This window comes from Rana temporaria, chromosome 7 (assembly GCF_905171775.1).
Source record: "Rana temporaria chromosome 7, aRanTem1.1, whole genome shotgun sequence".
Taxonomy (NCBI): Eukaryota; Metazoa; Chordata; class Amphibia; order Anura; family Ranidae; genus Rana; species Rana temporaria.
In genome coordinates this window covers 154,393,243-154,515,138 of record NC_053495.1, presented here as the reverse complement: position 1 = coordinate 154,515,138, position 121,896 = coordinate 154,393,243, and the positions used below count along the sequence as shown (strand labels likewise).

General features: G+C 43.3%; 1 pseudogene; it reads right to left on the bottom strand.

Moving 5' to 3' along the window:
* Nucleotides 1–480: 480 nt before the first annotated feature.
* LOC120945785 lies at nt 481–97,821 on the bottom strand (annotated as a pseudogene).
* Between the last annotated feature and the right edge of the window lie 24,075 nt (nt 97,822–121,896).

The window sequence follows — 121,896 nt, the reverse complement described above, 5'->3', positions numbered from 1 at the left end:
TAAATAATCATTTCCATTGTGGGGACACATCTAATAATAATATTTGTAGTGTTAGAAGACCCACTCTGTTGGTGCATCCAGTCACATTAACCACTTAAGACCAGACAAAATGCAGGTAAAAGACCAGTCCCCTTTTTGCGATCGGCACTGCGTCGCTTTAACTGACAATTGCGCAGTTGTGCGACGTGGCTCCCAAACAAAATTGGTGTCCTTTTTTTCCCACAAATAGAGCTTTCTTTTGGTGGTATTTGATCACCTCTGCAGTTTTTATCTTTTGCGCTATAAACAAAAATAGAGCGACAATTTTGAAAAAAATGCAATATTTTTTACTTTTTGCTATAATAAATATCCCCCAAAAATCGATCGAGTTCGCGAGTCCCGGAGCTTCGGGTCGTGGGAGCGCGCCCGCGACCCACGACTGGGTACTAGTACAGGACGTACCTGTACGTGGATGTGCCCAGCCGTGCCATTCTGCCGACGTATATGTGCAGGAGGCGGTCCTTAAGTGGTTAAAACAAAAAGGTAGAAAATGTTTACAAATAAATAAAACTTGCTATTACATCACCGCTGTATGACAATAGCAGGAATTCACGGTTAGAAAATCATCCGATCGCTGACTGGTTGACCAACGAAACCATCGTTCGTTGGTCGAAATTGTCACCAACATTAACCAATCCAAAAAAAATCTTTAAAAGAGCAATCGATTTCATACGTAGTTTTGACATCTCACGTAAAAGTGGGGTCGTCTACTAGTTCCGCTCATGTGTGATAATGTTCAAGAGATGTTTTACGGACGACCTTCACACCAACGAATAGAATATCATTTGTTCGCAAACTATACAACACAATTTTTCCAATCGGTCGTTTTCGTTCACATTATCGATATCTGGTATTGCTTGCAGAACGATTTTTCTCATCATGTATTCTGCTATTTGTTGGTCATCGTTTCACTAAATTAGATTGTGATTGCGCTGAATAAAAATATCCCATCTGTACAGAAAATGTACTTATTCTACATCCTCTGTATTGCAAAAAAAGTTCAACAACCTCTTATTTGCTTTATCCATTCATCTTCACTATGATTGGCTAATTCCCACAAGGAGTGTAATCAGGAAGGCAATATTTCCACACAGGTAGATGACCAGCAGATACATCTCGTACTTTGCCTAAAACAGAAAAAAAAACAGATGGTTTATTTAAACCTCTGGGAAATGTTTTTGCAAATTTATTGGTTTGATAAACATTTGTGCAAATACCACAGTACCACGGGGTCTAAAAATCTGTAGCACCTTCCTTTTATTTCAGAGGTAATATGCTTTTAGAAAATATATGTTTTTTTGGGGTCTTTCACAAATTCTTAAAGCTGTTCAGATTTTTTGAGATATTTGGGTATTTACATTTTTGCGTACGTTTCGATTTTCACCATTTTGCAAAAAGGCGCAATATAAAAACTACAAATATTTGTTATTTATTAGCTCAATGCAGGTTAATCTTTTATATTTAGTAGGAATTTAGTAAAATTTGCTGTGTATTTATCTGCTAATTATGATTTTAGTGGATTTTTTATTAAAAATATTGTTTTGATAAACATTTGCGCAAATATCGTGGGACCTTAGAAATCAGAAGCAACTTCTTTTTATTCTACTGGTCATATGCTTTCAGTAAATATATGGTTTGGGGGGTCTTTTACAAACTTTAAAAGCTATAAGTGAAAAATATAAGAGCAAAGGAAAAATTGGAAAAATGGTCTGGCCATCTGAGGGTAAAAATGGAGCACAAGACCTGTCAGCGAAAGGGTTAAGGGATTTAGAATGCTGGGAAGCAGAGTATAGGATTAGGGAAACGCCATGATTGGCTGTCACATGATCGGAAGGCTCCCGATTGTAAGCAGTGAACTGGAGCGTTCCGTTTGCCTCCTGTAACTGTGACGGGAGGGTATGCGCTTTCAGCACAGCTCTATTGTCATTAATGCATGCAAATATGCAGCCGCCAAGGCCTGGCCGCCGAAAGGCAGCATATTTGTGTGCGCTCGGGACAAAGAGGTTAACCACTTGCTTACTGGGCACATATACCCCCTTCCTGCCCAGGCGAAATTTCAGCTTCCGGCACTGCGTCGCTTTAACTGACAATTGCGCGGTCGTGCGACGTGGCTCCCAAACGAAATTGACGTCCTTCTTCTTTTTTTTTTACAAATTGAGCTTTCTTTTGGTGGTTATTAATCATCTCTGCGGTTTTTATTTTTTGCGCTATAAACAAAAAAAGAGTGACTGTTTTGAAAAAAAACACTTTTTTACTTTTTGCTATAATAAATATCCCAATTTCTTATTTTTTTTTTTTTAAAAAACATTTTCTTTTCTCGGCTTAGGTCGATATGTATTCTTCTACATATTTTTGGTAAAAAAAAAAAAAATGCAATAAGCGTATAGTGATTGGTTTGTGCAAAAGTTCTAGCGCCTACAAAATAGGGGACAGAATTATGACCTTTTTTTTTAATTATTTTTTTTACTAGTAATGGTGGTGATCTGCTTTTTTTTTTTTTTTTTTTTTTTTGGAACTGCAACATTATGGCGGACACATCGGATACTTTTGGCAAATTTTTGGGACCATTCACATTTAAACAGCGAACAGTGCTATGAATATGCACTGATTACTGTATAAATGTGACTGGCAGGGAAGGGGTTAACCACTAGGGGGCGGGGAAGGGGTTAAATGTGTTCCCTAAGAGTGATTCTAACTGTGGGGGGAGGGGACTGGCTGGGGGAGGTAACCGATCTGTGTCCCTATGTACAAGGGACACAGCATCGGTGTCCCCTCCCTGACAGGACGTGGATCTCTGTGTCTACACACAGAGATCCACATCCTTCTCTGTGTAACGGCCAATCACAGGTACCTGGCGAACATCGCGGCCGCCAGGCACACGCATTGGCACCTCAGGGACTCGGCGGGCACACGCGCCCCCCAGTGGCCGGAGAAACCAAGGACTTCAATAGACGTCCTCCTGCCATTGTTGAGCCACATTGTGGCTGTCAATTTACAATGGCCGGGGCTCCAAGTAGTTAATATTGAATAACTGTACTATACCCCACAATAGTGTGAAACATGGAAAACACATGGATACTGAACACTAGTGTAAGGAAATGTCTTATTCTAAATAAAAAAACATATGCCCTCTTCCTATCCAGCAGTAAACAATGTTCTAGGTCACTTATGGCCTGCTTCAGAAAAAATAAATGCACTACTGGTCCTTTAAAAAGAAAGCTGCACGTGCTCCGTGTTTGTTTGGGTAACCTAACTTTACCAAAATGTAAAGTGAACAAGGATGATGTTACAATTGTATTACCGAGGCCTTTGTATCTCCTTTGGCCGCTGATTTCTTCATTTCTAAGGGTGTTAAAAGAAAATTATTAGAAAATGAAGACATGTTTAGAATATTGTGAATGAGTTTGCTTTTTAACAATTATACGTTGACTCTTAAATGTGTGAAATTATTACAGTAGTAACATATCTAAATATCTGGCCCTTTAGGTGCCTGCACGCACCTTTAGATATGTCCAAAGCCCTTTCTAACTTCAACATATGTTTTTATGAAAATCTTGACTTCAGAAGCCAAAGCTGAGCTTTGGCCTACCCCATCCTGTCCCATAACTAACAGTTGTTTTCTCAGTAAAATAGTAGTTTCATTTGTGAGTGGGCAGGTCAGAGCATGACTTTCTCTGCTGGAGTCAACATTTTAAAAAGAGATTTTGAAGATCTCAGACACCAGGAGAATTTGACCATACTTAGACATGTGGCCTAGTATGGCAGAGGAGGGGGGGGGGGGCACACTTGCTGCCTTTCCTTTCCTGGCCTCCCAGGCTGCAAGTATGGATAAGGGCCTGGTTGGAATTTTAAGGAGAACCTCCCACTGTTTTATTCGTTGTTTCTTTTTATAGGAACATTGTACATTCACAATATTGGAGCCTTGGACACATGGAGGAATATTTAGACCCATTTCAAGTCGGTTTTCAAGCGTTTTAGCCTCCCATTCATTTCAGTGTGTCTTTTCACACTTGGGTGGTCCGCATGCAGGACGTTCAGGAAAGTCCTCCAACCAGCATCTTTGGGGCGGTTTGGGAACGATGTATACAGCCCTCCCAAAACACCCTGCCGATTGAAATGAATAGGCATTGCTTCCAAAGCGCCTGAAAAGCATTTCAGAAGCACTGGAACACAGGCATTTTTAACCCCTTTTTTGGGTTTAAACGCGCCCAGCTAGTGCCCGAAAAGCGCCACTTAAACAGCTCTAAAGCACCGCTAAAACGAGCAGCTATTTGGCACGAACCCAGTGTGAAAAGGGGTCTTACTAAAACTGCTGCATACAGAATGTGGTGGAACTGTGCATAGTACCAAGCTAAAGTTACAAGCTGATTGGTTACTAGACACAACTGCACCAGATTTTGTGCGCACAAGTTTTAGTAAATCCCCCTCCATGGTAAAATTCAGCAATTTACTATGTGCATTGTATCCACTAGAGGCATGGTTTAATTGTTTGAAGAGTACCTCCATTGAGTGTTTCCACACAGTTACAGTAAATATCTGTGCTCCTTTAAAACTTAATGTATATTAAAACATTGTCAGGTCACCTGTGGCCAGATAACAGATGCACCCCATTGGAGTCAGGAGTGCACCACAAGGTAGTGAACTCTTTGGCAGACTCCTGCGGATTCAACACAGCGTGGATATGGAAGGCAGGTCCACTCGAGCACAAACAGGGATCCCACAGGAAGCTTGAGCCCAAAGATTCCCCAGGGCGCAGAGTCTGATTCAGCAGGTATTCACCAGAGCCTCTAGTGGTGAGGATGGCCTTAGCTGCAACTGAATGCAGGTAGTGGCCCCCAGAGTCCCCCAGGCAGATGAGGATAAACGAAAGACAGGCCAAAGGTCAGGGTCACAAGCAAATAGGAATAGTCGGGGACAAGCCAAGATCGGTACACGGAGATAAACATAGCACACGGCAAGCAGGAACCCAAACACATAATGCTTAACAAACAACGTTGATCAGCAAGGCAGACCTGAAGTGCACTGGTTAATATAGAATTACTGATATGGCCTGGGGTGGAGCCTTGCTAGAGGACAGATTTAAGCAGCCAGGTGAGAGTGGCCTCTAAGGTGAACACATGGAGGAGGTAAGCCGACAGACAAACATTACTGCATATCCATGACAAACATTATTGGAAGCATCACTAAAAACATAATTGACCCCCCCCCCAAGACACAATTCGCCTCCCCTAGCACAATACTGTAATGTGCATAAACCCTTGATACATAGGTGATTGAGTAAGCATCTATGAGTAAGCATCTATTCATGATGTGAAACATGTTAGCTTTTTTGTCCCCTATGTCCATTTTTTACCCTTGATTGCAGTGTTGCATGAATTTTTGGATGTCATACAGCTTTGGATTTTATCATTTGTTCATTTTGTTTCAATAAATTGCCTATCAGAGTGCGGCAGTCCAGAACAATTTCTTTTTTCCACATAAGTAATTTTGGCATGCTGCACTTCCTACATCAAACATAGTTCTGTCCATTTTTCCACAGCAGGTCATAGCCATTAATTGATACTTGCTGTAATTAAGCCAACATTTCTCACCAAGATACAAGTGCAGGTCCAATTTATTTGTTTGTATCTGGCTACACCCACTATAACCGTTGTTTGGTAGGCGATCACATCTAGAAAGTGATTTATTTTTCTGATTCTGGGAAGTAAGGTTCTAAAGAATGGCTTTGCTAGCTGGTTGCTATTTCTGGTGTAAAGCTTCCAGCATGGTAGAGTGATGCCTTACCCTAACTATCACCCCTTAGCCAAATTTCCCTTGTAATTCTAACAGTAACTCATCCTTTAGTAGACATCACCCCTTGTTTGCTCACCCCCCCATGGTGGGGTCCAATGCACTTGCGTTTTTGCGCCAGATATGACTGATTCATCCTGCCAGTATATCTTCATCTAAATTGCTGTCCAATGTTTTGCTTTTTTATGAATAGCATAAATCAATAAATGTGTAATGGGACTGGTGTTGTAGGTGTAGACCAATCGATTCATCTCATTTCTGGCACTGAACCTCCACATGAAAACTGCAAACAGGGAAGACTAACCATATGCTGTTAAATTTTCTTTAGGGCTGCATCAGATATGAGCATAGCTGTAATAATCTGATGGTATAGGGTTTGGTAAATTAGCCACGCATTTAATCATAACGGTCTGCACACATCTGGCCATACATAGATGTAACTACCCTTCTAGATAGGTGCTCAAAATTAGATACTTAGACTTAGTATGTGTTTTTGGAATGCACATTTAGTTGTCACACTGTAGTCAGTGTGGCTGTCAATGTTTGTTAGGCAAAAGCATAAATTGCTTACTATACACAGTGAATCTGCAATTTGCTAGTCAGGTCTGCTTAGTGGGCTCAGCTGCTGTCAGTCTGGTCCAATAACTCCCTCTGCATCTGGAGAACTTGAGACGTTTCTGGATGATAGGAGTGGAGCTATACAAATCGATCATGAATATTGATACAGCCCTGGCCTATCCCAGAGAGGCAGGCTCTGATTGTATGCTGGGAAACTGTATATATTCTGTGAGCACACTGAGATCAGGGTCTTTTCCCAGAAAGGAATAGTCCAGCCTGGAGGGCATGCTACCCTCCCGGGCAAGGCTGCTGTTATGTCTGCTATGGTAAGGCCTCAGGTGGGCAACATGAGGGCCTAGATGCTGAGGCCCTGGTACAAAAAGAAGCCGACTGAGAGGGGCTGTTCACTGAAGATCGGGTCTGGTATCAATGGAGTAAGGTGTTGCTTGGAAATTGGAAGGAGGCAACCAGCTGTCATTGGGCCTAGTACAGACGCTAGAGAGATCTTGGGACCTTTTGTACTTTTGCCACCCCTCAGATGCTAGAGAAAATCCGCTGTGGGTAAAGGAGGCACTGGATGGTGCCTGAAGAGCTTTGTCCATTTACTCTTCTACTTGGGCCCCTTTCACACTTATACGATTTCTCCCACGATTTGTGATGGCAAAGTAGCATGACAGGTCATTTCCCATTATTTCCAATGACAACCATTCATATTAGTACAACTTCAAAGTAGCCCCTGCACTACTTTTGATCCGATTTTGATGGCAATTCCCTGAAATTGTGGCAAAATCGCAGCCGTGAAATTGCTGTAAAAACTTACGACTTTGAAGTCACAGTAGTTTAAAAGGGGCCTTAAAGAGACTCTAAGAAAGGAACTTACAGTTTACTACTACTACGTTAAAAGTCCTTTCACACTCGGGAGGTGGGGGCGTCGGCAGTAAAGCGCCGCTATTTTAAGTGGGGCTTTATCGTCGTTTTTGCAGCGCTATTTGGCAGCTAGCAGGGCACTTTTATCCCACCGCTATCGGCCAAAAAAGGGTTAAAACAGGCTCAATGGCACTCCCTGTTGATTTCAATGGGCTGGGGTGCTTTTTTTTTTACCATCCTGCCAGCGCACTGCTCCAATGTGAAAGCCCTCAGGGCTTTCACACTGGAGAGACAGCAGGGGCTCTTTCAGGGTGCTTTGCAGGCACTATTTTTAGCATGATAGTGTGAAAGAGGTCTTAAGCTGAAGTCTACTGTTTACTAAAAGCACAGACTTTAACAGCTTTAGCTTGTCCTGAAGAATACCCAAGTCCTCAAGTGTACATAATTCTTGTTTTTGTAGTATCCCATCTAATTCCCTCAACCCCATCCAAGTTCTCAAAAAATAAAAACGACACCCCCAGACTGGTCATTGAAGAAACATGTGAACGAGCCTGTGTGCCTGGCTGTTGGGCGAACCCTGTGGGGAAGACTTGGACAGTACTCCTGCTGCTAGCAGGACTACATAAACATCAATCTTCCTCCTATGTTGCATACAACTGTCTAATACAAGATTAATCTACAAGAGATGGAAAATAATTTTTCTGCTGCTTGGAAATGTAAGTGTCTCTTCTGGTTAGAAAATACCACCAACTTGTCTGGTTTAGGTTTCTTAATTTGTTTTTATAATTACCTGCATATATTAGTAATTGCATCACACACAAACATTGCATACCTTTCCGACCCAGATTAGCATTTATCTCAAGGACTAACAGGAATAGCGCCCACCAGCCAGTGAACCCTCCCATCACTTTTACCATCCATCCAAGTTTGTGGTCTATTAATTGCAGTCCCAGGAAAAGGTTGGCCACTGAAATAGAGAATTACACTTTTTTTATTTTTTAAGACTCTAAATGTGGAAATTTAATAACTATATAACTAATATAATAACACTTTAGCTAGTTACAGCATATATAAAAGGGGGGGAACCAATGCGCGAAACCACAACTAACCTAGGGTAACCTAACTAATAAACAAAGTGTAAAATAAATAAACAAATATATGCAGCAGCCACTACATGAAAGTGCTCACGCACCAATCAGCATATAAGAAAGAGGGGGTGTAGTGGCGCTTGCAGTAAATAAATATGACAAGAAACGCACAGCAACGTGTGATAATGTCCAAAAAAATGTGTTCCACTCCAAATTCCTCTTTATAATCCTCTCGCATCAATGACTTAAGATGTGAAGGAGGGGATGTGTGAAGATAATGAGATCCAAACAATATTTATGACTCAATGTCTAGAGTTCATACACAATCATATAAGATGAAGCAAAATGTGGATAATTGAATTTGTATGAGTGAATCCATGTAACCACAAATAAACGTAGTAAAAGGGTGAACCCAAATGACAGTACGTGCACTATAATACTATAATAATAGGCAAAAAAAAAAAAAAAAAAATGCACAGCAACGTGTGATAGTGTCCAAAAAAATGTGTTCCACTCCAAATTCCTCTATAAACTCCTCTCACATCAATGACTATGATGTGAAGGAGGGATTGGGTGAAGATAATGAGATCCAAACAATATTTATGACTCAAAGTCTTGAGTTCATACACAATCATATATGATGAAGCAAAATGTGGATAATTGCATCTGTAAGAGTGAATCCATGCAACCACAAATAAACGTAGTAAAATGGTGAACCCAAATGACAGTACGTGCACTATAAAGTCTGTGCCTAAAAATATATAAATATATAATAAATAAATAATGTTCCAGTTAGGTGCACTAATTAAATGTGCCAAATAAATAAATAATGTTCCAATAATCAAAGTGTCCCAAAAAAATTCCCATGCAAAAAACAGGATAATTGTATCACAGTGAACGTGGAATAAATAATAAAGTGCTTGATGCAAAAATTCCCAAAAAGTGCAATAGTGCTAGGTTAGAGGATGATGCTGCAATCCAATGCACGATCCATTCCGTGTAGTAGTGCAGAATCAGAAGGTAAATACTAGCCTCTCACCTCATGAAAGGCTAATTAGAGCCTTTAGGTAATATGAAGGTCAGCAGGGGATAGCTCTGGATCCAGGGCAGCCCAGGTAATTTTCATCACATAAGGTCCCAGGTAATTTTCATCACATAAGGTCCCAGCCGCTCTCAATAAAGCATAAGGCAAAACTCCATAGTGTAGTAGGTAGGAATAACATTTAATAACACATAGTATCACTTACAGTTAAAATCTTTGAACACCAACAGCAAACGGTTCACAGACAAACGAAATGACAGACAGCTAATCTCCGCTCTCGGCCGCGAGCGGAAATAACGTCACCGACGGCACTTCTCCAAACACCTGACGCGTTGCGTGGCTGAACTACGCCACTTAATCGTAGGTAAGGAGTGCCGTAGGTGAATGGTGACTTATAAAGGGGCTATGATTGGTGCTAATTTTGTGCAGCTGCAGACACTTTCACAAACACCAACCAACATTCCAAGCTTCAAAACAGATTTTTTCACATCAAGTTAGAGTACTGACATAGTTAGGATCAAGATGCAAGGTTCATAATACTATTATTAATATCAACAATACAAGTCCGTTTTGCTCCCTCTTGTGGTGGAAGGTGGTATTGCTCATAATGCAAAAAGCAAAGCAAAAAAAAAAAAAAAAAAATATATATATCTGTGGGATAAAGCATGCTCTAGCCCCCTCCTGTGGAGGAAACATGCAATCAATGATAATAATTTGCTGACAACTAAGTGCCACTCTCCCCATAATTAATAAGGGAAATGCATGAAAATAAGACCCCAGATAATATGCGATAAAAATTGTAAAGGTCTATGTAATAAAAACAAGGTAAAAGAAGTAAAAAGACTAAAAATTGCTTAAAACTACTTAAAATTCCTAGAATAAGAGGGCAATGCTAAAATGTGGCAAGGACCATGAATGAAATCTAAAAATTGGAAATAAAACAGTTCAGATCAAATTCTATGTTGTGTCCATTGGGGGTCAAAGTACACAATTCATGGATCCATCGAGATTCAGCTTGGCTAATTTTTTTCACTTTGTTATCACCCCTCCAATGGGGTTTATACTTCTCAATGCCCCATACTTTTAAAGAGGAGGGGTCTTTGTTATGACATTGCTCATAGTGACGAGATAGGCTGTGTTTTGGAAAACCATTTATTATATTTTGCGTGTGTTCACGTAATCTTTTCCACAGCGGTCGTTTTGTTCTCCCCACATACTGAATATGGCAAGGGCATTCCAAGAGGTATACCACTCCTTCCGTTCTACATGAGATAAAGTCTTTAATTTTATACTCTCTACCTGTAAAACAAGATTTGAAGGTTTCTTTTTACTTTCTTTGGTATGTTTGCAAGTGAAACAAGTCTTGCAGGGGTAGTAGCCTTTCTCATTGAAGAAGGAAAAAGATTTATTTTCAGGAGGATCCAGAACATTTTTCGCAATTAGATCTCTCAAGGTAGGTGCCCTTCTATATGTAAAAAGAGGTCTCTCTGGGAGTATACTTGTCAAATGGCGATCACCCTTTACAATATGCCAATATTTCCTGCAGATGGTTTCAACTTGTTTATGCTGTACACTATAGTCCATTATTAAAGGTACACCCCCAGGAAAAGTATTTTTTCTAACAGAATCCTGGATAAGAGAATTTCGATCCAAGGCCATCACATCATGTATTTTCTTGTCAATAAAATCTGGTTGGTAGCCTTTCTCTATGAACCTCTTTCCAATAAAATCTGCTTGTTTTAAAAAAGTGTCATTCTTAGTACAGTTTCTTCTAAGTCTTAAAAGCTGTCCCTTCGGTATATTGTCCAGCCATGGTGAATGGTGGCAGCTATCTAGAGGTAGGTAGCTGTTTCTATCCACTATTTTAAAATGTGTTTGGGTGATCAATTTCGGTCCTTCTTTGATTATTTCTAGGTCAAGGAAATTGATTTTCTCATCACTAATTTCCCAGGAGAGTGAGATATTCTTATTATTTGTATTCAGATAAAAACCAAAGTCCGTTAATTTTTCTCTATCTCCTGACCAGATAATTAAAATATCATCGATGTATCGTTTATATAAGAGCAATTCTTTTGGTTTCCTGTTGTATAGGACCTCCTCTTCCCACTCGGCCATATATAAGTTGGCCACACTGGGTGCATATTTAGCGCCCATCGCAATCCCACAAATTTGTTTAAAATAGTCATTTTGGTACCAAAAGTAGTTGTGGTCCAGACTATATTCTAGACAGCTTTTGATGAACTTTTTTTGTTCATCCTTCAGGTCACTTAGATCATTCAGTGCCCAACTAGTTGCTTGAACCGCTTCCTTGTGGTTAATAATAGTATATAGGGATGAAACATCAGCCGTAGCCATATATACAGAATCCCCTTCCAATGTAATGGTGTCTAGTAGTTGTATCAGATGTTTCGTGTCACGCAAATATGATTCCGTCTTCTTTACTAGGGGTTGTAGAAACCAGTCGATGTATTCTCCAATCCTGGCCCCTACGGAATTTATTCCGTTGACAATAGGTCTTCCCGGGGGATTTTCTCTTGATTTGTGCACTTTGGGAAGTGTGTATATGACCGGAATCTTACACCCCACTGGTTGTAAATATTTGCCTTCTTTTTTAGTTAGAAGTCCCTTAGTAGTTCCTCTTTTGACTAAACTAGCCAGATCATCCTTATACCTGACTATGGGGTTGCCCGGGAGTTTCAAATAAGTGGTGCCATCACTCAATTGTCGTTCAATCTCTTTTTGGTAAGCTACCTTTGACTGAACGACAATGGCACCCCCCTTATCTGCTTGTCTTACCACCACATCTTTCCTTTCTTCAAGTTTCCGGATTCCATTCTTAATATCTCCAGGGTCATATACCTTTTTGATCTTCAATTCTTGTAAATCTTTTAAAACCAATCGTCTAAATGCTTCGATATGTCCTTCATTGCTCACTGGTGGTTTCCAGACTGATTTGTTCCTTAGATTACTGTGTACTACATCATTTTCTGAACTTATATTTCTCATCGCCCCTTCACCTGGTTTACTCAACATATACTTTTTTATATGTAAGCTTCTGGCAAATTTGTTGATGTCAACATAGGCATCAAATTTGTTGAAATTCTTCTTTGGGACCTATTGTCAACGGAATAAATTCCGTAGGGGCCAGGATTGGAGAATACATCGACTGGTTTCTACAACCCCTAGTAAAGAAGACGGAATCATATTTGCGTGACACGAAACATCTGATACAACTACTAGACACCATTACATTGGAAGGGGATTCTGTATATATGGCTACGGCTGATGTTTCATCCCTATATACTATTATTAACCACAAGGAAGCGGTTCAAGCAACTAGTTGGGCACTGAATGATCTAAGTGACCTGAAGGATGAACAAAAAAAGTTCATCAAAAGCTGTCTAGAATATAGTCTGGACCACAACTACTTTTGGTACCAAAATGACTATTTTAAACAAATTTGTGGGATTGCGATGGGCGCTAAATATGCACCCAGTGTGGCCAACTTATATATGGCCGAGTGGGAAGAGGAGGTCCTATACAACAGGAAACCAAAAGAATTGCTCTTATATAAACGATACATCGATGATATTTTAATTATCTGGTCAGGAGATAGAGAAAAATTAACGGACTTTGGTTTTTATCTGAATACAAATAATAAGAATATCTCACTCTCCTGGGAAATTAGTGATGAGAAAATCAATTTCCTTGACCTAGAAATAATCAAAGAAGGACCGAAATTGATCACCCAAACACATTTTAAAATAGTGGATAGAAACAGCTACCTACCTCTAGATAGCTGCCACCATTCACCATGGCTGGACAATATACCGAAGGGACAGCTTTTAAGACTTAGAAGAAACTGTACTAAGAATGACACTTTTTTAAAAAAAGCAGATTTTATTGGAAAGAGGTTCATAGAGAAAGGCTACCAACCAGATTTTATTGACAAGAAAATACATGATGTGATGGCCTTGGATCGAAATTCTCTTATCCAGGATTCTGTTAGAAAAAATACTTTTCCTGGGGGTGTACCTTTAATAATGGACTATAGTGTACAGCATAAACAAGTTGAAACCATCTGCAGGAAATATTGGCATATTGTAAAGGGTGATCGCCATTTGACAAGTATACTCCCAGAGAGACCTCTTTTTACATATAGAAGGGCACCTACCTTGAGAGATCTAATTGCGAAAAATGTTCTGGATCCTCCTGAAAATAAATCTTTTTCCTTCTTCAATGAGAAAGGCTACTACCCCTGCAAGACTTGTTTCACTTGCAAACATACCAAAGAAAGTAAAAAGAAAAAAGAAACCTTCAAATCTTGTTTTACAGGTAGAGAGTATAAAATTAAAGACTTTATCTCATGTAGAACGGAAGGAGTGGTATACCTCTTGGAATGCCCTTGCCATATTCAGTATGTGGGGAGAACAAAACGACCGCTGTGGAAAAGATTACGTGAACACACGCAAAATATAATAAATGGTTTTCCAAAACACAGCCTATCTCGTCACTATGAGCAATGTCATAACAAAGACCCCTCCTCTTTAAAAGTATGGGGCATTGAGAAGTATAAACCCCATTGGAGGGGTGATAACAAAGTGAAAAAAATTAGCCAAGCTGAATCTCGATGGATCCATGAATTGTGTACTTTGACCCCCAATGGACACAACATAGAATTTGATCTGAACTGTTTTATTTCCAATTTTTAGATTTCATTCATGGTCCTTGCCACATTTTAGCATTGCCCTCTTATTCTAGGAATTTTAAGTAGTTTTAAGCAATTTTTAGTCTTTTTACTTCTTTTACCTTGTTTTTATTACATAGACCTTTACAATTTTTATCGCATATTATCTGGGGTCTTATTTTCATGCATTTCCCTTATTAATTATGGGGAGAGTGGCACTTAGTTGTCAGCAAATTATTATCATTGATTGCATGTTTCCTCCACAGGAGGGGGCTAGAGCATGCTTTATCCCACAGATATATATATATTTTTTTTTTTTTTTTGCTTTGCTTTTTGCATTATGAGCAATACCACCTTCCACCACAAGAGGGAGCAAAACGGACTTGTATTGTTGATATTAATAATAGTATTATGAACCTTGCATCTTGATCCTAACTATGTCAGTACTCTAACTTGATGTGAAAAAATCTGTTTTGAAGCTTGGAATGTTGGTTGGTGTTTGTGAAAGTGTCTGCAGCTGCACAAAATTAGCACCAATCATAGCCCCTTTATAAGTCACCATTCACCTACGGCACTCCTTACCTACGATTAAGTGGCGTAGTTCAGCCACGCAACGCGTCAGGTGTTTGGAGAAGTGCCGTCGGTGACGTTATTTCCGCTCGCGGCCGAGAGCGGAGATTAGCTGTCTGTCATTTCGTTTGTCTGTGAACCGTTTGCTGTTGCTGCTGGTGTTCAAAGATTTTAACTGTAAGTGATACTATGTGTTATTAAATGTTATTCCTACCTACTACACTATGGAGTTTTGCCTTATGCTTTATTGAGAGCGGCTGGGACCTTATGTGATGAAAATTACCTGGGACCTTATGTGATGAAAATTACCTGGGCTGCCCTGGATCCAGAGCTATCCCCTGCTGACCTTCATATTACCTAAAGGCTCTAATTAGCCTTTCATGAGGTGAGAGGCTAGTATTTACCTTCTGATTCTGCACTACTACACGGAATGGATCGTGCATTGGATTGCAGCATCATCCTCTAACCTAGCACTATTGCACTTTTTGGGAATTTTTGCATCAAGCACTTTATTATTTATTCCACGTTCACTGTGATACAATTATCCTGTTTTTTGCATGGGAATTTTTTTGGGACACTTTGATTATTGGAACATTATTTATTTATTTGGCACATTTAATTAGTGCACCTAACTGGAACATTATTTATTTATTATATATTTATATATTTTTAGGCACAGACTTTATAGTGCACGTACTGTCATTTGGGTTCACCATTTTACTACGTTTATTTGTGGTTGCATGGATTCACTCTTACAGATGCAATTATCCACATTTTGCTTCATCATATATGATTGTGTATGAACTCAAGACTTTGAGTCATAAATATTGTTTGGATCTCATTATCTTCACCCAATCCCTCCTTCACATCATAGTCATTGATGTGAGAGGAGTTTATAGAGGAATTTGGAGTGGAACACATTTTGTTGGACACTATCACACGTTGCTGTGCATTTTTTTTTTTTTTTGCCTATTATTATAGTATTATAGTGCACGTACTGTCATTTGGGTTCACCCTTTTACTACGTTTATTTGTGGTTACATGGATTCACTCATACAAATGCAATTATCCACATTTTGCTTCATCTTATATGATTGTGTATGAACTCTAGACATTGAGTCATAAATATTGTTTGGATCTCATTATCTTCACACATCCCCTCCTTCACATCTTAAGTCATTGATGCGAGAGGATTATAAAGAGGAATTTGGAGTGGAACACATTTTTTTGGACATTATCACACGTTGCTGTGCGTTTCTTGTCATATTTATTTACTGCAAGCGCCACTACACCCCCTCTTTCTTAGTTACAGCATAGATCCCATACAGAGGGCTTTTCCTCCCAAAGAATAGGGGAAAGTGCTCAGGTCCTGGAGGAGAGTAGTGGAGCAGTGCAGCATGGTGGCTGTGGTCAGATTGCACTGGGAAGGTTCTAAAGCTGCAAGGTTAAATAAAATTCAACTCTACTTGCTGTAGACATTATTTTAGGCCACGTTAATATATAATATGATATTTGAAGAGTTGTGGTCCTTAAAACAAAACATGCTGCCTACCACTTTATTACATGTGTTACATGTCAGCTTTGAAAACATATCTAAATAAATATATTTAAATAGGAGAATTTTCCGATCAAACACATACTGACTGACCTGCCAAAATCTTTATCACAGAGGCATTGATTCGATGGGACCAATTGAAAATTAATCTCCTGTTGACAAAAAAAAGAAAAAAAATTAGATTTAGGTATCATACTCGACTACAACAACTTCTCAAATCTGTCACATACTGTATGCCATAGGGCCTTATGCTGCGTACACACGATCATTTTTCAGCATGTTGAAAAACAACGTTTTCCCAACTTCATCATTAAAACTATGTTGCCTACACACCATCGTTTTTAAAAAATGATCTAGCAAAGCGCGGTGACGTACAACACGTACGACGGCACTATAAAGGGGTAGTTTTATTCGCCTTTGGGCTGCTTTAGCTGATTCCGTGTTAGTAAAAGACGGTTTGCGCTTTTTTGTCTGTTACAGCGTGATGAATGTGCTTACTTTATTATGAACGGTAGTTTTACCAGAATGAGTGCTCCCGTCTCATAACTTGCTTCTGAGCATGCGCAGGTTTTTTACGTCTTTTTAGCCCACACGCGATCATTTTTTACAACCCGAAAAATTACATAGTTTAAAACAACGTTAAAAAATGCAGCATGTTCGAATTATTTATTTTTGTCGATTTTCAGAACCTGAAAAATGATGTGAAGCCCACACACGATCATTTTAAATGACGTTTTTGAAAAACAAAGGGCCAAATTCTCAAAAGAGATACGCAGGCGGAACTGCTGTTCAGCCTGCGTATCTCTGTGCCTAACTTTGGAAACGATCCTCAAAAGGATTTTTCCAAAGTTAGGCAGAAGATCTGACATCTGTAAGACACTTACACTGTCAGATCTTAGGATGCAGTACCGCATAGTTAGTTAGTTGGGGGCTGGGGGCATTTCTCATTGAAATGCCGCTTTGAGTATGCAAATGAGGACTTAAGCAGATCCACAAAGCTTTTAAGCATTGTGATTTCTGCGTAAGTTCCGATTTGCTTGCGCAAAACTAGGGCTGGTTTTACAATGTGGAAAGTTAGTAACACCATGTAAAAGCCCATTCAAGCGACGGCATTTGGTATGCATTCCTGAGGGAGAACTCCACGGCAATTTGTAAAATCAAAACCGGCATGGGTTCCCCCCCAGGAGCATACCAGGCCCTTAGGTCTGGTATGGGTTGTAAGACCCCCCCTACGCCGAAAATTCGACGTAGGGGGTCCCCCTACAATCCATACCAGACCCGTATCCAAAGCACGCTAGCCGGCCGGCCAGGAATGGGAGTGGGGACGGGCGAGTGCCCCCCCCCTCCTGAGCCGTGCCAGGCCGCATGCCCTCAACATGGGGGGGTTGGGTGCTCTGGGGCAGGGGGGCGCACTGCGGGCCCCCCCACCCCAGAGCACCCTGTCCCCATGTTGATGAGGACAGGACCTCTTCCCGACAACCCTGGCCGTTGGTTGTCGGGGTCTGCGGGCGGGGGCTTATCGGAATCTGGGAGTCCCCTCAAATAAGGGGGCCCCCAGATACCGGCCCCCCACCCTAAGTGAATGGATATGGGGTACATCGTACCCCTACCCATTCACCTGGAGGCAAAGTGATAGTTATTAAACACACAACACAAGGGTTTTTAAAATCATTTATTAGTCTGCTCCGGAGGCTCCCCCTGTCTTCTTTAGCTCTAATACCAGGGGGGGCTTCTTCTTCCGCTCTCCGGGGGTCTTCTCCGCTCTCCGGGGGGGTCTTCTCCGCTCTCCGGGGGTCTTCTTCTATCTTCGCCGCTCTCCGCTGTTGACTCGGCGCACCCCGGTTCTTCTCCAGCTGTCCGGTGCCTTCTCCTTCAGCGCTGGCTGCCTGCTATCTTCGTGTGTTAGCTCAATTACTAGCAGGCAGCCAGCGCGGTCTTCTGTGACGTCATCTTCTTCTCTTCTCTTCTTCTCCCTTCTTCCGATGTTGACTCGACGCCTCTTGTCACTGCAATGATGGAAGCGCGCCTTGCATCCCATTTATATAGGCCTCACCGTCCCATCATGCTCCGGTAGGTACCCACGTGGGTAGGCACCCACCACGTGGGTACCTACCGGAGCATGATGGGACGGTGAGGCCTATATAAATGGGATGCAAGGCGCGCTTCCATCATTGCAGTGACAAGAGGCGTCGAGTCAACATCGGAAGAAGGGAGAAGAAGAGAAGAGAAGAAGATGACGTCACAGAAGACCGCGCTGGCTGCCTGCTAGTAATTGAGCTAACACACGAAGATATCAGGCAGCCAGCGCTGAAGGAGAAGGCACCGGACAGCTGGAGAAGAACCGGGGTGCGCCGAGTCAACAGCGGAGAGCGGCGAAGATAGAAGAAGACCCCCGGAGAGCGGAGAAGACCCCCGGAGAGCGGAAGAAGAAGCCCCCCCTGGTATTAGAGCTAAAGAAGAAGGGGGGCCTCCGGAGCAGACTAATAAATGATTTTAAAAACCCTTGTGTTGTGTGTTTAATAACTATCACTTTGCCTCCAGGTGAATGGGTAGGGGTACGATGTACCCCATATCCATTCACTTAGGGTGGGGGGCCGGTATCTGGGGGCCCCCTTATTTGAGGGGACTCCCAGATTCCGATAAGCCCCCGCCCGCAGACCCCGACAACCAACGACCAGGGTTGTCGGGAAGAGGTCCTGTCCTCATCAACATGGGGACAGGGTGCTCTGGGGTGGGGGGGCCCGCAGTGCGCCCCCCTGCCCCAGAGCACCCAACCCCCCCATGTTGAGGGCATGCGGCCTGGCACGGCTCAGGAGGGCGGGGGCGCTCGCTCGTCCCCACTCCTATTCCTGGCCGGCCGGGTAGCGTGCTTTGGATATGGGTCTGGTATGGATTGTAGGGGGACCCCCTACGTCGATTTTTCGGCGTAGGGGGGGGGGGTCTCCTTACAACCCATACCAGACCTAAGGGCCTGGTATGCTCCTGGGGGGGGGAACCCATGCCGGTTTTTTATTTAAAAATTGGCATGGAGTTCTCCCTCTCAGGAATGCATGCCGAGCGACGCTGTCAATTTTTTTTTATTTTATTTTTTTTCCCGGCGCGTATTTTTTTTTTCACCCGTCGCAACTTTATTGTCCTGTCGCAATCCACAAAGCCCGGCGTAAATTACGTTCGCGCGCTGCACGTCGGGAAAATTACGTCACACGCATGCGCAGTACGGCCGGCGCGGGAGCGCGCCTCATTTAAATTGTAATCGCCCCCCGGAGAGGAGGACCGCCTTGCGACGGAGGCACTTAAGTTACACGGCGTGTAATTTCTAGGTAAGTGCTTTGAAGTTTGGGCACTTAGGTAGAAATTTAATGCCTGTGTAACTTAACTGCTGAAAGTTAAGTTAGGCAGCTTTTTTGAGAATTTGGCCCAAAGTTTTTTTCATGCTGAAAAATGATCGTGTCCATAATGTAAATAAGTCAAATATCTTACAAGAAAACGCAGGAAGAAGGGCCTGGAAACTCATGTGCAAAAATGTCAGAGCTGTGATCTATAAGTAGGGATGAGCAGAATAATACTCTTCTTCAAAACATTTTTTTATCATTTAGAGCAGGGATCTGCAATTAGCGGACCTCCAGCTGTTGCAAAACTACAAGTCCCATCATGCCTCTGACTCTGGGTGTCATACTTGTGGCTGTCAGAGTCTTGCTATGCCTCATGGGAATTGTAGTTCTGCAACAGCTGGAGGTCCGCTAATTGCATATCCCCGATTTAGAGGGTATTTTTTTTCTTTTCTTTTTTACAGGGGGATGGGCAGGGGTGTATTTAGAGTTGCTGTTTATTTTATTTAATGTTCTTTGTACAGTAACTGTGTTGTTTTACAACATACCTTTTTGTCTAGTAACAATGCCTTGAAAAAGTATTCATACCCCTTGAAATTTTCCACATTTTGTCTGTTACAACCAAAAATATAAATGTATTTTATTGAAATTTTATGTGATAGACCAACACAAAGTGCCACATAATTGTGAAGTGTTTGGTGCATTTGTATTCAGCCCCCCTGAGTCAACACTTTGTAGAACCACCTTTCCCTGCAATTACAGCTGCAAGTCTTTTTGGGGATGTCTTTACCAGCTTTGCACATCTAGAGAGTGACATTTTTGCTCGTTCTTCTTTGCAAAATAGCTCAAGGGTTGTCAAATTGGATGGAGAGCATCTGTGAACAGCATTTTTTTAAGTCCTGCCACAGATATTCAGTTGGATTTAGGTCTGGACTTTGACTGGGCCATTCTAACACATGAATATGCTTTGATCTAAACCATTCCATTGTAACTCTAGCTGTATGTTTAGGGTCGTTATCTTGCTGGAAGGTGAACCTCCACCCCAGTCTCAAGTCTTTTGCAGACTCTAATGCCTGGTGTGCTCTTTGGCCTTCATGGTGCTGTTTGTTCACTAAGGTTCTCCACAAACCTCTGAGGGCTTCACAGAACAGCTGTATTTATACTGAGATTAAATTACATACAGGAGGACTCTGTTTACTAGTTAGGTGACTTCTGAAGGCAATTGGTTCCACTAGATTTTAGTTAGGGGATTCAGAGTAAATGGGGCTAAATACAAATGCTTGACACACTTTTCAGATATTAATTTGTAAAAAAAATTGAAAACTATTTACCATTTTTCCTTCCACTTCAGAACTATGTGCCACTTTGTGTTAGTCTATCACAAAAATTCCCAATAACATACATTTACATTTTTGGTGGTAACATGACAAAATGTGGAAAAGGGGTATGAATACTTTTCCGAGGCACTGTAATTGTTAACTTTGTATTGTTCCTTTAATTTTTTTAATTACATTTTTTTGTCTGTTTTAATTCTGGGTAAAATTATAAATAATTACGTTAATATGGGGCTGTTTATGGTGCAAGAACAGGTCCAGGGTAGTTTAAAATCGCTTTCATAAGCCTCATTAGCAATCTAAATCCAATTTCACCCTTAAAATACACCAAAAACCACATTGGTATCTTTTTTTTTGTCATTGTCTCTAATACATGTTTGCCTAATTAGAGTGAAAATTAAAATGCACAATTTTTAATAATTTAACGTAATGCTTTGTTTTTATTTTAGACTTGGTATTTTCTTGAATGAGAAATAAGCAAAAGTGTCACATTTGCTTATTTTTTTCAAATAAGGATATGTGATATCTAAACCCAAAGCAAAAATAAGGACCATGGGAGAAAATAAATGCATTGTATTCAAAATATATATTGTTTTAATATTAAGAATATTAATTCTTAATATTAACAAAGAATTAACAGTACCCTCACCCACATACAGACATTAAGGCCAACAATGGGCACACTTCACTACAGGTTAACACATGCGTTACGATGGTCACGTGACCACTTAACGCATGTTAATCATGCAATCATGTAAATTCACTATTGCTCGTGTGCGGTACAATAAATTGTTAACGCATAAAGAGGCATTAAAATCAATTTACAAAAGGAAATGAATAAAACAAATGCATGCAGTAAATTAGGTACTGGTCCACAGCTAAGGTGCCATGGTTGCCTACCCTGGCTTAGAACCTCTGTCAGGATATTGCTGTCTTTGTTACAGAGATTTCCCTTTACCTTCTGTCTGCGTGACAGGGGTCAAACAGAAAAGGGAAATATATTCATCCACTGTAAATATTACCCTTACCACTTTTATTCAGGAATTCAAAAAAGTTTTGTCTAAAATTGTACTTTAAAATGCACGTAATGATTTGTAAATGGTGCACACCGGACTAAAGAGTTTTTTTTTTTGTTTTTTTTTGGTAAATGGCTAGAGATGACTCACTTGCTGCTTTGAGGCGATGGTCGGAAGAAAGCAACAAATGGTTGGACAAATGTCAGGCCCATTACAATACATCCAATAATGGCATGCGCGCTGGCATCCTAAACAAAGGAAATCAGAAAATGTTATATAAGGTTAAAAAAAAATAAAAAATAGAAAAACGATGTCTCTGTGGCAAATGTAGTGCATTTGGTATAAGGAGCAGTTTTTGTCTTTACTTTTAAAAATGGAGTTTATAAACTCGTTAACACTAAATTATTAATAATTAAAAAAAAAAAAATTATAATTGAAAACATGAAAACTTTGCTGCTCTCAATCAGATGGAGAGGCTGTCAGGAAATGTATATATAATAACAGGAAAAATATTTGCCACGTCAACAAAATGGAATTTGTGCTTCTAGTTATTGGAAAATAGTTTTTAGGTATAATAAAAGTAAATTTCTTAACATGTATTTAGGCATTTCAGTTCCTCCATTGATCTCCAACTGTATACAGCTGCTGTGCTTGAGAATTTGTTTTAGAAGATCTTAAATTTAAGAGAGGGAAAACTATAGGAAATATTTTGAGCTCTTACTATAAGAGGGTCCTTAAATGTGACTTTGAGGGCAACATGGGAACCATCAAAATGCCATGCATAGGAGATGCCTTATAACTAGCCCTTCTAAACAATCTGACCTACATTTAAAGGCCAAGCAGTGCATTATTTCTACAAAAAATAAGGTCTAGTGAATTTCACTATAAATTCTCTGAGATCGCAACCTTAAGCCAGGTGGTTCAAAACTTGGCCAGTGCAGCAGGGATCGGCTGAGATTTGATGCATGTTTGGGCAGGCTGATTGTATCCAAGATAAATCAATTGATCGATTTTTGGTACAACCAACATGTCGGATTTCTAGCAGGCGATAATTTCCAGTGGTTATAGCCACAAGCAATAATCACTATGTTCTCCAGAAAGGGAAGTCTCCCCTGTGAACCTTCCCGAGGAGAACACAATAGCTCCAAGGAAGAGATTCCCCCATCAACACTGACTGTTGATGAGTGAATCAAGTGATTTTTCTTCCCATTGTTGCAGGACCAGGAAAGAAAATAACATCATATATGGCCTGCTTTATTTAAGTGTGGCGGTAAGTTGTCCAAAAATGTTTGGTTACCTAGTTTATACGGATTTGTAGATTCTCCCACTCATGACTAGGCATGAGCTCCGGCGTGTTCGCACAGTGCACGTGCAGAGCCCGCCAGGAAGTGTGCACGGCGCTGTGCTAACCACAGGCAGGGAGACATTTCCCGATCTCTGCAGCCGAGCATCGGGAATATGTCTCCCTGCCTGTGATTAGCGCAGCGCCGTGCAGACTTCCTGGTGGGCTCTGCACGTGCACTGTGCGAACACACCGGAGCTCATCACTACTCATGACCGTCTATCAAGCAAACAGTTTATATCGCTGCTTAAAGCCCCTCTACAAGCCATTTTATTATTTTGGGAGTGGGAGAGGGTTAGAACCTCTTTCAAAATGTTCTGCAGTATGTTACATTTTTGCTGGTCTCTAGAAAGTGAGAGGAAATCTTCCTTGTGGGAATACAAAATTAGGACATTTTGATAGGGGTTCCTAACTTTATTCCTGTTTGGGTCTCAGTGACAGGGGACAAGAACTAAGGTGACATTTCCTCACTAGGACACATGAGCAAAAATCTGACAGGAGTTACCAGCCTCTTACGTTCTGTCCTAAAGCTTAAAAAGTGTTGGCTTGCAACTGTTTTCAGCTTTTCTGAGCAGGCTGCAAAATTGCATTGACAGAGAGAAAGCACATTCATACATTTTGCACTTACATGGGCCCATCCCTTTACATGCACAAATGACAGGATAAAGGCAACTATTGTTGAAACCACTGTCAAAGCCATGAGAGCTTGATGACCCTGCAAAAGAAGAAAAAAAATAACATGTTTTTGTTCTGGCTTTTATCCACACAATACATTTTCTTCTGGGTTTCTACAGAGCATACTGGCTCTTTAATATTGTGACATCTAAGAACACAAATATCACATAGTATGATAGGTATTGTATAATTATCACTCTTTGGAGGGTGTTTTACAGGTGGTAAGAAGGTGTTATGTTGCCTCCTCGCTTCCAGTTTTAAACCCATAAAAACCCACAACACTGAACCGCAGCCCCATTTAGTTGAATGGGTCATGTTTGGAGGTTGGTACCCGCCAACGTGACAATGGATAAAAAATATTTTGGCGATTCAAAGCATTGTGGCTGCAGCATGTGATCACCCACATCTGCTGCCTTTGCAGCTTAAGAGGGGGCAGGTAAAAACATCACTCAGCTGAATGCTTTTACCATCTTCCAAGCACTGCGCCTACATGAGTCGCGCTGCGCTCTCCCAATAGACAGGCAATCTTCTGGGACCTGTCACGTGTCCCAGAAGATTGCAGAGAGGAATCGGCCGCCTAGGGGGAGAGGAGGAGTGGCCTAGGCGGGCCTGTAGGTGGAAGGAGAAAGGGGGACAGGATGTCCTACTTAAAAGTAGGTACCCCCCCAACAAAAAAAATTACATGCCAAATGTGGCATGTAAGGGGGGTGGAACTCCGCTTTAATAATCTTAATAGGCAACTTTTTTTTTAAATACATGTATGCACAATATGTTATATCCCTCAATCTATTGTTTTTATTTCTGGTGTCATTTTTATGTGTATGTGTGTATATATGTATATATATGTGTATATATATATATATATATAGTTAGCTCGGTAGCGGGGGTGTGTGACCTCCTGAGTGGGTTCACTACACACTGAATTATACAGAGAGGCAGCTGTGGGTGGTTGAAAAAACAAGGGTTATGGTTTATTCTTCCATATTGCTGAAAACAAGTGCAAGCATCCAAACAGCATAAACAAAACAAAACATAAAATAAACCCTGGCCACTTGGGCCGTCTACCTTCACAACACAGGAACCTACCTATGGAATCTGGCACAGCCTACTGCTGGGCAGACACTGCTGGTCTTCCAGCAGAAAACAATAGTCTTTTGGATTTTCTTATCACACAGCAAAAATATCAACAAGCACTTCACCTTCAGAAGTCTTCCTCAGCTCACTGCTCTCCTTAAGGCCCCTTTCACATTGAGGAGTTTTTCAGGCGGTACAGCGCTAAAAATAGCGCTGCTATCCCGCCTGAAAAACTGCTTCACTGCAGACTCAATGTGAAAGCCTGAGGGCTTTCACACTGAGGCGATGCGCTGGCGGGAGACAAAAAAATCTCCTGTCAGCAGCATCTTTGGAGCGTGAGAGGAGCGGCATGTATACCCGCTCCTTCACCGCTCCTTCCCATTGAAAACAATGGGAAACCGCGGCAAAACCGCCCGCAATGCGCCTCTATAGAGGCGCATTGCGGGCGGTATTAACCCTTTATATCGGCCGCTAGCGGGGGTTAATGACCGCACCGCTAGCTGCCGAATCCCGCGGGCAATCCCGGCGGTATAGCAGCCGCTATTTTAGCGGCGTTATACCGCCACCGCAGCTCCTGCCTCAGTCTGAAAGGGGCCTTACTCAACAAGCCTCAGGATGCAGCATTCAGTAGTAATCATCTGGACAACTTTTAGAGGCCTTAATTTTCTCATTCTGAACAGCTGAAGCTATCCAACATCCTTAAACCTTTCTGGCTACCTCTGCAGCCGACACCTGATAGTAATTGGTGAATTTTCTAAACAAGGCAGAAATGTATCTCCCGTCTGTGACAACACCCCCAGATTTACCTGACTTCCTATGACAATATATATATATATATTTTTTTATTTACTTTTAAGCCCTATTCGAACACTGTCAATGAGGCTGGAGAAGAAGATAGGTTGCTTGCTTGGCCCCCTATACTCATGGTAAAACCGAACTGTCCCTACTGTGTACCTGTGCTACAGAGCCTGTTCAGTATCAGGTCACCATAATCATGGCACGTCATTGCCTGTCATAGTATACCTGAAAGGACACCGGCCTTCTCTGGAAGCTTTAGCCCCATTCTGGATGCTGATGCAGTAGAGGAGTTTTTAATGCAGAGACGGATCCCTAGTGATGTTATAAGCTGGGGATCTCATCCAGAGAAGTGCCTTCTATACTGCTCAAATGCAAGCTTTAAAAGTCTACTTGGAACTTGAAGATATTTTTATTTTATTTCAGCAGCTGACTCTGACCTTCTCTTAGCTCACCTGCATAATGGCCAAACAATAAATAAATAGGAAAGAACAAAATATTCACACCTTTAACTTGTTTGACATGCCTGTTCAAAATATAACCATACATCTAAAAAAAAAAAAATGAAATTGGTCTTGTGTGTTTACCTGGAACCAAAGGGCTTTGCCAAACACTGGTTTTTGTGCTGCAACTTTGAAGTATCGAGCATAGACCCATTCCTAGACTTCCTGTGTCATCCAGGCAATGAGCATAAGAGCACCTATAACCAATACTAGTAGTTAATAGTTATGTACTGAACACATGCTTTCAATCTGTAGAAAATGTATTTAATTATTATTGAAGAAATTCAGAAATACAATCCAGGGTATGAAAAGGTCCAGGTAAGCATTGGGAAATTATATTACATTGACTGAAGATGTATTTTAAAACCACTTAAGCCCCGGACCAATATGCTGGCTAAAGACCAAAGGTGTTTTTACAGTTCGGACTGCGTCGCTTTAACAGACAATTGCGGCGTCGTGCGACGTGGCTCCCAAACAAAATTGGCGTCCTTTTTTCCCCCACAAATAGAGCTTCTTGTTGGTGGGTATTTGATCACCTCGCGGTTTTTATCTTTTGCGCTATAAACAAAAATAGAGCGACAATTTTGAAAAAAAATCAATATTTTTTACTTTTTTGCTATAATAAATATCCCCCAAAAAACATATCTAATATTTTTTTTTTCCTCAGTTTAGGCCGATACGTATTCTTCTACATATTTTTGGTAAAAAAATCGCAATAATCGTTTATTCGTTGGTTGCGCAAAATTTATAGCGTTTACAAAATAGGGGATAGTTTTATTGCATTTTTTTTATTTATTTTTTCTTACTACTAATGTCGGCGATCAGCGATTTTTTCGCGACTGCGACATTATGGCGGACACTTCGACAATTTTGACACATTTTGGGACCATTGTCATTTTCACAGCAAAAAATGCATTTAAATTGCATTGTTTATTGTGAAAATGACAATTGCAGTTTGGGAGTTAACCACAGGGGGCGCTGTAGGAGTTAGGGTTCACTGTGTTAGTGTTTACAACTGTAGGGGGTGTGGCTGTAGGTGTGACGTCATCGATCGTGTCTTCCCTATAAAGGGAATGACGCGATCGATACGCCGCCACAGTGAAGCACGGGGAAGCCGTGTTTACACACGGCTCTCCCCGTTCTTCAGCTCCGGGGACCGATCGCCGCACTCGAGCGGCGATCGGGTCCGCGGGACCCGCGGTCCCGGTCCCGGAGCTTCGGACCGGGTCGCGGGAGCGCGCTGCGGGCGCGTGCCCGCGACCCATGGCTGGGTACAAGTACAGGACGTATATATACGTGCTTGTGCCCAGCCGTGCCATTCTGCCGACGTATATGTGCAGGAGGCGGTCCTTAAGTGGTTAAGGGGATAAAGAAGAAAAATAGAGAAAAGGAAAAAAAAGCAAAAAAAGAACAGATGTAGAAGATCCAGAAGACTTTAATGGCATCCAGTTGTAGTGCCTAGTGTGACCATAAAGCAATGCGTATATTTTGGGCCCAAGGGCCACAGACCTTTTCAAATTGCTTGCTAATATAATTTCATTATGCTAGCTATCTTTTCATGATCCATTATCCAGAAAGCTTTTTGAGGAAGGAGACTGAGGCTTTCTTCTATGATCTAACTATGGTCAATTTAGCTGCTGAGCAAATTAAGTTCAGTCTTTGTAAGTTGTGAGGAATGTTATCAATTGGTTTGTTCAATTTGAGGAAATTGCTGTATCAAAATTCCAGTGCCCCATCTCAGCAAAAATCATTTTTCCTGAAGTCCCTAAGTCTAATGCCGCGTACACACGATCGCAAATTCCGACAAGAAAAGTTTGATGTGAGCTTTTGTCGGAAATTCTGACCGTATGTAGGCCCCATCTGACTTTTTCTGTCGGAATTTCCGACAGCAAAAATTTGAGAGCTGGTTCTTAAATTTTCCGACGGGAAAAGTGCTTGTCAGAAATTCCAATCGTCTGGATGCAATTCCGATGCAGAAAAAAACACGCATCCTCGGAATCAATTTGACGCATGCTCCGAATCATTGAACTTAATTTTTCTCGGATCTTTGTAGTGTTGTACATCACTGCGTTCTTGATGGTGGGAATTTTGTGTGACCGTGTGTATGCAACCCAAATTTGAGCAAAAATTCAGTCGAAAAAAAATTGTCGGAATTTCCGATCGCATGTACGCGGCATAAGACACTCCCACCATATTTGGTAGATGGTGCATTGAAGATTGCATCCCCAAAAATAGGGTAAGAGTTCAGGTATAGTTTTGAAAGGCGATAGGGAACCATGTGCCATTTTATTAGGATTTTAACGTGGGCTTCAGTTACTTAAGGGTCCTTTCACACTAGCGGACCGTTCGTCCGCTCATTACAAGTCCGTTAACGGACTTGTAATGAATCCCTATGGGATCGCGTCCGTTAGCGGATGGAGCATCCGCTAGCGTCCGTGTCCGTCGGGATCCGCTTTTCCGAACGGAAGAAACCCTATTTTTCTTCCGTTCGGCGGGACGGACCGGATGCAGACGGACAGACGGTCCGTCTGCATCCGATCCCCCATAGGGGACAGCGGAGCAGAGACAGGGCGGTCCCTGCACTGTGTGCGGGGACCGCCCTATCTGCCGACAGCTCAGCGGGGATCCCCGCTGAGCTTTGGCGGACACACGGAGCGGACCCAGAAACGGTCCGCTCCGTGTGAAAGAGCCCTAAACATGTAGAATTCCTTTAAAAGAGGGGCAGTGGCATCTATGTCAGTAATCCAACTCTTTTTCAAATTACAGATCTCTTTCCCACTCCATCATATAGGATAACTTATTTGGACTATCAAGTAAAAGCCTATAAATTATAGATAATTATGACCCAAGTAAAACTCATGGGAAAGAAGACATGAAAAATAAAATAACATTATTACAAACCATGTGCCTTAATCATTGCACTAACTTCATGTTCTACGTGGGTCACGTTGGAAACCGAAGAAAGATTTACTTTGCTGTCGCTGGTGAATACACTGGGCCCATGAAATTGAATCGCTCCTAGTAAATATTGGAAAGAGTAGACATATTTTGTTAAAACTAGACATCCATGGCTAACAATACAAATATGCTAAATAAATAATGCCCAACTCTGGACTTCTTGCTCCTCCACTTCCATAGTGCCTCCCATTTGCCCTGGAGGGCTTCTACTGTAGAATATATTTAAAGATTTCAGGAACATAAAAAGGTTTATAAGCCAAGAAAACAAACCCAACAAACAATATTAAGAATAAAAGCTAGTGGCAGATACAGGTTTGGGTGATCTGGACATACTTCTGCGTCATTTTAAATTTACAACATTTTTATAGAGAAAAAGGCCAAGAATTTAAGAGGCATAGAATAGAAAAACGCATATAGTCTGAAGGGCTGCACACCCCAAATAATTAAAAAAATGGAAGGATTCCTCCAAGGCTTTTTTAGCAGCTAGGTATTCTAATCAATAAAGTTTATATAGTTTATAATATTGTAAAATCTTTTCTGAACAAAATGGGTACAAGAATGGAATAGGATTTAAAATATGAGTTCTGGCTACAGGTGTGTACAGTCATGTTCCATTACAGCTGTCAAGTATTACACAGTACAACTATTAATTGACAGTACATTACAAGACACACCTAACACCCCAACGCATTTCAACTGATTCGGTCATAGTCTTCTTCATGGTGGTTTTTTTGGATCTAAAAAGATATCTCAAAACATCCATATGTTCAATACCTCATATTCTGTGAGCATTTGTGAATGTGATATGTCAGTACATTTGATAATTGCCGCTCAGGAAATGGAGCTCTACCCTATAGCCATAAATTGTTTAAAAAGATCCCAGCGGACACATGTGGACCCTCCTGGGATGGGGAAATGTACAACATCTGTAATGTTTTACAATAACCTCAATGAATTAATCAATGAAATGGTAAAAGTGTAGTAAGATAGAACTAATCACTTTGTCTATTTGCAGTACTAATGGAACATGTTGAGTCTCCTAATATCCATATATACTGGTTTGTTTGGAATGATATCTTATTTATTTATAGGCTACCATTTCATTTTTGATTCAAGTATTAGTTGTTTTTAAATAAGAATCGCATTTTAATTTGTTATTTTTGGTCAACTACTAGGTACTAAGTTTACTGATTGGGTGTGGGGTGTGTGTGAGAAGTGTGACCGCCCTGTCTCTTCTCCGCTCTCCCCTATCGGGGAATCGGATGAACACGGACCGTCTGTCGTGTTCATCCGATCCGCAGGCGGAAGAAAAAATAGGGTTTTCCTCCGTCTGCAGAATTGAAGGAATGCGAAGGCGGGCAAGATCGCGTGTCAGCGGATGTTCATCTGCTGACACCTGCGTTCTCATAGGGACCAATGTATGTCTCTTTTTCATCTGCACACGGATGGATGAAAAAGCAAGTGTGAAAGGGGCCTTAAAGAATGTGTATTATCAAATGTTGCAATTTTAATCTCCTGCCAACAAAGGTACTGTATTTATTGGCGTATAACACTCACTTTTTTACCATGAAAATAGAGGGTAAACTGTGCCTGCGTGTTATACGCAGGGGGCTGTGGAAGGTATTTTTTCCTGAAAATTCCCTCTTAAAGTTAGAGTGCGTGTTTATAAGCCTGTGCGTGTTATACGCCGATAAGTACGGTATATCGCTCTGATGATGTTGCAGGGAAAAGTGCCATATCTGTTAATTATAAAAAATTATTATGATAAATAATAATACAATAGTACAGGGCTCAAAATTTCAAGTCCTGAGCTACTAGCCAGGCCTCAAGAGTTACTCGCCACCAGTTGCCCCACCTAATTCATACACTGCCCTGCGCCTAATTGCACCCGTAAACACGCCCTTGTAGATTATCTCATGGAATGACAATGTTTTATGCAGAATCAAGTTACAAAATTAAATATTACCAACAGAGGGGCGTGTCCGGAAGTGCGCCGGGGAAGACGTGCTTTTACAGAGCTCCGGGAGGCCTGGAACGATCTGCCTCCATCCCCCACGAAATTGGCCTCAGTTAACCACCAGGGTTGCGGTACTTGTCTTAGGGCATCCCCCGCTCTGACCCCAGCCGAAATTGCGGAGATCGGCCGTCCCTCTCACTCCCGGGGACGCAGCCAGCTCCACTCAGCCGAGGCCCGTCGCCATCTTGGGGCCTACGGAGCCTCCAGTGTCCTCCGCATCTGGGTGCAATTACCTGCAGGGCGGGTGGTCATCCCTCCAGCGTCCTCCTCCAGTGGCACCTCCGGGGGGGACAGTCCGGGTGTACGGTGAGCGGGAACGGGTAGAAGACTCCAGCCGTCCGGCGCCCGTTTTAGGAAAGGCCGCGGCTTCGGCCTAGTCCCGGAAGACTGCGATCCGGGATCTCTAGGCAACTGATCCCTCCCGACTGGATGCCTGGCTCCCCCCTCACAAGCCACAGAGGGCCCTTGGGGCAATAAACATTACCACAGCCCCCGTGGAGGTGCATTTTCATCCGGCCTGTGAACGGCCACAACATCCAGCAAGTGAGTGGCCGCCATCTTACCTCACCCAGCAGGTCGTCCACAGCCCTTGTTCATCTCCCCTATCTGACCTTCACCTCCCAAGCCACCAGAGTCCCCTAGCTCCTCTACACCCTCCCCCAGCCTTCAGTCTAACAGTAGCCAGCAGGACGTGGCTTGACATATGGAGCAGTGAGATGTACTGTATCCTGGCCCCCTAAACCCTCAGCTCCACGGACCACATAAATACTAGAAACCAACCCAAATCCGACACATGGGGAAAGACAAGCTACGGGCACAGAAGGGAACCGGCGGGGACCGGCAGGGAGGAGATTTAGAGGACTATTTCGCCCGATCCCGGGCCGCATCACAACGTCGCTCTGAAGCTAAGATGGCGCTGGCTCCTCCGTCCCCATCCCGCTCTGAGTCGTCCCTACACTCACAGGCGAGCACGCACAGCCATCTCCCTCTTCCTGGGGAATCCGACTTTGTGCTCACCAGAAGTCGCTCTAATGTCTCCCTGGGTTCGGGAGATGGATGGGATTTGGAGACACAGATCCGTTCCCTGCACAGCTATATCAGATCTCTGCCCACCAAGGCTGACTTTGAACAATGTGTCCACAGAATTGAAAAGGCCCATAAGAAAGAGATCGCTGAATTTAAGAAGGATGTGGGCGCTCGCTTTGAGGACCTGGATACCACCACAGATAGTCTCAGCAATGCGGTACAGTCCCATGACAAAATTCTGAACTCCCATACTGTCATACTGCAGCAGCTAGTGTACCAACAGGACGATATCGAAAACCGTAATCATCGCAACAACATTCGAATTCGCGGAATCCCTGAATCAGTGGACGTCAAAACCCTGCCTGCAGCTGTGACTGCCATTTTCAACCAACTGCTGCAGCACCCTAAAGACGACCCAATTGAGCTAGACCGGGTCCACAGAACCTCCGGTCCGCGGAGCCAGGACCCCTCCTTCGTTCGTGACACACTATGCCGAGTTCATTTTTATAAGATCAAAGAGGCCATCATGAGAGCTGCTAGCTCGCAAGAAACTATACTATTCAATGGTACACCTGTGATGCTCCTCCCAGACCTATCACGCCAGACGCTGATGATGAGAAAAGCATTGAAGCCGCTTACCCAACTTTTGCAATCCAAACAGATGAAATACCAATGGAGATTCCCGTTCCACCTGCGAGTGCACCATGAGGGCAAGACTGCCATCTTTCGCACACTTGGAGACCTGCCAACTTTCCTCGGCACTCTAGGACTTCCACAGGTGTCTATCCCAGATTGGCCATTCACGCCTACTACTCCAGGCTTGCCCTTTGCCTCACCATGGCAGACGCAGGGTCGCAAACGCAATTCCAAACCTGTGCCCCATCGGGACTCTGAGGACTGAATGTGCCCTGGTTGGATCAGTCGCCTTATTGGTCTTGCCTTTACAGGGGTACTCCCCTAGATCGTCACGGGGTGGGAGCCCCTACAAGTTACTTTATTTTTTTTTTTTTTTAGGCTTCCCCTCCTACCTCGAGAGCTAGGCCTGGTGTTCCCCCCAGATGCTGTCCCTTTTATAGGGTTTATCCCTCCTGAGCCCTGGACTGTTCTAATACTGTTATTCCTGTTAACCCATTGGTTTTCTTTCTAGGTTGCTCAGGTTCCAGGCCGAGAATTGCCCGCAGACTGTACGCGAGTATTTTCACTCCTATAGCCCCAGGCGGCTTGGCCATACTCTGCAGCTTAACCACCGCTGTGTTTCTCTCATTGTATCTACACCTGATTGTAATATGTGTCTACTAGATTGTTTTTGTTCCCTGCCACATGTTTTTGACTAACTCTTTTTCCTTTATGCCAATGTTGTTTTTTTTCTTCTTAAGGTCATGTATGTTATGTGTTGGCTTTGTTCCATGATTGTTTTTCCGTGGAGCTGGGGTCGGGGGGTCTGCCTTACCCGGCGGGTTCCCACCGTAACCCCCCCCCCCTTAGAGGGTTTTTTTTTTTCTTACAGTGTCACTATGGACGCTGTATGGTCTATGGCTGTATGCCATGCTGTAAGTTTTCTTTTTCTTTTTTTTTTTTCTTTATTTGTAGTCTTTTGGAGCCACCTAGTGGCCTTTTTTGTTATTGCTACAAAAAAAAAATTATTTGCTTGGTTGTGCTGGTCTTCCTCCCCACCACTTCTCCCTGATTACTTTTTACCATCTCTGTTTGCTGACATGGGTGGTGCGGACGGAGTCCACGATCAATCCACGCCTTTATATGTTTTATGTGTTTTTTTGTTCTTTGTCACACCCCGTCATTCTACCTCCTGCCTTCTTCTATCCTCCCTTTCCTTTGCTCTTCTTCTCCTCTTCTCTTTTCCTCTTTTTCTGGGCCCTGATTGGTGCTGTCTCCATCCCCGAGAGTCGCTGACAGATGATACTAGTATTGCATGTGCTTCTTCCACTTCCCCCTACCCTCCCCCTCTACAGCTGTCATGGCTTCTGTTTGCCCGATAACCTTGGCCTCTTTCAACTGTAGGGGGTTCAACACCCCTGAGAAGCGGAATCAGATCCTTTACCACTTTCATAAAAAACGTTCTGATATATTGTTACTCCAGGAAACACATTTCCGTACTGATTCCATTCCGACCCTGCGCAACAGGTACTATTCACAATGGTTTCATAGTGCTAATCCCCAGGCCAAATCTAAAGGTGTATCCATAGCTTTCCATAAATCTTTTAAACCTGAGATTCTAGACACCCTTGTGGATGCTAATGGGCGCTTCATATTTCTCAAATTGAAACTTAACGGCTTTCTCTTTACAGTGGCCAACATATACGTACCTAACGTGGGTCAGGCTCTGTTTCTTTCATCGGTTCTCACCAGACTGTCCTCCTTTGGGGGTCCCTGCTACATCATTGGCGGAGATCTCAATGTCGTCATGTCCCCGTCTGCAGACACGTCCTCGGGTAAGTCCTCTGTCCCACACTCTACACTGACGCGCATCAAAGCTCTCCTACACTCTTCACACCTGGTTGATGTTTGGCGTGTCCAGCATCCCACAGACAGGGATTACAGCCATTATTCAGCGGCACACAATTCTTATAGCAGACTAGATCACTTCCTAATCTCCCAGTCGTTATTGGATACCCCCGTCCAGACATCCCTGGGTCAATTGCTCTGGTCAGATCATGCCCCAGTTTACTTGACTCTTGCACGCCCTCCAACGTTACGTAGAGGCACACATTGGAGGCTTAATGACAACTTATTACGAGACTCTGTCTGTGTGGCAGACGTTTCTGCCACCATTCGACACTTTATTTCAGATCACTCCTCGGACACCACTTCCCCTCTCACTCAGTGGGAGGCCCTGAAGTGCGTGGTTAGGGGCGTACTTATTCAACATGGCTCACGCCTCAAAAAGATTCGTACGGGTGATATTCGCCGTCTCCTTTCCACCATAGCGGAACTCGAGCCTATACACAAGCGCAATCTGGACCCTGACATTTTTGTTCGATTGTCGAATGCGCGTAGAGATCTCCTTCAACTTCTCGACTCACATTCCCTCATAGCCCGAGATAGGGCTCGCAATTTTCATTACTCGCTCGCCAATAAATGCGGTAAGCACCTTGCGCGGGTCTTGCATCCTAGACCCCCACGATGCTCTATTCCCTTTATTTCACACCCTGATCATACTAGATCATTCAACACGAACGGTATATCCTCCGCTTTCCGGGAATACTACTCCCGTCTCTATAATTTACGCCCCAGTGGCCCGACCACACGTACTGCACCTTCGGGTGACGATATGCGAGAGTATATTACTGAAACGGCATTACCCCCCATTGACGCATCAGCTGTGGTTGACCTGGATAAGCCCTTGCACACGTCCGAATTTCTATGTGCCATTAAAGGACTGAAGGTGGGCAAGTGTCCCGGCCCAGATGGGTACACCCCCCGTTTCTATAAAACCTTTGCCCCACTATTATCCCCCTTGATGGCTAAGGCATTTAATACTATGGAGGACTCCCTTGCACCGCCCAAGGCGTTATTATCTGCTAACATTTCCGTTTTACCCAAACCGGGGAAAGACCCCTCTCAATGCAGCAGTTATCGGCCCATATCCCTGCTCAACATTGACCTAAAGTTGTTTGCTAAGGTTTTGGCCAATCGTTTGTCCCCTCTACTCCCGGGTGTGATCCACAACGATCAGGTGGGATTCGTCCCAGGCCGCGAAGCTAGGGACAATACCACCAAGACGATTCACTTAATCTCCTTTATCCAACGTAAGGGGCTGAAGGCTTGCCTCCTCTCCTTCGACGCCGAAAAAGCGTTCGACCGGGTTAATTGGGGATTTCTTCGACTCTCGTTGGAACAGTTAGGCCTGGGAACGCCCTTTATCTCCAAGGTGATGTCCCTTTACTCCCATCCTTCGGCCTCAGTCTTAGTTAATGGCTCTGCCTCCGCGCCATTTGATATCTCCAACGGCACTCGACAGGGCTGCCCTTTGTCCCCCCTCTTGTTCGTCATTGTCATAGAGCATTTAGCCTGTGCCATCAGACAGAACCTCTCCATACGCGGTATTCAAACTCCCTCCTCCCACTACAAGTTATCCCTTTATGCCGACGACCTCCTGGTATACATGCAAGATCCACATATTTCCCTGCCATCCCTTTTTGCGGAATTCCGTCGCTTTAGCTCGTTTAGTAACTTTAAACTTAACATGTCCAAGACGGAGGCTCTTAACGTCTCCCTCACCTCCACTACAATGGCCACACTTAAAGCAAATTTCTCCTTTCAGTGGCAGACTAGGGGAATTTCGTACCTCGGGGTCATTATCCCCTGTAATCTTTCCAATCTTTTTTCTCTAAATTATGTCCCCTTGCTCTCCCGCATACGGAAAGATTTGGAGGAATGGGGAGGGTCCTCTTTGCCGTGGTTTGGACGAATCAACACCCTAAAGATGGACACTCTACCCAAACTCCTATACCTTCTCCAGACGGTCCCCATTACAGTTCCTAAGCCCTTCTTTAACTCTTTGCGCTCTCTCGCCATTAGATTCCTATGGAGCCGAGGGATGCCAAGGGTGAAATACAATTTACTCACCCGCCCGAAATTGCAGGGTGGTGCTGGCATTCCTGACTTTGAGACATATTACAAGGCCACTCACATAGCACGTGTCCTGGAATGGTTCCCGCGGCCCTTTTTAAAGGCCTCTGTCACCATAGAGCAGGATCTGGCCCACGTGGATCTTCGAGCTCTCTTATGGGGTTATAGGACCGATTTAGCGCGTATGCCCCCTCCCTCCCCGCTTACGCTAGCCTCACTCAGGTTGTGGTATAACAGGGGGTTATGTTCCCTCCTATCATCTGACCCTTCCCCATTGTCCTCTTTATTTGACAATCCCTCCTTCCCTCAGGGTATCGGGGTATCAACGTTAGGTCCCTTTAAAAGGTCTGAATGGCCACAGGCAAGCTCTTTCGTGCATCCTACTCAGGGGTCACCGGTGACACCGACAGGATCGCACGATTGGCTCACCACACTTCATTTATCCACATTCACAAAGCACCTACATTCCTCCTCTCAAATTAACCGCCCCAATACAGAGTTTGAACGGTTGTGTTCCCTTTCGGAGACCCCTAGACATATTCTGTCGGCCGTATACGGCCTTTTACAAACACTCACGCATACCGAGCTACCCTCTTACACCAGGACGTGGTCTGCAGACTTGGGTGAGGACATCCCACGACCGGATTGGCAGACTTCTTTTTATTTCACTCACAAGTCCACAATTTCCTGCTACTCACAGGAAAAGAACTACAAGATTCTGTCAAGATGGTACAGGGTCCCCTCCGCGTTACACAAAATATTTCCGTCCACCCCGGCGACCTGCTGGCGATGTTCTGCTGCTGAGGGGACCTACCTTCATGTCTGGTGGGACTGTGAGAGGATCCGCCCCTTCTGGACTCAGGTATTTGAGTGTTACAACAAAATGTACGATGAATTACTGGTCCCCTCCTCTAAGATTGCCCTTCTCTCTATACTACCAGGCTCAGTTCCGTCACAGAAGCGAAATCTCCTCCGTTTTTTTATGTCCTCAGCGAGACAGCTCGTACCTTCCTATTGGAAGTCAACCACAATCCCGCCCCTGTCACATTGGGTCTCAATTATGAACGACACTATGAGAATGGAGGAGATGTTGGCTCTTGATAACGACACCTTTGATAATTATAAACTACTGTGGCTCACCTGGCTCCGCTTCTCATCCTCTGACAAGCTAATGAACATGTTGTCATCCCAGACATGATCGCTACCTTATATTTCAGTGCCCTGGGTCAGGTTGGGTCTCTCTTTCCCCGCTCTTCCTATATTATCTCCTTCGATTGTACTGTCAGCGACTCGAACGCTTTACTCTGATCACTCCCTAGCCTTTCCCTTTTTTTTTTTCTCTTCTTTTCCTTTCTTCTTCTTCCTCCCTCTCTCTCCTCTTCTCTCGTCTCTCTACCCCTTTCGTTTCCTACACTCTAATACCCTAGATCCTTGATTCCCCAATTTTATTTCGGTTTTTGTCCTGTTTGTCCTTTTTTTTTTTTTTTTTTTTTTTTTTTTTTGTTTGTTTGTTTGTTTGTTTGTTGTTCTCCTACTAGAAATCCTGGTTGCAATTATACCTATTCCGATGGGGCCCATGTGGTTGCATCTAGTTATAGTCTTATGTTGAAGTCATTATTGTGTTTATTATGTTACACGTTGGTAGGAGTCCTGCTGTGGGCGATAGCCATTGGGCTGACTCTTTACCCCTGCACATTTATGACTATTCTTCGATTGTAACACTTCATGTTATTTGTTTTATTTGTTAAAACACCAATAAATATATTTTCAACTCTAAATATTACCAACAACAACTTTAACAAAATGGGACAGGGCACTGGGGGCAGACCAGAGGGACAGGGCACTGGGGGCAGACCAGAGGGACAGGGCACTGGGGGCAGACCAGAGGGACAGGGCACTAGAACTGGGTCTCTTCCCCATTCTCTTGCTGTCTCCTCTGCAACTCCCATCCATCATCTCTCTCTCTCCCATTCATCTCATCATCAGGAGCCTGTGTCTGCGGCTCTACGCTTGCATGTCCCCACTTCCCCCTTTTATTCCGGCTGGCAGAGAGGAGAGGAGCTGCAGCACAGTGGGAGGGAGTACAATCCAGCGCTGAGATCCACACAACTGCACAGCCATTGACACCATAGCACAGCGCACAGCACACATTGAGACCAGTCTGTTCACAGTGCTCAGGCTAAACTGTTGGACACTTACATAGAGCACAAGGAGAAGAAAACTGCACAAACTAGAAGGCTGCCGCTCTCATGTCAGGGCAACTTTCAGTGAGCGCTGCACCGGAGTGGTAATTTTGGCAATCCTCCACCTCACTCATTACTTTCTGCTCTCCAGCTACATTGGTCGGGGCCCGGGGGAGGGGGGCAGGCTCAGAGAGGTCATACTGTTGGATCCCATGGCTTAATGAGAATTGTAAGTAGAGCACCTGTGTACTGCTCTGCCTGTGCGCGGCTCACCAGACTACTTTTCCCGAGCATGCACCTTTCCTATTTGGCCGCCAATCTCATCGGGACTCTAAGTGTAGGCACAGATTGGAGGGAGATTGGTCATGCAGCCCTGTCATCACTCGCCCCCAGCTTAAATCCACTTGCCAAATGCTAGTAGGCGAGTGGAAATTTTGAGGGCTGCAATAGTATCTAATATAAATGGACTCTAGTTCTTATTGAATGAGGTATTGGCAAATAGAACATTAGGTCAGCATTCCAAATAAAAGCACTTACTTCTAGGACTGTGATTTTTCATGTGCAGCAACTCTCCAGGGATCGTCTTGGTATCCTCTGGAGGCTGTGCATTTTATATGGTGTCCCATATTGTGACTAATTAGCCAAAGGTGCCATCCATTTATCCCCCCTACTTGGCCATCATGGAAACGGCTACTGCATGGCTCTCTCTGCATTCTGGATGGCCGAAGCCTCGGCCACTGGCGTCATCTTTGCTGCACATGCAAGACGCTGTTACGCCGTACGTGCGCAAAGCCCGTAAACCGCGCACCCCGCCTTTGAGCGCCCAGCAGTGATCAGAGAACACCGCTGGTGTTTTGGTAAGAGAGCTGCCGCTCCAGGTGAGCTCACTAGGGTAATTGATGTCCACTCAGAAGCAGATGGGTGCTGGCAATGCACAGGATGTGCAAAAACAATGAGGATATGGACAGCCGCACTCCAGTAACTTGAAAAAAGACGTGCCCTTTATTGGGTACAGGAAAAAATGCACTACAGGTATCAGCACACAGTGGGATAAACAGCTGACGCGTTTCGCATTGAGTGTCAATGCTTAATCATAGCTATAGGTATAGCTATGATTAAGCATTGACACTCAATGCGAAACGCATCAGTTGTTTATCCCACTGTGTGCTGATACCTGTAGTGCATTTTTTCCTGTACCCAATAAAGGGCACTTCTTTTTTCAAGTTACTGGAGTGCGGCTGTCCATATCCTCATTGTTTTTGCACCGCCGGTGTTTTGACGAATACGTTTCCCCCGGCGGATAAGGACCCCCCATGTACTGCGCAGGCGTGAACTGAGCTCCGAAAATAGCCGAACATAGAGCTGAGAGTCAGCTCTAGACGGCGCCTGCGCAATGACGGGTGGGTGATTTGAAATGTCGATGTAAATAGTTATGCAGCAGGTCCAGGGCGACGTGGACCTCGCTGCAAGTGGGCAGTCGGCCTCCTGGCTCATGTTTTATTTTTTAAGATTCTCCATGTCCATGAGGCTGTTAAGGAATGAGCCTGGATGTTGGTGTGCGCAGGCGCCATCTAGAGCTGACTCTGAGCTATACATATTCGGCCATTTCCAAAGCTCAGTTCACGCCTGCGCGGTACAGGGGGGGTCCTTATCTGCTGGTGGAACTTTTTCAGCAAGACACCAGCATAATAATGTTCCCTCCCGGTGGTCAAAGGGGCGCTCAAGGACGCGGTACGCGATCTATGGACCTCACGCACGACGCAACAAGGTCTTGCACGTGCAGCAGAGGTGACGGCAGTGGCCGAGACTTCGACCATCCAGAATGCCGAGGGAGCCACGCAGTAGCCGTTTCCATGGTGGCCGGGACTCCAAGGGAGGGGGATAAATAGGTGGCACCTGTGGCTAACTAACCACAATATGGGAGACACCATATAAAATGCACAGGATTCCAAGACGATGCTAGGAGAGCTGCTGCACATAAAAGATCACAGTCCTAGAAGTAAGTGCTTTTATTTGGAATGCTGAACTAATATATGTTGCCAACACTTCATTCAATAAGAACTAGAGTCCATTTATATTAGATACTATGATATCATTTATCATCATTATTTTTTTATAATTATTAAATATGACACTTTTCCCTGCACATCATAAGAGTGATATACCTTTGTTGTCAGGAGACTAAAATTAAATTTATCCATACACATTCCTTTACAGCCGAGGTAACTTTGTGTATTTTTGTGCTTGGTTATTTTTTTTTTTTTTTACACAGAATAGTTTACACAATTTTGAACTCTATTTTTTCACATATTTTGTTCACTCACTTTTTACACACTAGCATCCATCTAGCTATACATGGCACTTATTATTCCTCTCATTACACTTATTTCCACTCCTTCTATAAAATCATAATTTTTCATTCACACACACTCCATACACCAGATAACACTCCACACCCAATCCCTACACGTAACCCCCCCCCCATTACAATAGACACTAATTTAGGATTCTACATTTGAAATTCCAATAGTACTTAACCAAAAAAAAAAAAATCCAATTTGATTCTTATTTAAAAAAAAGTAATACTGTTAATAAATAACAATATATAACTCCAAACAAACCAGTATACATGGACATTAACAGCATGTTCCACTAGTACTGCAAATGGACAAAGTGATAATTTTTATCTTGCTACACTTTTACCATTTCATTGATTAATTTATTGAGATTATTGTAAAACATTACAGGTGCTGTACATTTCCCCATCCCAGGAGAGTTCACATGTGTGGCTCCTTGCATGCCTTCTGGACCCAAGCTTCATCTTGAGAAGGTGGTAATGATGTGTCTAGAATTTTGGACCACTGGGATCTTTTTAAACAAGTTATGTCTATAGGGTAGTGTTCCGTTTCCTGAATGGTAATTACCAATTTACTAATCTATTGCATGCACAAATGCTCACAGAATATGAGGTATTGAACTTATAAATGTTTTTGATATATATTTTTAGGGCCAAAAAGAACCCTGAAGAAGACTATGACCGAATAAGTAGAAATGTGTTGGTGTGTTTGTGTGGATATCAGGCTTGTAAAGTACTGTCAATTGATAGTTGTAATGGAACATGATTGTACACACCTGTAGCCAGAACTCATATTTTAAATCCTATTTCCATTCTTGTACTAATTTTGTCCAATAAAGATTTTACAATATTATAAACTATATAAACTTTATTGATTAGAAGAATTTAAGAGGCATCCATTTTGAGAGCAATGTTATCCATTCCCAACAGAAGTCAGACACAAACAAAAAAATGGCTACTGCACCTTTTTACAAGGTTTAATTCAGTTGTGTGTGTTTAGAATTTTTATTTTTTTATTTATGACCATAATAAAATAATTATTTACAGTGCCACTGCGATTTCCCATTATTTAGGTTGTATGTGGCAATACAGTATATGTGGCTTGTTAGCCTTGTCCCATAATCTATGTATAAATTAGGTGTTGAAGCAGCGCTGGACCCAAAGATAAATGAGATCTGGTTCAATTATTAGTCTTGGGAGGCAGCCCTGTAAAAAAACAAGATAGTTCTGTGGGTCCTCAGAACAATGATCATGGGTGATTATGAAGGTTGTGGTTTATAATGACAGTGTAGGTGGCAGATTGACAGGCTGTCAATCTGGCACACGCACGGTTATGATAATCCATGATAATCTATGATCTTTGTTATTAATGTCCAGTATGTCCTCCTATCACCACCAGCACAAGCCCTAATAAGGGGGATTTGTGAGCCCATGAAATGTATTGGTTGTACCTACTGGCTATTTGTATCAAGATTACTTTCTATTTATTTTTTTATTTTTTACTTGACCGTTTATAGACTATTGGCTACCTGATAGCCCCCAACTCCCAATACAAAATTGTTAGGGGGAAAAAGCAAAACATTAATAAAAAATACTCCTGGCTTTCAGTGCATTCGCCTTCACATGTCACTTGGCCTTACTGCAATCTGCTGGGGGAAGGAGATTGTGCTTTTGTTCAGTATTGCTTTATTGTATTCCTTTACTTTTTGATCATATTAAGATTCCAAAGGATATAATCGAATATTTACTGGGCAATTTGCCTAGTGAACATTTGATAATCAAGTCAGTTATTCTTAAGAGTCAATAAAATTTGCCCTGTCGCCCACAGTCACCCTATTTACAATAGTTGATAAGGTGAGTGCACCTGCTGGCAATTAACCACCACATCTCACATGCACAGTATCTGTGAATAATAGGATTTACCCTGCAAGTGAATCTACTAGTGCTCTCCATGGTGCTGAAACTGTTTGCACACAGTTTTTATACTAGAAGCATTAAAGTGGAGTTCCTGGCTTCTTATGTTTATTAAAAGTCAGCAGCTACAAAAAGTGTAGCTGCTGACTTTTAATAAACAGACACTTACCTGCTCCACGGTCCAACGATGCGTCACTCCTCTCCCCCCCCCCCCTCCGCTGGAGCTTCCATTCACACTGTGGGCACCGGTCCATGACAGATTTCAGCTTCACGGCCGGGCACACACTGTGCATACGCGAGCCACGCTGCACTCTAGGAGAGGAAAGACGATCTCCTGGAATCTGTTACGTGTCCTGGGAGATCGTCTAGAGGGAGGGGCCCCCTAAGGTGAGAGGAGGAGCCGCCTAGGCGACCCATAGGCGGAAGTGGGACAGGAAGTCCTACTCCTACCAAAGCCCCCACTCTCCCCCCAAAAAATTACATGCAAAATGTGGCATGTAAGGGGGTGAGGAGTGCTTAAATTGGGAGTTCCACTTTTGGGTGGAACTCCATTTTAATTGCCACCTTTAAAAAAAATGTAGGGGGGTGTGTATGGACTATAGAGAGGAGCAGACATAGCTGAGCCAAGCTCCGAGCCAACTAGGCTTTTTACCTGTAACAACTGTTTTCTAAGGGTACACTCCTCTAAGCACAAACATGGAAAACATAAAGCTTCCCCCAGATCCCTTTCTCACAAAGTTCTGTGGGAATATAACAGTCACATTGGTTGTGCTGTCAACCAAACTGTCAAATCAGCAAATGGCTGGTGTCAAAACTGATCATATGTGCAGCGTCATGGCAGTTGAAGGTCAAACAGAGGCCAAGATGGCAGCTTCCTTTACTGAAATTTGATAGGAGCGTTTAGTTCCGCTTTAACTCTCTCCAATTCTTTTGCTTCCTAACTGAGCCTCTAAACAATGGAGAAAAAAAAGAAAGAAGAGGGCACCTGCGGATTAGCGACAAAGAAGCTTTAAAAATACCAGGGTGACAGCATCCACTTGCATATAAGATTATAGAGATCCGGCATGAAGATCCTAGGTAGATGGTTCCTAATGTGGCGTACGTCCGCGCTAGATGTTAGCTGATGTATTGCTCCAGGGCCTCTCTGTATCGGACCGTCCGTTTAGCAGGAAGTCTAGCTGGTACGATGAGACACTCGACTCACACTGCGCTCCACGCCTCCTCCTCGAGTGTGTCATCGTACCAGCTGGACTTCCTGCTAAACGGACAGTCCGATACAGAGAGGCCCTGGAGCACGTACGCCACATTAGGAACCATCTACCTAGGATCTTCATGTCGGATCTCTATAATCTGATATGTAAGTGGATGTTGTCACCCTTGTATTATTAAAGCTTCTTTGTCGCTAATCCGCAGGCGCCCTCTTCTTTCTTTTTATCTAGAGTGTTGCTTTCATCTCCCCTTTCTTGGAAGGCTTACCGCTGACCACAGACTCGGATCATCAGCTGCATACAGGACAGTGTCCCCCCTCTGATTCCCCATCGCGCCCCTTCACTTCCAGGTTTTTAACAATTTATTCCTATTCCTCTAAAGACTTATTTAACCAAACAGACACTTCTGTTTTATTTTCTAACCTGCAATATACCACTGATCTTCAGCGCCACTACCCCATTTTCTAAATAATGGAGGGATCTTGTAGCACCTGCATCTTAAAGTCCCACAGCTCCCTCACACCATAACCAGAGATTTTCCTCATCTATATCTAATAATACCTGGCCAACCTCCTCTTCCCTGCAACAGTCAGCGAATACACAACAGTTGGGAGTAGTCCCAGTACTGGCTGTCCCAAAGCTACTTTCTCTGCTTTGGTCCTTTCTCCACTAAAGACGTTATTGCATCCATGTAGTGCTACATAATCGAACTGAAAGTCAGATCAAAATGTTATTGCAGCTGTGTGACCCTTGCTTAATTTGGCTTAATTGTGTGTGATAGTGTAAAAAAATACTCACCATTAAGAGAGGACCCATAGCAAAATAGCACATAGTAAACATCAGAACTGTTACTGGACCGAGATTGCAGTGTAGGACTTTGTGTTGAGATTTGGTTCCTTGAAGAGAAGGCACATTGTATCACACCACCACTGGTTGACATAAGACTGGCTTCTACATTAGTCTGGCAAGGTAAAAAAAAAAAATCACAAAAATTATGTTAGTGTGGATTATTCTCCACGAGTCCGCAGTTGTGTGGACACCACTGAAAGTTAAATCAATACCTATAAATTCTGCAGTAAAGGCAGTCCCCGAGTTACGAATGGGTTAGGAACTGTAGGTTTGGGAAACACTGCGAGGGAGCATACACACGGACAGTTTTCCCGACTAAAGCTGTCATGACAGTTTTCATGTCGGGAAAACCGGCCGTGTGTACACGGGGAAAAGCAACCGAGCAGGTTCATGTGTACGAGTCATCAGTCCCAATGACAATCTTTACCAGAACGGAAAGAGTGGATCTCCAACAGAGACAGCAATAAAAACAGGACAAGAGTTCTAACCCATCTCCACTACCTATTATAAAAATGATATACCTAAAAGATAAAGCAAGGATACTAGTTGCACTTGAAGCTAAACTAAGCCCAACTACCGTTGCTTCCTTACTGGTGATGACATCTTATGTATGCTAGAGCAATATTCATACTAAAACATACCAGCTAATCCTCCAAGAAACTTTGCTGGCATGTCACTTTCTCAGAACAGGTGACAGCAAAGTCATTGTTCCATTGAAATGTCAATAAGTGTTTTCACTGCCTTGCAATCCACTGCAGAACCACAGGAGTATGTGCCAATAAAAACAGTGTTGGTACAGTATTCCGATCTAACATGACTTAACACTACCCCTGTAAGTCTCTCAAATCATGTTCCAACAGGCTGTGCTAGAGAGATAGAATTCTAAGTTATGATTGTTTTATGACCCAGCCAATCAGTAGGCTTGGGGAGGGGGCTGGTGATGTGTGCTGGAGAACTGTTAAATGTTTGGCACACTTCCTGTTCTGTGTCTTCCCCAGTTGGCTTTTGCCCTGGGATGTTACTTTGATAGACCTGTCTCTCTTCCTAGGCCTTTGGGCCTAGGGGTTGAAAGGAAGCAAAGCCCTCTTCTTCTTGGAGGTATTCCTGAAGAAGGTGGCTGAAGGCATGAGAAGTGCTACATGAATATTCTTAGCCCTAAATACCAGCATTGTAAAAACTCTAGAACCATATTTTTAAGGGCAAAACAAGAAAACAAAACAAGTAAAATAGCCCATGGGACTTTTCAGAATGGTGCTCGATAAAAAATACAATGCAGGTATAAAAATACAACGTTTATTTCAGTTGACATAAAAAAGACACATGTAGACACTACTAGCCAGATTCAGGTAGCTGTGCCTAACTTTAGGCGGGCGTATCGCATCTCATATACGCTACGCCGCCGTAAGTTAGAGAGGTAAGTACAGTATTCACAAAGAACTTGCGTCCTAAGTTACGGCGGCGTACTGTAAATGGGCCGGCGTAAGCAAGCGTAATTCAAAGTAGGCTGTAGTGGGCGTGGTGTATGGTAATGAATCGTGACCCCACGTAAATGACGCCCCTAACGAACGGCGCATACGCCGTCCTTGGACGTATCCCAGTGCGCATAACTCGAAATCACATCGCAAATAGTCAATGCTACGTAACCTACGCCCAGCCCCTACGCCCAGCCCCATTCTGAATCGGCTTACGCAAACGACGTGAAATTCGATGGCTGTCCCGACGTCCATACTTAACATTGGCTGCGCCATCTTTTTGGTGGTTTATCTTTACGCCTGAAAAACGCCTTATGTAAACGCGTAGCTTACTGCGACAGGCGTACGTACGTACGTACGTACGTACGTTCGTGAATAGGCGTATCTTGCTCATTTACATATTCTCTGCGTAAATCGACGTACACGCCCCTAGCGGCCAGCGTAAATATGCAGCTAAGATACGACGGCGTAGGAGACTTACGCCGGTCGTATCTTAGCAACAGACAAGCGTATTTTTAGTTTGAGCATACGCCTAAAGATACGACGGCGCGGTTTCGGACTTACGACGGCATATCTTCTGATACGCCGTCGTAAGTCTTTGTGAATCTGCCTATACCAATTTAAGAGCCCTTTCACACTGCTAGCTAGTGGGCGCTTTTAACCCCCGATAGTGGCTGAATAAAGGGTTAAAAGTGCATGCTTAACAGGCGCTTTGAGGGCGCCTCCAATTGATTTCAATGGGAAGGGGCGCTTTAGGAGCGGTGTATTCAACACTCCTAAAACGCTGCAAAGAAACTGCTTGCAGGACTTTTTTTTTTTACGCCCCGCCAGCACAGCGCATATGGGATTGCAGATGAGGCTTCTTTCAAGAGCTTTACAGGTGCTATTTTTAAATAAAAGTGTCTCAGTATGAAAGGGGTCTGATTTGTATCAAAATGTAAGTACAGTTTCACCAGTGTACTTTTCAGATGCCAAAGTAGTTGGTGAATCACTATTGCTTAGCAGCAGCTGTAATCTCTATGCATTTCGCGGGACAGCGCTCACAGCCCAAGTTGGTCTATTTGTATATGTGCTGGTGAGATTAAAAAAAATATATAAGATCTCGATCTCAAAGCTATGAATATTTTCACAGCAGGGGTTCCCCCCAGGAGCTGAGGGTAGGTGGATAACTCAGAGGTAGGGCAACAAGGATAGGACCCCCACTGCGGACCTCCTGGTTGTGAGAAGTGAAAGTGAAGGCTCTAAAGGTGCAGAAGCAACAAGCCATGCTGCACATCAAGATGATCAAAACGTGTCTTTTTTTATGTCAACTGAAAAACTTTGTTGGAAAAAATAAAAAAATATATTTTTATACACGTATTGTATTTTTTTATTGAGCACCACTCCGCAAAGTCCCATGGGCTATTTTTCTGCATCTGAGCGTAAGTGGTTTCTTTTTGCTTCATATTTTCAAGGAACTAATACCCTGGGGGTATCCAGCCAGCATAGTCAGTGACCTGATGGTAAGGAGAGTCTTTAAGTGAGTGATTTAAAAGGATTAGAGCCTAGTTTGGTGGTCCATGTTATCGGGATATACGGATTTGGATCTCACCCTCTTTACCATATTGCAATCAATCACCTGTTCCTGTTTTGAGATCACTAAACTAAATGGCACCAATCCTTTTTTCGCCATGAGCAAAAAAAACACTTCTGCGATTGAATGTGCCTGGGATCTTATTACATGCAAGAGTCCTTTGGGACATTTGAAATGTAAAATTAATAAAGTGCAGCGCTAAGTAAACATCATGAACATCCAATGCACTATACAGTAGATTGAATATTATATAAGAGCACTGTGTGGTGTATTGCACACATTGCACTTTATTGCCATCTTGTGGTTGTTTATGGCAATTTCGTTCTAATTTTAAAAATTGTTTTGGATATTTTCACTATATATATATATATATACAGAGCTTTTTTTCTCAGAAAATAGGTGCAGGAACTCAACCACGACCCCGTTCAGATTTCACAAACAGTAGAAGGGTCTTAAAGGGGCATTAAATACCAGGATTGCATTACATACAGAGTGCAGAGTTCAGGGGGGTTACACACAGAGTGCAGAGCTGTTGCTTGTAAACACAGAAACCAGACTTTTGTGTTTACAAGTGATTGTGGTGAGCAGGCACCAAAGGGTCTGAGCCAGAGGTGGTGGAACTGAGTTCCCCCAAGTTCCCCCTGAAAAAAAGCCCTGTATATATATATACACTACAGTGCCTTGCAAAAGTATTCGGCCCCCTTGAACTTTGCGACCTTTTGCCACATTTCAGGCTTCAAACATAAAGATATAAAACTGTAATTTTTTTTGAAGAATCAACAACAAGTGGGACACAATCATGAAGTGGAACGAAATGTATTGGATATTTCAAACTTTTTTAACAAATAAAAAACTGAAAAATTGGGCGTGCAAAATTATTCAGCCCTCTTAAGTTAATACTTTGTAGCGCCACCTTTTGCTGCGATTACAGCTGTAAGTCACTTGGGGTATGTCTCTATCAGTTTTGCACATCGAGAGACTGAAATTTTTGCCCATTCCTCCTTGCAAAACCGCTCGAGCTCAGTGAGGTTGGATGGAGAGCGTTTGTGAACAGCAGTTTTCAGTTCTTTCCACAGATTCTCGATTGGATTCAGGTCTGGACTTTGCCTATGCCATTCTAACCACTGGATATGTTTATTTGTGAACCATTCCATTGTAGATTTTGCTTTATGTTTTGGATCATTGTCTTGTTGGAAGACGAATCTCTGTCCCAGTCTCAGGTCTTTTGCAGACTCCATCAGGTTTTCTTCCAGAATGGTGCTGTATTTGGCTCCATCCATCTTCCCATCCATTTTAACCATCTTCCCTGTTCCTGCTGAAGAAAACCAGGCCCAAACCATGATGCTGCCACCACCATGTTTGACAGTGGGGATGGTGTGTTCAGGGTGATGAGCTGTGTTGCTTTTATGCCAATTGTTGCCAAAAAGTTCGATTTTGGTTTCATCTGACCAGAGCACCTTCTTGCACATGTTTGGTGTGTCTCCCAGGTGGCTTGGGGGGTCTTCTTCTTCTTCCCCTTATTAAAGGGGTCTCCCAGATTCCGATAAGCCCCTGCCCGCAGACCCCGACAACCAACAGCTAGGGTTGTCGGGAAGAGGCCCTGTCCTTATCGACATGGGGACAGGGTGCTCTGGGGTGGGGGGGCCCCAGCAGTGCACCCCCCTGACCCAGAGCACCCAACCCCCCCATGTTGAGGGCATGCGGCCTGGTACGGCTCAGGAGGGGGGGGCGCTTGCTCATCCCCACTCCTTTCCTGGCCGGCCGGGTAGAGTGCTTTGGATACGGGTCTGGTATGGATTGTGGGGGGACCCCTCACGTCGGTTTTTCAGCGTAGGGGGGGTCTCCTTACAACCCATACCAGACCTAAGGGCCTGGTATGCTCCTGGGGGGGGAACCCATGTCGGTTTTTTATTTAAAATTGGGGGGAATCCAAGTCGGACCCCCCTTCGCTTCTATGACGACTTTGTCTCCATCGCGGCAAGCCAACTCGGCGCTGGCTCCCGCGATGGGGCTCGTAGGTGGTCAATCAATATCGCGGTCACCCACTGTAACATGGCAAAATTGGGAAAATTTCACTGCACTGCATCACTCTGTGTGTAATGAATCTATATAATATATGAGTTTCACTTTTTCAATTGAATTTCTGAAATTAACTTTTTGACGATATTCAAATTTTTTGAGATGCGCCTGTATATACATTTATTATATGTATTGAATATCAGTACTAATAGCACTACATATACGATCATGCCAAAATAAAACCTCAGCCCAGTAGAACAATAGTCCAAACCCTGTGTACCAGGGCCGATCCTAGGGTGCATGGGGTGCTCCACACCCAGGCGCCGCAGAGGTGGGGGTGCTGAAGCTCCAAAGTGCTCCCCTCCCTCCTCCTTGTCTGTGTCCAGAGGCGGAGCGCATGTAGCGGGTGCTGCGGTTCCCCATCCCGCTTTTTCTATCCGCTGGCAACTGACAAGAGCGCATACCTCCAGCTGTCCTCGGATCTATTGAACAAGTACTGATGTGGGGGGCTCTGATGGGGACACCTGCTGTGGGAGGGTTTTAATGGGGGACACCTGCTGGGGGGGCTCTGATGGGGGACACCTGCTGGAAGGGACTCTGATGGGGGACACTAATGAAGACTTAGCCATAGAAACATTTGTAAAGGGGAGGAGTTAGTAAGATGGCCACGCCCATGTGGGGTGCCAGAAATATTTCTGCACCCAGGCGTCTGTGACCCTAGGATCGGCCCTGCTGTGTACCCAAAGACTATCAGTCCCCAAAGGATGAGTTAGAAAACAGGTAAAATTGTTTAAATTGTAAGCAGTAAACTGGGGCATTTTGTGCATCAAATAAACGATTTCCTATGCTTTTTGGCAAAGGGGTGTAAAAAGGAGAAATTACCAGAGTTAAGATCTGGGGACGACTTCTTCCTTCAGAGAATGCATGCTGAATATGAACCTGACCCGCAGCATTGATTCCACAGATGTAAATATCATCATTTCCCTGAAACACAGAAACACAGCAGTGCTGATATCAGAGGGTGATGATTGTACAGTTCCAACAATTGTTCAGAGTTTCTAATAAAACACAGTGACCACTAGTCCTCTACTGAACCCAAATCATTTGTCTCTCTTTAAAATGTACCTCATGTGTTTCTCTATTAGGAATAATAATATAGATACTGTATGTAAGATTACATTTATTAGCTACAAAAAAGTATTAACCAATGGCACTCTTAGTTTTAATTTTAAAGCGGAGCAACTTTGGACATCAAAGTTGCATGACAAGTCATTTCCCATGTTTTCCAATGAAAACTATTCATATATGTGCGACTTAAAGTTGCAGCAACTTCAAAGTAGTCCCTGCAACTTGAGGGCCATGGACCTCCATGTTAACCTTTAAAAGTTGTTTGAGAAGTCGTACCTGAATGTTATACAATGCAAAAGTTGTCTAACAGTTGCCCATTATCACTGGGTGACCACGTGTCCCGAATTGCTTGGGACAGTCCTGCATTTGGCAGGTCCGTCCCGGGCATCTTCATTTCAGGACAATACAGTGTCCCAAAATGAAACGGACATAACCACCTTAACAACGAACCAATGATGTAATCTGTCACTCCTATCAGGGCCTGGTTGTTAAGGAGCTGGGCCGCAAAGCTGGCCGATGCATCCTTAACAACCGAAGTCATCAGCTGTCAATGGGCTTCCCCAATCACAGAGACAGAATAATAATTGCCGTATTGCCGCTGGTGTGTACGAGGCCTAACATTACATTCAGCTCACTACCGACATTGACAGTATGCAGATCTTTTTTTTGCCGTACATACCTCGTATAGCTATTTTCCTAGCCGGCTTCCAGGTAGTGAATCCCGCGGGAGTGGGCGTTCCAATGCAGCAGTTAGTGATTGACGTGATGACAAAAACGACCCTCCCCGTTGCATAAGGAGCGTCACGAGTTGCCGAAAGAAGCCCAACGTCGGTGCGCAGGCGCCGTATAGCGCCGACTCAACGTTCGGCTTCTTTCGGCAACTCGTGACGCTCCTTATGCGACGGGGGGGGGGGTAGTTTTTGTCATCACGTCAATCACTAACTGCTGCATAGGAACGCCCACTCCGGCAGGATTCACTACCCGGAAGCCGGCTAAGAAAATAGCTATACGAGGTATGTACAGCAAAAAAAAAAAAAGATCTGCATACTGTCAATGTCGGTAGTGAGCTGAATGTAATGTTAGAATTTTTTTTTAGGGTGAACCCCCGCTTTAACAGAGCCCTGGATAGCAGTAATGATTCAAATGGAGTTCTAATCCTTCCCCACTAGAATTTTTTTTTTATATAAAACACAGAAATTAATGAAACAATAATCTGGTAGATATGTTAGAAATATATAACACATGCTTGTTTTAAGTCTCATTGAAAAAAAAAAATATTTTTGTGGATTCTTACCAGTGGAGGTGTTGTCTTTGTTACACACAATTATAATGCGAAGGCACATGAGACAGATGACTATACAATGTTAGAATGAGGTTGTTCTCACCATAAATTGGTCATCTGAAAATCCAAAGGATACATATCCAGCAGCTGGCCCACTAATCTCAAAATGATAGCCTCCATCATTGATCTTGGTTGCAGACATGAAGTGGCAGTTGGTGGTTTTGGAAGGGTCACAGCCAGAAGGGCTGCTGATACAAGTTTTCTGGATTCCACAGGTGTCCCGGGTTATATGAGTGGATGGAGAAATAGAAGTAAGGATCATAGATGTAGCAGTGCTTGAGGGAGCAGTAGCATTCGAACTGCTGGATGTGCTAGGACTATTGATGTTCTGAAGTCAGAAAATAATTATGTATTACTGTAAAAAAGAATATACTATACAATAGATGCAAAATTTTCTGCTGAGCTGTTCTTTGCCCTTATATGCATTTTCATGAGTATTGGGTTTCTAGCTTATCTAAAGATGGGGATACACTGACTAATGCATATATTCTTCTACCTTGAGAATAACGATGTACCCAGTAAAATCGTTTCAATGAGCTAGATGTTTCTGCAGACCTACTTTTGCCATTGTGTATGGAATTATGTTATCATTGTCTGCGGTAATGAAAATGCTGTGAATATCTGTTCGCTCAATGGGAAGCGATGGGCCTTTAACCATTTTGCTGGTCAATGACGGGGCCACTTTTTGCGATTCTGCACCGCGTTGCTTTAACTGACAGTTGCGCGGCCGTGGCTCCCAAACAAAATTAACGTCCTTTTTTCCCCACAAATAGAGCTTTCTTTTGGTGGTTTTTGCTCACCTCTGCGGTTTTTATTTTTTGCTCTATAAACAAAAATAGAGTGACAATTTTGAAAAAAATGCAATATTTTTTTACTTTTTTGCTATAATAAATATCCCCCCAAAAAAAAATATATAAAAAACATTTTTTTCCTCAGTTTAGGCCGATACGTATTCTTATACATATTTTTGGTAAAAAAAAAAATCGCAATAAGCGTTTATTCATCGATTTGCGCAAAAGTTATAGCGTCTACAATATAGGGGATAGTTTGATGGCATTTTTATTAATCTTTTTTTTATTTACTAGTAATGGCGGCGATCAGCGATTTTTATTGTGACTGAGACATTATGGCGGACACATCGGACACTTTGACACTTTTTTGGACCATTGTCATTTTTACAGCGATCAGTGCTATGACAATGCACTGATTACTGTGAAAATGACACAGGCAATGAAGGGGTTAACCACTAGGTGGCGCTGAAGGGGTTAAGTGTGCCTAGGGATGTGTTCTAACTGTTGGGGGCACAGCTTCCGATTACAGGAGGCTGTGTACACTGTCCTGTCAATAGGAAGACTGGGGAAATGTTTGTTTACATTAGCATTTCCCCCTTCTTCCTCACCGTGACACGATCGCGGACATCGAGTCACAGAGCTCACGGCGCGCGCGTGCGCCCACAATGCTGGCTTCTTAAAGGGGGCGTATATATACGTCCTTCTGCCTGTCTGTGCCATCTTGTCGACGTATATAGTCGTGCGCTGTTTGGCAAGCAGTTAAAGAACCAACTTTTGTAGGTGATTGGGGACTCCAAAATAGCCCAGGAATGCAGCGGAATGTGGCTACTGAGACTTATCTGCTCAAGGGAAAAATATTTGAAATCTCTCTGACATGAAAACCAAACTTTAGGTGCCAGTTCACACTCCCGCGGCACGACTTCGGGGGCGACTCTGCAAGTCGTCCTGAGGACGACTTCATAGGCGACCAGCAAAACGACTTCTGTATAGAAGTCAATGCAGGTCGCCCCGAGCCGCCCCCGAAGTCGTGCAGGAACCTTTTTCTAAGTCAGAGCGACTTGCGTCGCTCCTATTAGAACGGTTCCATTGCATTGAATGGGACGCGACTCGTCAGGCGGCTGAGCCACCTGACGACTCGCCCCAGTGTGAACCGGCTCTCATTGTCCATTGTTTTGGTTTAAAGGTTTCATTTCTGAATAAAATGTTATATAGGTCATGTATATCCTAAATATATATTTTCCAATTGATGGTAAAAGTACAATTTGTGTTACCCATCTGGGGCGGGAAGAGTGATTGTGAGGGAGGGGGCAGCAACGTTGTTGACAATAATCAATAACATTATTGCATAAGCTATTTCCTGAAAAGGGTGAACTTAGCCTTTAATACTGTCAATAAGTAAGTCATACATAATTATAAAACAATAGTAAATGTCATATGGAAACAAGTTTAAATAAATAAGTCTTCAAGCTATTCAAGCTGTATCATTTTACCAAGGATAAATGGATGGCTTATGAGCTATGATATATTTCTGCCTTTTATTGTTAACAGCAATATTACACATGACATTGCGCACACTTATAATAAGAAAGCATCTTTTCTTGGCAAATCAAGCAGCATCTGCTCTTCAGTAAGGCCCCTTTCACACTGGGGCGGGAGGCGCGGTGGCGGTATAGTGGCGCTAAAAATAGCGGCGCTATACCGTCGGAATTGTCGCGGGATTCGGCCGCTAGCGGTGCGGTATTAACCCCCGCTAGCGGCCGATAAAGGGCTAATACTGCCCGCAATGCGCCTCTGCAGAGGCGCATTGCGGGCGGTATTACCGCGGTTTTCCATTGTTTTAAATGGGAAGGAGCGGTATACACTCCACTTCTCTCACCGCTCCAAAGATGCTGCTGGCAGGAGATTTTTTTTCTCCCGCCAGCGCATAGGGCTTCCACATTGAGTATGCAGTGCAGGAGTTTTTCAGGTGGTATTTAGGCGCTATTTTTAGCGCTATACCGCCTGAAAAACTCCTCAGTGTGAAAGGGGTCTTATGGTCTGCATGTATGGGGGGGTATGGGCGGATAGTTGTAATCAGTGTCTGCAGGAGCCTGATTTTTACCTGCAAAAATGTGCATTTATTTTTTCAAATGTATCTTTTAAAACACTACAGAGGGCCAATAAATGTTCCCTACAGATGTCCTAGTGACATGACTGAATATGTGGCAAAGATTGTCCATCTTTAAAATAGGTAGCAAAACACGGACTTATCTGGGATATATACTCTTCCCTACAAACAATAGTTAGAGCTAACACACAGGATGACAGTCTTGTGTGATGGCGTAGGGACCTGGAGACTCTGATGCCCTGTACACACGATCGGATATCTGATGGAATCTAAGCCGATGGATTTTTTCGTCAGATATCCGATGAAGCTGACTTTCATCAGTCTTGCCTAAACACCATCAGTCAAAAATCCAACGTGTCCAACGCGGTGACGTAAAACACTACTACGTGCTGAGAAAAATGAAGTTCAATGCTTCCGAGAATGCGTCGACTTGATTCTGAGCATGCGTGGATTTTTGACCGATGGAGTTCCAAACAGACGATTGTTTTTTTCTATCGTTTTTTTATCTATAGTTAAAATTTTAAAACATGTTCTATTTTTTTTCACTGATGGAAAACAAACCGTTTTCATCAGACAAACCGATCGTGCGTACAGGGCTTTAGTGACGAGGAATAGGAGCAAGCTCTGAAGAATTAATCCAAAGTATCCTTATCCTCCTCACAGTATCTGACCCAGTTATTTATTATTCATAGATCCCACTACACTCCCTTAAAGCTACATTCCTGGGGTAAAGCAACTACATCAAATTGTCCAAGGTACACTATTGATATGTGTACACTCATACATATGTTGTGGCGATGTCCCAAATTGCTTCAGTATTGGGAGTATGTATATGATATGCCTTATGTTATACACATGTTCATTCTGATCCAAAAATAGCTTTGCTAGGGATTGTATCGGAAGACATTCTTCCACTTGAAATGCATGTGATGTGGCTGAGGTCTATGTACATAGCCCTTTTAACTCATATTACAAAAATGGATATCAAATTCTCTGCCAACATTAGCTCAATGGTCCAAAACAGTTAATCTTAATTTAACCACTTAAATTCCCTTTTTTATATTTTTTGTCCAACAGGGGGCAGTACTCTTTAGAAAAGCCTGGGGAAACCTGACCAGCAAAGTTAAACCTTACCTACCAAACAGCAACACCTCTGCTGGGCAACATTAATTAAGCATTGCAACTTACACAACAGAAAATACATTTAACCCCTCCCCAAACAGCTGCACTGCTGTAGCTCATAGCTGTATGCCGGCTCTTAAGACGTTGTAGCAGGCGAGTGCGTGCACCCGCAGCATGTACCCGGAGCCGATGCATGTGCCTGGCGGGCGCAATGACCTCCAGGCACCCGTGATTGTCTGTGACTGAGTGAGAACCAGGATCTCTTTGTGTAAACACACAAATCCCGGTTCTGTCAAGGGAGAGGAGAGATCGTGTGTTCCTACCAAGTAGGAACAATGATCTCTCTCCTCCTCTAGTCAGCCACATTCCCTCCACAGTTAGAACACACGAGGGAACAAATTTAACCCCCTTGATCGCCCCCTAGTGTTAACCCCCTCCCTGCCAGTGACATTTATACAGTAATCAGTGGCCATTTATAGCACTGATCACTGTATAAATTTAAATGGTCCCAAAAAAGTGTAATAATGGTCAATGGTTCCAAAAAATGGTCAATGGTCCTAAAAAATAATAACAATTCCATAAATCTATCGCCTACTTTGTAGACGCTATAACCTTTACGCAAACCAATCAATATACACTTATAGCATTTTTTTAACCAAACATATGTAGAAGAATACATAATGGCCTAAACTGATGAAAAAAAAATTATTGGGGGGGATATTTATTATAGCAAAAAGTAAAAAATAGTGTTTTTTTCCCCCAAAAGTTTTTCTCTATTTTTCGTTTATAGCGTAAAAAATTAAAACTGCAGCAGTGATCAAATACCACTAAAAGAAAGCTCTATTTGTGGGGGAAAAAAAGACATACATTTTGTTTGGGTACAATGTCGTACGACCGCACAAATTGTCAGTTAAAGCGACGCAGTGTCGTATCGCAGAAAAGGCCTGATCAGGAAGGGGACAAATCCTTTCCGGGGCTGAAGTGGTTAAAAGAGCGTCAATTTCTAAATAAAATATATATATTTTTTTACTTTTTGCTAAAATACATGTTCAAAACTTTTTTTTCATGAGTTTAGGCCAATATGTATTCTTCTACATAAAAAAACGCAATAAGTGTATATTGATTGGTTTGCGCAAAAGTTAAAGCATCTACAAAATATGGGATATATTTATGGCATTTTTACTAGTAATGGTGGTGATCTGCAATTTTTAGCAGGACTGAGACATTGCAGCTGACAGATTGGACACGTTTGACACTTTCTTGGGACCCCTAGAGCTCTTAAACCGGCCAACATACAGTTGCGACGATTCGCCATGGGGAGTCAACCTGGATATGAAAATGGATATCAAATGCTCTGCCAACAATAGCTTAATGGTCCGAAACAGTTAATCTTAATTTAACCACTTAAGGACCAGCCATCGCAGTTATATGTGGCAGGTGGTCCTTAATCTACATCAGAAGCTCTTTGGGGACTTAACTGCTACGAAGTAAACTACCTCTCTACCAGGATGCCACCTATTGTGGGAGCCAAGTCAGGGTTCCAAGGGATGTGAACTTATATGGCCTTTGCTGCCAGCCATGGAATTACTAACCATTGTGAATTATTGTTACCAAACTTATTTATTGCCAAACATAGACTCTTACCTTACAAAGGACTTTCGATGGACTTTACTACCTACCTAAGGTATGACTACCTCTTGGGGCACTACAACAATGGCACTTGGAGAACTTTGTCAGGAATGTGTGTTGAAGATGTCTTTTTTTGTTGTTCTGTTCTGCTACATGGTCTTAAGTCAGTAAAGGGGTGAATGCATGATGTATAAAAATAACAGGGTCTAATCAAGGGGGCGAGAGAAGTTAGAGAAGATACAGTACAGAGGTCTAAAAAGCAGAGAAGCTGTCCTAAGGAAGTTATATTGCCATTGCTAATGACTACTATACGTGTTTGTGTCAAGTGCTTAATCACACAACCAGCCAGTAAGCGGGTGACATGGCATGGGAGAGAGTATAGAGGTTTTATGCTTGGCCCTTTAACTGGTGTAGCGCCCCCTTACTTTCAGTATGGGCACTACGCTAAAGTTAGTGGGGAATGGGAGAGTTATTTTGCTCCCATTCACAATTTGCTAAATTGTGGGCTGCTGTCATTCCTGAACTGTCCTGTAGGTCAGTCTGCGCTCCAGGGGTGTTGTTTCCACCCCTGGGCGACAGGTGGCGCTAGAGGGGTTCTGGCAGAGCCACATTTCCCCAGCAGCCAATTGGAGGAGTTTTCCCTTGCGGAGCATGCTGGGGGAGAGTATATATGGGGCAGACGCCATTTTGTGAGGTTCTTCCCACGGGTTCCAGGTGCGGCATCCCCCTTTAGGGTGCGCGCATCCAACGGACCCCGGCGATGGCCTTCCAGGCTGGGGTCGCATGCTACGCGGAGCTCCATGTTGTAGAGAGGGGCCCCAGTGACTTACTGGGTCCCCCGCTTTACTGAGAAGATCCCAGGCTGGGTGCCGCTCGATTGGGGGGTCAGCTTGAGGAGAACCCGGAGGCAGGTTGTCCAACGGGGCTTGAACGAACCATCGGGGATCTGGTGACCGGTACATTGACAGGTACACTTCAACTGTCACCCAGTGACCCTAACTAAATCTACTGGGAGGATCAGCTCAATTCATTCAGCTTATCTACTTACTAGGCCTGTGGCAGAGGCCCTAGAGCCAGGCCTGTGGCAGGGGCCTGTTCCTCCCAGCATCACTAAGTGACACTTCGGCTGCCAGGCTTGTGGCAGAAGTCTGTCCGGGGGCACTTCACCAGCTCTGGCTATAGTGGCGACGAACTGTGACTATTATTACTGTGCTACCGAGAGCAGGATTGCTCTTTTTCTACATCCAGGCCTGATACCGAAGTTCTCTATCGCTTCATCAACCTTTTCCTTCCTACTGCATGTTGATGTTGGCTATGTTGGGCCTGAAATAAAGCATTTGAAAACCTTCCTTCATGTACTGGACATTCGCTCACTACTTTATTCACCGACTACACCCCTCGACAACACTGAGGTAACTTAATATGCCGATCCCAACAACAAACCAGCAGCTCCTGCGGGGGTAGCGCTACACTGGCAACTGATTTCCCACATACTGGGACTATCCTTATGGCATGGAGTTCCTAAGGACCTAGCCTGCTGGGAGTCACCACCAGTATGAATGCTGAGCTTCCTGTATCCAATAGCAACATACAAATTTATAGGTGACAGGACTGCTGGGTTTGTGTAGACTGGTACAAGCTCTGTTGTACAAGCTCATAAATGCTGCACAGTGGGAGAGGTGAAGTCCTAACATAAGTGTGTCCATATTGCATATGTGTCAACAGTGTAAGAGTTTGTCCACAGATTAGAAAGAGACAATTGTGCTCCCAGAGGATTCTCGATTTTAATCTAGAGCACTGACTTAACACTGATTTCACATGACCGCAGCCTCTGCCTGCCACTGAGGGTGCTATCGGGGGCTTGCTCTGGTGTCCCAGAACTCTGGTGCTGCGCCCCGCCCACAAACCCATGCATCTCGTAATTTTATTACAGATACATTAAATACAGAATTGTCACTTACTGTTAACACAGGACTTTCAACTCCCACCCAGAATGTACTTCGTGTCTGGACAAATGTTGCTCTGTGTACAGAATAGGAAAGGCATATAGATTATCTACAGCATAGCTTTGAAGATGAATCAGCAAACATATTTTGTTAAAAATACAAACACTAGGGTCCATTTATAAAATGTTAAAATGTATATTTCTCATATCAAATATGAAATTCTATCCATCTATATATAAATATATGTATATAATATAATCACGTACTCTCGTAGGAGCCGCTGGAATTTTGCCCAGGTTTTTCCGCAGTGGGTTGCCCCGCAGCCAGGCGCACGATCACAGACACACTTTTCCCCAATGACCAGTCTAGGGGTAATGTTTTGTTTTTTATTTTTTGGAGAACTTGGATAGGGTTGGGGGAATTGAGTAAAATACTCCAAAACAGAAACTATGTACAGGTCTAAAGGACAAGAAACTCCTTTCTAAAAAGCTGAAGCAGAAGTCCTTGCTCATAGCAAACTGCAGACTTGGCTTTGTAATAGAAGAATTTAACAGCACACAACCTTCTTCCATTAGAGCAACAAGAGCACAGTCCCTTCATGAGGAATCGGATAGACTAAACTCGCAGCGAGCCCCTCAAGGGAAGTAGGAAAAAAGGGTGTCAGAGGGAGAGAAAGAGGAGGACAGGAGAGCCCCCTTCCCAGGAATGCCCAGCTGCTCCATCCTGCCGAGGCAGCGGGAACTGTACTTACCTGTCCCTGCGAGGACCTGCTGGTGCGTTCCTGACAGACCTTCAACCGAGTAGTACGGAATAGCTGTCGGCCCGGTCCACTGTGACAGCAAGCAGCCTGGTCATATGTGAACCCTGGAGCATATAGCTCACCGGCCACCCCTGGAGCCATGGGGTATGTCGTGGCCAACCCATCGTGTAGCTAAGGTCTGCTTACGCTCGATGGCCGGACTGGGGGGACTACAAGGATCTATATTATTCATCCTGTCACCCAGCTGTTGATAGAAGATTCTCAAAAATAAAATCATAAAATAATAAAAATTTCTTCAGCACCCTGAGTCCAAAGGGAGCCAGGTCCTACTTGGCAGAAAAAACTGAGCTGCTGACTGCAGGGCAGAGGGTTATGTCTGGAGGGACCGCCCGCTGGGCGGGGCTGTTCAACTCTGTTAAAGTAACATGTATTTAAATATCTAACATGTTCTGCCTAGTTCTCTCCTATAGAACAGGAACATAACCCACAAGTCAAGATTTATGGTAGCTGTGTCCATCCATGGACGAAAAGAGAAAAAACAAGACTTCAGTATCACGTTGTGAGGCACTGACCTACTGTATAAGTAGTATACAAATGGTTGTTGGGCCTCATGGCCGAAACCAAATGATTTTTACTTGGAGAAAAGCCTGGGAAAATTTAGCACACAGCAAGGGAAACATTGGGGGAGATTTATTAAAACATATTGTTATCTGACATTTGATAAAGCAGCTTTATATTTGTCATCAAAATAACTCCTTCTCATATTGGGGGAGATTTACTAAAACTGGTGCACACAGAACTTTGTGCAGCTGTGCATATTAACCAACCAGCTTTTAATTTTAGCTTGTTCAATTAAACTTTGACAATAAGGCTCCACTTATCCCCGCTGAGTGGGCGGATGTCAGGTCCGTCTCTGCTCACTGTGCTGAGACAGACCTGTCCAAGCCCCACTCTTCTCTATAGTGAGATCGGATGAAAACAGACCGCCTGTCAATTTTCATTCGATCCTATCCAATCTGCAAGATGGATGCTAAATAGGGTCACCATACGTCTAGATCAGTGTTTCCCAACTCCAGTCCTCAAGGCACACCAACAGGTCATGTTTTCAGGATTTCCCTCAGATGAAACGGCTGTGGTAATTACTAAGGCAGTGAAACTGATCAAATCACCTGTGCAAAATAATGGAAAGCCTGAAAACATGACCTGTTGGTGTGCCTTGAGGACTGGAGTTGGGAAACACTGGTCTAGATTTAGCAGACGGGATGGGATAGAATAGCGGTGGGTGTCCGCTGACATATCACCGCTGACATCCACCGCTCCTGGGGGGGTGAATGAAGCATCTGATCAGGTTCGCCTGAAAAACGGACAGGTGGACCTGATCGGACTGCCAGTGTGAAAAGCCTCTTTCACACAGGCTTTCCTATCAGGTCCACCGTCAGTTTTTCAGGTGGAACTGATCGGACCCTCCATTCACTCCTATGGAGCAGTGGATGTCAGCAGTGACATGTCCGCTGACACCCGCTGTTATCTGATCTGTTCCTGTCCGTAAAAGCCAGACGGATGGTGACCCTATTTTCCATATGTCTGGCAGAAGTTGGGTGGGATCGAATGTAAATGAACAGGTGGTCCGTTTTCATCCGATCTCCCCATAGTGGAGAGCGGGGCTTTGACAGGTCCCCCTCTGCACAGTGAGCCGAGACAGACCTGTCATCTACCTGCTCAGCAGGGATCAGCGGAGCCTTGGCCCAGGTTCACACTGAGCTGAGGGAATGAAGCCCGTGGGAGTTCATCTGAACTCGCACGATTTCCCTCCCACATGTCAGTCCCGATTTCGGCCGCCATTTCAGAGACATCTTTGTAGGTTTCTGGGGGGCGTGACAGTGGAACCAGAAGTCTCTTGCTGCACAGTGGGGATTAAATCCCAATACTCAGAGGCGATACATCTAAGAGAACTGGGCTTATGATTATTCATTGCTCAGAACATCATCCATTCCCAAACTACTGGCCCTCTGGATCGATTACCTGCCTGCAGGTATTGAAAGAATCATTGCGAGAGCCTGATACTATTTTTGTTGGATATATGCCTGGCAGATCCACCGGCGTATGGTGAGTTGGGTCCATCACTTCGGGTAAAAGTATCCTTTTCTCTCCCCCATTTTTGGAAGGTGAAGGCACTCATGGGTGTAATTATCCAATTATTCAGTGTGCACCCTATCCATCTGAGAGACAGTCTGACAGCTGCAGCAAAAGTGTTTTTTCCCTTCATACGTCACTGCTGACCTCTGATATCTTGGTTCATGGACTATTACATTTCTAGTTATCACTAACACTGGTATTAGCACTGTGTTTATGGGCTATTACACTTTTAGTTATCACTAGTCCTGGTATTAGCACTGTGTTTAGTGTTTTATTGTTCACCCATAGTTACACATGGATTACGTTTTTTCATATAATTACAACATTACTATTATTGTAATTTTTTTAAATTTTTTCATGAATAATGTTTTATATGAATTTACATTTTAGTTTTTGACACTGGTTTTAATAGTCACTTATTATACCATCCACTGTCAATATTTTGGGAGATTCTTCTGCGACCTCATATCGCATGAGACCCTTTACATACACTCACTGGCCCAGATTCAAGAAGCACTTGCGCCCGCGCAACCATAGGTTACGCAGCGCAAGTGCTTACTTGCTCCGGTGTAACGAGTGCTCCTGATTCAGGAACCTTGTTACACCGACTGCAGGCTAAAATCTGCGCGGCATAAGGCTCTTATGCCTCGCAGATTTTAGGCTGCATTCTTGCGGGGGCCGCTAGGGGGCGCTCCCATTGTGTATCAGCGTGTAGTATGCAAATTGCATACTACCACTGATTCACAAGCTTGCGCGGGCCCCGCGCAAGCCAGGAACGGAGTTTCCGTACGGCTACTTTTAGCGCAAGACTGCCCCTTCTAATAGTAGGGGCAGCCAATGCTAAAGTATAGCCGGCCTTCCCGCGCTGTGAAATTTGAATTTCACGGCGTTTGCGTAAGTGAAACGTGAATGGCGCTGGACGCCATTCACGTTCACTTAGAAGCAAATGACGTCCTTGCGACGTCATTTGCCACAATGCACGTCGGGAAAGTTTCCCGACGGAGCATGCGCTGTACGCTCGGCGCGGGAGCGCGCCTAATTTAAATGATTCCCGCCCCCGGCGTGATCATTTAACTTGCGCACGCTTACGCCGGGCAAATTTGCCGGCGCGCCCTCGCAATTCACGGAGCTACTGCTCCGTGAATCGAAGGCAGCGCAAAATATTTGCGGGGGCGCAGGGCAAAATCGTTGCCCTGCTCCCCCGCAAATATCGCGCAATTCTACTTGAATCTGGGCCACTGTGTATTATTTATGTTGTGTCTCTCCACTAGGAGTCACACATCTACTCACGTTGCTGTTCCATCATGCTTATGCGGCGTACAGGCGATCATTTTTCGGCTTGAAAGAAAACGTAGTTTTTCATCATGTCCAAAAAACAATGTTTTTCCAACTTCATCATTAATGAAAAATGCAGCATGTTGGAATTTTTTTGTTGTTGTTTTTCAGAAACTGAAAAACTATGTGCAGCCCACACACGATCATTTTAAATGATGTTTTTAAAAACGATGTTTTCTTTCATGCCGAAAAATGATCGTGTGTACGCGACATAAGGTTTGGTTAGAATTACTCACCTAACATTTTCAAGCGCTACACTTTTTATTTATATAAATGTTCAAGATTAGTCTTTTTGTTGTGTTGGCTGCTCATATTCTGAGTCTGGCGCAGTATTTTATTATAATTTTTCTGCACAAATGTCAATGTAAATCGCAGCCCGAAATCGCAAAACTTAGTACAGAAACTCCTTTTTGAAAACGGTGCCATTGACAGCAATTGTCACAGATTTGACATGTCAAATCGAACCAATGTGAACCAGGGCTTATTGTCAAAGTTTAATGGGAACAAACTGAAGTTGGACGTTGATTGGTTAATATGCACAGCTGCACCAAGTTTTGTGTGCACCAGTTTTGTAAATCTCCCCAATATGAGAAGTAGTTATTTTGATAAAATATAAATCTGCTTTATCAGATGGCAGATAGTCAAAACATTCTTTGTACCTTTAAACATATTGCTATCTTAAGCATTTTTTTTATGAGTGTTTTACTGTTTGCATTAATGTCCAGTTGATTATGAAAAGGGGTGAATGTGGACAAGTTATGTTATTTATTAATCTGAGGACAGTTATTTATTAATCTCTGTCCCATGTTGTCCATACAGGTAATTGATTTTTATAGGGATTCACAGGACTCTAAAGGTTCCTATGGTTGAGTAATATTATAGAAAGTGAAGTAGGTTAATTATAATGAATTACTTTCTAGAAAATGTTCTAGAAAGACAACTGACATTAGACAGCTTGATTTACAGACACGGTGTACCAAGCCAGTCTCATTGGCTCTGTGGCATATGACTGATTTAATAACCAATCACTACATTTTTACTCACTGACTGCAGGATCATTGTGTTAACCCTTTAACACACCTCCTCTCCTTTAAAGTGATATTAAAGGCTTGTTTAAAAAAACAAAAACAAACAAACAAACAGGTCATACTCACTTGCTCTGTACAGTGTTTTTTCATAGAGCAGCACTGATCCTCCTCTTCTCGGGTCCCCCGACGACGATCCAGACCCCTCCCTCCTGCCCAGTGCCGCCACAGCAATGTAATATATTGCAGCTTATCAATCATTAGATATGACTGCATTAGTAACTGATACATTTTGCTGGAGAGCTTGTTCTTTGGAGAAACAACAGACTTACTGGCCAGATCACCAGATGAAAATAGAATAAAGAAAGCCCAAAAAAAGAAAGGGAATGCAGCCATTACATGTAAGAATTGGTAAGCTGCAATTTAATAGATGTTTTCTTTTTGGTTTAATACCATTTTAACACACCCCCTGTCGTTATTTAAGAAATGCAGGATATCGGCGCCGACAGATGAGTGGGACGCAGCATCAGAGGAGGGTCGTCGGCAGGAGCGGCGACAGAGGAAGAAGAACACCGGCCAAAGAAGACAGAAAAAGAGCAGAAGAAGAAGCAGGGGGAGAAGGAGAAGAAGATTTTTAATAAAAGACTTGTCAAAAACTGTCTACTGTATTTTTTAACACTACACTACTTTTTTTTAAGTGAATGGGTAGGGGTACAATGTACCCCATACTCATTCACATGGGGGGGTGGGATCTGGGGGCCCCCTTGTTAAAGGGGGCTTCCAGATTCTGATAAGTCCCCCACCCGCAGCCCCCGACAACCACCAGGCAAGGGTTGTCGGGAAGAGGCCCTTGTCCCCATCAACATGGGGGCAAGGTGCTTTGGGGTGGGGGACGCTATACACAGTGTAAAAAAAAACACAAATCGCGGTAAAACATGTGTCCAAAAACACGGCAAGCACCGCAAAAAGCACTGCAGAAATGCTCAAGAGCAACATGCATAGATGTGAATCAAGCCTAAGATGAACAGGGGAAAGAATCAACAGTTAGCACGGAGTCCCAATGAGGGTACTCCATCGCCTCCACTTATATGGAAAGTGACAATAGGCACCACCAGTTCAGCTTATGTGATACAGTCAATCATTATAAAAGATGGGACTCTTCTGATGTTGTCCTAAAAGCAGATCCTTCATCAAAACTCCATTAATATATAAGCCTTGCTGCCCTCTTCAGATTGGGGAGATCCCTAAACAGAGTTACTAAAAACAAGGCACCAGCCTTCTGCATTACCATAAAAGTAATTCATTCAAAAGTAAAGAACTCCAATATTCTCACAAAATTGCATAAAGTCAGGCACATCCGTTTTCCAGTAGAGACAATCCAATGAAGATCCTCAAGTGATACCCATCAATAGGGAGTGAGGCTTACGCATTTCAAGGGAAGACGCCTCTTTATCAGAGCTAACCCAGGCATATATTGTGCATACACCAAATGAACAAATAATAATAATAACAATGGTTATATAGGACCAGTAGGGATCAATATATTAATATGAGGATGAATGGAAATCTGGAAGATCAGTGCATCACTTGTGGCATACCTGTGATTACTGTGTACTATGCACAATGATTCCCCCCTCCTTATCAAAAGCAGATGAGAGCAAAGGGATTGTAAAGTGTGCATGGCAAACATGGAGACTTTCTGCCATTTTACATGCTGACACACATGGTAGCAGGCAGCCTAGGCAGGGCTAAGCTGTGCTCTAATGTGCATGGTCATGGGCGTCCACATGGGAGGACAAGTGCCCCCCCCCCAAAGCAAGGTGTCCACACACAGACACTTGGGCGGGGTGCCCAGGATGCACCGCACCCAGACCTTGCAAGCTGCTGCAAAGGGGGCGCTGAAGCTGTGGCAGTTACTTACTGTTACATTCAGCAGCAGTGGCACCACCCTAACTCCCTAGACTCTCTTATTACATTGTCCACTGGCTTCTCTGCTGCCCACTGCACTGGTTGCTAGAGTTGCCTGCTGCTTGCCGTCTAGCAACCAGTGATGTAGGCGAGCCCCCAGCATTTAGAGCGGAGGAGGAACGTCTTTCTCCTTCATGACCTTCAAAAGTGAAAGACTACAGTGAGAGAGATGGGGGGGGGGGCATTGGTGAGAGAGCTGGGAGGGGAGAAATGTTGAAAAAGCTAGGGTGGGGGCATTGATGAGAGAGCTGGGGGGACATATGTGAGAGTTGTATTTTTTTTAACTACACCCTTAAGCCGCTCCCACCATTAAGACTTTGGCCACAGTTTGCTATTACGTGCGCCACAGCTCACTTGCTCCCTCATTTGTCCCTCATTCGGAAGTTCAAAAGTTGAGAGGTATGTGACACATGCATGTGTCCTCATATCTTGTGCAATGTACAATACCTTTAACTGTTAAAATTAGATAACAAGAAAAGGATGTAGAAAGTTAACCTATTCTCAATATATGTGAAAGTGTTACTTATGGATTAACCTTTGCACACTTCAAATCACAGCGTCAGGGATGATTTGCTGAATGCATAACTTCTTAGAATCAAAGTGGTTGTAAAGGCTGGACATTTTTTTTACCTTAATAAATTCCCTGTATATACATATTGTAATAACATTTCTGCCATGTTATAAAATAAAGAGGGGCAAGCAGTGCATATCTATAATCCCACAATATTGTTATTTAACTTAGTCTACTTAGTCTATCGCTGGGCGTATGTGTCATAAATCCAACAATTATATACAATATCAAATAAAGTGCTTTATATTATTAAACAATCTCTGTAAAGAAATCAATGGCATAAAGTGCAAATATTTGTAAAAGGTGCAGGAAATGCGTGCTGACCGGGGACATGCAGTCAGGGGAGGGAGGTGAGGCATAGCCTCACCTGCCATGAACATATATATAAGAAAAAAAAACAATCGCGGGTCTTAGCTCAGCGGCCTTGGGGTCACAGAGACCCCAAATTAGGGGGGTAGGTAGCCAAAGTCCTACCCCCCGGGCCTATGGTTCCTGAGATACATGGGCTCAGGGCTTGACTGGGCTCATGCCCATGGGCCCCGCCCAATAGTGGGCCTGAGCCCAATCGCGGCAACCCCCCCCTGTTCTCCGCAATCGCGGCAACCCCCTCCCGCAATTTCGCGGCAATCCTCTCCCGCAATTTCGCGGCAATCCCCCGTTCACGGCAATCGCAGCAACCCCCTACGGCAATTTCGCAGCAATCCCCTCCCGCAATTTTGCGGCAATCCCCCATTCGCAGCAATCGCAGAAACCCCCTCCCGCAATTTCGCGGCAATCCCTCATTCGCGGCAACCCCCTCCCGCAATTTCGCGACAATCCCTTCCCGCAATTTCGCGGCAATCCCTCGTTCGCAGCAATCGCGGCAACCCCCTCCCGCAATTTTGCGGCAACCCCCTCCCGCAATTTTGCGGCTATCCCCCGTTCGCGGCAATTTTGCCACCCCTGTTTGCAGCAGACTGAGAGGATGAGCTCACAGTACCTCTCACTTCTTTTGAGAGGTACTGAGCATGGACAGCTTGGAGCCTTGGACCACTAGTAAAGTACCATTGGCCCCAGCTATCCAAAAAAAATGCTACAGTGGAGGCTGTCCTCTCACTGCAGTGTCATAGAAGGGGGCATGTGTCTAAAAGACACATGCTCCCTTTAAGCCCAACCCTCCTAACTACAAGGAAAAAACATGGTTTTATTGGTATAAGATTTACCCATAATCCCATGTTTTTCTCACACAGTTGAGAGGGAAAATTAGAATCTTCAGCTGCTGAAAAGGTATTGTTTTAATCAAGCTAAATCATATATTATTATGCTATATGTTATAAACACAATAATTTCAGTAATTTGTCCATTAAGCCACCTGTTTAAAGGGTCACTAAAGGAAAAAAATGTTTTTGCTGAAATGACTGTTTACAGGGTATAGAGACATAATAGTTAACTGATTCCTTTTAAAAACGATTAAAAATAGATACAAATCAATCATATAATGTTCCTGCAGTTTTTTAGTTTTGTTTTTGCATTTAGTTTCGTTTTAGCATGTTACGCTGTATCTGTGCTGGACAGTGCCATAGAGCAGTATTGGTTTGAAAACTAAACTAAATTCTCCCAGTACTGTGGTGATCAGGAAACAGACAACCAGGAAGTGTCCAAAACAGAGGAGAATTACAGCAACATCAGAGCAAAAACGAACAATGAGGACATGGAACCAGGACTGCAGTAAGGTAAAGGAAGCTATTTAGCTAAAAAAAAAAAATCCTTTAGTGACCCTTTAAGTACAGTTTTTGAAAATATAGTAAATTACCTTAAAAACAATATATAATAATTATTTGTATATTACTTATGGTAATTAACCTCTTGCCAACCAGGCCAATTCTGACACTTCTCTCCTACATGTAAAAATCATATATTTTTTTGCTAGAAAATTACTCAGAACGCCCAAATATAATATATATGTTTTAGCAGACACCCTAAGGAATAAAATGGTGGTCATTGCAACTTTTTATGTCACACGGTATTTGCACACCAATTTTTTTTAATTTTTTTGGAAAGAAACTGTTTCATGAATAAAAAAAAAAAACACTAAAGTTTGCCCGATTTTTTGTATACTGTGAAAGATGATGTTACGCTGAGTAAATAGAAATCTAACATGTCACGCTCTAAAATTGTGCACACTTGTGGAATGGCGCCAAACTTCAGTACTTGAAATTCTCCATAGGCGACTCTTTACCATTTTTTTTTACAGGTTATGGGCCGGATTCAGATAGAATGGTCTATCTGTCCGCCCGGCGTAACGTATCTAAGATACGTTACACCGCTGTAACTTTGGACGCAAGTTCTGTATTCAGAAAGAACTTGCGCCCTTAGTTACGGCGGCGTATCTCCTATCTGAATCCGGCCCTATATGTTTAGAGTTACAGAGGAGGAGGTCAAGTGGTAGAATTATTGCTCTCGCTCTAATGTGCACAGCGTATGTAACCTGTTAACTATGTCTGATTAGATATGGGATAATTTCATTCTACACCCAACTATCAATATAGTAAAATAAAATATTATGTAATATCCTCTACATTCAACCTATGAGTACATTTTGAGTATAGCCTCAAGTCAATTAATTAAATAATCGTATAATGTACCATCATCCAAAAGTTGATAGAGAAAAAGGGACTGGAGGATAGAGTGGTAGCGGCTGCTAGTACCGCGAACCCCAAATGACTATAACCCCCAAAACATTTTTATATATGGACTTTCTCGGTACTGATGACACAGGTAAGTGCAGTAAAAAAATAATTTATTATACATAAAACAATATACAGTTTTAAAACAGAACCATGACGATCAACCTCACACTAATTACAGCAGTATAGTAATAACAACGGAAAACCGTGTAGTATCTGTTGTTGTGAGGTAAGATCGAGGGAGACCTCTACCGGTTTCGCGGAAGTACCGCTTTTTCAGGACGTAATCACCAGAGTGTCAAGGCCCACCATGGAGCTCGCCGAATAATAACCCCCCGCGGCGGACAAGGGGGAGAAAAGGGAAGTTGAAAGAGAAAAGAGTCATAGAAACTCTCCACGGGCTTTAATTCTGGGATTTGAGCGCTTGTGCGATCACTAATCTTACCTGTCTCTCAGCACTGTAAACCATTACACAGTTTAGCTGGGACTCTCGATCTCCGACGGTAAACAGCTGATTACCTTCTGCTGCCTGACAGTATCCGAGCTACATATCTGCCTGCCACAACGCTCAGATCCCATCTGCCCTAAACAAGTGCTGTTATCAGCCTTGAGTACGAATCTTTTTCTCCCCCTTGTCCGCCGCGGGGGGTTATTATTCAGCGAGCTCCGTGGGGGCCCTTGACCCTCTGGTGATTACCTCCTGAAGAAGCGGTACTTCCGTGAAACCGGTAGAGTGCTCCCTCGATCTTACCTCACAACAACAGATACTACACGGTTTTCCGTTGTTATTACTATACTGCTGTAATTAGTGTGAGGTTGATCATCATGGTTCTGTTTTTAAACTGTATATTGTTTTATGTATAATAAATGATTTTTTTACTGCACTTACCTGTGTCATCAGTACCAAGAAAGTCCATATATAACAATTTTTTGGGGTGATAGTCATTTGGGGTTCGCGGTACTAGCAGCTGCTACCACTCTATCCTCCAGTCCCTTTTTCTCTACATTCAACCTATATTTCAGGGTATTCAAGAATTCTGCTGATTTAAGCCAAATGTGATTTTTTTGGGCATCACAAGCCTCATAGGCAATTCTATTTTAAGGAAAACAATATTGATTAATCAGCTTTAATATTTTTTTTCCAGACCCCAATTCCTTAAAGGCTCAACATGTATCCAATGTAATTTTCATACATACAGCAAAAGAAGGGTAACCTCAGGAATTTCTTAGAAACATTATTTATCTTATCATTCTCAATTACACCTTGAAGACACACCTCAGGATTACACGCAGCGAGGTGAAAGTTATCCAGTTTGAACTCAGTCACCTGTGACCACAAAGGTCTCATCTTGCAGCACTATTACACCATATAGATATCCATTATTTAGCCTACACTTGTGGCATAAAGCATCATCTCTTTTTTTTTTTCCAAACAGTCTCACATGGTAGGTTTGATGTAAGAATCTTAACTGAATAATTTTGTCATTGGAGGAAATAACTGTCTAAATATGTGTGCAACAGCTGCTTCCAGGCGTCTTCTGATAACTCCACTTGATCTGAGTGTGTGAGTGAGTAACTTGTATGGTGCTACAAATGTGAACTAAATCGCCATAAGGCGCTTATTTAAAAAGAAAAATTATGATCTTTCCTATTAATTTATCACCTGTCATTTAACCACTTGCTGACGGCCGTACGACTTTGTACGGCCTCAGCGTGGCTCCCAATCTCTAACAGGCCGTCTTTTTACGGCCGCCCCTTTGCACGTTCCCCGCGCGCGCTCCAGAGCGCGCAGCGGGGAACTGCTGTGCTGGCCGTGTCCCTTGGACACAGCCAGTCACAGATCGCCGTGAACGGCCAATCGGAGCGGCCGTTTCCTAGGCGATCTGTGCGGCCAATGAGAGATGATCTCATATGTTTACATATGAGATCATCTCTCATTCCCGGCTCTCGCAGACAGCGGTGCTGTCAGGGGAGAGAGGAGACGGATCTGTGTCTCTTGTACATAGAGACACAGATCGGTCACCACCCCCCCCCCCCAGTCACCCCCCTTCCCCCACAGCTAGAACACTAATTAGGGTACACATTTAACCCCTTCCTCACCCCCTAGTGTTAACCCCTTCCCTGCCAGTCACATTTATACAGTAATTAGTGCATATTTATAGCGATGATTGCAGTATAAATGTGAATGGCGCCAAAAATGTGTCAAAAGTGTCCGATGTGTCCACCATAACGTTGCAGTCCCAATAAAAATCGCAGATGGCCGCCATTTCTAGTAAAAAAATAAATAAAAATAAATAATAATTCTGTCCCTTATTTTGTAGGCGCTATAACTTTTGCGCAAACCAGTCGCTTATTGCGATTTTTTTTTATTTTTTTTTTACTAAAAATATGTAGAATACGTATCGGCCTAGACTGAGGATAAAAAAAAAACGTAAAAAAAAAATTGAGCTATTTATTATAGCAACAAGTAAAAATATTTTTTTTTTTTTCAAAATTGTCGCTCTATTTTTGTTTATAGCGCAAAAAATAAAAACCGCAGAGGTGATCAAATACCACCAAAAGAAAGCTCTATTTGTGGGGAAAAAAGGACGTTAATTTTGTTTGGGAGCCACGTCGCACGACCGCGCAATTGTCAGTTAAATCGACGCAGTGCCGAATCGCAAAAAGTCCTCTGGTCAGGAAGGGGTTTAAGTGCCCAGTAAGAAAGTGGTTAAGTTTACCACCTCCTAGTGTACTGGCGAGTGCAGATCATGCACTGAAATTAGCCCCGTCCACCAATCCACCCCCTAACCAGCCTCCATTCCCAGGAATTATGATTTTCCAAAGTTCCCAGGTATGAATGTCAGTTTAGGAAGTATTTCTCTCATCAGTGGTTGGAAAATTAGAGGTAAACCATTTTCTAAAAATAAATACAGAATGGAGCTTTGCACTGTACATCCAGTAAAAGGTCAAGGTGCTAAGGTTTGATTTAATATTTAGGGGAGGACTGGGCAGTGTAGAGATGTTCAAAGGGACACATAAGAAGCGCTTGTTAGTGCAAGTAGAGACACATTTAACCTTTGAAAATATTTGTCAATTAGAACTGACCCTTACCTATAATTAGTGACAGAAAGGAATTAAGTAGTTTAATGTCCTATTTAATGTCCATCGTCCCATCCAGCTACAAGACATACAGTTACAAGACACAATGGGGCAGATGCACAGAGCGAGTACGCCGGCGTATCTAATGATACGCCGGCGTACTTTCAAATTACCCGCATCGTATCTCTGTTTTGAATCCTCAAAACAAGATACGACGGCATCTGGGTTAGATCCGACAGGCGTACGTCTTCGTACGCCTTCGGATCTAAGATGCAATTCTTCAGCGTCCACTGGGTGGCGTTCCCGTCGTTTTCCGCGTTGAGTATGCAAATTAGCTATTTCCGACGATCCACGAACGTACGAGCGGCCGTCGCATTTTTTTACGTCGTCTCTAGTCAGCTTTTTTCGGCGTATAGTTAAAGCTGCTATTCTGTGGCGTATAGTTAAACCTGCTATGTTAAGTATGGCCGTCGTTCCCGCGTTTAATTCGAATTTTTTTTTTTGCGTAAGTCGTCCGTGAATCGGGATGGACGTAATTCACGTCTATGTTAAAAAAAATGACGTCCTTGCGACGTCATTTAGCGCAATGCACGGCGGGAAATTTAGGGACGGCACATGCGCAGTTCATTTGGTGCGGGGACGCGCTTCATTTAAATGAAACACGCCCCCTAATCGCCGATTTGAATTACGCGCCGTTACGCCACGAGAGATAGACTACGCCGCCGTAACTTCCGGCACGAATTCTTTCAGGATTCGAACCAAAGCCGGGAAAGTTACGGCGGCGTAGCGTATCTCACATACGCTGTGCGGGTGCAGATCTCTGTGGATCTGCCCCAATATTTTTTAAGTATAGGCGAATGTGTTCTTTTCCTTTGTTCATAGGGAAACATATGTCCATCTATTGCCACTTGAATTCAGTGTAGCATGGAACATGTTTCCTTAGCTTTAATAAATTAGAAAAAAGAATAATGATATTTAAAGAGCACCAGAGATACTATTAAATCACATTTAGTTTTCTGCATTCATATCAGTGAAAGATAAGTTTTGATTTAAATGGTTAAAATGGTTCACTATACTTTTCAAATCACATCTATTTGCACTAAATATGATTTTTTTTTTTAAATCTTCTTAAAGCGGAAAGTAAACCCATCCATAAAACAGTTTAATTTCCGGCACATGCTGGAAATGTAACACTACCATTGGTTGTGCTCTTAACTAAAACTTTAGAAAGTGTTTTGCCTAAACTTGCAAAATACCTTACTGTCAAGATTTGAACTGTAAGGCAAGTTTGTGTTTATAAATTTGAATTATACATGGTGTCCAATGGCAAATGATCAGCTGTTGTACATCCCAATACATCCATATATGTTATTATATTTTTTCTATTTCTGGCCTCCCTTCCTCCTGATCAGTAAAATGTTTAGGTTAGAATTGTTAGCCTGATACTCACCTAAAAAGAACACTGGCATGTGATGTTGGTGCCATCCACAATGCTGAGATGTAGGTTTTGTTACTTGAGGTTGTATGGCTAATGGATGAATTCTGAAAAGAAACAAACATTTTACGCATCAGTGATAAATAAGTAGGGGGTCGAAAGTCAGAGGCTAATGCATAGACTTGAGTATTGCTACAAAGACTTTTCTTGTTGCCATTTGTTTTCACCTAAAAACAGTAACTAAATAATAATCCAGACAATTGCCAGTAATGCCGTGTACACACAGCCATTTTACTAAGAAAAAAATAAGTTTTTTTCAACCCGATTCTTGTTAAGCCTGCCTTGCCTACACACGATCGTGAAAAAAAAAATGCTCGAGCAAAGCGCGGTGACGTACAACGCGTACGACGGCACTATAAAGGGGAAGTTTCATTCGGATGGCGCCACTCTTGGGGCTGCTTTTGCTGATTTAGTGTTAGTAAAAGTTTGGTGAGAGACGATTCGCGCTTTTCAGTCTTTGTGCTTTTCAGTCTGTTAAAGCGTGACGAATGTGCTATCTCCATTACAAAAAATTATACAAATAACCAGCATCAGTGATAATATAATATTTTTGGTATAATGTGTTTTTTTTTTTTTTCGTTTGTGTATACAGAAGAACAAATACACAAGTTAGAGAAAGAAGTAGGATGATAAATCAGAAAGACATACTGTAAGCAACATACATGTTCATTATATGCACAATATGGCAATGAGCAGTTTATTATATCAGCAAATATTAATGAAATCATCGAAAATGAGTGAATGGTACAACCCCTCCAGACATTACACAAAATAAACAAAGTGTTATATATCCAGAAATGACAAGGCAGTATGGTGTCCGTTTATGAAGCAGTGAAGCGCGGTGATCCCAGGGATCACCAGTGATCACAGCCCATAAACAGTTTATGAAACAGTGATAATCGGGGGAGAAGTGTTTCTCCCGCAGATTATCTCTACACACAGAGAAGTCTCATAGACTGACACAGAAACGGCCAGTTTATGAAGCTGTGATCTGAGCTCTTCACTGGCGATCTGTGTCAGAATTCACACTCCCCGATTCACCATCTCAGAGGTGGTGAAGCGGGGAGTGAAGAGGGAATCCCAGGGGTTCTGAGGAGAAAGGAGGAAGATTTTTAACTTCCTTCTACCTCGTTCAGACCCCCCAACACTGTAACCATGTCCCCCTGTAATTTTTATGTGTATACATATATATACATAAATATATATAATGTATACATGTACATATATATAATGTGTGTGTATATACACATGTATATAAAATGTGTGTGTGTGTGTATACATATATATATTATGCAGGGGGACTCGTTATTTTAATTACATTAACCACGTGTCTTTCAGTGAACTGAGCGGTGATAATTTATCACTGCTCAATAAACTGACATCTCCGTATTTCTGTGAATTTCTGGTCCGTTCTCCACTGTTTGAAGCATTGGAAGATCACTTCACTACTCCAAGGGTGAAGCGATCTTCTCCGCTTCATAAACAGGCACACAGAGGAGAAAAATCTTCACCGTGAATGCCGGAGAAAGAAGCAGTGAATAGATTTCACTGCTTCATAAACGGACACCTATGTAAGATATTACACATTCAAACTCAGCTGTTTAAAACAGAGCCAAAAAGACACATAAGTTGAAAACAATTAGGGGAATTTGGGGAAAAAAAAGCTTGGAGTAGAAATAGGATGATAGGAAAGGAAAATAACACAACCATGAACACATAAAAATGGGGAGGGGCCTATGCTGGGATCAATAACAATACCACATCAAGTATCAGAGCAGTAGAAATTAAGGAAAAAAAAAACGTTTTCCCAGTCAGCATCTGTTTGCGGGCCAAATGGCTGGCTTGGGAAGACACAAAGTGGTTTATTTACTAAAGGCAAATGCACTGTGCACTGCAAGTGCACTTGAAAGTGCAGTTTCTGTAGATCTGAGGGGGACATGCAAGGAAAATAAAAAACATAATTTTTGCTTGCACGTGATTGGATGAAAGAAATCAGCAGAGCTTCCCCTCATTTCAGATCTTCCCCTCAGATGTAGAGCAACTGCACTTCCAAGTGCACTTGCAGTAAATCAACCTCATTGTGTATCCTTATCCTAGTGACCCACAACTTATAAAACATCATATTTGTCTTGACAAACGTGTACCTATTCCTCAGCTTCCATGATATAATTTACTCTCATAATCCAATCTGCTACAGAGGGTGTCCACGATTGTTTCCAAAAGTGGGATCAAATTCTATAAACCCCAACGGAAGCCAAAATGGCATTTACCAAACATTGTGTTGAGTCATCTAGAAAGTGTGAATGTCCAAAATCAACTGATTTCAGTGCAAAATGATTTAATTTTTAGTCCCACCAGATGTGAAGAGGAGAAGCCTGCATGCCACAGCCTCTCCAACATCTGTCTGAAACCTCAGGCTATGCCAAGGCTAGAGTCTTAGGCACCCTATATCACCATGTTAGTAATTTATAATTGGTTTCTTGCATTTTAGAGCTTATGATGGAGGTATGTATCCATTTTAAAGGGGTTGAAAAGGGTTGTTTATTTATTTTATAAATAGGTTCCTTTAAGCTAGTGCATTGTTGGTTCCTTTATAAATGTTTTTTGTTTTCTTTGTCTGAATTTCTCACTTCCTGTTCCTCCTCAGTAAGGTGTTCTGGCTGACTAATCCCCAGCCAGAACTGCTCAGATGATGGGGGCAAGTTCACTGAGGAGAAACAGGAAGTGAGAAATTCAGACAAAGGAAAAAAACATTTAGGGAAATCAAAAAAGGGAAATCAAAGGAAAAGGTAAGTGAACCAATAATGCACTAGCTTAAAGGAACCTTTTTAGAAAATAAAAACAACAAACCTTTACAACCCCTTTAAGATGTTGCTTCACTGAGACTCAGACAGTATACATCCCATCTCAGTTTCCCACTCCCTAAAATACCACAAGGCTGTAGTGGATCTGTTTTGGTCCAGGATCTTATGAGAGGTGCATAGTGGTCCTTTATCTGTCAACAGTTTAGCCATAAAGATTCAAATGTGGTTAAAAAAATCTGCATTAAATGTAAAGGTAATATTTCCAATTTCAAAAACTCAAAACTCCAAATTCTGTAACTCTGATATTAAGTTGGGGAGTGTAATCAGTGCGTCTGAAATATAAAAAAAGATATCTTCTGCACACTTGGATAATTTATGCTCTGTGGACCCCACCGTAATCCCATGTATATTTGGATTCACCCTGATCTTACAGAGCAAAGCTTCTATCAGTAGGGCACAAAGTGAAGGGGACAGTGGGCACCCCTTTCGGGTCCCGTTATTGGTCCTTAAAGGTTAAGAAAGAATGCCACTGACCTTGACTCTTGCAGAATGTGTGCCATGTAGAGCCATAATCCAATGCAACAAATTGGGGCCAAGTCCTAAAGTGATCAAGATTTGCTTCAAAAAGGTCCAGTCTACTCTGTCTAACCCTTTTTCCATATCAGCGGACAAGAAAAGTCTGAGGAGGTGAGCGCTGGGCTCTCACTCAGTGATTCAAATGTAAAGGTTGCAATGAATTATCTCTAGCTTCTCTGTCCATAATAAACCCTTTCTGATCAAAATACACTACACAAGGAAACAAGGGTTTTAGCCTGTTCAACATTATTTTAGCAAGAAATTTCACATCCAAATTCAAAAGAGATACAAGCCAAAAGTTGACATGCTTATCTCCCTTTGGAATAACAGTTATATAGACCGTAAGGGCCTCAGGGGTATACCATTACCCTTAGTTTAGGATTAAAATATCTACACAGGTGGGCGCTTAAAAGGGAGTTCTATATTTGTAAGTTCATTTTCTTCTTGAGTGATTGGCTTCTCCAGGTAAGCGATCACCTATTAGGAAAATGTAGGGAATTGGACTGCATTCAAGTATCATTTATTATGATCCCTACTTTTCTGAGGCCCCGTACACACGACCGAGTTTCTCGGCAAAATTTAGCCAGAAACTCGATCGGAGCCGTATTCTGCCGAGAAACCCGGTCATGTGTACACTTTTGGCCGAGGAAGCCGACGAGGAACTCGTCGAGCCAAATAGAGAACATGTTCTCTATTTCCTCATTAGTCAATGGGGAAACTTGGCTCGCCGAGATCCTCGGTGGCTTCACAAGGAACTCGACGAGCAAAACGATGTGTTTTGCCCGTCGAGTTCCTCGGACGTGTGTACGGGGCCTCAAACTCCTGTGCAGTTTCGTCCAGTTTCAGATTGTACAATCGGTGATAGAAATCATCAAATTATTGTGCGATCTGGGTCGAATGGTAAATTCTGTTTCCTGAAGACGCAGGGAGTGCGAAATGCATTGAGGCTAAGGCATACCTGACGAAGGAGCACACATTCTCCGAACGTGCCATGGACACACCTCCTACCTCCTTCAGGTGACGCCGTGACAGCTCACCCCTCACCACATCTTCAGCTCTGGAACTCTGGAATCCACTGGCATGGCCATGATTGACAACAGCGCAGACCGCAGTCATGTGACTAAAATATAGATTCTCAAAGTTTAAATCCTTCGGTTGAAACTTTGCGAATAAAACATCTACATTTTATCCATCTGAGTTGTAATTTATATAGTTAATGTATACTCACATTGCTGCCACACGTGAGACCTTGAGTATTGGGGTCTATTGCAATAAAATGACCAACAATTTCATTCCCTGGGACTGAACGAGCTTGCAAGAGCAAACCTTTAAAAACTGATCCATTCTTTGCCTCTAGAGAAACTGGTATTGAAAAACAAACATAATTACATCAGTTACTTTTTGAAACCTTTAAAAAATAAATCCTCATTTGCTAAACAATGATATAACTATAACATACATATCTATAATTGCTACAAATAGCTAAAATGCTATATGGACAATGGGGCATTCTATACTCCATGGGGCAGATCCACAAAGATCTGCCCCAGGGCAGCGTATCTGATATACGCTACACCGCTGTAACTCACGTTTTTTGGTTTGAATCCTGAAAGAATTTGCGCCGTAAGTTACGGCGGCGTAGTGTATCTCTCGCAGCGTAACAGCGCCTAATTCAAATCTGCGAGTAGGGGGCGTGTTTCATTTAAATGAAACGCGTCCCCACGCCGAACGAACTGTGCATGCGGCGTCCCTAAATTTCCTGCCGTGCATTGCGCTAAATGACGTCGCAAGGACATCATTGTTTTGACGTGGACGTAAATTCCGTCCAGCCCGATTCACGGACGGCTTACTCAAACAAATTTTTTTTTTAAATTATACACGGGAACGACGGCCATACTTAACATTGAGTACGCCACCAAACAGCAGCTTTAACTATACGCCAAAAAAAAGCCGACTAGAGACGACGTAAAAGAATGCGACGGACGTTCGTACGTTCGTGGATCGTCGGAAATAGCTAATTTGCATACTCGACGCGGAAAACGACGGGAACGCCACCCAGCGGACGCAGAAAAATTGCATCATAGATCCGAAGGTGTACGAAGACGTACGCCTGTCGGATCTAACCCAGATGCCGTTGTATCTTGTTTTGAGGATTCAAAACAAAGATACGACGTGGGAAATTTGAAAGTACGCCGGCATATCAGTAGATACGCCGGCGTACTCGCTTTGTGGATCTGCCCCCATCTATGTACAAAACATCCCCAGAAATCTTCCTGCCTGTGTGTTTACAGCACTACTTTTTCTACAGGTTTACACAGAGATGACTATCAAATTAGCAGTATCCCCTGAGAAATACAAAAAAATTAGAAACATTTGTATTTAGGTATCTAACGCCATACATGGATTGAAGTTCGGCAAGTTCAGCATGGACTAGCGGAATTTCAATCTGTGTATAGCCCTCTCTGTTCAAGAGAAGCCAGTCTTTAGACTATCTTCTGTCGAATGGTCTTACTGGATAACCAGCATTCGATCAGCACATGCAGCCAATGGGCTGCAGTGCTGATCAATGTATCCTGATGTCAGGGGAGTCTGGCTGTCAGAATACAAAGACACAGCAGGGAGGATTTCTCTAAATGTGTGCATGGGGAAATCCGTTGAGTTAGCTGAACAAAAAAATAACTTTTTTTATAGCTATGGCTATGGGGTTGCTTTACAAAGGAGTAGAGCATGTCCCCTTCCATTAGCCAATTATATGGAAGTGTTGAAAAATAAATTCCGCATGATTGAATGAGCACAGCTTCTTCTCATTCAATAAGCTAAGCGAAAAATTACTATCCTTACACATGGATTTATCTGTCCCTCACTTTTTGACTCAACCAATCCTTGCACACCCATGGTTGTTTGGTGCGCCCCAACTCAAAGTCAACCTCTCACATACGGTTGCCGTGACCAATTTGTACTCTGGTATAAATGTGTCAATATATTTGTGCAACTATGGAAGCATGAGAATGAAGGGCACTGATTGTGAGTTTTTACATGGAGGTTGGTGCCTAGCTTTAAAAAAGTTTTCAATTTAGAAATACTTTAATGAAATAAAGCTGACAAAAGATAAACAGGTACGCTATATTACCAAAAGTATAGGGACACCTGCCTTTACATATACATGGCATCTCAGTCTTAGTCTGCAGGGTTCAATATTGAGTTGGCCCACCCTTTGCAGCTATAACAGCTTCCACTCTTCTGGGAAGGGTGTCCACAAGGTTTAGGAGGGTGTCTATGGAAATGTTTAACCATTCTTCCAGAAGTTCATTTGTGAGGTCAGGCACTGATGCTGGACAAGAAGGCCTGGCTCGCAGTCTGCGCCCTAGTTCATCCCAAAGGTGTTCTATCAGGTTGAGGATAGGACTCTGTGCAGGCCAGTCAAGTTCCTCCAACCCAAACTTGCTCATCCATGTCTTTATGGACCTTGCTTTGTACACTGATGCACAGTTATTTTGGAACAGGAAGGGGCCGTCCCAAACTGTTCCCATAAAGTTGGAAGCATGACATTTTCCAAAATGTATTGGTATGCTGATGCCTTAAGAGTTCCCTTCACTAGAACCAACTCCTGAAAAACAACCCCACACCATAATCCCCCCTCCACCAAATGGTTTGGACCAGTGCACAAAGCAAGATCCATAAAGACATGGATGAGTGAGTTTTGGGTGGAGGAACTTGACTGGCCAGCAGAGTCCTGACCTCAACCTGATAGAACACATTTTTCGGATGAATTAGAGTGGAGACTGTGAGCCAGGTGTTCTCCACATCAGTACCTGACCTCACAAATGCGCTTCTGGAAGAATGGTCAAACCTTCCCATAGACACACTCCTAAACCTTGCGCACAGCCTTCCCAGAACAGTTGAAGCTGTTATAGCTGCAAAGGGTGGGCCAACTCAATATTGAACCCTACAGACGACTGGAATGCCATTAAAGTTCATGTGCGTGTAAAGGCAGGTGTCACAATACTTTGGGTAATATAGTGTACACTATGGGCCAGATTCACAGAGGAAATACGCCGGAGTATCTGCTGATACTCCGGCGTATTTTCAAATTTGCCGGCTTCGTACGCCTTCGGATCCTAGGTGTTATTTTCCAGCGGCCGCTGGGTGGAGTTCGCGTCGTTTTCCAGTGTCGGGTATGCAAATTAGCTGATTACGGCGATCCACGAAGATACGCGCGTTCGTCGCAATCTCTTACGTCGGCGCTAGTCGGTTTTTCCCGTCGCAAACTTAGGCCTGCTTTTTCATGGCTTATATTTAGAACAGCCATGTTAAAGTATGGGCGTCGTTTCCGCGTCGAATTTCAAATTTTTTTTTGCGTAAGACGTCCGGGAATACGAAACGACGTAACGCACATCGCCGTTCAAAAAATACGTTGGAGCGCCGTAATTTCGCGCAAAGCACGTTGGGAAATTTTCACATGGAGCATGCGCAGAACTTTCGGCGCGGGAACGCGCCTAATTTAAATGGTACACGCCCCATTTGAATTAGGCGGGCTTGCGCCGGACGGCTTTACGTTACACCGCCGTAAGTTTACACGCAAGTGCTTGGTGAATCAGGCACTTGCGCTGAAAACTTGCGGCGGTGTAACGTAAAGGGGATACGTTACGCCGCCGCAGATATTCGTGAATCTGGCCCAATGGCCTTTGGGACTTGTAGATGATGAAACTATTGTTTCTGCTATGTATCAATATTTTCTTAAGTTGTGTACTTACGACTGTGTGTTGACAAATTAGTTGAAATAGAAATTTTCCATTTTGTATCGCACTCAACTACACAATGTTGGTGCTTTACAGACTTGATAATAAATAGAGAATTATACCTGTGATTTGATCTCCAGGACTATAGGAATAGTTAGAAGCAGACACTGTGTATGGTGGTTCTGTTGTGTCTGGCAAAGTATTTCTATGGTTTGGTATCATGGTGTCACATGCATCAGACACCAAGCCATTGCTGAAACTGGCAACAGGTGTGGCTAGCAATCCAAAAATGAGGAAACCGATAATTGTCATCTGTGAAAAATATAAAATGAATACAAAATGAAATAGAGATTTTTTTAATTAACATCTTGTAATGGTAGATGTTAAAGGCACAGATGCACATTATATATCCCTGCTATTCCAAGGTGATTTGCAATTCAGTCGTTTTTTTTGGTGGTTTTAGTTTAAAGAGTATTTAAACCCGAAAGCAAAATTGTAATACATTGCAGCTTGCCAGTCCTTAGATGTATATTTGCTGCATTTGTTTTCTTTTTTTCAGGTGTATTCCTTCTATTGGTACTTGGTAGGGGCTTATACACACTGGCTTCTAAAATGCTGCCTTTAGATATGTACAGCCTATAGTTTTGTACACATCTAAATGCATGCACTCTAGAAAGCAATGGAGCCATACACAGCTACATTTACAAATAAAATTATGCACCATGTATATCGACATACAAAAAAACAAAACAGTTGGACACAGTGGAACCGAGGGCCATATATATCTCTACAGATTTTCTGCCTGAAAATGCATGTAATTGTGTGTTTACATACATACTTTGGTCATTAGAAATACATTTTCAGCAAGATCATTTATTTTATTTTTATTTTTTTACATTGTTCCTTTTTTTATTTTTTATTTTTATTTTTTTTATCACTTTTATTCCTTTTGCAAGGATAATAAACATCCCTTGTAATGGAAATGAGCATGACAGACCCCCTTTTTTAAGATCTGGAGTCACAAAGACCCCAGATCTCTAATGTACCCTTAAAAGCAAAAAATGATTGCTCTCGCTCTAATGATCACAGCGATACCTCACATGTGTAGCTTAAACACGGAGGGATGGGGCATTTTACTTTTTTATTTTTTCTTACTTATTTTACTTTTTAATTATACATTGATCCTTTATTTTTTTATTTTTTTTATCACTTTTTTCCTATTACAAGGAATGTAAACATCCCTTGTAATTTAGGCATGACAGGGTATCTTTATTGAGAGATTGGGGGTCAAAAAGACCCCCGATCTCTCATTTACCCATAGGCTGCTTTTACACCGAAGCAATTTACAGTCACTATAGCGCTAAAAATAACGCCTACAAAGCGCCTGTAAAGAGCCTCTCCTCTCACTCCAGTGTGAAAGTAGCCTGAAAAGCAAAAAAATATTTTTTTGCCTTTTTAACAGAAAAAAATCAGCCCTTTGAAGTGGTTGTAAACCCACTTTTGCAAGTTACACCTACAGGTAAGCCTAGATTAAGACTTACCTTTAGGTGTTAGCAATATCTGCTAAACCTGCACGGTTTAGGAGATATTCGCTGAATGACAGGACTGCTGTCTACGGCAGTGCACAGGCACACTAACAATAGCTAAGCAATCACAGCGCCGGAGCGGCAACTACAGGAAGATGATCGCCAGAGACATGGCGGCAGCGCCGGAGGGCACGGAGGAGAACTTCGGGGGCTTCGTTCTCAGGTAAGTCAAACATAATGAGCTAGTATGCTGTGCATACTAGCTCATTATGACTTTATCTAGCAGGGTATTTTTTTTACAAGGGTTTACTTCCTCTTTAAGCCCAAGAGGCAGAAGTGACATCAGCTGTTGCCCCAGTCCTCCAAGAGCATAGTTGAGTGGGGGCTATCTTGCCCTCATTCGACTACTGACCGGGCATCTGAGGGATTGAATTGCCTCTAGGCTTAGTGATGACTCCGGTAAGCTTGGAGATGATCGGGAAGCAGCGGGGGGCACCTCTAAAAGTGATCCCGTGATGAATCCGCTGCTGGGACCACTTTCATCAGATACAGTATCGCCCACAGTACCAAATACCACTGGGGTTATAGCAGCTTTACTGACGGTATTTAATGTCAAAATAATGACAAACGTGTACTGTGGGCAGTCAGCAAGTAAAAATTCATAGGGATTTTTTTATTATTAATGAACTGACCTCTGGGTGTCCAAGGCTGAGATTGCAATACATTTGGTCAGTGAATCTCACTGTAGTCATTGGTTATACATTAAAATTGGGTTCTCTGTTTTTGCTTTTGGTGTGAAAAATAAAATAAATCATTTATATAATTTTTTTTAACTTGGATCATTGGATTTGATTGACAGCAGCGGGGGCATATTATTTTATATACACTGTGATTCTGTACTTGCCAAATATGCTGCAGAAATCTCCCTCCACTAAGTCTGGCTGCAACCATTTTAGCTGTGGGCAGGTGAAGCTTCTGCCTCTTCACTTCCTGGATTTACACAGACACACAGAGGCACACCTCCATCTCTGCAGCTTTCTGTTTCAATGTTTTTTATTGATATTTTCACAAAGTAAAAAGGAGTTTCAGATATAGTCAAAAGCTAATAATATGTATCAGGTATATACACTATATACACTATATAACACAGGTTATATGACTATATATACAGTATATATATATACAGTATATATCCAGATATTAAGGACGCACATCTGGACCACTTCACGTATGAGCAAGAGGAGGTGAATAGCTTTTTAGTGAGGATATCACCCCACTCAGTTCCCTGAGATCAAAATACATTCTGCAGAGGTACTCGCTGTTCAGGGATTATAGAGCACAAATCGGACGATTCTCATATAACCTTAGCAAGAACCAAGGGCCAGATTCACGTAGAAGAGCAGCGGCGTAACGTATCGTAGATACGTTACACCGCTGCAATTTTTCATCGCAAGTGCCTGATTCACCAAGCACTTGCGATGAAAACCTACGCCGGCGGCCTCCGGTGCAAGGCGGGCCAATTCAAATGGGCGTGTGCCATTTAAATTAGGCGCGCTCCCGCGCCGGACCTACCGCGCATGCTCCGTTTCCGAACTCCCGCCATGCTTTGCGCGAAGTGACGTCATTTTTTCGAACGGTGACGCGCGTAGGGTAATTCCGTATTCCCGGACGGCTTACGCAAACGACGTTATTTTTTAAATTTCGACGCAGGAACGACACCCATACTTTATACAGCAATACGATTGCTGTGTAAAGTTAAGGCACCAAAAAAAACGACTAACTTTGCGACGGGAAACTAGACTAGCGGCGACGTAGCGAATGCGAAAAGCCGCCGTGGATCGCCGTAACTCCTAATTTGCATACCCGCCGCTGGTTTACGACACAAAATCACCCCAGCGGCGGCCGCGGTATTGCATCCTAAGATCCGACAGTGTAAAACAATTATACCTGTCGGATCTTATGGCTATCTATGCGTAACTGATTCTATGAATCAGTCGCATAGATAGAACAACAGATTTGACGGCGTATAAGGAGATACGCCGTCGTATCTGCTCTGTGAATCTGGCCCCAAGAGCCAAAAACAAAGAAAAATAAACAAAGAAAAATAATAAAATACAGAATTGTAATAAATAAATGAGGAAAAGAGGAAAAAAGTGATAGAATTAAAGAAAAGTAAGGAAGTAGAGAAAATAGAGAAAAATAAAGTGACCCAGTCTAATCGGGTAAAAATCTGGTGTCCCCTGTCAAGTATTCAACCCATGGGTCCCAAACTTTCTTGAACATCTGCATTTTATCTTGTAGTATAGCTGTCATACGTTCATTAAGCATAATCCAAGAAAGTTTAAGCTTAAAGGAGTTGTAAAGGAAACGTTTTTTTTTGCTGAAGTGACTGTTTACAGGGTATAGAGACATAATAGTTAACTGATTCCTTTTAAAAATGATTAAAAATAGATAAAAATCAATCATATAATGTACCTACAGTTTCAGTTTCGTTTTTGCATGTTTCCTGCTTCTCTGCTGCACAGAGCCAATACAGGGCAATGATGGTTTGGAAAACGAAACTGATTGGTGTTAAGGGGTTTTAGACACACAGTAATCACACCTCCTTGATTAGTGACCACAGAGAGAAAGCTCCCATGACTTTTTTCATCAGGAAACAGACAACCAGGAAGTGTTCAGAACAGAGAAGGATTAGAGCAAAAACGAACAATGAGGACATGAAACCAGGACTGCAGTAAGGTAAAGGAAGCTATTTAGCTAAAAAAAAAAATTCCTTTAGTGACCCTTTAAGTTGTGCAAATGGCAAAGCTGCCGTTTTCCAGGATTTTGCAATAATAATTTTTGCTTATATAAATATAAACATTATGAGACGTCTTTTTTTGCCGTCTCCACCTTACTGCCTAGCAGTGCCTGTCTCAGGAATTTCACTAAATTCACCTGGGTGAGGGTGTAGATAAAATTGTACACCTTAATCCAGTTACACCATACCTTAGGGCACTGCCACCACACATGGTATATGGTTCCTCGCTGTCCGCATCCGTGGAAACACAGTGGGAATGCTCCCGGCACATATGTTGCCAGCCTAGCTGGGACCATATACCATCGCAAAAGCACTTTGTAATTGGCTTCAATAATTGATGTATTTATGAGCGACTTCGAGGCCCCTTGAGATATATTATGCCATTTATCCAGTTCAATAGTCTCCTGGAGGTCTGTTTCCCATTTTACCATGTAAGTTTGTTTAATAGAGGAATTAGTCAAGACAGTATACATTTCTGAAATATGTCCTCTGATTTTATAGAAGTTCTGACACAGGTATTCCATCGGGGACATAGTAGCTATGTCAGAATTTCACAACGAAGTGCTTAAGAAGTGCAAGATCAGTGCACATCGGAAATATTCAGAGAGCAGCATTTGATATTTCACCATTAAAACTTGTCTTGTCAGTATGCCCTTATAGTCACACAAGTCAGCTATTCGTAGGAACCATTTGTTGGTCCACCAATCAAATGTTCTGGGGGTGAGGCCTGGGGGGGGGGGGGGATTCAAATTTCTGAGAATAGGAGCAAATGGAGTATACTGGGCTTTAAACTTGTATGATTTCGTTAATCTATCCCAGATGTTCAGGGATGAGGATAGTGCCAGGCACAAAATTGAGGGCCGTTCCTTAGGCGATAACCATTGACATCTCTGCAGCTTTCATTGGCCCTCTTATGACTTATCTCCCCTCCCTTCATGGCAAACTCTCATGAGAGTAAGGCCCGGTACACACGAGCAAACATGTACGATGAAACCGGTCCGTCGGACCGTTTTCACCGTACATGCCTGCCAGAGGGCTTCTGTATGATGGTTGTACTAACCATCGTACAGAAGTCCGCGCGTAAACAATACGCGGGGCGTGTCCGCGTCGTCGCCGCAACGATGACGCGGCGATGACGCGGCGACGTGGGCGGGCCTGCCATTTAAAGGCTTCCACGCATGCGTCGAAGTCATTCGACGCATGCGAGGGACGGCGGGCGCTCGGACATGTACGGTAGGTCTGTACTGACGACCGTACATGTCCGAGCGGGCAGGATTCCAGCGGACGGTTTTAAAACACGTCCAGGAATATTTGTCTGCTGGGAAAAGGCCCGGCGGGCAAATGTTTGCTGGAATTCGGCCCGCTCGCGCCTACACACGACCGAACATGTATGCTGAAACTGGCCCGCGGACCAGTTTCAGCATACATGTTTGGTCGTGTGTACGGGGCCTAAGAGAGAGCGCTGTGCATGCTGTCATAAGCCTAGGCTTTTTACCAGACAAGAAACAGGAAGTGGGTTGTATAAGGTATTTACTGGCAGAAAAAAAAAATGTTTTACTATCCAAAGTTAAAACAACAAGGGCAGAAGAAGGAATAGAGCATGTGCCTCTATAGTGTGTACTAATCCTAATCCCAAGTGTAAATTCTGTCTCCTCTGCTATCTACATAACTCACTTCTGACAGGTTATGCCAAAACTACAGTATCTCGGAAGAAGAACCTGCTTCCGCCTCCAGCACACAGAATGTGAATGATAACATCAGCTGTGCATGTTTTCCTATGAGCGAATGTAGAGGGGCTGTATCATTTCCCTCCACTCAGGTCTCGGATTACACTCGCTCTATGATGTCCAGTGTGTAATGTCAGATCCCGCCCACTGCTTGCTAAAGAAATATTCTTTGATTTGTGTGTTTTGGAAGGCTGAAGAGAAGAAATGCACAGGTACAGGATTTGTTTAATCTCTGTGGAGGTTATTTAATAAACCTGAAGTGTGCAAAATGTGGTGCAGCTCTGAATAGAAACCAAACAGCTTCCAGGTTTTATTGTTAAAGCTTAATTAAACAAGCTGAAGTTAGAAGCTGATTGTCTACCATGCACAGCTGCACCAGATTCTGAGTACTCCAGGTTTAGTAAATTTCCCCCAATGTGCCTGAGGCTTTTCACTGTGGTCAGTATATGTCAGGTTTTCAAATTTATTTTAATATATAGGCCTATTTTAAAATAAATGATATACTGCATTGGGGTATAGCGTGCTCCCGCGTATAGCGCGCACCCCTAAAGTAGGCCAGAAATTCCTGTGGAAAAAAGGATTTTGTACTTACAGTTTTAGTGTCTTGCGCGGCATCCATCGGCGGCCTCGTCGGGTCCGGCGTCCGTATGCGGCTTCGGGTGTCCTCTTCGTCGGGTCCGGCGTCCTTCTGCGGCGTCCTCCTCGCTCGTTTCCCGCGCCGAGTATGAATACTGCGCCAGCATATACCGAGCGCAGTACACTCGGGCAGGCTCGGCTACTGTCGCGCTCACGTCCTGTACGTCCAGGACGTGAGCGCGGGAGGAGCCGAGACTGCCCGACTATACACGAGTATACTGCACTCGGTATATGCCGGCGCAGTATTCAAACTCGATGCGGGAAAGCGGGTATCGGCGTATATCGCGCACCCACGATTTTGCCCTGATTTTCAGGGCAAAAAAATGCGCGGTATACGCCGATAAATACGGTATGTATCATAATTTAAGAAGAAGATTTAAGAAGATTAAGCATTGAAATACTTCACAAAAGTTTTTTGCTGTATGGACTATTGATTTATCACATATCACTGGGTGATATGTTTTATACATTAATCATTGTTATCATTTACAGTTTTTGCTGTATACTGCATTGTTTAAGCACCACTATTTTTCCTGTTTATACATCTTTTGTTTAAAAAGGTTTAATTCCACATATATACATCATAATGTGTGCATGCTATCTGTAAAATCTCAAATAAAGATTTTATTGGGCAATAAAAAGAAATATGGTGGCAACAATAGTAAATTTCCCTAAAACTACCCTGGTGACCTTTAGCATTTTAGACTTATGCCGCGTACACACGATCGGTCAAACCGATGAGAACGGTCTGATGGACCGTTTTCATCAGACCAAACCGATCGTGTGTAGGCCCCATCGGTTATTTATCCATCGGTTAAAAAAATTCAATCTTGTTTTAAATTTAACCGATGGATACCTAACCGATAGAAAAAAAAACGATCGTTTGTAGGCACGTCCATTGGTTAAAAATCCATGCATGTTCAGAATCAGAAGTCGACGCATGCTTGGAAGCATTGAACTTTTTTTTCAGCACGTCGTTGTGTTTTACGTCACCGCGTTCTGACACGATCAGTTTTTTAGCTGATGGTGTGTAGGCACGACTGACCATCAGTCAGCTTCATCGGTTAACCGATGGAAAAATCCATCAGACTGTTTTCATCGGATGGACCGATTGTGTGTACGCGGCATAATAGTTTTCTCCTTATATGAAAGAATATTGTACCTAAAAAATAAATCACCCAATGCACCTTTGGTTCTTAGGCACTCCACTGTTTAAGAAGGCATATCTGTAGAGCGTTTAAAAATGTGCCTTATAATGCACCTATTCATCATAGCATTATAGATGAAGCTAAAGGCACATCCACTATTATGTAAGCTTGTAAAATTTAAAAGTATGTTTGTTTCCAAAGAAGCTAAAAAGATCTTATTGTGCTATATTGCACTGCACATTAAGTTATATTGTTTTTCGTTCTTCATCGGTATTTCAAAATGCAAACTTTAGTGTTCTACTCACCTTGTTCCTATGGGTGTCTTTTGAAGTTACGCAAAAGTTTGACAGTTCTGTGGATGAAGGGAATCACCTAGTTTAGTAGACAGGGATGAGAACAGGTAATTACAATTATAGCTTTTATGATGCATACTTAATATTAACATTTACCACACCCCCAACTCACATCAGCAAGCTGGAGGATCAAATTATTAGAAGCAAACTGTCTGTCTTCTGTCAATGAGTTACATTTGTTTTACACTTTTATCACAAATAAAAAAAAATGTTATTGGATGATATCCGTGGCTATAATTTTCTGTTTATTATAAAACTGTAGCGAGGAAACTGTACTAGGTTTGAATAACTGGTGGATGGTGAATACTATAAATAACTGAATGTAAATTCCTGTTTATGGTCATCTTCCTGATTGTGCCTTATTGATGTCTGTGTTCACAATGTGGAGATTCAATCACTCTAATTGCTCTGGTGACCACAAGACAAAAAGTTGGGGTGGAGCCAAAGGTTTTGAGTCACAAGGGCAAGCGGTGAGGGAAAAGCCTCTAATGGAGACCCTTGCTTATGTGACAAATCTCTCGTTTTTGGCTTTAAACGAAAAGTTTTTGTAATATATGTTTTATATGGTAATTTAGTAAATATCTTAATACAAAGTGCTGCCCTAATTTGTTAAGTAAATACAGAAAACCATTTATAGAGTGAATCTGTGAAACTTTTTTCCTATTGTATTCTTTACTTAGTATCGACTGTCTGAAACGGCACTCTCCAAGATTCCCAAAAATGTTCCCCATTTTCCTACACTCACTCCAACTCTCTTTTCACCCTGCCTACACCCTATTCTAATTCTCTGAATCCCCTTCCTATATCCTATTACAACTTTCCCTTTCCTTTCCTTGCACCCTTCTCCAGCTTTCTACACCACCACCCTGCACCCCACTCTTCTTACCAAACCCACACCCAACTCTTAATATACAAACCCCCTATTAAATCTCATTTTAAATGCCTCTTCCACCTATCTGCGCCACTCTCCAAGTTATCTGCCCCCCGTCCTGCATACGATGACAGCGCTCTATGGGTACTTTGCATTTTGGAATTCTTCCTCCCCTTTATAGTCTCTCTCCTTTGCTCCTTGACCCCTTTAGATACTTCCCACCCGCATGACTTCATATGATGTCATGGACTTTGAGTGGAGATATCTTTTTTCCAACCCGCGATTTCCTGCAATATAAAAGCCATCCCTGTGACTCATTAGCCACTGGATTGCTTTTAGAGGAGTGGGAGGGGATGTCCCCCCCTCCCGCTGCCCCTCGGTGCCTCTCCGGGCTCTCCTGTATGATCGGAAAGCCGGAGATCTGCTCCGGCGATGGTGTCGGATTACCACAGAGCTGGCCAAAGACCAAATGGTCCATGGTCATCTTTATGACCCTGGGAGGCTAAAATTGACTCACTTCTGGCTCTGGCAGATGTAAACACTGCCATTTTCCCCCTGGAAAGCAGAGATAAAAAAAATGATCTCATGTTTTCCAGGGTGGAGGGGCTATCTGGAGTCTTATAGAAACCAGATCTTTCCATAAGGAGGACTTATCAAGCCTTATTTCTATCACAAGGTATATTTACATTTCTTGTAATAGGAATAAAAGTGATCTAAAAAAAATTTAAAGCACCCTAGTCCCCTCATACTCACATGCAGAAGCAAATGTATACTTAGGTCGCGCCCGCATATATAAATGGTGTTGAAGTATCACCGTAAATGTCAGAGCGAGAGCATTAATTCTAGCACTAGACTTCCTCTATAACTGTAAACTGTTAACCTGTAAAAAAACTTTAAGCGTCGCCTTTGGAGATTTTCTAAGTACTGTAGTTTGGCGTCATTCCACAAACGTATGCAATTTTCAAAGCATGATACGTTAGGTACCTATTTACCCGGTGTAACATCATCTTTTATATTTAACAAAAACAATGGGGCTAGATAGGGTTTTTTTGCATTAGAATGCAAAAGAACTGCGTTTGAAAAATCGCTGTGCAAATACCGTGTGTGATGGGAGTCACTTTGGGCTGGAGCGAACCCAGAATCCCTTGGAAAGGTTGGGAAACCCTTGCTTCAGCTCCCCATGAACCTCATAGGTCTAAGTTACCTTGTGTCTATTAGGGGCACAGGGTGACCAAGAAACTAATGGACATTAAGAATGTGGCTTGGATTACTTAAAATGGGACAGTAATATTTATCCACAATATCTCCTAGGAAATATACAAAGACTATTCCTGGTTTGTTTGATTCTGAACTATATATGTTAATTAAAAGAGCTGGCCACCTTGGCCTCTGAAGCTGGATAGTCTACTACTAGGGACTCCTGCTATTTTCTGTTGCCAACTATACTCACTTATTTTTAATTGTAATTAGGTCTTCTGCTATTGTTTGAAGGTTTGCTGTATTTATGCTTATGATAACGAGTATTGTCTGCAGTTAGCTTGAAGACAGGGCTAGTCTGCAATACGACATCTTAGTCATTCAGGTGGATGGTATTAGCCATGGGTCTACCTTACCTCGTTAGCTAAACCATTGTGTGATGTTTTGGGTAAATATTTGGGTTATTGTGTATGTGTGGACTGACATACTTTTCAAGTGTATAAAAAGGCTTATATATATACTTGTCCAATAAATCATTCCATGTTCCTGCAAGCTAGTGTCGGCTAGTGTTGTACGTTTGGCTGTAATATCCAATATCTGACAGTCCAGAATGGAGAAACAGTGTACTGACAAAAGCACAAGTGCAACAGGGTTCCTGTGACACCGTGTGACATTGCAACAATTGCCTATTTATTCTCTAGGGTCTCTGCTTAAAACTTTGGGGGGTAATGAGTGGTTAAACTCTGCATAATGTTTGGGGGGTACTGAGTGGTTTCAAGCAAAAAATACTTATTTTTATATGTAGTAGAGAAATGTCAGAATTGGCCTGGGTGATATCTGGTTAATAACCATTTAATAAATCAATGTATTACCACCAGATAATGTTATGGTGGTGATGCCAGTGTCACATCAAAGACAATGTGCTGATTCTTTTCACTACACTTGAAAGTTCATCTCTCTAACTTATGTAAAGATATAGCTTGACACTGGTGCATTCTGATTGGCTGACTCTGTTGGGGATCATGTTTACACTTGCAGAGAGTAGGCACTGCAAGCGAAGAAAAAAGAAAAATGAATCCTCTATCTCACTTCTTACATCACTACATTTCATGGTAGCAGGGTGGGGTAGTTCTCCAAAAACAAGGGCTCCTGGGAGTGATTGTAAAGTCTTGTTTTTTTTTTAAATAACAAATACGTTATACTTAACTGCTTTGTGTAGTGGATTTGCACAGAGCAGCCCAGATCCTCCTCTTCTTGGGTCCCTCTTTGCGGCTCCTGGCCCCTCCCACCTGTCAAGTGCCCCCACAACAAGCAGCTTGCTTTGGGGGCCCCCAAGCTGAGCTGCAGCTCCGTGTGCCCATTCAGACACAGAGCCCCAGTTCAGCCCCGCCCCTCTCTCTCCTGATTGGCTAACTGACTTTGATTGACAGCACCGGGAGCCAATGGTGCTGCTGTTGTGTCTCAACCAATTAGGAGGGAGAGTCCCGGACGGCTGAGGGACTTGTGGACATCTCTGGATAAAGATTGGGCTCAGGTAAGTATTAGGGGGTCTTCCCTCAGGAACAGCCCAGTGGGAGTGGTCTCCCCGCTGGGCATGCTGGGCAAGGATAATTAAGGGGCAGACGCCATTTTTCGGTGCTCTTTTTCACCTTGTGGCCCTCCTGGCGCGAGGTCTGTGTTGTGTGATTTTTAGCCTCTGGACCATGCTGGCCCGAGGCTGCATTTTGGCCTGGTAGGCCCAGTTACCCTGACTGGGGCCTACGCCATGGGGGTGATCCTGTGCTGTCTGTCCTGTGGGAGGAAGCCACTCAATGGAGGAGGGGAGGACATGTCCCAGAAAGGACCGAGCGGAAGGCTGGTATTTTGGGAGAGGCCTGGTAACTTATTGAAGGATGCACCGTAGCCTACAATACCTTACAGTGTGCCGGGTTGGCTTAAAGGCTCTAGAACTGTAAGGCTGGATCTCCGGGTATCAAATCCTGTGGCAGAGGATTCCGGAATCCCTCATCTGAACTTGCAACCAGTCTGTGGCAGGGACTGAGATTATCCTTGTCCGTTCAACATCCCGGCTGCTTGGCCAGGTGAGAGGGGCCTATCCGGGTGAGCAGTACCCACTTGGGAGAAAGTGGCGAGTGTGTGACTTTGAAGTTTTGCAATTCCCCAGTGATCTGTTTTGTGCGCCTGAACCTTCCCCTGATCCTTCACCCCTCTATCTCTACAAGTTGTTTGAGACTAAAAGCTAAAGAAAAGGATCTATAACTTGTGGACATTGAACTTTTTGCTGACTCTCAACCCCTAGACGACGAGGAAGGAGGTAACGTGCAAGATCCAAAACTAACCAGCAGCTCCTACATATACAATTCTGATAAATGATAATGTATATAAACCTAAAAACAATTTAGCCACCCTTAGACATGCATTGGCAATTGTCCAATCCAGCCACAGCTCTTGAATTGCAGCCATCATGAGCTGACAAATTTTTAAGGGAAATAATGACTGTAAGAACAACTTGTTTGACAGCTGAGATAAGCCTGAGCCAAGGTGGTTGTTTGCTCCTCCCTCAACCCATCTGACGTCAGCATTGGCAATGAGAGTTGCCTTAAAGTGGTAAAATTGTTACACACACTGTTAATCAATATGAGAATAATGGAACTGTTGCCAGGTCAGAATTTGGAAATTGGTTAAAAAAGAAAAAGATAGTATTATCCTCCATTATTAACTGTGTAACAAGTCAGGAGCAATTCATTTAACATTTACTTGCCTAGCCAGTATGGGGCCTTTACATCCTCTGGCAATAGGTAATAGTGATGAGCACATTTCTAAAAGAGGGGTCTATGGGACTTTATATGATCAGATGACGTTGTCATCAGCCTCCATCCCTTTTAAAATATACAAAGGAGAACAAGGACTTTGAATTTAGTATGCGGAGGGTCAAATGTTGTGTGGAGTTATAATTAACATATCTATAATATATGTGAAAAAGTAGGACATTTGTCTCATAATAACTTATATTCAATAGAAAATGTATATACTACACACATAATTAAATACCTGCATACAGTAAAATATTGAATGAAAAACATTATTCCATACATAAATACATAATTCATAAATAATCCCCCCAAAAAAGAATAGCACACGATACATATAGAAAGCCCACAATTTGATAGCACATGATTGGAGTATAATCAAATACACAATGCATGAATAGAATCCAGAATTCTATAGTATACTGAAGAATTAGTATACTGTAGTATAGTATATTAGTCACCTTTACTACATCAAAATGTAGTATACAGTACAAAACAGTCCTCCTAAAAGAATCTAAAAACTTTTACAAAAAAAGTCACAATCATTTTTAAATCCCTACCACTCTGCTTGTGCTCCTCCACAATATGACAAATATCCTCCAAGCTTACTAAAGTAACTAATCATACATGATTAGATAAAAAGTATCAATTCAACAGTATAATATATCAAATAAATTCAATAAATATGTAAATCAACATCAGATTGTTTTATACCAATATAACAAGCATGAATCTAAAGAGCCCTGTAAAATACGAATAATTCTACCACGCCCATTAAATGTATTAAATACACTCATTTTCATATGTGTATGGTTTCTATTGTAAGAATTTAATAATTGCATAATTTAAGTTCTAAGGCTTTAGCATCGCAACAAATGGTGCCACTAGTTGTTAGATCAGTTTGCAATAATGACAACTTATCTATTTCTGTACTGAGCTTCTACAGTCAAACTATGCTAGCCAGGATTTTTAATATTTATCTAATATCATGCATCTATTAAAGACATCTAGCCCAGTAAAAACTATGAATACTTACAATGCCATTAAATGCAGGAAAAAATCCTGTCTTCTGCCTTATGACTTACAAAGATACAATAGATTTTTTTGTTTTATAGCTAGAAGGACAAGGTCATAGCCTCCCAAGAGATAATGTTATAAAGAGGAGCCAATGAACGCAATGGCCTGTATCATTATGTGTATAAGGTAGGGGTTAGTGAGCATTGTTAAGTATGTGTAATGTAAAAAGTAAGAAGAGGGAGAATATAGAATGAGACAATGACAAAAACAATTAACTAAAGAGCACTTTAGAGTTTATGTGTAAATATTATATGAACTGAAATGTTTTCACTCTGTTTACAGAAACTATCAATTTGGTCAGTTTTGCCTAAATAGAAAGCATCTCTGGGTAATTTGCTACTCTAAATTTCCCCATAGTGTGATAGCATTTAAAAATAACCCAGTAATATGTATTGTGTGGGTGAATTTGTATCTCCTGCATATTTTTCCAAGTTATAAATAATCAATCAAAAATTATGAAACGCATCTGAAGCCAGAGATGTGGTAGTTGTTTTGCCTCTTAAAGATGAAGTAAACCCTGATGGGTTTTACTTCCTCTTTATTTCCCTGCCAAGGTAAAGCATAATGGGCTACTAAGATTCGCATAGTAGCCCATTATGTGTCACTTACCCGAAACCAAAGCCTATGATGTCACCGCAGTCCCCACTAGCAGTGAGCAGAAGTCGTGTGACATCACTCCTGCGCATGCCCTATTGGAAACGGCACAATCGCCGTTTCTAAATTTTCAATGATTGGCACCATAGATTGTAGACTCTATAACGTTCACAAAGACCAAATATCATACATGAATTTGGGTTATTTTTACCAAAGATATGTAGCACTATATATTTTGGCAATAATTTCTAAAGAAAAATTACTAATTTGCAAAATTTTATAACAGAAACTAAGAAATATGCATTTTTATTACAGAATTTTCAGTCTTTTTCTTTTAATGGCGCAAAAAATAAAAGACCCAATGGTGATTAAATACCACCAAAATAAAGCTCCATTTGTTTGAAAAAAAGGACAAACATTTCATATGTGTAGAGTGCTGCATGACTGAGTAATTGTCATTGAAAATGTGAGAGCACTGAAATCTGAAAATTGGTCTGGTTAGGAAGGGGGTTTAGGTGCCCAGTGGGTAAGTGGTTAAAGCACTGCCCAAACAGTGATAAATATTTATTACAGCAAGTCTTGTGTCCCCCCCCACTATGATGCTCTTGGCCGCTATTTGTTGTTGTTTCCACCACCTCCTGCTTCCTCCTATTTTTACTGCCTCCCCCTGCCGCCTTTCGGTGCACAGCCAATAGGGTGTTGATGGCAGAGTGACAGACAATTGTCTGCACTAATAAGAAGAATCACCCCAAGCGAAGTTCAGATGTTTGGTGTGTGGCTGCAACACGTGTGCTCATGTGTTAAGCAGTGTGAGCAGGGTGGGTAGTGTGAGTGTGGAGACATATTGGTAGAGGGGGAGACTAAAGCTGGTAAGGACGCAGAAGCTGGTGAGAGCGGCAAAGGGTGACAGCAGCAATGCCCCTTTGGTGGTCATGTATGTATCCCCTTGGTGGTCAGTGTCTTTGGCCCCCACAGAGGGTGCTCTTTCTCAATGACAACCAATCCTAACCTACCTACCAAGACAAACCTACCTGAGCTATCGCACTGGGAAGTCGTCAAAGCTAATCTTCGTCGGTGGAGGTATTCTTTGTCCCGCAGCCACACGTACACATGCCCCTTGCATATGTGCAGCTGCAGTGCGGGGAATATCACCACAGCCTATATTTAGCTGTCAGCTATGACAACTTCCTGGTGGAATTTCTTAGGTGGGTTTGGACTTGTGTCACTAGCTTATCCATACTGGCCACCAATGTAAGGGGGTGCCTACATGCACCACCAATAAAAGTGTAGCAATCAGCACTCTAGATCCTGCTCAGGCTGCCAATATGCAGAAGTGATGGTTCATACTGGACAGCTATGTACACTCTTCAGTCTCCCTCATGGCAAGAGGAAGCTGTGTCCTGTACACCTTGAGAAAAATAGGATTTTATACTCACCGTAAAATCTTTTTCTCTGAGTTCATGGACGGACACAGCCTTAATCTTGACAAAGTGGGTATTAGCCTTCCTTTAGGAGTGACTAGAAAGAAATTTTTAACAAGTGTTAGCAACTTCAAAGCTGAACAGCCCCGCCCAGGGGGTGGTCCTACTGGCTGTATCCCCTCAGCCTGCACTAAGCAGCTCAGTTCGTCAAAAGCAGTACAAACTTAAAAAAGAGGGATGGGTGCTGTGCCCGTCCATGAACTGATTTTACGGTATAAAAATCCTATTTTCTCTTTCGTTCATGGACAGACACAGCCTTAATCTTGACAAAGTGGGACGTCCCAAAGCAGTGTCAAAAAGAGGGGTGGGAACAGCATAAAATTAAACTTCACCCCAAAACAAAACAGAGCTCCTCAACTGAGGAGTTGTAACTCTAAACAGCCGCCTGCAAAACTTTGCGGCCGAAGAAGCATCCAAAGATGCACTCACATCAACTTGTAAAGTTTAATGAAAGTGTGACCGGGGGACCAGGTCGCCTCCTTACACACCTGGGAAACATATGCTTGATGTCAGAAAGTCCAAGAGGCACCTATTGCCCTGGTTGAATGCATTGTGACAGGGAGGCGCCGACCCTTTATTGCGTAAGCCTGATCACGATCTGTCGGATCCACCTTGAAATGGTGGCCGATGAGACCGCTGGGCCCTTCTTGGGACCAGCCACTGAAACAAACAGTGAGTCTGAACTCCAGAACGGAGCAGTAACAGACAAGTATACTCTTGGAGCTCGGACAACGTCCAAGGAATGCCACGTCGTCTCCTTAGGATTCGATGGATGAGGACACAAGGATGGCAGTACAATGTCTTCCTTGAGATGGAAGGTCGAAATGACCTTAGGAAGAAAAGAAGGCTGCGGACGCAGCACCACCTTATCCTTGTGGAAGATCAGATAGGGAGCCTTTCATGACAAGGCTGCCAGCTCAGAACTGCACTTAACTGACATAACAGCCAGAAAAAAGGACCACTTTCTGAGAAAGTGTCAACAAGGGAACTTCCCTATAGTTCTCAAACAGTGGTTTCTGAGGCACCTAGAGGCCATGCCGTTAAGGCCATTGACTGTAAATCAGGATGACGTATGGGACCTTGCGACAGCAGGTACTCTTGTAGTAGTAGACGCCAAGGGACGTCTGCTATTCAAATCCCCACAGAGGTAGTGGAGGATGGACCAGAGGGGCTGCATGCCGAACCCCCTGTACAAATGTTCTCACTAGAGAGTGAGCCGCCAGGGGTCGTTGAAAAAAGACAGCCAGGGTACACTCCTTTCTGCCCACCTTAGGATGTGAGCAACCTCTGACACTGCAGCCGAGCTTCTTGTTCCTCCTTGATGGTTGACATATGCCACTGCCGTGACGTTGTCCGACTGGATGCCCCTGTAGCCTCTGAGACCATGTGGAGAGGCACAGCCTGATCGCCCGAAGTTCCAGGACATTGATTGGCAAGTGGGAATCCTCCGGAGACCAGTGACCCTGGGTCGACTGAACCTTCCAGACTCCCCCCCCAACCAGTAAGGCTGGCGTCCGTCGTGATGACTATCCAGTGAATAGGAAGGAAAGACTTCCCGGACAGAAGTGCCGGTGAGGTCAGCCACCAAACAAGGGAGGTCCTGACCAGGTGGCTCACCCGGATTTGATAATTCAGGGATGATAGGCACTTGTCCCATCTGGACAGAATTTCCTTCTGTAGCACTCGCGTGTGAGATTGCGCATATGGTACCGCCTCGAAGGAGGCCACCATGAGGCCCATGACTCACATGCAAAAGCAGAATGACGACCATTTCTGGGATGTCAACTGTCGCAACGCAGCCCGAAGGGTCTGCAAATTTTCCACAGGGAAAAAACACTTTCCTCTGAGGAGTCCAGTATCAACCCCAGATATACTAGGCGTTGAGTCGGTACCATTACTGACTTCCGAGTGTTCAGTACCCAATCAAAGGTTCAGAGGGTTTGACAGGTTATAGACATGCTCACCTATAATTCTGAGCTTGAAGTGGCCCTCAGAAGAAGATCGTCCAAGTAGCCCACGATAGCGATGCCACGCTTTCTTAGTAGGGCCAAAATTGGGGAAAGCACCTTGGCGAACACCCTTGGTGCTGATGCCAGGCCAAAGGGGAGAGCCGCAAATTGATAGTGGTTTTCACCGACCGCAAAACGCAGATATCTCTGATGCTTGGTGCATATGGGGACATGCAAATAGGTGTCCCTGATGTCCAAGGATGCCAGGAAGTCCCCTGGCTGGAGGGCAGTGACGACAGAGCGAACCGATTCCATCCGGAATCTTTGTACCTTCACAAAGCAATTGAGGGCCCTGAGGTCCAGGATTGGACGAACGCCCTCCTTCTTTGGTACTATAAACAGATTTGAGTAAAACCCCTGAAACCATTCCTGTACTGCGACAGGAATAACCACCCCGCGTTTCAGCAGGTCTTGAACTGCCCCAAGTAGGGCTTCCCGAAGATTCAACTGTAGCTGGAGGTTGGAGGGAAAAAAATCTGTGTGGTGGGCAAGATAGAGTTCTATCTTGTACCCTGAAGACACTACTTTGCAAACCCACCGGTTGGGGACATGAGATGTCCACCGGGTCGCGAACTCGCGAAGACGTCCCCCCACCCGAGAGATGGGTGGGGGCAAACCTTCATGCGGACATAGCTTTGTTTGCAGGTTTTTCCAAAACCAGGGACGTCTTTGTCCCTGAGTAGGTGCTTTATAGGCCTGAGGTCTTTTACCTGCCGCACTGGGCGGACGAAAAAAAAAACGTATGCGCGGTGAAGAAGGGCCCTTGCCTACGGCATGGCTCCTTCCCCTATTTGGATTGTGGGAGCAGTGTGCTCTTACCTCCTGTGGCATCTTTAATTATGCCATCCAGGGAAGCTCCAAAAAGTCTATCGCCCTTAAAAGGACAAGTCCATCAGGGCCTTCTTGGAAGATTCTTTAACCAAAGTAGACGGCGTAACACCACCACATGGCTTGAAGCCCTGGCCAGCAGAGGAATCGTGTCCAAGGCTGATTCACAAAAGAATTTTAGGCCCTGTACCAGTTGGTCAGCTAGGGCTACCTCGTCCGGGGAAGCTTCTAACCCATTGTGCAGCATCTTTGCCCATTCCGTGAATGTCTGAGACACCAGGGCCCCAACTATGATTGGGCCTACCGCCGAAACCACTACCAAGTGCAGGTTGCGGGTGATCTCCTCTGCCTTCTTGTCCGCAGGGTCCTTGAAGGCGGGAGCCCCCTGCACCGGTATAGTGGTTAGCTTGTTTAGTCTGGACACAGGAGGATCCACTATCGGGGGAGAGGTCCATTATTTCCAGAAACTCTCTTCAAGAGGGTAACACACTGCTAGATTTCTAGGGACTGAGAAAACCTTCTGTGGTTTGTCCCACTCCTTGTATAAAAGATTGTCTATATAAGACACACAAGGAAACACCTTAGCAAACGATAACGAAAGCACAGAAAATGAAAACCGAAAGATCCGACATAAAAAATGCTTTATTTTCGTTTTCGTTTTGTGGTCGAATGTGCCTAACCTTAACTATTAGTCCAATAGTGTTCTACATAAAGAGAAAAGATTCGACATAGAGAGAAAAGATTCAACATAGAGAGACATGAAGAGTCAAATTTTTTTTATTTTTTTAGATTCTATCGACCTGGGTCCTGTCCCAGGGAACATGTATTTGGTCTGGTGTGGATTTTAAGGGGAACTCCACCCCAAATTTTAAAAAAAATGGTGTGGAGTTCCCCCAAAAATTCACACCAGACCCCTTATTCGAGCACGTTAACCTGGCCTGCCACAGAAAAGAGGGGGGGACAGAGTGCGGCCCCCCCTCTCCTGAACCGTACCAGGCCACATGCCCTCAACATGGGGAGGATGTCCCCATGTTGATGGGGACAAGGGCCTCATCCCCACAACCCTTGCCCGGTGGTTGTGGGGGTCTGCGGGCAGGGAGCTTATCAGAATCTGGAAGACCCCTTTAACAAAGGGGACCCCCAGATCCTGCCCCCCCTATGTGAATTGGTAATGGGGTACATTGTACCACTACCATTTCACGAAGCAAGTGTAAATAGTTAAAAAAAAACACACACACACACCTAGAAAAAAAAGAAAAAAAATCCAGCGGTGACACTCGTTCCCGGCTTCCTGCTCCAACGTTGTCTGTATCCAGCGACGGGTGCGGGTGATCTCCTGTCCCCCACTCAGATCCAGGGGTACTAACCCTGGTTAATTTTCATAAACCTAATAAAGCTCCCCTTGCTATTCCATATTTGATGATGTATAGGATAATCTCATTTTAGGACTGAATGTAAATGTGACACTTAGAAACAGGGGGTTTTTGTATATTTTTGTATATTTTTGTTTATATGTGTTTTTGTAAGGTTTTTCTATAAAACGTGCATATTTAACGATTTGCATTTCCTTTCTGTATGGTATTGCTACATATAGATGTTTAAGGATATGTAATAACTATGACAAGGACATAAAGTCCGATTACTTCAACCTGCTGGTAATTTGTGCTTTCGGGATTTGTGCCTGGAGTGACCCGCTGGGTCGATTGGGATGAGTGATGTCTCTTCAATGCTTATGGTGAGTGGCATACAGTTTTTTTCCAGATCTCCTACTCATCAGCTGCCAGGAAGACTTTCTGGGTTTTATTATCCAGACGTCTCCCAATTAATCAATGAAATGACAGAGATGCCTTTTTCTCTTGATAAATTATATGGCAGCTGTAGTTTTTTGTTTATTTTTTGCTCTCTGGCGGTTCCTTATGGAACGGTATGAGAGCATAATCATAAGGTTTTAGGCTAATTTGCAATTCTTAGCCCATTCCTTCTTTTTCTCCTCGCTCCCCCCAATACAAGATATTTTGGTTTTGTTTTACCTCCTGATCCTCTTTTTTGTAATTATATCTCCTTGCCTTTGCTGTTTCCCTTGTAGGATTATTTGCCAGGTTAATAGTGCAGTACGAGCCCCGCTCTAAAATGGCCGCTTTGGAACTTCCGGGTCCGGCCGGGACTATTCTGGCAACATCTTGCTGAAATCCCTTCAGCAAGATGGCCGCGGCGGAACTTCCGGTTGCGGAAGTGACGTCGGCGATGAGCGGACCAATGAGAATCATGCGACGCGTCGCATTTTGATGACGCGTCGCATGTGGACTTGGATTCATGGCGTCCAAACATACTGGAAAGACGCGGCAATTAATCTGCTAATTGAAGGGAGGAACTTGCCATCTGGAGCGAGGAGAGGTAAGTATTTAAGGAAACACCAAGGGGGATGTTTGGTGCTACTTCCTTTCCACCCAGTGGGACTCTGCTTTGGGGCTGGCTGGGAACCCCTATTCCATCTATTGCTTTGAAGGAGCATGATTTGACCGCAATAAGACATTCTGGTGAGTTTTTTTCAAAGGTCTGTTTGGAATTTTTCTTAACAGATTTTTGCTCCATATAATAGCTTTGTCAGCATTTCACTTAGTAATGGGAACTTTTTGTTTCTTTCCCTTCTTTCTCTCTCTTGTGTCTTTTTTCGGGGGGGGGGGTGTTATTTATATCCTCCAATTTAGGGAATTGTTCAGCACCATTTGATTGAACCTAATAGTTCTATCTACCCTATGAGCAAAGGAGACATGGAACTCTGTGTTAACCCAGCCTGCATTTGAGACATCTGCACCCCAATTTCTCCCCCTTTTTGGGGGGCCCCTGGGCTCAGCCCCGTCTAAGTTTTTAAACAGTAGGTGAGTGTTTTTCCACCAACGTATGTTACCACTCTACTCAATGTAGACAGTACAACATTGTATTTTATGTATGTTTAATATTTATATGATATTTTGATTTACTTTAGATGTAATACCTGCACATGCCCTGATGAAGAATGCCTAGCATTTGAAACGCGTCGGCTACTTGCTACAACTTACCTCCCAATCTTGGTGATGGTACTGTATGCTGGACAGTGTTTACATCATATATGATTTATATATTGTATATACATTTGACATTTTTGATATTTTGGATATTTTGTATTGTGTAATAATTTCATATTTTTTGTAATAAATTGATATATTTTTTTATATATTTTGAAGCTCTTTGTGTGTTGCCTACATAATCCCATTCCTTGAGGTTTTCGAATATTTTCAGTAATTACGGGATGAGCTACATGCCGTTTTGTATGAGTTGGTCCTTTTTTGACCATTTTAGCAATTGCTCTTATTTCTACAGGTACTGGAGATGAACAGAAAACAGTCTGAGAGTGAAGGAATCCGCGGCCTACACACAGTCATCAGGCTTTGTTTTTTATTAACCAACTACAGTAAATGCTAACAGAAATTCATAGCCACTGTCAGCAGATGTTCCAGCCTTTGACATTTACTGGTAACTTTCTGCCTACATGTCTGCTTATTGGGACAATTTTCCTGCATCGTGGATAAATATATCTTCCCCCACCACCACCTCTGCCACCTCTTTTTTTTGGCCATCACTCTGTAAGCAGGCAACACAAATCACCCTGCCTCACTCCAAATTTCTATTATACACCTTCCTATGTCTCAGGCCCCATACACACGGGAGGATTTATCCGCGGATACAGTCCAGCGGACCGTTTCCGCGGATAAATCCTCTCGAGGATTTCAGCAGATTTTAATGCGATGGAGTGTACTCACCATCGCATTGAAATCCGCGCCGAAATCCTCTGGCGATGACGTGTCACGCCGTCGCCGCGATTATGACGCGGCGACGTGCGCGACGCTGTCATATAAGGAATTCCACGCATGCGTTGAATCATTGCGACGCATGCGGGGGATCCCTTCGGACGGATGGATTCGGTGAGTCTGTACAGACCAGCGGATCCATCCGTTGGGATGGATTCCAGCAGATGGATATGTTGTGCATGTCAGCAAATATTCGATCTGCTGGAATCCATCCCAGGGGATAAATATCCGCGGAAAAAGATCCGCTGGCGTGTACACACCATTTGATCTATCCTTTTGAAACCCATTTGCTGGGATTTATCTGCGGATGGATTCTATGGTGTGTATGGGGCCTCATCCTCCCTATCAACCAGCCCTGGTGTGACATATGCACAGACCCCCATCAACCTCTCCCAGGGATATCAACAGCCAAGCTCATCACGCTACTGTACTATTACATAATTACAAGAACCTGTAATCTTAAAGTAGGAAGGACCAGAAAAACAAATGTTAAACTTGTTTTACTTATTGTAAGATAGCACATAATCATGCAGCACCATTTGCTCTGTGTCTGTGAGAAACTTGAGTTGAATATAGCTATAGCTATAGCTGAATATACTGGGCCATGATGTCATCTAGACGCCTCCTTTCCTTTGTTTTTGGGTGGTGAAAGAGTTCCATACCACCAGTCACAGAACGCATCTTATCAACACAGAGAAGATAGAGCTGTGAGTTATTCCTAAAGTAAAGTTTATAGCAATGGGGAGTCAAGGTTAAAACAATGTTTACTCTAGCTTTTCCTTCTATTTTAAAGTGGAATTCCTGCCTAACCATAAAAAAGTGTATAGTAACCTTGTATTAAGCCTGTTTTGGTCTGGTCACGTGATCCCGGTGTCAATGAGTGGGCAACTGCAGGTGGAAGAAGTGAGCTCTTAATAATGTCGAGGAATTCTGGGAGCATTGCCATCACCCATAGTTTCCCAAAGCCCAGCCAATTAATGGCACTCTTTATTCTCCATTGTAGTGATGCATTAGTCTCCACTTCTCCTTCAATTCCCTCTGCCACGTGACCATCAGGATAGTTTTGTCAATGATATCACAAAAGAACTCTGTAATAACCCCAAAAGCAAGCAAAGCAGCAATAAAACCAACCTGTCTCAAGAGCATGGATTGGCAAAATGCAAGGAAGAAGCAAGAGGCACCAAAATGATCTATTTGATTAATATAAAATATGCAAGGCAGAAAACTCTGTCAACCAGACTAAATGATTGTGTCCATGTGCAAGAGAACTAAAAAGTAAATTGTATAAAGTAACTATTGTGACCTTTACAATGTTCTTACCATTCAGTCAATAAAGGCAGCGCATATCTCTTTTGCACGTGAATATTTCTGTAGATTTCCTTTGAATATCTAATGATCAATGATGTGTCTCAAATGTAATCTCAGGAATGGTGCCAGATGTACTTTCAGCCAAGATCTGTGATCACTGAAGTTTCTCATACCTGCAGGCAGTGTGTTTTTACCTAATCCAAAGTGTGACTAAAATAAGACACAGCTTTATAATACGGTACACTTAAGCCGTGTACACATGATCGGTGTGTCCGATGAAAGCAGACCGGTGGTGTGGGCCCCATCTGTCTTTTTTCCATCGGTGTTAAAAAATAGAACATTTTTCCTATGGATAAAAAAACGATAGAAAAATCCGATCGTCTGTGTGGAACTCCATCTGATAAAAATACACGCATGCTCAGAATCAAGTCGACGCATGCTCAGAAGCATTGAACTTTTTTCGGCTAGTGTTTTACGTCACCGCATTTTGGCACGGTCGGATTTTTGGCTGATGGTGTGTAGACAAAAACTCGGTTTCATCGGATATCCGACAAAAAAATCCATCGGATTAGATTCCATCAGATATCCGATCGTGTGTACAGGGCATTAGACTTACTATATACTATTTCATAACTTTTCTTCTACAGCTATTAAATTATTTGGACAAAAAAAGGAGTAGATTTGCAAGCTTTTTCCAGTATTAAAGCGGGGGTTCACCCTTAGAGGTCACTTTTCCCCCTTAGATTCCTGCTCGTTTTTACTAGGGGAATCGGCTATTTATTTTAAAATATGTGCAGTACTTACCCGTTTACGAGATGCATCCTCTCCGTCGCTTCCGGGTATGGGCTTCGGGAATGGGCGTTCCTTTTTGATTGACAGTCTTCCGAGAGGCTTCCGACGGTCGCATCCATCGCGTCACGATTTTCCGAAAGAAGCCGAACGTCGGTGCGCAGGCGCAGTATAGAGCCGCACCGACGTTCAGCTTCTTTCGGCTACGAGTGACGCGATGGATGCGACCGTCGGAAGCCTCTCGGAAGGCTGTCACTCAAGAAGGAACGCCCGCTCCCGAAGACCCATACCCGGAAGCGACGGAAGAAGATGCAGCTCGAAAACGGGTAAGTACTGCTCATATTTTAATAAAAATAGCCGATTCCCCTAGACACAACGAGCAGGAAGCTAAGGGGAGAAATTTTTTTTTTTTACAAATGGGTGAACTCCCGCTTTAAAGAGGAAGTAAACCCTCTGTTTTTTTTTTTCTTACTAGGCATAATGAGCTAGTATGCACAGAATACTAGCTCATTATGTGTCACTTACCTGAGAACAAAGCCCCGAAGTCTGCCTCGGTCCCGTCCACCGCCCCTGCCATGTCCCCTGGAGCTTCTTCCTTGTTTTCGCCGCCCCAGCACTGTGATTGGCCGGAGCGGCGATGACGGCAGGTCCCCTCGCAAGCGCAAAAACACGACATTACCCAGTGAATGCCATTCACAGAAACGGCACCGCTCAGTGAGCCTGCACCGTTGTCTACGGTGCACATGCGCCTTAGCCAGCGGTGCCCGTTTCTGTGAAAATATCTCCTTAACCGTGTAGGTTAAGGAGATAATTTTTGCAACTACAGGTAAGCCTTAACCTAGGCTTACCTGTAGGTGCAAGTTGCAAGAGTGGGTTTACAACCACTTTAAACACTGTGGGGAAGTTTTACACCTCCTCAGTTTCCAGGTTTTATTGGCAAAACGTAATTGAACAAGCTGACGTTAAAAAAAAAGATTGGTTACTATGCACAGCTGCACCAACTTCTGTGTGAACCAGTTTTAGCCTAGCTTTCTATTGGATTGTAATGGTGAAGTTACCTGTTCTAAGCCTGGTCAGAAGTTATTTAAAGGGGTGCATGTGGGTTATGGCATATAGAAAGAACCAGGGTCTGTAAAAGAGCTCAATCACTACAAAACAGTAAACTTAGCAAGACAAGGAGAAGGAATGTAGAAGGCATGAGTTACCAAGCACAAGTTCAAGACACAAAACAACCAGTTATTAGGCGTGGTACATGGTAAAGGTGAAAGATCCCCTGGTAGCAAGGGACTGATTTCTGGCTCCTCCCTAACAGTCAGTATCCAGTAGCAACTGGATACAAACCCGTGTTACGGAGATCCATGGTCTGGTCACAAGGTATGGCAAGAAAGGGGTTAAGTGCACTGTGATGCATTTGCCTATATGCTTCAGTCTAATTCTCTCCCTGCTAACTTAATGCTGTGGGTTAGAGGTAACAGGTGTTCATGTGTGATTCATCTCTCTCTGTAAAGACTGTTCATATGTTAAATAAGGCTAGCTTTTGAAAGGCCTTTAATTGTGTGACAACGCTGTCTACAACCTAGTGATACTCAGAGGTGTTAAAAGGTGTCAAACTGGATGCAGACGAAACGTCTGCTTAGGAAACTCAGTGTGTGAAGGTGGTTTGTTGTTATGCTGTTTAAGGAATGTGCAGTGATTAGACATGATAATTGTCGGTCGGTGCCGACCTGTCTAGAATGTTTTAGTAATTAGCCTTAGGCCCCGTACACACGACCAAACATGTATGCTGAAACTGGTCTGCGGACCAGTTTCAGCATACATGTTTGGTCGTGTGTAGGCGCGAGCGGGCCGAATTCCAGCAAACATTTGCCCGCCGGGCCTTTTCCCAGCGGGCAAATATTCGTGGACGTGTTTTAAAACCGTCCGCTGGAATCCTGCCCGCTCGGACATGTACGGTCGTCAGTACAGACCTACCGTACATGTCCAGGCGCCCGCCGTCCCTCGCATGCGTCGAATGACTTTGACGCATGCGTGGAAGCCTTTAAATGGCAGGCCCGTCCACGTCTCCGCATCATCGTCGCGGCGACGACGCGGACACGCCCCGCGTATTGTTTACGCGCGGACTTCTGTACGATGGTGTGTACAACCATCGTACAGAAGCCCTCTGGCAGGCATGTACGGTGAAAACGGTCCGACGGACCGCTTTCATCGTACATGTTTGGTCGTGAGTACCCGGCCTAAGTGTGTGATTAGGGGGGGTGGAGATTTCATTGTTGCTTGAATGTCTTGGACTGTATAAAAAGCTGAGAAGAAAACCATTAAAGTCTGTGTTGTTCCAGCAGTAAGCTTGTCGCATGTGTGGCTTTTTGGGGCGACTCCAGGAATATCCCTCCTCGTGGAATATTGGGGTGATTTTCGTTATGGGAAGAAGGGAACGTTGACGGGGATATCATTGTACTACCGTCACATGCACATATGGGATCCATGCTAGGTGCATGGCGGGACCCCATTCTGTTACTGAAAGTGAGGTAACAGACGTACACTGGACTGATGTAGTGAGTGCAGGCTCAGCACGTCCCTTCTAGTGCAAAATCTAACAAATTACAGTGCGTAGTGGCATGGGATAGCACTTTTTAGAGGAACTCTGCATTTTTACTGCACACAATGTAAAGTCGGGGAACTGACTTAATGTTAGATTTTTTTTACATGACCGCAATCTCTGCCTGGTCCCGGACATTGATAAATGCGCTCCATGTGAACACCCCTGCATGCAGGCTGAGTAAGCCCTGCCCACATACTAGACAAGCAGATATAGGATGTTAATGGATTACTTGTTTGAAGTTGATACATTGGTACCGATTATGACGTGTGAAGTTTTATAGTGTATCTAAACCTAAAAACAAAAATTTGCAGTAGCTGTGGTAGCTGCATTAGTTGCATTTTTTCTGTCCTATGCTCTCTTACTCCACTGTATCTCTGGAAGGAACCATTGTTTGTGCTTTCAGGTCAGCTAACAGGAAGTGACAGGGATACTGCATTACCAACAAGATTAACAGTTATTATCTGTACTTGCTGAAAACTTAAAACAAATGCCTCCACTGGGCAGTTGTTACAATACATAGGCAAAAACAGGCATTTGTAACAATAGGTGACATAGAAATGGCAGTGACAGTCTGTTTCCCCCTTCCTTCTCCTTTACTTTTCCTGTTCTTTTGCTCTAAACCTCCAGTCCAAGAGAGAGAGAGAAGGAGCAAAAGGGGAAAGACAGGGAGGAGGATAGAAAATAGAGAGAAAGGGAAATATAGGGGGAAGAAAGAGAAATGGGGGGAGATAGTGAATAGGGAGAATGAGATGGAGAAGGGGATAGAAATAGTGAGAGGGGAGAGAGAAAAGGGTGAGAGAGGAGGGGAAGAAAGAGGAAGAGAGTGGATAGAGAGGGAGAAAGGGGGGAGGAGAGGGAGAGAAGAAAGAAAGAAAGAAAGAAAGAAAAAAAGAAAGAAAGAAAGAAAGAAAGAAAGAAAGAAAGAAAGAAAGAAAGAAAGAAAGAAAGAAAGAAAGAAAGAAGGTGGGGTATTAAAAGATAAAGGGCAAGGGGAGAGAGGAGGGAGAGAAGTGTGAGGAAATGAGAGAGAGGGGAGGAAGGGGAAAGAGAGAGGGGAGAAAGATAGGGCAAGAAAGGGAGAGATCAGAGAATGACAATGGAGAATAGGGGGGGGGGGAGTGGGAGAAAGAGTCAGAGGGGAGAAAGAGGGGAAACAGAGAGAGAGGGGAAACAGTGAGTGGGGGTAACAGATGGACAGGAGGGGCAGAGAGAGGGAAAATGGAGAAAGGAGGAGAGAGAGGGGAGGGGAAAAAGAAACAGAGAAGGGGGAAATGAACAGACGGGGCAGAGAGAGAGAAAATGGAGAGAGGATGGTGGGAGGGGGAGAGAGACAAAGAGGGGAGAGAGAGTGTGTGTGTGGGGGTTCTGTCTGCAGAAGGTTCACTCACCAATTAACTCCCCATGCTGGTCTACCTGAAGGCGGCTGAGGCTGTGGCAGGTTGCAGTCATTGTTTCAAATCTACCACCCAGCTGCCCACTGAACCCCTTTCACAGCAGGGGGTTGGAGTGTGGGCAGGGTTGGGTAGACACACATGGTAGGCAGAGTGTGGAATTGGACAGCTGGCGGAGTAAGGGAAGGGCTGGTAGGACATTGGTGAATGGATGGGAGGAAGAGCAGATACAGCCCGATTTCCAGGCAAGCTAGCTCTCCTGCTCTCAGACAGAACTCCACCCCCTGGCCTCAAAGGAGGCCAAGGGAGCCAGAGAAAGGCAGCTTTATCACTTTGTCAATCCACCAGGCTGCCATTGGCTAGTGGCCCAGGGTTGGTGCTACTACTAGGCAAACTAGGCAGCCACCTAGGGCGCACTGCTGCCTAGGGGCGCCCAGACACTGGTTTCCCTCTGCGTCTGCAGGCTGCAGCATGTAACTAACTCAGTCCCAGACAGCTACTCCATCCGACTAGTGGTGTAATTAGAGGCGCATCGCAGAACTGAAACCAGCGCTACAGGAAGCAGATGCTTCCTGTATAGCGCTGCCCCCTGTCACATGGATAGGGTAAAGGGGGTGAAGTCAGGGTTTGGGGCCAATGGGGGCAGCAAAATTAGGTTTTGCCTAGGGTGTAAAAATCCTTGCCCCAGCCCTGGGGTGACCAGAGATGAAATCATCCTTAGGGTGTCTGTACTCACAAGGCTCCTGAAGCACCCCAACAACAACCTTCTCTCTCTGTGATACCAGACCAGATGTACCTTACAGTAGACTCTCTCTCTGTCAGCTATGGTAGGATCAGGATCAGCCACCCACACAGACTTCAGACCCTCAGGTCACCCACCTGAAGCCACATGGCAGCAAGTGCCGGGGAAACCCATGATTAAGAGCCCATGTACTCCTAAAATATTAAATATAAGCACCCAGCATGCCTAGGGGCACCTCCCCTTGTAATTGGCCAGGGTTGTATGAATATTCATGCTCCCATGTGCATGGTTTTCACCTACTATCCAGCTATTTCCATAGTTTCTAGGATGGCGTGAAGGAGGGAGAGCAACATAGAATATGAACATTTTGCAGATTTTGGAGCAAAAACCTTTTCATAACATTACTTTTAACTCCTTCACGCTTGCGCTATAGCCAAATGACTGCTACAATGTGGGCTTACTTTTCTGGGACTGACGCGCTCTGTGATAACTGAGTCCTTGGAACTCAGCTGATCACAGATCGGGGTAAAGGGCCAATCACAGGAGCTCTTCACCACATGATTAGCTGTCTCCAGTGACAACTGATCATGAAGTAAACAGAAGCTGGTTGTTGGCCTTTCTCTCCTAATGCTCACAGTGTGAGGAGAGATGAAGAGAGCCGGTAACTGGTTTGAGTTAAAGGGACATCAGCACTGATTATCTGTGGCCTGATTATCAGTGCAGTCCCAACAGTGTCCACCAGTGCTCCAATTAGTGCCCACCAGTACCCCAATCAGTGCCCACCAATGCTGCCAATCTGTGCCCATCACTGCTGCCAATCAGTGCCCACCAATGATGTCAATCTGTGCCCATCACTGCTGCCAATCAGTGCCCATTAGTGACTCCTGATCAGTGTCGTCTATTAGTGCTGCCTATAAGTGCCCTTCAGTGCTGCCTATCAGTGCCAATTAGTCCCGCTTATCAGTGCAGCCTCACACTATACTGTTTGTATATCATCCTTTTTATGCTGGATGCTTTAGTTCCAAAGTAGATAGTGCAGACTTTTATTTTTTTACTTGTATAGTGAAACTACATTCCTTTTGAAAAACTAAGCACATGCAAACAAAAGTTGAAAAAAAACAAACAGATTCGTCTTATGCACTTTTGAAAAATCTAAATCTACAAATTACTTATCATTAAAAATAAATAAGCTGCAGTCGTCTTAAAAAAATAGAGTATTTTCAAGAAAAAAATCTTTACATGTCAAGTGCAAAATAAAAATCAAATCCAAACATACAGTATGTAAACATTTTTTTCACCTTACCAATAGATGGCAGCATAAACTCACTAAATACACATTACATATACTGTACATACATTATATAGGCATATCTCATTCTCATACCGGTGTTATTCAGTAGATTAATGTGGGCTTTATTGGTGTGTTGTTGTTTCCTTGAGTGCATTTTAAAGGGGTTGTAAAGGTTTGTTTTTTATTTTCTAAAAAGGTTACTTTAAGCTAGTGCATTGTTGGTTCACTTACCTTTTCCTTTGATTTCCCTTCCAAATGTTTTTTTTCTTTGTCTGAATTTCTTACTTCCTGTTCCTCCGCAGTAAGCTGTTCAGTAAGCTGTTCTGGCTGACTAACCCCCAGTCAGAATGGCTTGGATGATGGTGTGAAGTTTACTGAGGAGAAACAGGAAGTGAGAAATTCAGACAAAGAAAATAAACATTTAGAAGGGAAATTGAAGGAAAAGGTAAGTGAACCAACAATGCACTAGCTTTAAGGAACCTATTTAGAAAATAAAAAACTAACCTTTACAACCCCTTTAATGATGATATTTAAATCTGCTAAAGTGTAAGTGTAGGTAAAGTATAACTAAAGGCAAAACTGATATTTCGTTTTGGATAAAGTGGAGAGGGATTAGAACACGTGTTAGGTTTGTAGTGCTGTCTGTGCCCCTGTTATTGAGAACAGGAGAAATCTTCCAGTGAGGACACCAGTACTAGTGAGCCTGGTACCTTTAAGGAGGGGTGGACTTCCTCCCGGCAAACCTACCCTTAATCTATCCATTGCTATATATGTGCTCCAATTTGGGAGACTCTCAAAATTATAGTTAAGACCGCAGTACACTGGGGAGCCATGACCTGGCCTCTGCGGCTTACACATACAGTTAGGTCCATATATATTTGGACACAGGCACAATTTTTGTTTTTTTTCCAGGTATTTCTCAAAACATATTCAAGCTATAGTTATATAATGGATATGGGCTGAAAGTGCACACTCTTGGGTTTAACTTTGAGGGTATGTACATCCAAATCGGAGGAAAGGTTTAGAAGAATAGCAATCCCCCCTTTTTCAAGGGACCAAAAGTAATTGGACAATTGAATCAAAAGCTGTTTCAGGGCCAGGTGTGGGTTAATCCTTCAATATTTCTTCATCAATTAAGCAAGTAAAAGGTCTGGATTTGATTCTAAGTGTGGTATTTGCATTTGGAATCTATTGCTGTGAACCTACATCATGCGTTCAAAGGAGCTGTCCATGCAAGTGAAACAGGCCATTGTAAGGCTTCAAAAATTGAACAAATCCATAAGTGAGATAGCAGCAACATTAGTAGTGGCCAAATCAACAGTTTGGTACATTCTGAGGAAAGAAGAACACACTGGTGAGCTCAACAGCATAAAAAGGCCTGGGCGTCCACAGAAGACAGCAGTGACGAATGATCACATGATCCTCTCTATGGTAAAGGAAAACCCATTCACAACATCCAGACAAGTTAAGGATGCTCCCCAAGAGATGGGTGTATCATGTCAAAGTCTACAATCAAGTGAAGACTTCATGAGAGCAAATACAGAGGGTTCACCACAAGGTGCAAACCGTTCATAAGCCTGAAAAAGAGAAAAGCCAGATTAGCCAAAAAACATCTAAAAGGCCAGACCAGTTCTGGAAAAGCATTCTTTGGATGGAAGAAAATAATCTGTACCATAATCATGGGAAGAAAAAAGTGTGGAGAAGGCTCATGATCCAAAGCACACAATGTCATCTGTAAAACATGTTGGAGGCAGTGTGATTGCATGGGCATGCATGGCTTCCAGTGGCACTGGGTCATTGGTGTTTATTGATGATGTGACAGGAGACAGAAGCAGTCGGATGAATTCTGAAGTGTTTAGAGATATACTGTCAGCCCAGATTCAGCCAAAGGCAGCATAGTTGATTGGACGATGCTTCACAGTACAGATGGACAATGAATGAATGAAAACTTATATAGCGCGGCACATGCGAACTTAATCGCCTCTGGGCGCTTGTTGTTCCTGTCTCCTTTGGTATCAAAAGAGATGCGTTTTGATCTTTCTCCTGAATGCTAAGTGGTTCTCCTCCAACCGAATGCTGGTTGGTAAAGCGTTCCATAGTCTGGGACCTTGGACCGCGAATCTCCTTTCTCCTTTGGATTTGTAGTTGGCTTTCGGTATCTGAAGAAGATTTTGATTGGTGGATCGCAAAACGCGATTGTGGTTATGAGCTTTTATTTTTTCGCATAGATAATGGGGAGCATTCCCATGGATACATCTATGCGTTAGACAGAGTGCTTTAAAAGCAATTCTGTCTTTTACTGGCAACCAATGAAGGGATCTCAGTGAAGGTGAGATTGATTCCCAGGGTCTTTTCCCAGTCACAAGTCTGGCGGCCGTATTTTGAACGACCTGCAGACGAGCGATTTGGTATTTTGGGAGTCCAAGGTAAAGGGCATTTGCATAATCCAGTCTGGAGTTTACAATTGCTCCCACCACGGCCGCTATGTCTTCTTTGGGAATAAAAGGAGTAAGTCTGCGTAGTAGGCGCAGCAGATGGTGAGATCCGCTGACTACTGACCCTATTTGTGCATCCATTGTCATGTAGGAGTCGAAGATGACCCCGAGACTTTTGACTTTGGCGCTAGGGGTGATGTTTTTGCCCAGAATGGGCGGGGGAGTCCAAGTTGTTGCAGGTTGTTTCATACGCTTGGCGTGAAACAGGAGAAGTTCTGTTTTCGCTCCGTTGAGTTTAAGATAACTCTTTGTCATCCAGTTCTCTATCAAAGAGAGGCATGTCTCTAGATTGAGGTGGTGATCCTTTTTATTGCAAATGCGGAAATACAGTTGCGTGTCGTCTGCAAATGAGTGGTAGAGCAGTTTTTGGCTGCTGATGATTTCAAAAAGCGGTCGAAGATAGATGTTGAATAACACCGGCGATAGAGGCGATCCTTGAGGGACTCCGCACGATAATGTGCGTTTCTCAGAGGTGAAAGGTCCTAACTTCACTGTTTGCGATCGGTTGTCCAAAAAAGAGGAGAACCAAGATAAATCGCCTTCTGCGACTTTGGCTACTTCAGCTAGCCGAGTCAAAAGTAACTTGTGGTCTACAGTGTCGAAGGCTGCGCTTAGGTCCAACAGAACCAGGAGACAAGATTCTCCTTCATCTGCAGCCTCGAGAGCGTCGTCCCATATTTTGACCAATGCTGTTTCCGTCCCGTGTCCAGGACGGAAGCCCGATTGAAAAGGATCAAGTAGGTTGTGGGTATCTAGATGCTGTTGCAGCTGTTGTACCACTACTTTTTCCATTACCTTTGAGAGAACGTTTAGGCCTGTTATGGGACGGCGGTGAATTGGGTCCTTAGGGTCTAGGGTGGGTTTCTTTAAGATAGGTCGGATTATGCCCTCTTTCAACTGGGAAGGCACTATACCTTCCTTGAATGATTGGTTAATAAGCTGCGTGATAGGAGGTGCCAAGATGTCAGCGCATTCCTTCAGCAGTTTAGTGGGGATGATATCATTTGGCGCTGTGCCGTTACGCAAAGTACCAATGATATTCTTTGTGGCATGGATAGAGATGGGTTCCAGCGTAAACTTACCTAATTGTGGTGAATTACTGCAGGTATTGTATGGATAATTACGGGGGGGGGTTGGGGGGGGTGTTGTTTTGCTGAATGCTTTCCCGGATTCCCTCGATTTTATTAATGAAGTAATCCGACAATTCATTGCAAAATTCTTGGGTATCCGAATTGGGGTTTTCAAGACATTCTGGATTCATGGTCTGAGTGACCAGCTTGAAGAGTTCGCATGGGCGATTTAGGGCGTTGTTGATAGCCTCAGAAAAATAGTTTTTCTTGGCTTTGAAGATTTCTTTGTGGTATTTTCTTGTTGTTGCTTTGTAGATGGTGAGGTTCTCATCTGAAGAGCGTCTTTTCCAGGCGGCTTCCGCCCTTCTGCGCTCTTGCTTCAGTAATGCCAGTTGGTTGTTGAACCAGCTGGAGGTATTTTTTCGGATGCAGGTTTTACGTTTCGGCGCTATTAAGTCGGCTGACTGTAATAGGGCTGTGTTTATGGCATCCAGTGTTTCTTTAGCCGTTTGATGCGGCTGAATTGTTTTTATTTTTTTCCTTAATGTGGTTTTGAAGAGTTCCGAATGGAGCTTCTTCTGACATCTAGTCCAGTGTGTTGTCACTAGATTTGATGTTTTAGTTGAGGGGGGGAATTCGGAAAAAATGAATTTGATTGCATGGTGATCTGTCCACGGCAACGGTTCATTTTCCAAAATTTTTATTTCCAGATCTTGCCTGAAAATAAGGTCAAGTGTGTGACCTGAAGCATGTGTGGACCCATATACTAGTTGTTGTAGCCCTAATCCTTCCAGGTGGTCAATACAGGCGTCGGCCACAGGGTCTTGTGGTGAGTTGGCCCAGAGATTAAAGTCCCCGAGCAGCAAAAGATGTTTGCCGTTGAGGGTGTAAGTGGAGATCAAGTCCGTCAATGATAGTAAAAGCTGCGATTTTGGCCCGGGTGGCCTATAGCAGAGTAGAATACGGACGGTCTCCTGGGAGTTTGTTTGTAGTTGCAGGGTAAGGGTTTCCATGAATGGAAGAGGGTTTTGAAGGACCGGTTTAGTGATTGCAAGATGAGTCTTATGGATCACCGCCAGGCCTCCTCCTCTTTGCCCTATTCTATTTTCCGTTATAATACGATAGTTTTCTGGCACCAATTCTCCTAGAATGGTGTTACAGTCGGCTGTAAGCCAGCTCTCTGTAATAAAGAGGCAGTCTAGATCGTGTTGTAGAATGAAATCATGGATTTCTAGTCGGTGTTTTACTGCCGATCTTGTGTTGATCAGAGCACATGAAGTGTGCTTAGGCTGGGGTAAACGGCTGAGATTTTTGCTAGTCGATCGCTGATCGATTCTCAAAAGTCGCTCAGTTCTTAGGGCTTTTTTGGTGATGGCTGGTAGTATTGCGGCAAATCGCCTCAGATTCCCAATGGTTTCTGCAGAATATTGCAGATTAGCCATGGTCGTATAACACCAGGGGGGGGGAGGATTATCAAGGATTAACTAATCCTCGATCCTGACTTGGTCCAGAGGAAGGAAAAAAAAACCCTGGCCGTGCTACGCCAATATGCTACGATAGGGGGAAAAAATTCCTTCCTGACCCCTTGTGAGGCGATCGGGCGAGCCCTGGATCAAGTTTAATAGTATTGAGAAAGGGGAGAGTGGAGTTGGGTGTAGCAAGATGGCCGCCGATCAGGCCACAGGATCCAGGCTGGGGGCTGTCAGATTGAGAGGATCCGTGCTGCTAGGGGGGATTAGATCGATTGCCGGGCGGAGAAGGTGCTCTTCAGGGTCGGGGGGGGCTTTATTGGGCCGTTTGGGCAGTTTGGTGATGGTTGCCGGGGGGGAGAGCGGCGCGCCGCTAGGCCGCAAATGAAGCCGCAGCCTTTCCTAGATCGCGGCTGCCGCGATTGTTACCAGGCCGGCGCGGATGTATAAAAAGACGCCCGAAGAGGCGGAAATTAAACCAGAGATCTGGCGGAGGGGTGCCCTGAGTAGGGGTGGTAGTGTGGGGGTGCAGGAGGGGGATACGGAGCCTGTCCGGGCGGAAAGCCGCGGCTTTATCCTTAAAAGGACGGCCGCAAACCTACAGCGAATTGGTAAACATCAAGGCTTACCTTTGAGGAAGGAGCCTGTGAGGGGGGGCAGGAGATGGTCTACTGAAGGCCCAGGGGAGAAGAGGCAGTGGTTGGTCCTGGAAGCGGTGGTGTGTGCTTCGCCGCTGGGGGCTGGGAGGAGTGTAGCTATCTGCAGACTGACTGCCTGTCTGGCTTGTCCCTGAGTGGAGCAGACTCGTCGGAAGCGTCCTACTCCACCTAGCGGCTGACTGACTGACAATGATCCAAAACACACTGCAAAAGCAACCTAGGGGCATTTAAAGGAAAATAAGTGAAATATTCTGCAATGGCCAAGGCAATCACCTGATCTCAAACCAATTGAGCATGCATTTCACTTGCTGAAGGTAAAACCAAAGGCAGAAAGACCCTCAAAGAACAACTGAAGACAGCTGCAGTTAGAGCCTGGCAATGCACCAGAAAGGAGGAAAACCAGTCTTTGGTAATGTCCATGGGTTCCAGACTTCAGGCAGCCATTTCTAGTAAAAGATTCTTAACAAAATACAAAACATTTACATTTTATTTATGATTATATTAATTTGTCAAATTACATTTAAGCCTCTGAAAATGTGTGTGTGTGGGGGGGGGGGGGGGGGGTATAAAAACGGTTCGGTTCCTACAATTTGTAATTGATATTTATGTTCAATCCCTTGAATTAGAGGGGTTGTAAAGACAAAAATATTTTCCTCTTAAATTAAAGTCTGACAGTAGCTGATAAAGTAAAAAGTAATGTTTTGCATTATAACTAGTTTGATACCTGTTGAAATCGAGCTGTTTTATTCACCTCCGTCACTCCTGAATCATTATTCTCACTGACTTCCTGGTTTGCGGTGCGCATTCATTCTTGCTACATCACAGCCTAATGGGAACTACAGTTCCCATTAGGCTTAGCCTCCATGCCTGTGAGGGATAAGAGAGCATCCTCACGTAGGGCTGTAGTCATAGGGAGGGGGTGAGCACATTCTGCTTTCCACCATGCAAAACAGCTCAGATGCTGGTGAAAAGCAAGAAGAGGAGAGACAGGAAATGGCATTTTCAAACCTGGATTACTGTATTTTGGAGGTCAAAAGGAAAAACGAGGTAAGTGATATTTAAATGCTCTAGCTTACAGCAATCAATTGATCTAATAAAAAACAAACCTTTAGTGTTCCTTTAAAGCTGAAAGTCTGCACTTCAAATTTCGGATTGTTTCATTTTATTCTGGTGGCATACAGATGTAAAGGTATGAAACTTGTGCCTTTGTACCACTATATATGGACCTAACTGTATGTTTGCAAATGTGTGCGACTACAGTAAACCCTCTGGGCCAGATCCACAGCCAGCCGCCGTAACTTAAATATTCCCATTTAAGTTACACTGCCGCAAAATTTCTACCTAAGTGCCCGATCCACAAAGCACTTACCTAGAAATTTTCGGCTGTGTAACTTAAATCCGGCCGGCGCAAGGCGTTCCTATTCAAATGGGGCGAGTCCCATTTAAATTAGGCGCGCTCCCGCGCCGGACGTAATGCGCATGCTCACGACGTCATTTTCCCAATGTGCTTTGCGCGGTTTTCCGTTGC